General features: G+C 36.7%; 4 protein-coding genes, 1 long non-coding RNA gene and 2 other non-coding genes across 11 annotated transcripts; 2 read left to right on the forward strand and 5 right to left on the reverse strand.

The window, feature by feature from the left end:
- Positions 1 to 6541: 6541 nt before the first annotated feature.
- Positions 6542 to 7148, reverse strand: LOC144551794 (uncharacterized). The gene is made up of 2 exons (XM_078299909.1): positions 7013 to 7148; positions 6542 to 6906 (listed from the first exon to the last, which is right to left on the reverse strand). The coding sequence occupies exons 1-2, from the start codon at positions 7146 to 7148 to the stop codon at positions 6542 to 6544; spliced, it is 501 nt and encodes a 166-aa protein (XP_078156035.1).
- A 1376-nt stretch (positions 7149 to 8524) lies between these two features.
- LOC144552041 (uncharacterized) lies at positions 8525 to 9675 on the forward strand. The gene is made up of 2 exons (XR_013510933.1): positions 8525 to 8799; positions 9401 to 9675. It is a non-coding gene; the product is annotated as an uncharacterized LOC144552041 (long non-coding RNA).
- Positions 9676 to 24023: 14348 nt separating this feature from the next.
- LOC144552013 (uncharacterized) lies at positions 24024 to 26088 on the reverse strand. The gene is made up of 4 exons (XM_078300124.1): positions 25901 to 26088; positions 25287 to 25360; positions 24540 to 25095; positions 24024 to 24234 (listed from the first exon to the last, which is right to left on the reverse strand). Exons 3-4 carry the CDS (start codon positions 25089 to 25091, stop codon positions 24058 to 24060), a joined length of 729 nt encoding a protein of 242 aa, XP_078156250.1. The 5' UTR covers positions 25092 to 25095; positions 25287 to 25360; positions 25901 to 26088; the 3' UTR covers positions 24024 to 24057.
- Positions 26089 to 31725: 5637 nt separating this feature from the next.
- LOC144551007 (uncharacterized) lies at positions 31726 to 87605 on the reverse strand. Of its 4 annotated transcripts, none has more exons than XM_078298780.1 (12): positions 87575 to 87605; positions 37276 to 37398; positions 37143 to 37187; positions 36888 to 36983; positions 36355 to 36474; positions 35809 to 35954; positions 35310 to 35457; positions 34828 to 34911; positions 34270 to 34385; positions 33707 to 33765; positions 33047 to 33137; positions 31726 to 32133 (listed from the first exon to the last, which is right to left on the reverse strand). In XM_078298780.1, the coding sequence occupies exons 2-12, from the start codon at positions 37373 to 37375 to the stop codon at positions 31921 to 31923; spliced, it is 1218 nt and encodes a 405-aa protein (XP_078154906.1). In that variant the 5' UTR covers positions 37376 to 37398; positions 87575 to 87605; the 3' UTR covers positions 31726 to 31920. The 4 variants fall into 4 exon arrangements, with proteins under 4 accessions (XP_078154906.1, XP_078154905.1, XP_078154907.1 ...); XM_078298779.1 differs by lacking the exon at positions 87575 to 87605 and adding an exon at positions 69393 to 69468; XM_078298781.1 differs by lacking the exon at positions 87575 to 87605 and adding an exon at positions 38648 to 38806 and having other exon boundaries at positions 36888 to 36980.
- Positions 67101 to 68707, reverse strand: LOC144551950 (KIN17-like protein). Of its 2 annotated transcripts, XM_078300062.1 has the most exons (3): positions 68544 to 68707; positions 68070 to 68411; positions 67101 to 67962 (listed from the first exon to the last, which is right to left on the reverse strand). In XM_078300062.1, the coding sequence occupies exons 1-2, from the start codon at positions 68637 to 68639 to the stop codon at positions 68091 to 68093; spliced, it is 417 nt and encodes a 138-aa protein (XP_078156188.1). In that variant the 5' UTR covers positions 68640 to 68707; the 3' UTR covers positions 67101 to 67962; positions 68070 to 68090. The 2 variants fall into 2 exon arrangements, with proteins under 2 accessions (XP_078156188.1, XP_078156187.1); XM_078300061.1 differs by having other exon boundaries at positions 67101 to 68411.
- A 5723-nt stretch (positions 87606 to 93328) lies between the features above and the next one.
- On the forward strand, positions 93329 to 93435 carry LOC144552348 (small nucleolar RNA R71). The gene has a single exon (XR_013511083.1). It is a non-coding gene; the product is annotated as a small nucleolar RNA R71 (small nucleolar RNA).
- A 29345-nt stretch (positions 93436 to 122780) lies between these two features.
- Positions 122781 to 122887, reverse strand: LOC144552354 (small nucleolar RNA R71). The gene has a single exon (XR_013511088.1). It is a non-coding gene; the product is annotated as a small nucleolar RNA R71 (small nucleolar RNA).
- Positions 122888 to 144179: the final 21292 nt, after the last annotated feature.

Consider the following 144179-nt stretch of genomic DNA (forward strand, 5'->3'; position numbering starts at 1 on the left):
CCGCACTTGTTATTGTAGTACATTTCTATTCATTCCTCCACTCTTCTAACACTTTGGAATTCGAACCTAGATTACATAAACATGACTCTAATTAACATTGCTTGACCGCACTTATCATTAATACTTAATATTCTTTAGTCATTTACAAAGTAAAAAGTAAAAAGGTGAATAAATTAGACTTGAAGACATATAGATTGTAATTTTATTTATTTGTTAAACAAGAACCGAAAATAAAATTAAAGGTTGGTTGCAACCAGAAAGGAATATTATATAATACATTATAACTTTATTTTACTAAGTCCTTTAAAATATAGCTATTTAGTGGTTGCGATTTTATTTATCATCATTGTTCAATATAATTAGAATATTTTGTAAAAATTAATATAGTTATCTCAACAAAGATTTAAAAGTGAATTAATGAGACTATAAGTTTAAAGACAAAATAGATGAGAGAGAGATATTTATAAACGTTTGAACAAACTAAACATATTTATGACATGATTTTAAAAATATAATGATATTAAGGAAAATAGTATGAGAAGGTACGTTTAGTAGATTTAAAATAGTGAAATGAAAAATCATCATACGTATACTAGTTATAGACTTAATTTATTATCATACACTGGTTCAATAATTATTTATGATTTAGGGGTACCTTGGAGGCAAGGCACGTGCGAGAAAAGATAAGGGGGCGGCGCATAGGCCGCAGTGGTTGCTGGGTGGTCGTCTACCCTGGCGGTGGCTGGTGGTGCAAGGCGAGGGAAGGGAAAGCAGCGCACGGTATGTACCGGCAGCGGCTCTCTTGTCGGCTCCTTGTGTGCCTCGGTGGCCATGGTTCTAGAGGAAGGATGTAGAGAGAAGTGGATGGCTGAGGGCTGCTAGCTAGGGTTATAACTTACAAATGTGCAAGACTAGAATATGGAAGGGCTTTTCATAAAGGGGGTAGAGGGGGCTTGGTGCTAGCTGGCGAAGGAAAGGGGCAAGGTCACGTAGGCGGGAAAATAAAAGAGGAAAGAGTATCAAATTTTATGGAAAGGAGGATATAGAAAAATAAATTGAAACAGATATAACAAGTTTGAATATATAACTGTATATGCAATTGGGAGCAGAATTAATGACATGTCTTTTATACACATATCAATGAATACGTCTAATATGGAAAAACTCAAAATATAAAGAATCATAGGTCTCTAAATTGATTTCTATATATATTTAGTTAATATGAGAAAGTTATGAGGAAAATACTCCCAGTCATCCGTTATTATTAATCTTTCATAATATTTTGGCGCATAATTATTCTACTTAGATACAATATTTGAATATGATGTCTTAGAATTTGTAAAATCATATGACGTAAAATTTGTTGATCTCTATGTTAGTAATTTCTTAATAAATATTTATTACTTTCCATAGCATTTCTCTTATATATGCTTAATCATATATATTTATACAAAGTATAAATACTATTTGTTCCTAGAATTATATTAATAGATAAAAGTAAAAATAAAAATAATCGACGTGACGCAATATATTACATTATATTTTGGAAAGAATCTTTTGACATTATTGGAGAGAGTTTATTTAGAGGAGAATTAAGGAAGGCCCAGAAGTTTCCGTCTCAAATTAAAAACTTAGATATATTTTCATTTTGTCAAATAATTAATCTGAATTTTACTAAGTGTAAAGTTTAATGAGACAAAATTAACAATGAAGTAATATTCAATCATTATGAAATTTTAAGTTTGATCTGCAATCATAATAGATAAATAAAAATATGAGATCAAATATTCGTGCTTTAGAGAAACAAAAATAGCAACTTTATTAATATTTCTTTTATTTTGTTTTTATATAAATAATTATATTGATTTAGAAGCTTAGCTTTATTTTAATGTTCATTCTTTAAATTACGTGGCGTTACATCCTCTCCCTCTTAAAAATCTTGTTCAGTCCTCTGAACAGAACTATTCTTAAGCATCTTGAATAATTTTATATACTTCGTGTGTATGGTGTCTTTCAACTCTCATGTAGCTTCTTTGATTCAGTGGCATCTCCATTGAACTAACATTTGTCGAATAATTTTTCTTTCGAGGTCTAGGTTGTTTGGTGTCTAAGACTTTCATGAGAAATTTTTCACACACGAACGTCTCGTCGTCTAAGCTTAAGTTAGAGTGGTCGATGATGTAAGATGGGTTCCAATATATTTATAGTTGTGAGACATAGAAGACTAGCTGTACTTTATTCTAGTTGGGAGCAATGCTGACTCTCAGGCAAATGATTTCTATGTGCTTTAATATTTCGAAAGATTCTACATAATGTAGGGTTCCGCTTTCTTGTAACTCAGAAACGTCATACTTTTCTTTGTGGATACCCATTTAGTAGCACGTGATCTCCTGTCTTGAATTCTAGGGGTCGTCTCCAGATATTTATGTACTTTTTCTATCGATCGCGAGTGGTATTCCCTACTTTGGGTTGAATTGGGTTTTTAATGAACCATAATTAATTAACATTACTATTTTGGGCTATTTACAAAATTCTATTTTTTGCAGTTTAATTTTTGTTCTTAAAAATAAACATACCTTGACTTAAGGTTCGGAACTTGAGAAAATTTACTACATAATAATTATAGGATTTTCTGTTATGGTTCAATCATGACTGATTTAAACTTAATCGAAATTTCCAGTGAGGGAGGATAATTAAAATAATCGACAAAGGTCTATAGTTTTTGAACAACACTGTTTATTGACTTTTAACTTCTCAGATATTAAATTCCATGCCACTTTAAATTAATATGAGTGAGTTGTGATGAGAATACTAACTGTTGTTCGTCTGAAAAATCTGGCTGAAGTTAAATTTATAAGGGTTAGCTCAAATATAGGTTTTACTTAAAGATTTAATTAGTACTTACCTCCTAATTGTTGTAGCTAAGTAAAGAGACATTTATTTCAAAAATATTTGTATTTTTCTACAAAATTTCTTACGACATTTTCTATATGGGTAATCGTATGTGCGATTCTAACTCAAGATGCATATTAGAACGTTTTCTCGTTTGGACTCTTCTTTTACGAAGTGTTTAAACTTTTTAATATTGGTTTGTATATATAAAAATCATATTTACATAAGTTATAAAATGTACCTAATCGTGATGAAGTTTTACATATACTTATAATAGTTGTTATGTTCTTCTTCTTCTTCTTCTTTTTTTCCGAGATGATTTATGATAAAAACTAAAAAAAAGATGACGTGATAGAACATTACATCATTCCCCTCTAAAAAAGAATTTTGTCCGCAAAATTTAAGTATAAAACTTTAAATACTTTCACTACGCTTCTGCTGCGCCACTCTGATAAAATTACCATATTATTTCAAAATAATTTGAATGAAATCTTGACAACAAATTTATTGAAAATGATATTTAACGAAAATCGTATGGAGTTAGATTAGATGAAGTTAATCGACTAATCATTCAAATTAAATCTATAGTCGCAGTCGGCTTAATATCAAAAATTGACATTGCATTTTCTTTTCTTTTTCTTTTTTTTTTAACTGGTTGTACGAGGGACATTGTTTCTGATAATCTATACTACCTTCATTCTATGTTCATTATTCATAATAATTTTTTTTTTTTTTTTTGAGTTCATTCAGCAAATATTCAAAGTGTACTAATGTAGTAAGAGATTATTTTCAAAAACTTTAAACTTTCAATGTGTGAAATTCTAACTAATCTGTATTGTGCCTCATGGAAATGAAATAAATAGAAAAGTATCTTTGCTGATAATAGCTGTGTTGGAAATTATTTATTTATCTTATTATATTTGGTGATATAAGAGGAAAGTATATTTGCTAGGATTAAATATATTACTTACATTATTGATACATCAAAGTCTAATTATTTGTATACCTTAATTAATTTTTTTTTTCATTCAATAGCAAAAACATTTAATTCGAAAATTTGACTAAAATAGTCAAGTTTCTTTGCTTTAACTATTCACATATATCACGTTCATTTCAAAAACAATCATAGCATCTTTCTTTAGATTTCCAATTGCACCATTCATCACATAACTATAAAAATAAATATTTAACAAAAACGGTAAAGTAATTTAACAACTATCCAGGAAATACACCGCACCTTGAATTTCGTAAGTTCCTCGAGTGTACTCTTTACGTTTGTCATGTTCCTCAATCACTAGATTCAAACCTAAATTATTTAATTCAAACTTTAATGAACATATATAAATAATTAATATTTTTATCATATCTTAATAAATGAAATTCAGTCATGAAATTTAATAGGAATAATATAAACGAATATAATTTCATATTCTTAATCACATTTTCATTAAAAAAAAAAAAGATACAATGCTTTTGTGAATATATATGTAGGACGGTGTATAAGATTGTATATATAATATATGTATATATATATATATATATATAAAATAAATCTAATTAAATTAGTATGATGTTTTGACTATATTTCAGAAAGTTAATAATATTCTAGAAGACATAATTTATTAGACATTAGATATTTCGTAATAGAATGGTTATAATATTAGTGATCACATTTTTGAAATTATTGGAATAAATGAAAGTTAAATCAAGATACACGACGAAAATTAATTGAACAATACGATCTACTATTATAAATAATATATCAAACTATTAAATTACCTTAAATGAAGAATTGTAACATCCCAAAAAATTGAGTTAATATTATTTTGGAATATAAATTTTTATATGTAATATTGAATATATTTTATACATCTATGTAAAAAGATTTTGATTATTGACTAATATAACAGTTAATTTATAAAAAATGATGTCTCATATTTTAAGTATGATAAATGAAGATATATATTTTATTTTGTCTAATTAGTAATTTAATATGAACAATAATATACATATTATATATATGTTTTAATTTGATAACTGCCACAAATACATAGCAGTTCTTTTTTTTAATAGTAACCGCCAAGAATTAATTGCAATAAGATAAAAAGGCAACTCCTGATACAATTTCGTCCTTCTATAAATTATAACCATCTATATTTTTATTTGAAACCGTTTCCATTTGTTTATTTGCTGGCGCCTCGCCCTAATTTCAATCTCTCCGTATCAATTTTCTGCCGAATCCAAACAAGTTATATCTCTTCTTTTTCTTGCACACCCTTTTGAGAAGAATTTGCGTGCATAATTTGATGTGAATTTGTGTGGATTAATCTGGTCTATTTGAATGGTTGTTAAATTAAGCTAATTGTAGAGAAGCGCGTCGTTAAATAACCGGTTACTGAGTTTTGTAGCTAACTCCGTTTTGTTATTTTGTTTTCCTTTTTGTTGGCGACGTAGGTTGACGGGCCAAGGAAAAGTGTGAAGATACTTATATAATCACGTTCTGGATGGTAAAAATCTAAGGTGTGACAAGAATTCAACACAAAAGAGGAGACAGCAACCCGTTTCCTTTTGACCATTGTGCAGGAAAGAAAATTGAAGGATATGTAGCAACGGTTTTTAGTGAGATGTGGCCGAGGAATTAAACAGAAGGAAAGACGAACAGGTTTTAAAGAAGGGCAATTTCTCCGAGGGTGCATAACAAGGTTACATACATGAGATGATAAGGAATGAACAGGAAGGGATGCGAATCAAAGAGTTGCGTGGTTTGGCAGGGTGGTTAGTTTTGGGCTGAGATTTAATAAAAAAAATTATGGGCTTTAGAAATTAAATTGGGCTGAAAGCATATTATAAAAGTATGGACGGTAGGCAATTAATTGGACTAAAGTCTCTTTTGGTCTACTAATGCATTTAATTAAATATAGTTAAAATTGTACCATAACTTGTTACATGGCGTTACAATTTCCTCTTTCTTCCCGGCTGTATTCCTTCTTCACTGCTTCATTCCTTTTATAGTAAAATCATTGTAAAGCAAGAATCTCCTTTAAATCTTCCTTGTAATTAATTGTAACGGCCATATGACCTGAACTTTATAAATAGAGTAGGATTATGGTATTGTAAAGTATGAACAAATATTCAATAGATCAATCAATTCAATATAGTTCCTGTTCTTTTTTGTTTGGACAAAAATAAATATAATTCCTCTTTTCTCAAAATTATAATATAAAATCCTTGAATTTAACTCATTGCTCCAGCCTCAGCGCTTCTTTTTGCTATGGTAAGTTTATTTTAGAAAAGAAGAGATACTCTGTATATGTTGGACGAGGGTCCTAGAAACGGAGAAACTGACGTGTCCCCGAGAGCCAGTCTTTATTATCTGATGTGGCTGAACTATGAATCCTCCTGATGAAAATCTATACTTCATAATAATCACATAATGTCTTGTTAAAATCCAGGCAATTCCGGCTAAATGCCTTCATAGCCATCAGATTCATTCAAGATACACGTGGAGCGTCGATCAGGTGCCTCAGAATCCTCTGTTCTTTTTTTTTTCTTTTTTTAAAGCTTGCACAGGGGCTGTCAAGTGTACAATGGAAGTAAATAGAAATTACATCATTTTAAAAATTAATAAAACACAATCCTATCACTGTCTTTAACAGAAACGCCACCACATCCATCCTTCCTGAACCACTTGCTCCACGAGTAATCTATAATTAGGTCTTTTTACTTCGAAAAGCAACTTTCTTCTTTGCTTCCAAATCCCCCAGCAAGTGGCAGCAAAGAACACACTCCACATCTTTGTTGACAGTCCAGCCCGTTGAGCCTTGCTGTTTGAGACAATGAAGGTTCTTTGAACATCTACATCAGTATGCATTAGACGCACTCCAATCATTCCATGTACAATGTACCACACCCGTTTAGCATGAGTACACTGGAAGAAAAGATGCATAGCCGACTCAACTACTCCGCAATCACGTGTTACAATGCAAATCACAGTGGAACCCTCTTTTATGCATCCTTTCATGCGTCAGCAGTCTATCCTTTAGTAGGAGATATAAGAAAATTCTCATAGTAGGCAGTACCTTATATTGCCACGTGGTTTTAAAGTGCCAACCCACCATACCTCCACTGGTGAGTACCTCATGATAAGCAGATTTTGCCGAGTACAGTCCACTTGAGTCCCAACGCCAAACAAGTTTATCCTTCCTCTGAGTTAGATGCAGTACCGGCATAGAATAGGTTTGCGGTATAATCTGCATGTTTTGTATCAACTCTGCCAGCGAGTATGCAGGTATTCAGGTGCAATATTGCTCTGCACAACCGAGTTAATGGGTGATCCGTTCCAGCCATCTAACCAGAATCCTCCGTTCTTTCTGGAATAGTTTCTGAAAAGGTTATCGTGCAGACTACGTAATGTGGAACAGGCAGCGATATGTAAAAACATCATATGATCGATGTACATGATGTGACATGATGCAACGATTAGCACGTTATAATTTGATCAAATCAAGTGATCAAAATTTTAAATTTTATATGTGACGTGACAAATTAACAGAGAACACGTGATTAATGATCACATCATCGATAGTCACGCTATGACCACACGAGATGTAATCGAACACGAAGGAACACAACACCCGGTGTTATGAGTGTCATGTTAAGACATGCATGTGCTATGTTGTAAGGAGTATTGTGTTTATTTTGACGAATTTTAGTACACTACAGCATGACACGTCTAAAGGCACACCTAGCATTGAAACTCCTAAACAAATTTACATAAGGACTTATTTATAAAAATATTTAAAACAAGAAAACTAGTATTTAATCTAGTGATAAACAGGGGTGGAACACAGTGGTGGGGAAAGAGTGCTAAGCATTTCTTATAGTTTGAAAATTTATATAGTTTGGTCCGTTAAATTTTGTAATTTTTAGATGCATTAATATCTTTTAGCTCCCTTTATAAAATGAAATTACACTATATTTGATTTTTTATCCCTCCAATATTTATTTTCTAGTTCTGCTTCTGATGATAAAGACATTGATTTCTGTGTGAGAGATAATATATTTTAAATCTGAATGAAAGAATTCTTTGTAGAGTATGGCTAAATTGCTACCGGACTTTGACCTAAGTGCTTACGGGGTCAAATTTTAGTATTTGATGTTCAAACAACAAATTCAAACCGTTAGATATTCAATCTCTATTAAAATGTGCTTGGAGACCAAATTTTACATTTTTTGGATTTTTTTTTCACTATATATTAAGCTAGTTTGAAAACTGCAGTTTTTCAATACTGTAGAAATTTAATAAAAACAACAGTTTTCAAACCAGCTTAATAAATAGTAAAAAAAAAAATTCAAAAAATGTAAAATTTGGTCTCCAAGCACATTTTAATATAGATTGAACATCTAAAGGTTTGAATTTATTATTTAAACATCAAATACTAAAATTTGACCCCGTAAGCACTTAGGTCGAAGTGCTACCGGTATCAATTTGGTCATACTCTCTCTCTGAAAAATTTGTGATCCAAAAATAGGCCACAATCTGAACCGCACATCTCGCGTCAAGATTTGTACTGGATCTAACTTCTGATCCGCAAAAAAATAATTTCGTTGAGTTCTCTCCTGTCCTCTCCAGTTCCCCTCTCTCCCTGTTGGCTCTTTCCCTCACCACTGTCGACCTCTTTAGAAACTTATCATTCGTTCTCTCTCGCTCTCTCGATCCGTCGATCCGTCGATCTGTCGACCCGCTTAGCCATCTCTCAACTCCTCTCGCTCTTCCAGCTTTTTCTTTTCCGAGCCACCGCATCGTTGAGAAGATGAAATTGTCAGAAAGTGATTTCAACCATCGAAGGGAAAGTAGAAGAAGAACAATAATCGTTCAGAGTGATGTCATTTATTTGTATTGTACTGGTATTATCAAATCCGAGGGAAGAGTTTTTGTATTTTTTTCATCAATTTTGGTGTCATGTATTTGTATTGTACTAATACTATTTTCACTCTATTTTCACTGGTACCATCACAGTTGTACCGACAATTTTAATGTCGGTTATCTAAAAGTTGAATATGCATCCCACTCTAAAATTTTAGTAGTTAGACCCATTAATTTGGAATTTTGCTAATTTCAGTTTAAGGCTCATTAAATTTTGCAAATATTGCATATCTGAGTATGCCTCAATTTGCCCTACTGAGTCTAAATTAGCACTCAATTTAATTCTTAATGAAATTAATTCAGTCTTTAGCTTATGCAAATTGCAAAAGATCCATACGGGGTCAGCACTTGTTTCTATTGAATCATGCTTTCTTGTACAAAGTTAAAAGTGCATATGCCTCAATTTGCCCTACTGAGCCTAAATATGCACTTGATTGTTTAATTTTATTCTTAATTTAACTAATTCAATCTCAGTTTATGCAAATTGCAAAAGGTGTATACGGAAGTTAGCTCTTATTTCTACAAATTCATGCTTTCTTATACAAAGTTAAAAGAAGTAAATTGTATGGTTATCTGTTTTAGGTGAAAAGCATGAAGATTTCAAAGACATTTGGCAGAGCTCTTTCTATTATTTAGGCTGAAGCACAGAGAAGCAGTCAAGGAAGATGGATATAATCAACAATTTTTGTAATCTTTAGGATAAATTGGATAAGTGTGCTTGTAATTAGGAAATCTTGTAACACTGTACCTTTCAAGAATAGTGAAATTGCACCATATTGAGTAATTGATGAAATATTTAGCTCGAACACTGTACCTTTCTGAATCTTAGTTTTATATTGATTTTTCTTGCTTCAATATATTTTTGTCAGCTTTGTATATGTTTATTTGGCGTAATATAAAAGAGATGTTGGGTTGTGTAAATTTGTATATGTGCATATATATGTCAAAATTCTACTTATTACAATATGATATTTCAAATGGGTAAATATGGAAGAATTGTTCACTTAAGCAACAGTACTTAACAAAGTAAAAAATAAGTACAGTAAACTCAGATCCAGGTTTCCAAGTGCAGTCCATTTCTTCTCTACATTGTTATAAAACTAAAACAAACAAAAGAATATGAAACTAAATGTAAAAATATTTGCTGACATATATATACACAGTAACTTTACATTGCCCCCTTGAAGTTAATGAAATTGCCAAAGTTAGATCTTAATGATCAAAATATCACATACGTTTGCTATGTTTGATACCATAATATACAATGTAAAAACTGAAAAGAAATTAATACAAAATGATGTATAGACGTGAAAAATATTAAAAGACATTGAACTAGTGCTAAGAAATGAACGAAACTCAAAGTTTGAATAAAATTGCAACATATGGGACAAAAACTAGGAATACAATTGCAACATGTAGAACACAATTGTAAAGGATTGGAAGACTCTAAATTGAGTGTATTCAGTATATCACACGGTCAGGTGCTGTCAATGTTTCAAAAAAAATGTCCACTCATGACCAAAATGCCCTTCTATCAAATTGGTATAATTCAAGAACAAAAACAACATAACATAAATAACCATCAATATAAATAAGCCACTTTGTAAATCGCTGATCCAACGATGCCTTTTGATTTTACTGTTACTGTTGGATCAACGATTTTCAAAGTGGCTTAATAAATAGTAAAAAATTTCCAAAAAATGTAAAATTTGGTCTCCAAGCACATATTAATATAGAGAATGAGACGAACGGTTTGGATCTGTCATTTGGACTTCGAATCCAGTTATTTATAGTCCAAATGCACAAAGTGTTGGGTTTCGGGGTAACCAAAACTCGTTTAGGCTTAAGTTGCGGAATGACCGTAGAACAAAATTTCTACGACCAACTTAAGCTCAGGATTAAACGGGGTATGTCAGGAAACTTTCCAAGGCTGTCCACCTTCAGTATTCCTTTGGCATCAAAACTCAATTTAATCATTTTTACAGATCTACTCCATGATTGATTTCTAAAATTTTAATCTATTTACCAATTAAATAGATTAATATAACATATTTATACCTTGTTTCCAAATCACAGTTGGAATGCAGACCAAGCGAGTAGAGCTACATCACGGGAATGATTCTCCTCGGAGCACCAAACGTATGGTGCCTCTATCAGTTATCCACCAGGACTAACCAGAGAGCGGTTTATTTCTTTTGCCAGGAATACTATAAACCGCAGAATTCTGCAAAAACACTATTCACGAAGAAAAAGACGAAAACCCGTAAACACGAATTTTCGGTTACTCAGTTTCATCAATAAGCAAAACTGACATACCGCGAAATTCGGGAAAACACTATTCATCGATCCCGTAAATATACTTCATAACAACCCGCAAGATTATACGTCAACTACGTATAACTTTCTTTTCTCAATCGAAACACTATTTGGGAGAGAAACCGAGAAAGAGAGAAAATACCGATTCGTTTCGACACGAAACGGTATGAGTGAATTAGTATTTTATTCTCTCCATGCACCCCTCTATTTATAGCCTCTAAAATGGTGTGAAAAGACCAAAATACCCCTATGACAAGGCATGCCACCTAGGGGTGAGGTGTCATGTGGATAGGATTGATGACGTGTCATCTGGATAGGATCGATGATGTGTCATGCGGATAAGGACGAATCTGAAAAGACCCGAATGCCCTCGGCCCGAATACAAATAATATTCGTATAATTTTTATGAACAATTATATTTCTTGCGGTTGTTGTTTCGGTAATTTATACAATGTGTCCTGCACATTTATAAATTAACCGGTTAACTTTTATACAACGTGTCACACACGTTTATAAATTAACCAATGTTTTTGCTTGTTATTTTTACATAACATTTATAATTTAATTATAACACGTATAATTAATTATAACCATCTTACTATTGATCACAACCAATTTATAATCAATCACAATAAGATTCTCCGATTAACTCCTATATGGTGTGACCCAATAGGATCTGTGTTATGTTGGTAAATAGAGTTAAAACTGTTTTAACTTCTATAATCATGAGCGGTATCTGGCAGTATACATCATGACCATCCAATTACACAGATGATGCTGTACTGTACAATATCACGATCCAGTAAACTATTTACTTGTGTTTGTTCTTCTGTCTCATAGCTATCAGATTAGTTTCAAGGTAGATGTGTGTCATCCTTGCTAACTGAATCTTTTCTTGATCTTGAGCAGATTATCAAATATAATTACTCTTGTAATTATACCGCTAGCAGATAATCTTACTCTATCAAGGGGCCCAGTGATGCTATAGCTCGTATAAAATACAAGGGACAAATAGTATTCTTGGTAAACTATCACTTCCTCAGCTAAGCTATACATATGGAAAAGCTACCATTATGACTGCTTTTTACAGACAGCGTTAGATAACAATCACACATACATATTTCTCAGTGGGAACGATAAATACCTCATACTGTAGAACCTGACATTGAATGAAAACATTAATGACACGAACACAATTCTATTTAATGTTTCATTCGGGGTCTGTCAAATACCATGTTCCTAGAACATGTATCTATGTGATTAAAATAACATCTCGTGTCAGGTGGTTTGTAAAACTTAAGCATCTTTTAATCCACATACTAACCTTATTGCGGTAATTAGTGTTCCTACTAATTACCTTGGTCAGTGACTTTTTAAGAGTATATATCATCTATATTATGGAGTTTCACAATTTCAGTCATGAACTCGAAATGATCCATAAATTCAATAATACTAAAGACAACAAAATGATATATAAATAAACATTCAATTCATGAACAAAGTTTTATGATAATTTATCGTATTATTGACTTCTAGATTATTACAAACTAACACAAAGATGCCTATGCATTGCAATGTATGGTAGCCTTACTATATATATATATATATATATATATATATATAGTGTGACTAATATGCATTGGGTAGCACTTCGGCCGAAGTGCTATCGGTCCAAATTTTAAATTTCAAAATTCAAAAAGTCGATCTAAACCATTAGATGTGATCTCTATATTGAAATGTGCTTAAAGACCAAATTTTACATTTTTCTAAATTTTTTTACTATTTATTAAGCCACTTTGAAAATTGCTGATCCAACGGTGGCTTAACAAAACAGTAAAATCAGTCACCATTGGATCAGCGATTTTCATAATGGCTTAATAAATGGTAAAAAAATTCAGAAAAATGTAAAATTTGGTCTCTAAGCACATTTCAATATAGAGATCACATCTAATGGTTCATATTGACTTTTTGGATTTTAAAATTTAAAATTTGGATCGGTAGCACTTCGGTCGAAGTGCTACCGAATGCATATTAGTCACACTCTATATATAAGCTAGGGTGTGATGTGCTCACCAAGAGGGTTTGGTGAGCATAACTCCAAAAGTATATCGGATCGACTTCAAACGCCGAATCCAATCCGTTGAAATCCTTGTACTTCATGAGTGATGCATGTACATGAAATTTTTTGAAAGTTTCGAGTTTATTTTTACAAAGTCAAGTGGTCAAAGAAATGAACTTTTTATAACTTAATTTATAAGTTGTTTTATATATTCAATTTTTATCATTTCTTTGACCGCTTGACCGTGTAGCAAATAAACTCGAAACTTTCAAAATTTTATATGTACATACATCACTCATGAAGTACATGGATTTCAACGATTTGGATTTGGAGTTTAAAGTCGATCTAATATATTTTTGGAGTTGTGCTCACCAAACCCTCTTGGTGAGCACATCACACCCTAGCCTTACTCCTATATATATATATAGAGAGAGAGAGAGAGAGAGTTGAGCTATGGTGCATTGCATTGTATATGTCCTTTTGTACATTGGGTTGCAAATCAATGGATTCAAAGTTCAAATAGTCGATCTAAAGGTCTCAACATGTTCTCCATATCAAAATGTGCTTGGAGACCAAATTTTACATTTTTCGGAATTTTTTTGCTATTTTTTAAAATCGCTGCTTTTCAGAAGTTTCTGGACCATAGAAAATCAGCGATTTAAAAAAAATAGCAAAAAATTTCCAAAAAATGTAAAATTTGGTCTCCAAGCACATTTTGGTATGGATATTAAGGTGAACGGTTTGAATCAGTTATTTTGAAGTCGAAATCAACGATTTATAGTCCAATGTATAATAGGACCTATACATTGCAATGCACCATAGCCCAATATATATATAGAGAGAGAGAGTAGAACTAGGGTGCTCTTAAGCTCACAAAAGTTTTGGTGAGCTTAACTCTAAAACTCATCAAATCGATTTCAAATAACGAATCTAAACCGTTGAAACCCGCCTACCTTACGTGTGATGCATCTACATGTGAAATTTTTAAACATTCGAATTAATTTAGTATAAAGTCAAGCGGTCAAAATTAGAAGGTTAATAAATTAATTTTAGTGCATTCATTTTTTGAACGTTTTTTGACCTCTTGACTTTATACTAAATTAATTCGAATGTTTAAAAATTTCACATGTAGATGCATCACACGTAAGGTAAACGGGTTTCAATGATTCAGATTCATCATTTGAAATCAATTTGATGAGTTTTAGAGTTAAGCTCACCAAAACTTGGACCCAGATTTGCTGAAATTCCCTTTCGAATTTCAGCCGATCTGAATTCCCAAAACTTTGGTGAGCTTAAGAGCACCCTAGTTCTACTCATATATATATATATATATATATATAGGTAGGCTAATATACAATCGATTGTTCCTGAGGTCCCGTACAACCAAGTCATTTTCTGATTTTTAAAGTCCAAATGATCGATCCAAACCGTTCATCTTGTTCTTCATATTAATATGTGCTTGGAGACCAAATTTTACATTTTTCTAAATTTTTTTACTATTTATTAAGCCACTTTGAAAATCGCTGATCCAACAGTGACTTCTGATTTTACTGTTTTGTTAAGCCACCGTTGGATCAGCGGTTTTCAAAGTGGCTTAATAAATAGTAAAAAAATTCAGAAAAATATAAAATTTGGTCTCCAAGCACATATTAATATGGAGAACAAGATGAACGGTTTGGATCGATCATTTGGACTTTAAAAATCGGAAAATGACTTGGTTGTACGAGACCTCAGGAACAATGAATTGTATATTAGCCTACCTCTCTCTCTCTCTCTCTCTCTCTCTCTTTATATATATATATATATATATAGGACTTGGCTACGGTGCTATGGGTTGCATAGAGGCCTCCCGTGCTACGGCTCAATATTCGAGTTTTCAAAATCCTAACGGTCGATTCGAACCGTTCATCTTGTTCTCCATATTAATATGTGTTTGGAGACCAAATTTTATATTTTTTTGAAATTGTTTACTATTTTTTTAGATTTATTGAAAATCGTTATTTTTCAAACAAATGTGGACCATAAAAAACAACGATGTTCAATAAATCTAAAAAAATAGTAAATTTTTTTCAAAAAATGTAAAATTTGGTCTCCAAACACATATTAATATGAAGAATAAGATGAACGGTTCGGATCGACCGTTAGGATTTTGAAAACTCGAATATTGAGCCGTAGCACGGGAGGCCTTTATGCAACCCATAGCATATTAGCCAAATCCTATATATATATATATATAGAGTGTGGCTAATTTGCTACCGGAAGCACTTCGACCGAGGTGCTTCCGGTGCTATATTAGCATATGCGATGTTCAAACAACAAATCCAAACCGTTAGATGTTTAATCTATATTAAAATCTACTTGGAGACCAAATTTTATATTTTTTGGAATTTTTTTACTATTTATTAAGATTGAACATCGCATATGCTAATATAGCCCCGGAAGCACCTCGGTCGAAGTGCTTCCGGTAGCAAATTAGCCACACTATATATATATATATATATGGAATATGCTAGCATGATATGCATAGCATAGAACCCCTCCGTGCAACGGCTCGGATTTCGAGTTTTCAAAATCCTAACGGTCGATCCGAACCGTTCATCTTGTTCTCCATATTAATATGTGTTTGGAGACCAAATTTTACATTTTTTGGAATTTTTTTACTATTTCTTTAGATTTATTGAAAATCCCTGTTTTCAGCAAATCTGGACCATAAAAAAACAACGATTTTCAATAAATCTAAAGAAATAGTAAAAAAATTCCAAAAAATGTAAAATTTGGTCTCCAAACACATATTAATATGGAGAACAAGATGAATGGTTCGGATCGACCGTTAGGATTTTGAAAACTCAAAATCCAAGCCGTTGCACGGAGGGACTCTATGCTATGCATAGCATGCTAGCATATTCCTATATATATATATAGAGAGAGAGAGAGAGGGGCTATGCTCAAATCGATTTTTCCTGGGCTGTGGAGAAATAAACTTCTAAACCGTTCGATTTCTTTAAAATTCGCGCAGATCAGATTGATCAGATCTGAAAATTTTCGGAAAAATTTCAAATGCAGTGAATCACTTAACTGGACCTCTCCAGTAAAGCCCCCTACGCGCTACGCTCTTTCTCTCCCTCTCTCACGATCGCCCTTCTCAGCGCGCACCGCACCGCCTTCCTCTCCTCTCCTCTCTCAGCGCGCACCTCACCGCTGCACCACCAGTAAACTCTAACCCCGCCTCCTCCCGCTCCTCTCCTCTGTCTCACGCATTTTCTTCCCCAACGCCACCTCGCGTCCTAACCTAAATTGCGACTCCAGCCACCTCGCGTCCTTGCTCCACTTTTCCAGCTCTCCTCCGAAGATCTGTTAAGGTACTCCTTTTTTGTAAGAACTTAATTTTTTTTAAGTTACAATTCTTTTGATACGAGAAACTTTGTTATTCAGGGGTATGGAATTAAATTCGGGTATACTTTGCATGTTTAAGTTGTCTGACAATTAGCGAAAAGGGATTCCCAACGAAAATTATAGTGCTTCAATTTTATCAGATAAATATAATTTCTCTGGTTCTAATTGTAATTAGAGTTTAACAAGAGACAGATGGGAGATGGCGCTCTTTTATTTGTTTCAACTTTTGATTGAACGAATCAGAATCCTCGCAGTTACCTGACTCAAGCAAATTGAAACGAAGATTAATTCAACACGTACGGTACCTATTCGGAGATAGTACATGAGCCGATATTATTTGTTCTTTGAGATTCGTACCAGGTTCATGATCCGTCTGTTTCCAATTTGCTTGAGTTAGGTACTGTTGCTGAGGAGGAACCAACTTATTTGCCATCCATTTCCAAATTCCAAATTGTAGATGGAATCAATCGATACAGCTAGCTCATGTGAAGCTCATACCAATTTGTTTACCCCATTATTACTAGTACTGATATAGTCCACACATGAGACAGAGCTGTTGTCCTGTATACTGTGTGCATGTGTAGGCTAGTTCAGCCTCACTAATCTTATTTGTGATTAATATTTTTCACGGGGTTACCGAGTGCCAGCAGATTAACTACTGAGTACCAGCAGTATTAGAGTATAGACAGCAATGCACAGCATCAGCTTAGCAAACGCATAGCACAGAAGCATCTGTGCTATGGCAGACTCAAGCTGTTAGTTAGTTAGACTTAGAGTGCTGTTAGTTAGATGGCTCTTTAGTGTAATTAGCAATCAAGGCAATAACATAATTAGTTAGTGAATTAGTTAATGGCATAAATGTAATTAGCAATCAACCAAAAACTTTGAGGTCTGATTATTTTTCTTATTTACTTGATCTAGCATCACTGGAAGGTCCTTTCATCTGTTTTTGAAATTTATATTTTTGCTATTCTTGGTATGTAGGGAGTTTTAAGAACCTGCATGCTATTCGGAGTTGTTGAGAATTGTAACAAATAAAGGGATATATTGGTAATTAGAAATATGAAAGAAATCTAGGGTCTATTATGTAAAAGGTGTAAGGCTTTATATAAGCCAACTCATTAATCAATAGAATTACTTTTTGCTCAATTAAAACCTTTTTGGTATCAGAGCCACCACAGATCTAGGGTTAGCCACCTTTAAAAAAAAAAAAAATCGCTACTGTAGCGCCGCTGTCACAACCGCACCACCGCCAGCCAGCCAGCCAGCGCAGCCGTCCTCTCAGCCGCGCAGCCTCCCTCTTCCTAGGCCGAGTCTTCCCTTTCTCTCTCCCGACCGGTTCTCTCTCTCTAGGTCGGCCACCGTCTCAAGTTTTGATCTTCTATTGAAAAGAGCCCGTGTGGGGGGGCGATACCCCACGGATCCCAAGGAAGCGTAGAGATGAAGGGATGATGTGAGGAGAATCAAGATCGGGTCAAGAAGAGGAAGAAGGGGAAGGTTGTGATCTAGACACGGGTGATTGAGTGGGATCGGTGTGAGGGAACCGAATACGAGTCTGATTAATGGAGGCTAGCAAGAATCCGATGGAGGAGATCGTGAAAAAGCTAGATCCTGCAGACCTTGCGACCTTAATGCAGTTTATGAGGATGCCGATGGGTGAAAGCGCCACGAGGCCACCGTCTGTGAAAGTGGAGCTTCCATCTATTGATCTGAAACTCGATGGGCCGGCCACATACTTGAGCTGGTCACATCGGGTAAGGTATACTCTGGCAGGAAGAAATCTGGAGGGTTTTCTGACGGGTGACAGGGTAGAGCCAGTTGAGGGTGTTACAGAGAGAGATGAGTGGAAGTCTACACACATGTTGGTGTACATCTGGCTTCTGAACTCGATGGTCCCGTCTATTGCTGCCACCGTGGATGGTATTGAGAAGGTAAAGGATGTCTGGGAGAAGTTGAGGAGGACCTATGATGGGGTGGGGAATAATCTGAGGGTGTTCCAGATCAAGAGGGAAATCTATGCTGCAGTCCAGGGAGATAGGACGATGCAGGAGTATTCCATAGAGCTGGAGCGCTTGTGGTTAGAGCATGATCATTTCTCACCTCGAGCAGGCTGCAAAGATCCTGAGTGCAAAGAGAGAGAGGCATTGGTTCAGGGGTTGGCCCCAGCATTTGAGCAGAGGACTGCGATGTTGTTAGCTCAGACGAAGATTCCCTCACTTGAGGAGGCAGTATCAGCCATGATACAGGAAGAGAGCCGCATTAAGCTGCAGGCGGGGACAGGTGGACCTCCGGGAGTGAAGTCCGCTTTGGCTGTCTCCAACTTGGGAAACACAGGGGTCAGGGTTGAAACTCGTGAGTGCTACAACTGCGGCGAGGTAGGCCACCTAAAGCAGGCATGCACTAAGCCACCGAAGGAGAGGAACTCGGGTGGTCGCGGCCAGACTGGAGGTCGTGGTCGCGGGCATGGAGGTCGCAGAGGTGGTGGAAGAGGAGGCTACCGGGCAAATCTGATGGTAGCAGATGACGAGGGAGAGACAGATGTGGTATTTACTGATGAAGATCACGAGTTGCTGGAGATGTTGAAGAGGAAGCAGAGAGTGGCAGTCGGTGGAGACAGGAAGGGTGTGAGTGAAGATGCATCCACATCCACATCATCCAGGGGTAACATTGCTTCCTATGCTCACTCAGCCAAAGGTACTCATGATACACATGCTCTTGCCTCTATATCCACCTCAAGATCACCAGAATGGATAGTAGATTCTGGTGCATCTCGACATGTGACAGGTACTGCTAGTGAGTTCTCGTCTTATACTTATCTAGCGGTGCCAGAGAGCATCCAGACCGCTGATGGTACAGCACAGCCTGTGGTTGGTAAGGGTACTGTGAGATGTACCGATTCTATGACTTTGTCTAATGTTTTGCATGCTCCTTCTTTTCTAGTAAATCTTTTATTCATCAGTGCCATAATTCTCCAACTAAAATGTGTTGTTTCTTTTGATATTCCTAAGGTGATCTTCCAGGAGAAGGGGAGTGGCCGGAGACTTGGGACTGGCACGTGGCATAGCGGACTGTGGTACCTGGATAGAGAGGGGATGGACTCAGCCTTGACATCCATGGTAGAGAGTGCTGGAGTAGGAGGAGTTGGGCAGAGTGTGGAGGATGTGTTACTACTACATCACAGGCGCATGGGACATTCTTCTTTTAGTTTGTTGAGTCGTTTGTATCCGTCTTTGTATGAAAAGGCAAATAAACAGAAACTGGTGTGTGATGCTTGTGAGTTTGGCAAGCTTACTAGAAGCTCTTATGTTAGTTCTGGGAATAGGAGTTCTAGTGTTTTTGATTTGATACACTGATGTTTGGGGACCTTGTTCTGTTAGTTCTATGCATGGTTATCGTTATTTTGTGCCTTTTATTGATTGTTTCTCTCGTGTTACTTGGTTGTATTTGATGAGAAATAAGAGTGATGTATTGAACTGCTTCAAAGATTTTCACAGGGCTATTCAGACTCAATACGGGGCAGTAGTGAAGGTATTGAGGTCCGATAATGGGACGGAGTATACCAACAAGGCGTTTGGGGAATACTTGTCGGCTCAAGGGATACAGCACCAAACTACATGTCCATACACACCAGCACAGAACGGAGTAGCAGAGAGGAAGAATAGACACCTGCTAGAGGTAGCCCGCAGTATGATGATCTCAATGAATGTTCCAAATCACTTGTGGGGGCAGGCGATTTTGACAGCCGCTCAATTGATCAACAGGATGCCCTCAAGGGTGTTGGAGTGGAAGTCCCCTTGTGAGATGCTGAAAGGAGATAATGGTGGAATCCTTCCATTAAAGGTGTTTGGGTGTGTATGCTTTGTGAAGGACAACAGGCCATCGGTAGGGAAGTTGGATCCCAGGGCGGTAAAGTGTGTTTTTGTGGGATATTCTGCTACCCAGAAAGGGTATGTGTGCTGGAGCCCAGTTGAGAAGAGATTATTTGTGAGTATGGATGTGACATTTAGAGAATTCGAACCATACTACACCCTGGAGGTGACCTCACCTTTTAGTGACTCGCCCGATACTTCAGGTATGAGGCGAGAGGGGGAGAGTAGTAGTAGCGATTGTGAGACACCGGTACATGTACCCTGTACTGTTGTGGTGGAGGAATCAGTTGAGGAACCGGAAGATAAGGAGGAAATTGAACCCGAAGGGGGTGAGACTCAAGCTCAAGGGGAGCTCAGGGTGTATACGAGGAGGAGGCAGAATGACGTAGAGGTGCCAGCAGTGCCAGTCATGCCCGCAAGTCCCTTGTCCCGGCCTACTCCGACTCCTGAGACACCTACACCATCCACCTCAGACTCAGATTACACAGGTGATATGATTCATCTTCCTTCTTCTAACCCCATGATTTTAAGGAGGACCTCTCGCAGCAATGCGGGACATCCTCCTGACCGTTTTGGTTTTCCACATGATATTGCTCAGTTTGTCTCATACTCTAACATCATATCACCTGTACACGGAGCATTCATTACATCTTTGGACATTGTCTCTATACCCAAGTCTTGGCAGGTTGCTAAGGAGAATCCAAAGTGGAAGGCAGCTATGCATGAAGAGCTTGGGGCCCTTGATAAGAACAAGACATGGGAGATAGTACCATTACCAGCAGGCAAGAAGGCAGTTGGGTGCAAATGGATCTTCACAGTGAAGCAGACTCCAGAAGGAAAAATTGACCGCTACAAGGCACGATTGGTGGCAAAGGGGTACAGTCAGACATATGGCATCGACTATGATGAGACCTTTGCACCAGTGGCAAAGATGAGCACAGTCCGGACCCTCGTCTCCCTTGCTGTAAATGGGGGATGGAAGTTACACCAGCTGGATGTAAAGAATGCATTTCTCCATGGGGACTTACTGGAGGAGGTGTACATGGAGATACCCTCAGGCTTCGGCACAAAACAAACAATGGGCAAGGTATGTAGGTTGAGGAAGTCCCTGTATGGATTGAAACAGTCTCCTCGAGCTTGGTTTGACAGGTTCAGGAGAGCTATGGTAAGCATGGGCTATCAGCAGATCAACGCAGATCATACAGTGTTCTTTCGACAACATGAGGGTCACACCACGATGCTTGCTGTGTATGTGGATGACATGATCATTACTGGTGAAGATGAGAGAGAGATTGCTCAGCTGAAGGCGAGACTGGGTAAGGAGTTTGAGGTGAAAGATCTAGGGCAGCTAAGATACTTCCTTGGGATTGAAGTAGCTCGTGGAGAAGAGGGGGTGGTTCTATCCCAGAGAAAATATGTGTTAGATTTGCTCAAAGAGACGGGCATGCTGGGATGCAAATCGACTACTTCTCCGATTGATCAGAAGTTCAAGTTGGGTGCAGAAGCAGGAGAGCCAGTTGATCGCGAACGGTACCAGAGGTTGGTAGGCCGGTTGATCTATCTGAGTCACACTCGTCCTGACATCTCATTTGCAGTAAGCGTGGTGAGTCGCTACATGCATGATCCGAGGAAGGGCCACATGGAAGCGGTGTATCGAATTCTGCGATATCTGAAGAGTGCACCAGGGAAGGGGCTAATCTTCAGGAAGAATGGGCACTTGGGCATTGAGGGATATTGCGATGCTGACTGGGCAAGTTGTGCTGATGACAGGAGGTCTACATCGGGGTATTGCATGTTTGTAGGAGGCAACTTAGTCTCTTGGAAGAGCAAGAAGCAGTCGGTAGTTTCGAGATCAACTGCAGAGGCAGAGTACAGGGCCATGGCTTTAGGAGTTGCCGAGATGCTGTGGTTGAGAGCCCTATTGGTAGAGCTCAAGGTGGACCAAGGAGCCCAGATGAAGTTGTGGTGTGACAACAAGTCGGCAATCAGCATTGCTAATAATCTGGTGCAGCACGACAGAACCAAGCACGTGGAGATTGATAGATTCTTCATCAAGGAAAAATTGAATGACAGACTACTGGAACTAAGTCATGTGGCTACTGGAGATCAAGTGGCTGACTGCCTCACCAAGGGACTTAGTTCAGTAGATTTATCTAGATTGTGTGACAAGATGGACTTAGTGGATATCTTTTGCCCATCTTGAGGGAGAGTGTTGAGAATTGTAACAAATAAAGGGATATATTGGTAATTAGAAATATGAAAGAAATCTAGGGTCTATTATGTAAAAGGTGTAAGGCTTTATATAAGCCAACTCATTAATCAATAGAATTACTTTTTGCTCAATTAAAACCTTTTGGAGTGCTGGCATAAAGGTCATTTTGAATTTTTCTCTTTCGTATTCATCTTTTGTTGCTATAGTAACCTCAAATTAAGTTGTTGTTGAACTTTGCTGCAGTTTAAGGTTCTCATGCCCTTCTTTTGTTTTATTAGTTTCTATTTAATTCTTTTTTATTTTGGTGGTATAATGCAGTGTCCTCTCTTGTGTAAGGAGTTTATAGTAGATGCGTGGCAGATATACTATGCTCGGAGCAAAGGTGCTGATGCGATTGTCGTGCTGATGTGATTGTCCTTGTGCAGGAGATGTTAAATAGCATGATTTTGATAATCGGTTTTCTAATTATGTTTTTTTTTTTTTTAAATGGCATGTATAGCTAGGTTATGTCACTGTTTGAATTTTGATAAATAAAGGTAATTGTAGAATTTTGATTCGTATTTCTGTGTCATGAAATGATGTCTTATATGAACAAACCAAACTTGTATGTTCTGACAAGGTATTGTGAAATTTACACAATGAACCCTATTTTTTTTTAAATCATATCACAAAAAGAGATGCATCTATATCACAGAAAGAGTTGCATATATCATAAAAAATGAAATATTATTGGAAAAAAAAGAGGCATACGTATCACTGGTACAAAAAGAAATGTCAAAGAGTTGCATATATTATAAAAAATGAAATATTATTGAAAAAAAAGAGGCATACGTATCATTGGTACAAAAAGAAATGTCATGAGATTGCATACATCAATAACTAATATTGCATAAAGCAAGCAACCACAAGCTATTAAAATTTAGCAATAGTCACAGAGAGCTCCATCAAAATTTAGTGAGTGGCTATGCATCAAAATCGTGCGCAATAGTCACAGACAGAGCTCCAGCAATAGTGCATACATCAATAGTCACAGACATATTATAATTTAGCAGCTCCATCAAAATTTAACGCAGCCACAAGCTATTAAAATTTAGCATGAATAGAGCTCACCATAATGTAAATTTTCAAGTAGCTTCATCAAAATGACAATAAATAATATACAAATTTTCAAGCATAAAGCCCATAACAGATTATAAGAAATAACCACAAATATATCATATATCATAGAATTGTTCATTTCTATTGTTTATATCATTTAACAAATAGCACTTTTTTCACTATTTACTCAAAAACTTCACAAAAATTGCAACAGATAGGGTATTGCATCTTTTACAAAATGAACCCTATTGTTTCTTAAAATCACTTAATATTAAATTTTAATGCTATGCCCTCAAAAGAGGTCTTCTTCATCCCCATAAACTGCATCAGATTCAAATGCACTTTGATCTTCGCCATGCACATAATCTTCATCATCTTCACTCATAAATTCAGATTCATCTTCACTCGCATCTTGTATGGAGATGGGTTCTCTTCTTTTACGCTTGTCATCTTGTATGGAAATTATCATCTCAAGAATCACAAATGATTAAAGAAAAAAAAAAAAATCACAAACAGTCATGAGCAGACAGACCCTTCCAAATATATATACTAATCCAAACCATACTTAAGGGACCATACATTTCTATCCCTTGCAACAGAATTTGACATGAATAAGAGTAGTAGTCTGGAGAGAATTGAGCAAAGGGAACAATTGCAGTAGAGGGGAAATTAGCCATATTTTGCAAAATAGTGTACTTGGCCTTTGTATATAGTGCAGTTATATATACTGATAAGGCATAAAACAAGCTATTTTTTTTTATGAAGATCGTTTACCTTTGGACATTTCCTCATGTTATGACCCTCTTTTTTATGACAATAACTACAAGTCCTCATCTTTTTGGCATCTCTTACGTCAGCCGGAGCCTTAAATCGAGTAGGTTTTCTACTGCCCTTACATTGCGAAACGGGTGGATCGCTGAATTTCATATCATTCTCTTTCTTTACAACTTTCAGTTTTGGTTCATCTTCATCATCTTTATGCATTCGAAACTGGCAATAAGCTTTGCACTCACTTCTCTGCATCGATCTTTCCTTTTCGGGTGTCTTTTCAATTAACCCACCAATCGTCTCCTCCATTTGCTTTCTTTTTTTTCTGGATTTCCCTTCTTTCGAACAAACCATTCGCAAATTCGTTTTTATCCCTTTTGTATTTATGTACCTTGATTGCTTACGGATACTAAATCCAATAATGTATCCATACGTGTTGTAAAAATTGTAAGCATGTTTTTCACTAGCAAACTCCATCCCTACATGAGGCTCGATACTTTCCTCTCTTTTTCCATTTATTATCATATCTTCTATTTCATCTACTTCCAAATCATCCATTTATCTAAAAAAAAAATATAGTAGTTATAAATTAGATTAAAAAACACTACAATTTGAATTGTTATCTACATTTACTAGAAAATTTAAAGTCATATCACATAGAGGTCAGCACTACAATTTAATTGTTATCTACTCAATTGAAAATTTACTCTAGAGAAAAACCTAGAAAAGTTGAATAAATAAAAATCATGTTACCCTGCTGCTTTGGAAGAGAGGGGGCTGGAGTGACAGAGGGGAGAAGGGGTCTGGTGCAACGAAAAGGAGAGAGCCTGATACAAAATAGAACAATTAGCTCAGAAAATATTAGATATAAATTCTTTTGAGAAGCAAAGGTAAACAAATAAATTCTTTTGATGGGCAAACCGTGCTTTGTGCTGCAGTTTTGAGAAGCAAAGGTAAACAAATTAATTTCTTTTGTTAAGTTCATCTCAATTATATATGTTTAAGAAAGACTCTTAGGAACTAATAAATATTCAAACAGTTTGCCCCATTTGCTGCGATTTCTGGAGGATTATACAGCTATAGATTAAATAAAAGATATTTCACAAACAGATGGAAGAAAATTAGATTATACAAAAGTATTATGCAGCGTAATATGCTTTAGAGACTTCCATTTCAAATATGGCTTTTATTTCTCACTAGTGTCGTACCAGTAACTTATCTCTCAGAAAGTTGACCTAATTGGATTTCAAGTAAATCTCTACCATATTGATTTTCATTGTTTGAACGGGACTAAATGGAGAATTATTTTGGTGCGATTTTAGATTTCTCTTCCAAAAACATTAAATCATTTAATCAGGAAAGCAAACCTTAAACGCCTGAGAGAGCGCGTCTGATGTGGTCGGAGAGAAGGGCGATCAGGAGAGAAGAGCGAGAGGAGGGCAGCGGTGCGGTGAGAGGAGAAGAGGCTCGTTAGGGTTTTGAAGGGAGGTGCAGCGGTGCGGTGCGCGTCGAGAGAGGAGAGGAGGGCGATCAGGAGAGATTCGCGTCGTGAGAGAGAGCGCGCGTAGGGGGCATTACTGGAGGGGTCCAGTTAAGTGATTCACTGCATTTGAAATTTTTCCAAAAATTTTCAGATCTGATCTGCGTGAATTTTAAAGAAATCGAACGGTTTAAAAGTTTATTTCTCCACAGCCTAGTAAAAATCGATTTGAGAATAGCCCCCCCTCTCTCTCTCTCTATATATATATATATAGGCAAAGGCTTCTATGGACATAAGGACCTATTTGTAAAAATGAACATATTTTTATTTTCAAAGTTCAAATGATCGATTCAAACCGTTCATCTTATTCTCCATATTAATATGTGCTTGGAGACCAAATTTTACTGGAATTTTTTTACTATTTATTAAGATGGGTAAAAAAAATATCAAATTTAGACCATTGAATTTTGTACTTATCTTAATAAATAGTAAAAAAATTCCAAAAAATGTAAAATTTGGTCTCCAAGCACATATTAATATGAAGAACAAGATGAACGGTTTGGATCGATCATTTGAACTTTGAAAATAAAAATATGTTCATTTTACAAATAGGTCATTATGTCCATAGAAGCATCACTCATATATATATCTTAAAAGCAAAGGTATAATTGATAAAATTATTATGTTTGAAGTTTGATAATATGTTTTTGTCAAGCTAAATTAAAAACTTCACATTTTCTTTTTTTGAAAGTTTCACGGAGGGGCCAAGGTAAATTTTTACCTTTTTTTTTTCATCCCTCTCTCTCTCTCTCCTGAAATTTTTATTAATATAAAAAAAAATAATAAATTTCAAATTCTACCTACTTTTGCACACGACTTTGAAAATTATCCGAATCCATCAAAATCTCACTGGTTTTCTAACTTTTTTCCGGTTATTTCCTCATCGGTTCAAGAATTGGAACTGGTGAGATTCTTGTTGGTTTCAAGAAAACAAATCAGTGAGATACTCACTGTTTTTTGTGTTTCTGTGTGTTTTTTTGTTTTTTTTTTACAAAACAGAAAATTTTATAATTCATTTATTTTTTGTATTGAAATATTATAAATGTTTAATATATTTCTTTGAAAATAGATGGAATACAATATAATTTGATTTATTAGAAAGATTGTGACAAACAACCCAAATCAACATTTTTTAGGCCGGATTTTTCACGGCTATAAAAAAAATTAATATATTTCTTTGTGTTATCAGAAAAAAAATGTTTTGAATTTGAGTTATTGATCGCGGTTTAGAAGTTACTTCTAGGTAATACAAAAAATATTGTAATCATTCTAGTACATTTAATTTCCAAAAAGTTGTTTCTATTTTTAATAACAATCATTAAATAATTTAAAGTTTTTGTTTTTGTTTTTTCAAAAATAGATATAACTTTTTAGAAATTAAATGTACTAGAATGATCACAATATTTTATGTATTTACTTAGAAGTGAGTTTTGAACTAGGATCAATAACTCAGAATCCAAGCATTTTTTTTTCCAGTAACACAAAGAAATATATTAATTTTTTTTACAGCTGTAAAAAATCCGACCTGAAAAATGTTAATCCGATTTATTTGTCACAATATTTCTAATAAATCAAATTATATTGTATTCTATCTATTTTCAAAGAAATATATTAAATATTTTTAATATTTCAATACAAAAAATAAATAAACTATAAATTTTATGTTTTGTAAAAAAAAAAAAAAAAAAACACAAAAACCGGTGAGAATCTCACCAATTTGTTTTCTTAAAACTGGTGAGATTTTTACCAATTTTGACAATTTTCGAAATCATGCGCAAAAGTGGATTGAATTTGAATTTCTTTTTTTTTATATTAATAAAAACTAGTCACGGCTCCGCCGCAACCATTTTCTTGATGTGTTTTTTTAAATGCTTGTTAGCGTACATAGGTGGCACATTTTTTTAAAAATACCAGCATCGTAAGTGAGGACGTGTCCCATAACCCTTCAAAAGTTTCTCAATCTCTAAATTATGTGTCTTGTTCAAACGATGAGATGCAAAAAAAATACAATGCCTTCTAAATTTCATCTTCGTTGTCTATACCAGCTATAAGAATGTTGTTATGTGACAACTTAAGGGTGACACAATTTAGAAATATTCACAATTTTTAGAAAATCAAATGCCCTCTGAACTTCACCTATTTTGCACAACCCAATTATAAGAGTGATACACGTCATCACATTAATATTATGCAATATGTAAATTATGACATACAAAAACTCCAATGTCTTACTAATTACGCTTTTCTTGCACAATCCATTTACAGAGTACTATAGGTCACAACTTTAGGCTCATGCCCTTCAACAATCATGTAATCATAAGAGTGCCATAGATCATCATATTAAGCTCAAGCTCTTTGCAAATTATAACTACAAAATCCAATGTTTTGTGAGTTTCACCTTTGTTGCACAACAGAATTATAAGAGCCTATCTTTCACAATATTAGATTTGTGTTCTTCATGGGTTATTAGATCTAGAAAAACCAATGCCTTCTTAGGTATACCTTCTTTGCACAACGAAGTTATAAGTTATAAGTGTTGTAGGTCATGACATTAGGGTAATGTTCTTTGGAAATCATATTTCTTTGCACACCTCACTCTTGTCAGCACCAAAGTTGTCAGAGCTGCTCGACCAAGAGAATACGGGCCCTGGTAAAACACCCAGAGAATGCCTGAACCTCATATCATCAAGATTATTTTTTTTTAGTGGAAAACAAAATGATATTGTTAAGAATGTAACATTATGCTGGTCATATTTGTGAAAAGAAATATGATTCATCCAAACTTAATATAATATAGCAATCAATTCCTGACATAACAAAATCTTGTTAGAAGCATTTAATTTTCTATTTTAATCAGATCATAAGACTTTTATATTGTCATAGTTCAATTTTTAAGCCTACATTGCTACAGTTTTAGCCAAGATAGACTACGAATGAAAGTGCAGTGTTTCCAAAAAGAGGGACAACAAAAATGATAATAAGATTAAATAAAATATACAGGAAGACTATATTGGTATGGAAGTTATATGACACATTTTCTCAGATCTGTTAATTTGATTAGCTCAAGTTAATAAGAATGAAAAAAAGTACCTTAGGACTCACAGGCTATGATTCATCTATAATACAAAATTTCTTAGAAAATAGTACAAAAACTCAAATAATACAAAACTTGGGTCTAAACTGCTTGGAAAAGAGCCTTCTTTATGTCTGTGAACTTGGATTTGACAGAAACGTGGCCTATGCCCTCTGATTTGTCTGTTTTCTTAGAGAGGACATTTCTGGCATTTTTTAGAACAATAGAGGTATCAATTGAGTTTTGCACTGGTCACCAGCACTTGCCTTGTTTATTTCATGTCCAAACACTGTCTGAACAGTGTCTAGGTTATATGCAAGCACTGAAACTGATGTAAACCCCAATGAGTCCTTGGTTACCCTTACCAGTAAAGGATTAAGCATGAAACAGTGGCCTTGCATTCCTTGGTTGTGTATTTAATATTTATGCAATAAGGTCACTGGTTCCTATTCATTCCTTTATTAGCAGGCATACCCCTCCCCTTTTATGTTTTTGTATAGGAAACATGTGTTTTATAGGCTTCTTAGGATTCTTAGTTTGTTCATTCTAATTTCTATATGTGCATTGTTGGTACCAGTACCAAATAAATTCCCAATATTAACATTACCATTGTATCAAGGAGTACATTACCAAGGTGGAAGCCTGTAATTTCCAAATTCTGAAGAAATTCAAATTGAAATTAAGATTTGAGCTTGTGACCCGTGATTGTAATATTAATTTTCTTAAATGTCAAATGTAGATTGCTAATTTATGGCTTAATACATGGTGCGACGGGAAGGAAGTATCTCAGTAAGAGTGACCAATAATGCCTTATTCAGTGGGAAGCTGGAAGAAAGAGGAGTAGTCATACAATGAGGTCAATTTTTAGTCAGTGTTAGCTCATAGATTTCTTGGGAAAATAAAAAAGACACATTGGGGGAAACAGGAAAGGAGAAAGCTTACAGGAGCAGCTGCTGCCTGAAATGTGGAAGTGAAATCTGTTTGGAATAAGGAGAGGGGAAAATTTTAAATAAGGTAGGTTTTAATTAGTGCAAAATATAGGAGTTCAATTTTCCATGAAGCTTGATATGGTTCAATGGTCAAAAAGTGCAAATAAAAACTACTGGTAGGGCGGGGTAACTAAGTAATTTAGGGTCGAATAATAGCAAGAAAGTGCAAGTAATGAACTTCATGAGGGAGGGAAGTACGAATTTGATCAAATACCTAGTGGTAGTCTACGGATATATTATTTGGTACCCGAACCTGGAGAAATTTGAAACAATGATACAGAAGAGTGGTACCGTACCTCGGAGCAGCGACGAGGAACAACGGTAGTGGGAATTGCGGCCTTCTCCCAGATTAGGGTCAGGAGGAGAATGGGCTAGCAATAGGAGAATGACAGCGAGAGGCAGACAACAACCACCTATAAGCCTACCAAAGAAGGCGGTGATAGTGAGAACAACAAGTGGCAAGGTCGTGCTACGTGTAGCGCAGGGGGAGAAAGGGATAGCCAGGTGTGGTCGTAGGTGCGATCGTGAGAAGCTGAGGCGGCGGTTTGATTTTCCTTTATTTCTTTTTATTTCTTTTTTGGGTGTACGCCGTACCGATAGCCCAAATTGAGAAATTGAGCAGAAATGAGGTCATAACGCCAGGTGAGGCAAGGTGAAAACAATATGAGCCTTCGTTGCTAAATCATAGGGCAGATCAGGGGGAACGCACTGTTCATCGCTGACGTCACTTTGCATTCAAAATTAAGGTTTTATAATTTCGGTAAAAAAGGTGGTATGGTTATTTGTTTATGTTATTAAGTTTACATTTTGTTTATGCAATTGGAGCAATAGTTTCGAGCTGAATTTACCATTTGTATCCATGGATTACCTAGTAGCAAGTACCATGAGCATGAAGGTTGGTGTTGGATGTATTAGTCTTTTTTTTAATTTATTTTTTAATTTTCAATTATATTTGAACTTACTTAAAATTGTATTGTTAAGATTATCAAAATAAAGTTGGTGTGTATTGACGCAGTAGGTTGAATTCGTAAAAAAGGGGTCAACTTTATTGTTTCCTTACTGTCTTTTCAGTTTGCGCAGTATATCTGGTGCCAGCTTAAATCATATAACATTTAAACAACGATAAAAACTACAGTTAGCGCATCATTTGTGCGAATCTCATTGTCATCCAGTTGAGAGTCGAGACACAGCAACATGTGCGACTTTAGTAACTGATACTATCATAAATTTTAAAGATTTAAAAACTATTCTGGAGATGATAATGTGTCCCCTAAAAGAGAATATTTAAATGAAACATTGCAAATGATATGAAAACTCCATCTTTTTATAATAAAAAAATAAAAAATAAAAAATAAAAATTGAAAACCATGTGGCACAAAATGTAAACCCATTAATATTCAACTAAATTCAGGCAAATATTTGACTAATCCAAAAATACATACTCAGAGGTGCGACTAATAATAGTTGAGTTAGAAACTTAGAATTAAAGAGGACATGAATGATTTCATTTTCATATAAAGAGGACATGAATGATTTCATTTTCATATAAAGTGATACCATTATCATTTTGATAGTATCATCAATACATCCTTCAATAAATTGGAATACTATTATCATTTTCATAGCATCATCAATTCCATACAGAAAACTAACACAGGTCCTCTTAATTTTAACTATTCAAAAACCTCGCAATAACTGTTACAACTAATACAAGCAGATTATACATCAAACTTGACCACCAAGTACTGCCAAAAGTACATTCTATAAATAATCCCATTCTAAAATCTAGAGGCCAAATACACGGGCAATACCATCATCTGAGACTGAAACAATGGAAGTACCATCAGCAGTTAGGGCCAGGGACTGTACTGTACCACGGCCTTTGAAAGTTCTTTCACAATTTCCAGTTAAACTGTCCCATATACGCACTTTTCCATCTATGCAACCACTTGCCACATATTGGGTTGTGCCAAGCCATGCCACACATGTTATTCCCTCCTGTGAAATTGTTCGAATTGCCCCAACATTTTACATTAGTGACAAAAAAGACGAAAAGGAAAACAAAAATGTTCATCTCTGTCCCCAAAAATCAGAAAACTCATATGCTGAACAGAAGTATAACTGCACCCCTCATCACCTTGTTTCTCAAAAAGAGTAACAAAATAGCAGTATTGTAATTATTTCAAGAAGATGGGAAGTGACAGGACTTTATTATTAGAGGGATATATTTGATTTTGTGTTCTATAGGCATAGGGATGCTATTTTACCATTATATTGTGCAATGAAGCTCCAGCAAACCAGACCAACCAACTCAAATGTCACCAAAAACCAAACGGACACATAATTGTTAGGAAGTTCTGATCAAAACCAAAACCCAACACATACAACCCCCAGCCCCCAAAGAAAAATAAATAAATAAATACAGGAAAAAAATAATCCGATATCAACCATGACAAATGGATAAAACAGTTATCAAAATTAAACAAAAGATCAAACTATATATACTGTTCTCTCTAGTCTAGATAGATTGCTTGTTAAACTTGGTGTAATTAGAAAACTTCTTGATCACCAATTAAGTGTCGATAAAACTAAAACTGTTATTCTTTCAAACTGCTTAATGGATGAACGATTGGTTTTCAAATTGCACCAAATTTGATCCCTATCATATCTAAACTATAGAGAGGATATTTGCAATTTTTATTTTTTATTTTATGAACCGTTTGGTCTGTTTTGTCATGATGGTGAAACATGTTTGTTGTCAATATTACCGATCCCAAGAAGGAATGGCAGTGCAATTGAAATATTGTTTAAAGAATAACCAAAACTCAATCATTCATATAAACCAAATTTAATTCAACCCAACTGACCCAAAAACAAAACAAACTGAATCCCCAAGGTGTTTACAGTTTACCTCGTGTTCACAAATGCAACGAGAAGAGGTACGCTGGGGCTCCCAAATTATAAGCTTCTGATCCATCCCTCCAGTTGCCACAAATCCAAAGCTGCATATCCATTTTATGTAGATTAATAATACATTAGTTATATCTGTATCTTCTTCCTCATCTTCTCCTTTTACATTAGTACAAAGGTTGTCATAATGGTTATAATAAATCCACTTAACCATTTGTTATTTTTGTCTTTTCTCCTTTTACAGTTTTTTGTCTTTTCTCAATCAATAATTTTCTTTCTCTGAGGATTCTCGGCCAAAATTTTTGGTGAAGCACTATTCTTCAGAGTCAACATCTGCTGCCATAATATTATACACTGATATGCTGTAGTTTTTGTGGACCATCTGATCAAGGTATATATTACACCTCGATCTTTTAGGGGGGTTTTGTTGATCTGACCTGATCCATCGGATTTTCATCCGACGACCATGGCATGTCAGTCTCATAGTAGCCATTGCAGCAGAGTCAAATTTCCAGTACTGGACTAAAAGATTCAGAAACCTTCCTTAAGTATGGTGAATTGATTTCAAAACCACAACCACCACCAAAAAATAAGGAAACCTGCTCAGCAATAAAACATGATGTCATACAATGCAGTATGGAATACTTGACCAGTAAATTACCTAGGAGAAATACCAATGCACTCAATCGAAAGAGTATGGCCCACTAATGAGCTCCTAACCTGGAACAGGTAGGAAAAATAGTCTTATAATCATATATTAACCATACACTGTACAAATTATATTTTTTGTACAGGAACTTGTGCAGTACTGTTTAAGAAAAGGGCAGCCACGAAATATCAGAAAGAAGATATTTGAGCCACAACTAAACAACAGATTGGTGTATTGTGTATATAGGTCTGCAATTATGTCTTCTTGTTTACAATATAATTCAACTGCCCTTAAATGGAGGGAATAGTTAATACATGAAGAAATGGATAATTTCACTAGTGTGCACATAAAACATCTCATAAAACCATAGATGATATGGAAATTACCATCTAGATACCTAAATCTAAATTTCTTCAAAATACACAAATTACCCTTGCTTGCTGCTTATATAGAGAAAAGGACGGTAGGCGCCATATGAAACAAATGGAAGTAGAAAATCCGATACATAATACCATTTAATAGAGGTACAATTGAAAGGGACATGCAAATTAATAAAAAGAAGTTCAGGATTTGACCTGCCCAGTAGATAAGTTGACCATGTGCAATGATCCATCTTGTGCCCCAGTAATAGCAACAGTTGAATCAGCAGTTATCGCCATGCATGTCAAACTATCTTGATGGTAATTATGTCCTATACAAAAGCATTTAATTCAACGAAGCAACAACAAATTATAGTTTGTGCAATTTATTAAGTTCATTGATTCTTGTCTTGCATATGACAGATGCTTAACAGCATGATTGAGAATTATTTGAAACTAACTATGAACATCTAGATTTCAACATTTCCAAATTTGGGGTACTTGTGGGTCTAATACTGTTGTGTACTGCCTAAAACAATACACTACATTTTCATAACTAAATATCTTATCTATAAATCCTCCAACAGTAGACACAAAAAATATATATAAAATAAGATAGCCTTCAAGTAAGCACCCCAAATAAAAAAAAAATTCTAAGAAACCCATACATGTCTATTACTGAGCACAAGCAATTAAATATTTATTATAGTGATAGCTATGGTAAAAAAGTGAAGAAACAATAAATACAATAAATTCTCTAATTCTGTTTTTTACCTAAAATACGATAAATGCTTTCCCCAGTTTTAGGGTTCCATATCCTCATTGTTTTATCATCAGAACCAGAACATAAAATCTTACCTGCAAAAAGATTTCAATCTAATACATAAACTGAAACATATGCAGAGGTAATTGTATATATATTTTAAGATATTTACTTGTTATCTATTTGCAGTTTACTTAGATTTTGAATTTGCAAATTTCTCTCTCATATAAAGGTTACAGCATATTTCTCATACATCTCCTAGACATCTTAGTCTATAGAATAACTTTGGGATCTTTAAAAGATATAATATAAGAAAAGAACCAGAAATCTATTATTCTACCAAATAATTAAGTAAACTCAAGCTAGATTGCATATATTAAACTTGCACTTGATTGAATATTTGAGGATAATTGTAAATATTTTGAGAATAATGCAAGGAATAATACGGTCAAATCCAATTATAGATATAAATTCAGAAGAGATATGAAGTTACCATCGGGGTCAAAGCCACCACAAGTGACTACACCACTATGGGCTGAGAAGGAACTAAGAAAGGCTCCTTTATCAGCATTCCACATGTAAACACTAGAATCTTCAGACCCAGCAATTATCAGGTGCCCTTTGGGATGCCATTTTATCCACTATTTCAAAGTCAAAAATCCAAATCAAATTATAATATTTAACAAACTTCAAATTTAAAAAATTAAAATCAAGTGCATGAGTTAAATATGAACCAAGGGTTAACATATCTGGTATTAAACAAGTTAAGCCTGGAATGATAGTGTAACAGTATGTAGTATATACCCAATTTTACTTGGTATAATTAGAATATTTTTATTTGTTAACCATTGTGCCTATTATCCATTAATTAATAGCATTTTCTAACTTGGTGTGTGCTTTAATGTGCTTTTAGGATTGTAGCAATTCTAGAAACAATGTCTAATCATAACCCTTTCCAAGTACCTGCAAGTTCCTGTATTTAGGTACTTTACCTCAAATCCTTCACCAGAGCCCTCGAGAGTGAATTTTAGGGTACCCGAAGCAATGTCCCAAACCTTTACCAAGCCATCAAAACCTCCTGATGCGAGTAGTTGGCCATCATGGCTAAAGGCTACACTAGTCACGGTTTCTGTATGCCCTGATTGGATTTCAAAATGAGGAGTTACATGAGTTATTGCTTATGTCTCATAAAGATCAAATATTTGTATTCTACCACACCAACAAAAATTGAAAAATAGGTACCACAATCCACTACTAAATATTTGAGTCTTGTTATTAAAGAATAGAGGCTGGAATAGCAAAAAAATCATATTATTTATCCAATATTGTGTCATGTTCTAAAACCAGAAATTTCAACATATGTAACTAACATATCTCTACAAATCCAATCCCAACCAGAAAACACCAAATAAATCTTAAAATAAAATAATCAACAGAAATAATGTCCATAGATAATGCACACCAAATGATTCAATACTCATCATTTTTCCTCTATAATGCACAAATAAACACACATACTGACACCCACAAACACTAACCTTGAAGCTCAAGTACTGCTTCAGGGTTTCCGATCTTCCAAAGATATGCTCTTTCATCCTTCCCACCTGTGGCCACAAGTAATGGATCTACAGGACTGCATGCCACTGTATAAACTTCGTCTGTATTCAATAAACCATACGAATATCAACAAAAACAGTTTTAGCTGTGCGACTAACTTGAACCACTTATCTTTGGTGAAAAATTGTCAGGTTTTGTATTCCAATTACTAATTCCATAACAATCATAATCAGTACTAGCTTTAAACCTTCCAATTACGATATTTTAATGCAACCATACTAATTTCAATGTAACTTCTTTTTGTGCTTGCCTATGCTTTCTATTTTATAATTGATATTTTGTTCACAAAAACTAATTGTAGTAACCACAGACTAATAAGTAGTACATTTCTATCCTAATTCAATACAAAAAAACTTTTCACACTCATTTATTTAAATAATTATATTGTTTTCTCCAGAATATACAAAAGAGCATTATTTTATTTATCATCAATACATGATAGTAGTATACTTACCAGTATGCCTCTGGAATTTGTAAATGGAACCAATGGCTCCATCTTGTATCCCTTCTTCTTCTTCTTCTTCTTCTTCTCCTTCTACTTCTTCTTCTGCTAAGAATAAGCACCAAAGTTATTTCATGCTTTAAAAAGAAAAAAAAAAACTACAAATGAAAGACCAACAATTCAAAATGACACCAACTGGTACTATATATAGTACTGGAAGGCAATACGAATAAACCAAGTAAAAGTACAATAGCAATGCTAGCTCACCAGAATTGTCATCAGGTTCCATATCATCATCTTGATCAAGGAGAACTACAAATTTTATAACAAGAAAAATAAAAATAAGAGAATTAATACAAATAATTGAATAGAGCTAAGAGAAAAAAAAAAAAAAAAAAACCTTCTTCATCAATGTCGTATTCATGTATGATATCATCTTCACTTATGAAAACCTCTCCCTCATCAAAATCCTCGCAACCGTTGCCGCTATGGATGCTCATCTTGTCTTCTCGGCTATGCTTGTCTGACACAAATGTTTTTTACAGGATATTCATAAAAGGGTCAAAAATAAAAAATAGTTCCATGCCCACTGCTAGTCTAACAGAGATGGAGGATTTTACAGGATATTTATAAGAAGAGATCAAGTTACAAAAAATTTTGAGTTACAATAAGTTACCACAACCATTTTCTGCCATTTCAAAGTCCAAATCGTCGATCCAAACCGTTCAACATGATCTCCACAATAAAATTTGCTTCCAAATCAAATTTTATATTTTTTGGAATTTTTTTACTATTTATTAAGATGGGTACAAAATTCAATGGTCTGAATTTAACTAATTCTTGTATCCATCTTAATAAATAGTAAACAAATTTCAAAAAATGTAAAATTTGGTCTCCAAGCACATTTTATTGTCGAGATCACATCTAACGATTTGGATCGACGATTTGGACTTTGAAAATGTAGAAAATGGTTGTGGTAACTTGTTGTAACTTGATCCCTCCTCTTATAAGAATTAACCCCCCCACCCGCTACTGTATAAGATTGGAATGATAACGGTCCAATGTTGGTAAGAACTGTTTCATCAGCATTAAAAATTGTGCATATTTGATCCGCACGGATGTTAAAAAAATTTCACGAATCTTAATATTGATCGAACGGCTCTGGTGGAATATTGGACCAAATTTGGTCCAATACCAATCAGACTGCCCCAATTCCAATGATGTGATGACATAAGTGATGATAACAGGCTTCATGTTGTACTTCACTGTTAGGCCTGCTAATGGGTCAACCGTTTGCCCAACCTATAATTGGTTCAATAAATTGTATAACATAATTGGGCCCTATTCAAATTGAATGGGGGAAGATAAAATCCGAGCCCTGTTCGTTTTATATTCGGACAGTGTCTGTTTCATCCAAAGGTCCAGCCCGTCCATTTAATTCCGGGCCCTATTCAATAAAAAAACATTTAATCCTTTTAGACGCAATTTTCGTTGTTCGTTTCTTCTCAATCAGGGTAGCCGACTGGTACTGATTTTATTTCAATATAGTTATGTGCCAATTATTACCAGTAAAATGTAAGCACCTACTGGACTTCCATTATCGCACAAACTCAAAAATTCAGTATCTCTTCAAAATCCAACTTTTCTCTCATCTCTCAGTAGTAAACAAGGATAGTAGATTATAAATTTAGCCCAAATTTTGTGTTAAACACCAAACCTATTCATTAACTAATCTGAGAGAACGAGGGAGAGAGAGGAAGAGGGGCACTTACCAAGAATGGAGGCGGCGCGACGGAGAGGGAAGAGCTCGCGGGTTCACCGTGAGACTGTGCAGTGCCGGCGTGAGGCGTGACAGAGGGAAAGAGACGAAGCGGCGCGAGGCGTGAGAGGGGAAGAGACGAAGCAGAGGCGTGAGAGAGGCGCTGAGTCGGTGTTAGCCTGTTAGGTCGAATGACTTAGTTCGATTGTTCGTGTTCGAACAGAAATCGATCGGATCTGAGTTCGAACTGTTAAACGGGTTGTCCAAAGGCCCTTCAAGTTCGGCCCGGTTTAACTGATCCGAACTGAACTTTGGGCCTGTTTGATTTCATCCGATTAGCAGGCCTAAATGCTGTCCAATTATTGTTCGATCCGTTATCCATGGACAAATCTATCAAATTAGCAGGTCTATAAATAAATTACCGTAGGATCAAATCAGAAAGATTTCAATTAGACAAAAGATTCTTCCTAAATATTTTGTATACTTTGATTTAATTTAGACTACTAATCACCAAGCTTTTGGGCGCCCGTGTAAAATAAAGCCGAAGGTCAAAAATCGGATAGTAGTTACAAGAGAAAAGTTCAAACTTTTAAAGTTTAGCGGAAACCTAAGATGACGACTCTGAATATGACGAAGAGAAACGTCCGGATTGAAGTGAGAAAAATGAAAGAGCAAGTTATGAAGCGGAGAGAGAGAAATAGAGAGGGGAACAGTGAGACGGCGAGACAAGGTGGAAGGTTTTTTAGACTCATGAAGTCATTGGAACGAGCAAAAGGGAGGGTCTTAACATAATATTTCTAACTATGAATTATTTTATCTCATAATTATATAACATAAACCAATAACGAACGAAAGGAAGGGCCTCTAAACGGCTCCATTTTTTTTTCCTCCGCTAATTGATAAACAAAATGTTAACATAATATATAAGTATAAAGAGGAGGGATCAAGTTACAACAATTTTTGAGTTACAACAAGTATTTTCTACATTTTCAAAGTTCAAATCGTCGATCCAAACCGTTAGATGTGATCTCTACTATAAAATGTGCTTGAAGACCAAATTTTACATTTTTTGGAATTTTTTATTATTTATTAAGATGAGTACAAAAACTAGTCAAATTTAGACCATTGAATTTTGTACCCATCTTGATAAATAGTAAATAAAATTTTTCAAAATATGTAAAATTTGGTCTCCAAGCACATTTTATTGTAGAGATTACATCTAACGGTTTGGATCGACGATTTGAATTTTGCAAATGTAGAAAATGTTTGTTGTAACTTGATCACTTCTGAAGTATAAATCAAATTATAAATAAATTTTAATTTGGACTAATTAACTGAGAGTCAAGCCGAATAAATCCGACATTTTTATTTATATCTATTATTTTATTTATTTTATTAAAAATAATTAAGATTTTGAATTTTTATTAAAAATACTCTAGTCGCAGGAATTTTGTAAGACTCGAAATAACGGCTCCAAGTCACAGAAAATTACTGCGACTTGTTTTTTTTTTTTGCTTTTTTGCAGATCATGGCTTTTAAAAAAAAAAATTTACGGAAGGGAATTGAGGAGCCAAAACAGACCACGTGGCCTTAGTGCCACGTAGGTTCTTTTTTCACATTTTGTAAATAAAACCTTAAGTTTATGAGATTTATAAATAAGTCCATTATTATTTTAAAGAAACTTATTGAACACTTTTTATAACTAAATCTTTAAGTATTGTAAAAAATTGTCACACTCCGATGGTCGGATCGGGCAGGCAATGCGATAGAACGACGTTCTTGCATTTATCCGTCGTCATGTCAACCTACGTCGCAACACATATAACAAACAGAAACAATACATAGTCAGCTACAAAGCCGAGTAACCAATTATTTAACGACACAGATTCTCTATAATTAGCTTAATAACAATAAACAACCATTTCAATATGATTGGATCAATCTACACAATTAATGATCAAATTACGTATGCATATTTAACTGATAATATCAATTGGGCCTAGGTTTTCATTAATAACAGTTCAATTCCAGTTCAAATTCCTGAAAACATGCGATTCCCAGTATTTCAGTCCATTAAAAACAATTTTAGTATCTAGACCTCATATTCCAGTGAAATATACTATCATAATCCGATAACCCAATTCAATATCCAATCAAAATCCAATTCAACTATTCAAATCGAAAACACATATCCGATCAATCTAGAAATCCAATTCAAAATGCAACACTTGTTCAGAATCAACATAAACGTAGTCAGAATTCCAATCGGACATCTCATCAAAATATTTCTATTCTTTTTTTCTAATTTTCTTCTCTTGTTTTCTTTTATTTTCCTTTCCTTTCTTTTTTTCTAATTTCCTTTTCATTTCTCTCTCCTCAATCAGATCAATCGTATACTCTCATTTTATTTGTGGGGGGGGGGGGGGGGGGGGGTTGCTTGGTTCTTTCACGCGTGGGAGCCACGTGGCCTTAGTGCCACATGGGTTTTTTTTTTCGTTTTTTTAATTTTGCAATTGAAACCTTATAATTTTCTAATATTATAAATAGGTCCAAAATAATTAAAAATATATATACTAAGTGTTACAAATTCTTCCCCTTAAAAAAAATTTTGTCCTCAAAATTCAAACAAATGATATACAAACCAAATATAATCAACTTGAACTAAATTAATTTATTTCCATTCATTCGTTTGCCTTAAAATTCTATACTACGTGAGTCAAACAATATATTAAATGATACCACGAATGACAGATATTACGAAATTAATAATCAATCAATTTTCAAATTTCAGGAATCAATATTCCATAATGTCTATTCAGATAAGTCCGGAAAGCTGTCAGAATTATTCAAAATGATAAGAACACAAATATAATTCTTAGAACAATTTCATGAATCAATTTTCATAATGTCAAATTCAATTTGGATCATACAGATTTAAGTCAAGATACTTGTCAAACTTGTTAAGATTGATCAAGATTCAATTCAATTCAATTCAAACAGAACAATAATAACAAATGAAGCTTGGACCCAAACACAGTCCGAGGAACGAATGGTCTGATACCATTTTGTCATGCCCCGGCAGTCGGGCCAGGCATGCAACTCAACAAAACGACATCCTTGCTGTTACACTTAGTGCACCTCTAATTGCTCAAAAACAGAAATTAAATTGCAATTGAAAGTAAATAGATGAGTTTAGAGAAATTTGACACGCGGGGTGTTAACGGAGTTCGGCAAAACAAAGGCCTGTTAGTTTGTAATAATCTAGAAGTCAATAATACGATAATTTATCATAAAGTTTTGTTCATGAATTGAATGTTTATCATTTTGTTGCCTTGAGTATTATTGCATTTATGGATCATTTCGAGTTCATGACTGAAATTGTGAAACTCCATAATATAGATGATATATACTCTTAAATAGTCACTGACCAAGGTAATTAGCAGGAACACTAATTACCGCGATAAGGTTAGTATGTGGATTAAAAGATGATTAAGTTTTACAAACCACCTGACATGAGATGTCATTTTAATCACATAGATACATGTTCTAGGAACATGGTATTTGACAGACCCCGAATGAAAAATTAAATAGAATTGTGTTCGTGTCATTAATGTTTTCATTCAGTGTTAAGTTCTAAAGTATGAGGTATTCATCTTTCCTACTAAGAAATGTATATGTGTGATTGTTATCAAACGCTGTCGGTAAAATGCAGTTATAACGGTAGCTCTTCGGTATACATGGCTTAGCTGAGGTAGTGATGGTTTACCAAAAGTACTATTGTCCCTCGTATCTCTATACGAGCTATAGCATCACTGGGCCCCTTGGTAGAGTTAGATTATCTGCATGCGGTATAATTACAAGAGTAATTATATTTGATAATCTGCTCAAGATCAAGAAAAGATTAAGTTTGCAAGGATGACACACATCTACCTTGAAACTAATCTGATAGCTATGAGACAAAAGAACTGACACAAGTAAATAGTTTACTGGATCGTGATATTGTACAGTACAGCATCATCTGTGTAATTGGATGGTCATGATGTGTTGCTAGATACCACTCATGATTATAGAAGTTAAAACAGTTTTAACTCTGTTTACCAACATAACACAGATCCTATTGGGTCACACCATATAGGAGCTACTCGGAGAATCTTACTGATTAATTATAAATTGATTATAATTAATATTAAGATGGTTATAATTAATTATACGTGATATAATTAAATTATAAATGTCATTTAGAATGACAAGCAGAAACAACGGTTAATTTATAAACGTACACGTTACGTTGTATAAAAGTTACCGAACAACAACCGAAAAGAAATATAATTGTATATGACAATTATATATATTTGATTTGGATTTTAATTTGTTAATTATGGATTTGAATTATGGGATTAAAAGCCCAAAATAATCAAAGCCTTAATTAAAATTAAAAGCTCAAAGTCAAAGCCCAAAATCAAAGCCTTTTACTATTCATGCCTTAATGGGCCAACGGCAAAATGGTCATTTCACACCTATGCCACCTTGCATGACACCTTAGGGTGTAGAAGCATGGAGAAGAGTGTGGAAGGGGTATTTTGGTATTTTCACATATTAAAGGATGAGGTGTCAAGGATTTTTGGTAAATAGATTTGTTTTGAGGGGTATTTCGATCTTTTGCGAACCTCCTCAAAACACTATAAATAGAGGGGTGAGGGTAGAGAGAAAACTTACTAATTCACATGTTAATCTGATTAATTCGTTAATCGGAATTTCTCTCTTCCCCGGTTTCAATTATTACGAAATTCGGAAATAATATATTTTTGCAAACTCTGCGGTATTTCTGGTTTTGCTTTTAAGTGAAACGGAATAACTTGGAGTCTTAAATATATTTAAATTGTCCCTTTTTTGGTGGATAGTGTTTCTGCAGAATTCTGCGGTTTACGGTATTTCTAGCAGAAGAAATAAACCGCTCTCCAGTTAGTCCTGGTGGATAACCGATAGAGGTATCACACGTGTGATACTCCGAGTCGATTTCTTCCCTGGTGTAGCTCTTCTCGCTCGGTCTGCATTCCAACTGTGATTTGGAAACAAGGTATAAATTGTTATATTAATCTATTTAATTGGTAAATAGATTTAAAGCTTTAGAAAATCAATTATGGAGTAGATCTGTAAATAGGATTAAACGGATCTTCTTGATTCATTTAATCCGTAGCTTAAGGTAGATGTAAAAAAAATTGTTTTACTCTTTCCGCACCTTAAGCTAAATCAATGGGTTTGAACCGTCATAACCTCAACAAGGCCTACGTCTCCGGGGCTTCGCAACCTCAAGTGGTGCGCCTTTCTATTATCCAATACGAAAGGATTATAATTTGTGAACCGTTGAGCCCTTACACACCAAGCGGGAAGTCAAACGGCCAACTCAAAGAGATGAGAACAAGATCTCTTAGTTCAAGCTACTCAAGAGAAACACTCAATAAATCACTCTAATCTAATCTAACTCAAAATTAGTGAAGTGGGTTTGAGGTTGTTTGGGGGATTTTGAAGTTTTAAGCTCTCAAGCTAAGCTCTCAGAAAATCACTTTTTAGAAGTTTAGGATCGGCTAAGATACTTTGGGAAGAAAGCCCAAAGACCTATTTATAGAGTCAGTTCAAAAATGAGCTAAATGAGATAAAATGTTGCAACGTTTTATCTCAAAATGCGATTTTAGGTTTTCAATTTTTTGACAGCTCAGCTAATCGATCCAAAACGTTACAACGATTGTATAACGTTTCTATAACGTTTTGCACTGTAAAAATATTGATCAAAAACATGATTTTTGAAACTCAGATTTAATTAAAACGTTACAACGTTTCTATAAACGTTATAACGTTTGTAACTTGATTTTGAATTAGATACAACTGTTCTTTAGCAGTTATGATAGTCTAAATCGTTACAACGTTTTTATAAACATTGCCAACGTTTTAGATTCCTTCTGCGTTTGATTTTATCAAAAATAAATCCAAAATTATCAAAAATATATTTTATTTTTCCATAATGCCCATGTTTCATCTAATGGTTCAAAAGTAAAGTACTGGAGAAATTATAAAAAAATAAAAATAAATTTATGAAGTTTTGACAATAAAAAAATTCAATAGTATATATATCAATAAAACTTAATCCGAAATAATCAAACAATACATCATTTTTATTATTATTATTATTATTATTATTATTATTATTATTATTATTATTATTATTATTATTCATTCTTTATTTTTAGAAATTAAGTTGGGATGTGACATGTATGAATATAAATTTCACGAAAAATAAAGAAATTACAAAACATGAGATCAAGAAAAATATACCAAATCTCATTTAAAACATCGTATTTAATTATAACGAATAAAATTTGTATTTTATATAATAATAATTAATTAATATTGTTATGTTATTGTTTAATCCAATTAATTTAATTACGTGTAATAATTATATTAATAAAGAAAATGGTATAATATCAAAATTAATTATTACAATTTTCTTGATAAATTAATTAATACAATTGTATAAATTTATTTTTATTTTTTTATAATTGCTCTAGTACTTTGCTTTTGATCCATTAGATGAAACATGAGCATTATCAAAAATTTAAATATATTTTGGATAATTTTGGATTTTTTTTTCAATTTATTACAATACTTGAAGGTTTAGTTATAAAAAGTGTTCAATAAGTTTCTTTGAAATAATAATGGACTTATTTATAAATCTCATAAACTCAAGATTTTATTTACAAAATGTGAAAAAAAAGAACCTCCATGGCAACTAAGGCCACGCGGCCTGTTTTGGCTCCTCAATTCCCTTCCGTCAATTTTTTTATAAAAACCATGATCTGCAAAAAAGCAAAAAAAAAAAATCGTAGAAATTTCCTGCGACCCTTATTCCAAATTGCAGAAAATTCCTGCGACTTAGATAATAACTCAAAATCTTAGTTATTTTTAATAAAATATATTATATAATGGATATAAATAAAAATATCAGAATAAATATAATAAAATTAGAAAATCAGCATCTTATAGTTACTTTTTAAAAAAAATCTTTTAGAGTGGCCGAGCTGGGTCGTGATGCATGTCTTTTGGAAGGAGATATGACCAATTTTGTTTAGCAGATAGTGAAACTGATGTTAAAATTTGTGGAAATAAAAAATAAAAAACTACACGTGAACTTTGAATTTACATTTGATATGTGTGAATTTGACACAATTTAACACTTATTTGATCATCAATGAACCAAATTACCAGCTTCTTAATTATTAACATAAGACCAGTAATTTATAATTAAGACGCACCATTTTTTTTTCTTTTGTTTCAGAGTCAACAGAAACGGCTTGTAAATTTGTCGACATGATAAGTTATTAATACCTGTACTTGGATTAATTTCGCTGGCTATAGCTTGTCAGCAAGCTACGTCTTATGTTTAAACTAACAAAAATAATTTGATGTATAGAGTAGAACTAGGGTGTTCGTAAGTTCATCAAGTTCTTTAGTGAACTCAAGTATAAAATAGGTCAATTTGGCTTCAAATGACGAATCTAAATCATTGAAAGTTGAAACCCACCTACCTTACGAGTGATGGGTCTACATGTGAAAATTTTAAACATTCGAATTAATTTAGTATAAAATCAATTGGTCAAAAATTAGAAGGTTAATAAATTAATTTTAATGCATTCATTTTTTGAACGTTTTTTGACCGCTTGATTTTATACTAAATTAATTCGAATGTTTAAAATTTTCACATATACACGCATCACTCGTAGAGTAGGTGAGTTTCAACAATTCCGATCGTCATTTAAAGTCGATTTGATGAGTTTTAGACCCAAAATTTTTATTAATATCCACAAAAAATATGAAATTTTAGAAACTATTCAGGTTTTCGCGTTATTTCGAAATCTACCCAAACCGCAATTTTATTTGCGGTTTGAGACTTAATTACCGCAATTTTTTTTTGCGGTTTTGGAATTCCAAGTGCAATTTTTTTTTTTGCAATTTTAAAAAAATGCTATAAAGTTTTGCAGTTTCAATTTTTTTTCATATATTTTTATTTGTATAGAAATATTTATAATTTAATTTATTTTTTGTATTGAAATATTAGAAATATTTTATATATTTCTTTGAAAATAGATGAAATACTATATAATTTAATTTATTAGAAAGACTGCAACAAATAATCCGGAAAAATATTTTTCATGCCGAATTTTTTGTGGCTGTAAGAAAAATTAATATGAGTTATTGGGAAAAAAATAAAAATACTTGAATTCGAATTAATTTAGTATAAAGTCAATTGGTCAAAAATTAGAAGGTTAATAAATTAATTTTAATGCATTTATTTTTTGAACTGCAATTCTTTTTTATAGCTTTTTTTATTTTTAAAACTGCAATTCTTTTTTGCGATTTTAGATTGAATTACCGCAATTTTTTTTTGCAGTTTAATATGATAAATTTGACGAGAATGTTCATATTCCCATAGCAACCGAATGAATAGCAGTAAAATCTGATTAAATGGATCGATAATTGACTTTGAAATTTGAATTAATTGGAGTCTTTTGCATCATCATGTCAAATGTTGAAAATAAGAAGTAAAATATCCACATTGGAGATGCAACTCTTGGAGATACTTAGCATAAACATTGGTAAGTTTGCAAATTACAACCAAACAATATTTCCTCTTTCTTCCCGGCTGCCTTGGGTAATGATATTAGCACAACATAAATTATTAATGACACAATATTATTTCAATTTTTAATTTGATAGACAATTTTACCCTTCAGTTACTGCCTCCTCAACATTTGAAAATCTTTCCTTAATGTTTTTGCAATATTAATTTCCTTAAGAGGCAATCCTATGCAGGAAACAAATATTTTGTATAATTAATGTCCCTAGTAGATCAGTTAATTCTTTATAAAGAGGACATAAATATATATTCTAGTATCTATCTAAGTTCAGATGAGAAGCAATAGTAATTTTTTTTCTTTTTCATTATTTTAATGGAAATTTGAAGTTTATCAAGCTTTATATCTATATTAATGAAAAATTTAAAGTAATTAGCCATTAGTGTTTTTTAATTTTATTTTAATTTTTTATTTAATGAAAAGTTGTGATTTTAAAAAATTCAAAAAAATAATAATAAATGTTTCCAAAAAATATAAAATTTGATCTTCAAGCACATATCAATATGAAGTTCATGCTGAGAAATTTGAATCGAGTATTTGAACTTTAAATATGGAGATATGAACGGAACCGAATTTTTTATTAATACCCAAAATTAATAAAAAATTACGGATTCTAACCAGTTTTGTAGCATTTTTTCAAAAGGACCCAAACCGGTTAGTAGCTAACCGGAAATTAGCTTATCTTTCCGGTACCCCAACAACCGGATCCATTCAAAATGTCCGGTTATTTGCTAACCGGAAAGATAATACCGGTTGTTGGTTAACCGAACTCAGAACCCGGACCCGGTTATTGCATAACCGGAAAGAGAGTGGGGGGCGGGCTGGGGCGTGGACGCGTGGCGGCTTGGGGGCTCCGCGTGGCTTGGGATGGATTTACTGTGGGCGCGTGACTTTGGTTTATATATGGGTTTTGGGCGGTTTTGGATGGATTTCGCTGCGAGGAAGAGAAGCAGGGCTTCAAACAAGGCAGAAGAAAAGAGTTAGAGGGCTGCAAAGCAGGTTTTATTTATTTATTTATTTCGTATTAAAATGGTTTATAGTATTGATTAGATTGTGACGATATTTTTGGAATATTATTTAGATTGTTTGGAAATTTGTTTGGAAATTTATTTGGAAAATTATTAGAATAGTTATTTGAAATATTATTTGGAAATAACGAAAATAATTTTTTAGAACCGTGAATAAGACAAATATACATGTCTGATATGGTAATGCATGCCTTTGTACCGCGAAGTGATATTTGAAATATTGTTCATATTGTTTAGAATTTATAATATTATTTAGATTGAGATTATTAGTTCGATAATAATAATTTATATTGTTTTTCGAATAATTTAGAAATTTTCAAAACGGTATAGATTATTATCAAAATAATTTTGATAATTTGGAATTGCTACAAATTAGTTTAGAAAGTTCCAAAAAGTTTTAGAAAATTGTAAAATAGTATATAATAATTTAGAGTAATTTGTAAAATTGAAAAATGGTTTAGATTCCGATGCATGTCTATGTACCGTGAAGTGAAATTGAAAAAATATTTAGAGTAATTTGTAAAATTTCAAAATGGTTTAGAGTAATTTGTAAAATTCTAAAATTGTGAAAAATGATTTAGAAAGTTCCAAAATAGTGTAGAATATTTTAGAAATAATTAAAATGATGCCCGAATAATTTAGAAAGTTTCAAAATAGTTTAGAGTAATTTGTAAAATTCTAAAATGTTAAAAAATAATTTAGGAAGTTCTAAAATAGTGTAGAATAATTTAGAAAATTTTGAGATGGTGCCTGAATAATTTAGAAAGTTCCAAAATAGTCTAGAATAGCGTAGAAAGTTCCAAAATAGTTTAGAAATAATTAGAAACATCCAAAACGGTTTTGACTAGTTTAAAATTTTTGAAAATAATGAATTAACTTTGAATTAATTTTGTAGTATGGCAGACGAAATGAATGATGAAATAGATATGGCGCGGGGTACTTTTAGTGATCTGTTGTGGATACCGCACAGCAGTCACAGAGTGTGTCAGGCTTCTGAGGAGGTAAGCAATTAGTTATTTCTTTTTTTTTTACTTGTTCAGAAATATAGTCTTATTTTAATTTCTAATTTTTATTTTCGGTAATGTAGAAGAAAGAGGTTATAAATGTGAAGCACTACCGTTGTCAGACCGCGTACCATGTTGCATACGCCCCATTCTTGATTCGATTGGGTTTATACCAGATCGCAGTCATGCCTCACAAAAAAATTGATGCGGCGCTGATACACGGACTCGTGGAGCGGTGGCGTCCTGAGACACACACCTTTCATCTTCCCTTCGGAGAGATGACAGGTATTAACTTCAGAACTACTTTAAATAAATCTTTTCTTTGTGATAATTTACTGATAATTAAAATGAAGAAATTTATAGGTTTTTATTTGATAAATTACAGTTACCTTGGAAGACGTGAGCTGTTTGTGGGGTTTGCCCATTACGGGAGTCCCAGTGACGGGGAGTACAGACGGTAGGAATGCAAAAGGCCGGCTCTTCGAATTGTTAGGAATTAAAGAGCATGAGCAAAGTGGACTTATGAAAAAACGGGGGCCTGAGGGAAATGAAAGAAGCATGGAATTGACTTTCCTGAAATCTAAGTTTCGTGAACGATTTGAGAAGCTACCGGCAGATCACAACGATCAAATACTGAAGTGGTAACTAACTAACTAACTAACTATATATATATATCAATTTATTCGTGCTTTAGCCTATCAATAATGTACCATGATTGTCTTCAATTTTGCTAGGTATGTACGTGCATATATCTTGGACCTGATGTCGTCCAGTTTGTTCCCAGATAGTAGCGGGGACGGGATACCGTTGTGGTATCTCGATCTAATTGTGAATTTGGACCAGCCGGTACCATACAATTGGGGTGGAGCCGTTCTTGCATATCTGTATCGACATCTATGTGTCGCTACCGAGCTCGATAGAGGATCTATGCATGGTCCGGTGATGCTTCTGCAGCACTGGTCGTGGACCCGCTTTCCAGTTCTTCGGCTTGAGCCTCAAACTACAAACTGGGAACCTGCCTGGGGTGCTCCAACGCTTGATACATGCGCATCTTTTGCGTACAAATGGTGTGGTCCACACAAATACGTGTCATCCTCCCACTTCAAGACCCAGGGTGCACGTATCCCGCGGGGCCAGTTTCAGAGTTTGACGGAGGATCATGTGAATTGGCAGTCGTACGGGAGGGTCTACAGCAAGCTTCCGACAGTGACTCAACAGGGAAGGGTATGTGTCAATCTAGTTATTTTATTTAGTTATATGTTACCGTATTTATAAATTATAACTCACATTCTTGATAAATTTATCAGCCCTACTACTTGTATCGCGGTCCACTGATATTTTATTGGATCGTTGAGCATACCTATCCGGATCGTTGCATGCGGCAATTCGGATTGTTTCAGGAGATTCCGGTGCCACAACCATTGAATAGGCACACGCATGTTGAGTTGCACAAGTAAGGTTTACTCCCAAACAGATTTGCAATAGCAAGCTCACGGCCTCTCCATAATTTGTTGTACTTGGGGGTTACCTTATTATATTTCTGCATGACGATATCTCGGATATGATTTATAGAAGAGCACACATCCCTTCTAATGGTCTTATCAATCGTAAGGGCAACCATCTCTGCTGTAAGCTGGCAATGATCAGTACGTGTTGCCGATACTGTGCACGTGTGAGGATATGCTTGTTTCGTAATAATCCAAGATTCTGAAAGACCGTTCTGCTTCGCGCATACCTTAAATTTACAAAATTTATCTCTGCACACCACCTCGTAACGTCTAGGTTCGCTTCTAAGGACATTACACTCACAATTCTTATCGAGATGGAACTCATTGATTGCTATCCTTAGAGCCGTTTTTGACTCATAAACTACACCCTTAGCCAATGGATTATCGAATGTTTTTTTTGAGCTACCAAAAAAATCGACATCCGCAAGCCGAAAACTGGATATGTCATTGAAACTATCAACCGGATGTGTCATACTTTCCCGACCAGTTATCAGGTACTGTGCTTGACGGGTATGTGTTTGACAGTACTGTGAAGGTGTCTGGCTGGGCGGTTCAATATCATCGTCCGAACCCGATTCTTCACCTGAGAGCATCTCATCTCCAATCTCCAAACTGTCAGAATCAATTGCATCCACAGGGACATGCGAATAATCACGTACCTGTCTACGGACCCGACTGGTACAGGGTCGGGATGTGCTTGGTAGATCCACAGAGTTTCGACTGGTACTGTGTCGGGGTCTAACTGGTAGATCCACAGAGTTGCTACCGATACTGGGTCGGGGTCTCACTGGTATATCCACAGAGTGCCGACCGGTACTAGGTCGGGATCTAACTGGTATTGGGTCGGGATCCACAGGATTCTGACTGGTACTGGGTCGGGATCGAGGTTCAGGAATCTGATTGGTATAGTTCGGTTACAATTCTACATATAACTCCAGAATCGGTAACATTTGTGAAAATGACGACACAATTCCTAAAATCATTTCGAACGATTGTTGGTTTATTACAGGTATTAACTGATGGACACATCCCCCATCGGTAGACATATTAAACCTGGCTTGGATTTCCAGATTTGCTTGACTAACATTATACCCAACCAATTTATAAATCTCATTCCGAAGATAATCAAAGTTGTGGTTCGCGGTTAGCAGTAATGAGTATTTAGCTCGGGTACTGTAAAATACCCCATCATCATTGTATTGGATTTCTCCTCCAATATAAATCTTCACACAAATAGTTCTATCCATTTTTAGTTTCAATTGGTATGGCAATTCAAAAAATAACAACATATAAATAATTAAAAATTGTCCGAACCTCTGAAAATTATTCTATATTATTTTACAATTTCCTAAATTATTCTAGCCCATTTTGAATATTCCTAACTTATTCTGCACCATTTTGCAATATCCTTAACTATTTTTGAATTTTATAAAATTATAAACCATTTTGGAATGTTCGAAAAAATTCTAAATTATTTGGACAATATCCTGAACCAGTTGAAATGAACTAATTAATTATATTACAAATTAAAATTAAAATAAAAAAAAATTTAGTCTAAACAATATAATATATGTAATTAACCTATTTTTAGTTATTGATTGGTACAAATAACAACATAAATAATTACAAATTAATTATAAAAAATAACCTTTTTTCTTTTTTATCTTCCTTTATCTTTGCCTGAGTGTCTTCCTTTCTCTCCGTCTGAGTGTGATCGTGTGCTTCGTATCTGTAGCAGATTACAAAACCGGTTAGAAGAAATAATAATTAACATAATTTCAAAAAAATATAGATAGTTAACAGATAAAATAATTAACATAATTATTTATTTACTGATAGAGCAAGTAATATTTGTTTACTGAGTTATTTTTGTATGAATGATTATAATTGATTCTAAACAATCTAAACAAATAAATTCTAAACATTCCAAATAAATTCTAAACAATATTTCAAAAATTTATTTAAATAAATTCTAAACAATCTAAACAAATAAATTCTAAACAATATTATTCCAAATAATTCTAAACAATATTTCAAAAAATTCTAAACAATTATATTTCAAAAATTTATAAAAATTCTAAACAATCTAAACAAATAAATTATAAACAATCTAAACAAATAAATTCTAAACAATATTATTCCAAATAATTCTAAACAATATTTCAAAAAATTCTAAACAATTATATTTCAAAAATTTATAAAAATTTCGACATAATTTGAATACAAAGAACTGGAGGAGAAATCTTCATTATATTTCAAAAATCGATAGTTAAAAAATAATAACTTAATTATAAAAAAAAACTTACTTTTTTTCTTCTTTCGTTTCTCTCTGGCTGAGACTCTTCCTTTCGTTTCTCTCTAGCTGAGACTCTGATTCTTCAGAGTAGAATGTGAGAACTATCTGCAGGTTATATAACCGAGTGATACGAATTTCCGCTGCACTGTTAACCGAATACAAAACCGGTTAATCAATAACCGTGCACATATTACATTTCCGGTGCACAAATAACCGGTTTCATATATTTTCGGTTAGCCTCTAACCGAACATATTGAATTTTTCCGGTGCACAAATAACCGGTTTCATATTTTTTTGGTTAGCCCCTAACCGAAAATATTCAATTTTTCCGGGCACTCATTTACCGGAAAGATTACTATTTTCCGGTTATTAGAAGACCGGGTTGGGTACTTTTGAAAATAAATTACAAAACTGGTTAGAATCCGTAATTTATTATTAATTTTGGGTATTAACAAAAAATTCGGTGAACGGAAAGTAAAACATATTTTTTATTTACAAGTTCATTATATATGGCCATTACAAACATCAAAATAATGCATTAAGCATGTCTTTAAAAAAAAAAAAAAAAGACAATTGACTTAGATAAAAGAAACAAATTAAGCCATCCGCAAAAATAGAAGTTTTTTCTTAATCAAATAACAAAAAAATATTTTGTTTAAAATTTCTTTTCATTTAATTTCAAGAAAATTAAAGAAAAAAAACAAAAGTAATCTTTAATTTCTACTATAGCTGATACTTTGAGTTTATAATTACTAAATTTATGGGAGAATATTCTAAAACGAAATACAAATAAGTTTGAAATTTTCTCTTATATGCTAAAAACAAATGCGGATAAAGTTTGAATTTTCTTACTATATATATATATATATTGAGTTGTTTCTTTTTTTCTTTTTTCAAAAGATTCTGAAAAATTTGCTAATTAAAGAAGTAGAATAAATTGAAATAAGGAAAATTGATGAGGGTCAAGTTGTCTATTAATTAGATTCTTTGAATTATGCTGTGCTGATAACAATCATTCCTTTTATAGTAAAATCATTGTAAAGCAAGAATCTCCTTTAAATCTTCCTTGTAATTAATTGTAACAGCTATATCAATATGACCTGAACTTTATAAATAGAGTAGGATTATGGCATTACAAAGGAGTAGCGTTAAAATGCTCCATTGGTTTTGTGCCTCATCATGTTCCAACATCATTTATCTCTATTTTTAAAGTCTAAATAATCGATCCGAACTGTCCAACATGATCTTCATATTAAAATGTACTTGGATAACAAATTTTAAAAATTTTAAATTTTAAAAATTTTAGAATTTGTTTACTAATTGTTTAGTACAAAATTACTATTTTTGAATGGTCTAGAATCTTCTAAAAACAGTGATTTTGTACCTATCTTAAAAAATAGCAAAGAAAAATTCAAAAAATATAAAATTTTGTATCCGAGAACATTTTAATATGAAGATCATATTGAGTGGTTCGGATCGACTGTATACAATTTAAAGGAAAAAAAAAAGATAATGATGTTGGAGCATAATGGAGCACAAAACCAATGAAACATTTTAACTCTACTCATTATAAGTATGAACAAATACTCAATCAATCAATCAATTACATACCGTTCATGTTTTCTCAAATTATAATATCGTTATTTTAAAATTTAACTCATTGCTCTAGCCAGGTGCTTCGTTTTTGCTATTGGAAGTTTATTTTAGAAAGGAAGAGATACTCTATATATTGGACGAGGGTCACAGAGACAGAAACTGGCGGGTCCCAGGGAGCCAGTCTTCATTTTCTGATGTGGCAGAACTGGAATCCTACTGATGAGAATCTATACTTTATAATAATTACATAATGTCTTGTTAAATCCAGGCAATTCCGGCTAAATCCCTTCAGAACCATCAGATTCGTTCAACATTCGTGTAGATCATCGATCAGACACCTCAGAATCCTCCAATCTTTTTGAATTAATTTCTAAAAAGATTATCATTCAAACAACTGTGCAACAGTGATGTGAGGACTAATACGTCGTAACTTAATTACATCACGTAATCAAAAAGTAAAAAATCATGTGACATAACTAAATGAATAGAGTGTTGGAAATCAAAAAGGCCAAACAATTATGCTTTATCTAGAGATCAAACAATTACATTTCATCTAGGGGTCAAATACTTACACCCCGGGGAAGAAGAAACAATCCCCATCTTAACCTAAGACCGTCCTATACCAAAGAGACCCAAAAACATGATCTTTAGTGCGGAATACAATACCTGATTCCATGTTGTTTGTCATGGAATATCAAACCCTAGGTTGGAAAAGCAACTGTCTCCGTGAGCGCGAGACAAGACTCTTGCAAGTTTTTTCTTTCACGCCCTTTTGGTTGAATCTTAGATTAGGTCTTCCAAAGCAATAAGATCGCCCTTGAGAAATTATGTCCAAGTTTCTAATGAATTTCTCCTCTCAATTCTTTGATAGTGGAAGAAGAGAGAAGGCTCCCAAAATTATGTCTAAGAATAACATCTTTTAGAATTCTGAGTTGAGTTGGTTATCTTGTGCCCTGGGGACCCATCTATTTATAGCCATACATATCTGACAGCACGAGTGCGGGTGGTTCACCACCCGCACTAGGTCAAAACGTGTCTAAATAACTGCCTTAAACTGCAGCCTTGAATTTTTCCCAAGTCCCCTGTGCGGGTGGTTGACCCGCACTGGAGCTTAGTGCGTCCGCATTAGACTAGGACTTTTTCTGTATCGAACTTCAGAAAATTGTCTAAGTCCTGAGTGCGTCCACATTAGGCTCGGACATTTTTCCTGTGTTGTCTGAAGTTCCCAAAAATTAGCTAAGTAGTGAGTGCGTCCGCACTCAGATCCAGTGCGGGTGAACCACACGCATTGGGCTCCCAAAAGGCAGTTTTCTCAATTGCAAATTTCAGAATCAGTCCATCAATGATTTGATCTTTGCCCAAATTGTTATACACACTTATGGACCACATCCTATTGAATACATAGATTGTCTAATATCTTAATTCCATTTTTTTTTTTTTGAAAAAGTGGATATATCCACCTGTTTCATTAGAAACTAATAGTGTTTTTACAAAAGCAGAGATACAATCTCTGAAATTACTCTAACCCTTAACTAGTATTCTGGGTTATGACATACCTACAGAAATTCTGAGTAGTTTTCTAGCAACAGTTTTAGTAGCTAGCTAGGTAGAAAATTACTACATAACCAAAACAAACAAAGTATAACAGTACAGGTCATAAGCATGCAAACAGAAGCTAGATAAGGCATTTTAGCAGAATGGTTGGAATATCAATGATCTGAGGTAGTAAGAGATGAGCTAAGAGCATTTGGGTTTGTCCTTGCGCTATATTCACCATCTGCAGCGTCAAATTCTGCCCTGTCCCTTAGGTAGTCTGACAGGTCCGATCCCTCGAGTCTATGAAAAGGTTCTTCCTCGAAATCCCAATTGAAATCTTCCCCCTGAGAGGTATCGGTCTCCGAGAGGATTATAAGAGGACCTGCTTGGGACAATTGAGTAACATCCATTGGTAATATTAAGGAAATCTCAAAGTAAGGGTCATCTAAATTGGATTTACACCAATAGGAGGCTAAGGATATAATATTTGAACCTATTGAAGCTAATGTTGATACAGCAGTATCAGTAAAACATAATTTATTTCTAGTTAACCAAATGATCCATATTGTGGCAGCCCTAATCAATTCAATTAATGTTTTGTCTTTAAGCGGGATCCATGCATCTAACATCCAAAGGTTAGTAATGTATTCACAATTAAATTGGAAGGAGTTATTGTATCTATCCATGTCCAAATGGCTGAGGCAGTAGGACATGTAACAAATAAATGGTCTATGGTTTTTGGTAAGGTGCAAAATTTACAAGTTTGGTCACCAGTCCAACCTTTTCTAACTAGATTATCTTTGGTCAAAATTTTACCCTCTTTTACTAACCACATAAACACCTTTACTTTAAGTGGTATTTTGGTTTTCCATAAGGTAGTGTCTTTTATACCACCATATTCTAACCAAATGTATAGGGAATGCACAGTAAATTGTCCTGTAGAGGTCCAGTTCCATAAGATCATATCAGGTCTGGTTATATCAGTGAAAACAGAAGAGTATGATATTGTGGACTGTAATTGGTTCCATTCAGATAACATGACCCATGTTAATTGTCTAGTAAAGTTAATTAAAAGAGCAGTTTGTCCAATTGCTCTAGATACAGAGATGAGTGGATCAGATGTTATTTTAAAAAGATTTGGGTATACACAAAAAAGTGCACATTCTCCTGCCCACCTATCTAGCCAGAAGGAGGTGTCATTACCACGTCCTATATATCTTTTTATGCCTATATCAGGGATGTGCCTAATTGAAATTATGCCTGACCAAAATGAAGAACATCTAGATATATCTAATCCTGTGGTACTGTATTTGTCTATTAAGATGTCTTTCCATTTTCCATTTGAGGTTGGATCCTTGAATCTATACCACTACTTTGCTAACAAAGAAATGTTCATTCTTTCTAGGTTTAGGATTCCCATACCTCCCTAGTTCTTGTTTAAACATATACGATCCCATGACACAAGGTGGTACTTCTTGTTAGTGTTGGTACTAGACCAAAGGAATCTCTTTCTAATTCTATCAATACTCTTCCTGATTTTAACAGGGAGCTTGTAAATAGAGAGCCAATAAAGGGGGATTGCAGATAGAACAGAGTTTAATAGTGTAATTCTACCACCTAATGAAAAGAGGTTGCCTTTCCATGTTTGCAGTTTATTTTCAATTAATTTTAGAAATTAAAGGTTGCCAATCAGAAGGACTAAGTTTTTTTTCCAGTGGAGAGGTACTCCTAAATAAGTGATAGGTAGAGAAAAAGTTTGGCATCCTAATTGATTGGATAGACTACAAGCCAAGGTATGTAAAATGTTTAAAGGTATAAGGGCATTTTTGCTATAATTTATCTTTAAACCTGAAGTGGATTCAAAGCCTAGTAAAATATATTTGAGGTGTTCTACCATTAGAGGGTCTTCTTTCAAAAAAAGTAAGGTATCATCTGCAAAGTGTAGGTTTAATACGTTGGTTGAGGTTCCTAAGCCTGATATGAAACCAGCTGACTGTACATTGCTTAGTAATTTGTTAAGGGCATTTGCTACTAGGTCAAAAAGAAAAGATGATAGAGGATCGCCTTGTCTAAGTCCTTTCTTACATAGGAAGTAAGCACCTTGGTTACCATTAAAAAAGACACTTGTTCTACCACTCTCTAATATGTCATTAATCCAGGTAATGAACAAGGAACCAAAACCTCTAGCTGTAAGTATTTCTAAAAGAGAATCCCAAATTAACCTTGTCAAATGCCTTCTCAAAATCCAATTTGAGAAGGATTCCCTTTTGTTTATTAATTCTAACTTGATGTAAAATCTCATGTGCACATACTATATTATCACCTATTAGTCTCCCCTTAATGAATGCGGCTTGGGAGTCATTTATTAGAGGGTCTATAACAGTAGAAAACCTATTAGTTAATAATTTGTTAATTATTTTAAAACTACAATTTATTAAACTAACGGGTCTAAAATTTTTAATGGTGGTGGCATATGTCTTTTTGGGTATTAGACATATTGAAGCTAAATTGAGTTTAGATAAGTCTAGAGATCGATTATAGAAGGACTGTACTAAGGAGTTGACATCATCCTTGACTAAGTCCCAATATGTCTGATAAAAAAGAAAGGATATACCATATGGGCCTGGGGCTTTATTTGGATTGCAGGAGAAAACTATGCTTTTAATTTCCTCTAATGTAAATGGTTTCTCAAGTGAGATTTGCCGGTCAAGGGATAGTTTTTATTGGTCAGACCAAAGGTCAGGTTGTAGTGAGATGAATCTAGTGTCAAAAGTACCTAAGAGTTCCTAAAGTAAGATAAGATGTGATTCTGAATGACTATATGATCATAAACAGTGACACCATCTATCTCAAGAAATAAGATTGTGTTCTTTTTTTTCCTATTGGAGGCTATGAGATGAAAAAACTTGGTGTTTAGATCTCCTTCCAAAAACCATTTCAGTCTGGCTCTCTATTGCCAATGGGTTTCCTCTTCTTGGTATATTCTTTTTAAAGCTGTTTGACATTCTTGCCATTGTGTAAAGTCAGAGGGTGTAAGAGAGTCAGATTCATGGAGTGATTCAAATTGTTCAATTTGTTCTAGGAGATTGATCTTTTTTCTTTTAATTTCTCTTTGGAGGTTAGCATTTCATCCTCTCAGTTTCTTCCTTAAGAACTGAAGTTTATATTTCCAGGAGTTGCCCAAGTCAGGTGTTAAGGGGAATGCTAACCACCATCAAAAATTAATTCAGAAAATCATTCCTGTGTGATCCAAGTTTTTTCAAATCGTAATAATTTTCTAGGAATGGTGGAAGTGGAATCAGTGTGGAGTATGATTGGATTGTGATCAGAATAGGTAATGATGTAACTAATGAGTTGGCATAATGGGTTATCTATGTTGGGTTTCGGGGTAACCAAAACCCGTTTAGACTTAAGCTGCGGAAAGAACGTAAAACAAAATTTTTTTACTTCTAACTTAAGCCAAGGATTAAACGGGGCATGTCAGGAAACTTTCCAAGGCGGTCCACCTTCAGTATTCCTTTGGCATCAAAACCCAATTTAATTCTTTTACAGATCTACTTCATGATTGATTTCTAAAACTTTAATCTACTTACCAATTAAATAGATTAATATAACATATTTATACCTTGTTTCCAAATCACAGTTGGAATGCAGACCAAGCGAGTAGAGCTACATCACGGGAATGATTCTACTCGGAGCATCAGACGTCTAATGCCTCTATAGGTTATCCACCAGGACTAACCAGAGAGCGGTTTATTTCTTTTGCCAGAAATACTATAAACCGCGGAATTATGCAAAAAACACTATTCACGGAGAAAAAGACGAAAACCTGTAAACTCGAATTTTCGGTTACTCAGTTTCACAAATAAGCAAAACTGACATACCGCGAAATTCGGGAAAACACTATTCATCGATCCCGTAAATATACTTCACAACAACCCGCAAGATTATACGTCAACTACGTATAACTTTCTTTTCTCAACCGAAACACTATTTGGGAGAGAAACCGAGAAAGAGAGAAAATACCGATTCGATTCTGCACGAAACGATACGTGTGAATTAGTGGTTTTTCTCTCTACCCCTCCACCCCTATTTATAGGGTTTAGGGTCGGTTGCCAAAAGACCAAAATGTCCTCCAAGTTCGGCCTATATACAAGATATGCCATTGAATGGATAAGGATGATGACATGTCATGTGGATAAGATCGATGACGTGTCATCTGGATAGGATCAATGACATGTCATGCGGATAAGGACGAATCTAAAAAGACCCGAATGCCCTCGGCCCGAATACAAATAATATTCGTATAATTATTCTGAATAATTATATATATTTTTTTTGCGGTTGTTGTTTCGGTAATTTATACAACGTATCCTGCACATTTATAAATTAACTGGTTAACTTTAATACAACGTGTCACACACATTTATAAATTAACCAATATTTTTGCTTGTTATTTTTACATAACATTTATAATTTAATTATAACACGTATAATTAATTATAACCATCTTACTATTGATCATAACCAATTTATAATCAATCACAATAAGATTCTCCGATTAACTCCTATATGTTGTGACCCGATAGGATCTGTGTTATGTTGGTAAATATAATTAAAACTGTTTTAACTTCTATAATCATGAGAGGCATCTGGCAAAACGCATCATGACCATCCAATTACACAGATGATGCTGTACAGTACAATATCACGATCGAGTAAACAATTTACTTGTGTCAGTTCTTTTGTCACATAGCTATCAGATTAGTTTCAAGGTAGGTGTGTGTCATCCTTGTAAACTTAATCTTTTCTTGATCTTGAGCAGATTATCAAATATGATTACTCTTGTAATCATACCGCGCGCTGATAATCTTACTCTATCAAGGGGCCCAGTGATGCTATAGCTCGTATAGAGATACGAGGGACAATAGTACTTTTGGTAAACCGTCACTACCTCAGCTAAGCCATGTATACCGAAGAGCTACCGTTATAACTGCATTTTACCGACAGCGTTTGATAACAATCACACATATACATTTCTTAGTAGGAAAGATGAATACCTCATACTTTAGAACTTAACACTGAATGAAAGCATTAATGACGCGAACACAATTCCGTATAATGTTTCATTCGGGGTCTGTCAGATATCATGTTCCTGGAACATATATCTATGTGATTAAAATGACAACTCCTTGTCTATGGTCTGTAAAACTTGACCATCATTTAATCCACATACTAACCTTACAGCGGTAATTAGTGTTCCTGCTAATTACCTTGGTCAGTGACCTTTTAAGAGTATATATCATCTATATTATGGAGTTTCACAATTTCAGTCAAGAACTCAAAATGATCCATAAATGCAATAATACTCAAGGCAACAAAATGATATTAATCATCCAATTCATGAACAAAGTTTTATATAATCAAAATTATCGTATTATTGACTTCTAGATTATTACAAGCTAACAATCTATTGAGTAGAACATAAGAATATATCTAAGAGGGCTCTTGAATGGGAGGTTAATGATCGTGCCCATGAAAATTTTCTGTCAGTAAGAGTGAGTTCTACTAGGCTTAGATAAGAAATGAGGGTATTAAATCGGTTACTAAGTATATAGTTATATAAGGGTCTATGTTTTTCAGTCATATTCCTAATTAGATTAAAATCTCCAAAAACTAACCATGCTGCTGGGCCTAATGAGGGAATTGATCTAAGTTCAGATAAGAAGGCATTTTGTAAATTGGACAATACAGGGCCATAGACTACTGTTATTAACCATTCAAAGTCTTCAAACTTGTTTTTAATGTGTAGGGTAATTGAGAAATCCATGATCCAGGTATTAAGAATCCAGAATTTAGATTCATTAATTCCAAGAATTATATCACTTGCTGTTCCCTGTGATTGTTTGATGGTCCAGTGTGTAATAGAATGGCTAAAGGAGTTTAGGATTCTGGTTAGGAACTTTTCCTTTTTTGTTTCTTGTATACCTACTATATCAATATTATTGTGGAAAAGAAAATCCTTACCAACCCTACGTTTATTAGTTGAGCCTAATCCTCTAGCGTTCCAACTTAAAATACTAAACATTAGGAACTGTGTCTTCTACAGAGGTGGAGGAAATTAAAGGGCCTAAATCGATAGAATTAGTTAACATAGTAGGTTTGGTGGATAAGATATCGGAGAAAGTTGAATGGAATTTTGAGTGGCTTAAGGATCTAAGTTTACACGCAGCATTTAATTTGTCCTCTTTAGAGGAGCCTAGATGAAATCCACTAATAGCAAATAGCTAGATTAACTTAGAATCAGATAAATGAATGTAAGGGAAAGATGAGAGGATAACATTACCTGAATTAGCACCAGATTTACCCCCTCGTTTCCTTGTTGTCCCCTCTTTGGCCTTAAGACGAAGACTGTGTCTAGCTTCTTCAGAAACAAAGGGTTGTGTTCTTCCTAATGCATGTCTAGGTGGGCCTTGAGGGCCTACTGGTACGTCTGCATTGTCTGTTGGGTTTTGTACTGGTACTGGTTCTGGTACATGGGGTCCAGGGGCAGGGTTTTGAACCAATAATGGTTCTGGCACAGGGTTTGGGGCATTCGCATATGGGGCAGGGGCTTCAGGGATTACTGGGGCTTCAGGAGTAAGGATGGGAGCCTGATTGTCGCTGTCCCTATCTTGGGGGGCTATTACAGTGGGTGTATCGGAGATATGAGGTTCTGGATCAAGGGTTGAAGTGTTGAGGGCAGTTGGAGGGTTAAGAAGAGGGAGAGGGAGTTCAGGTTGGGATAGTGTTGCTTCAGGGAGTGTCGATATGGGCTGAGAGAGGGAAGCCAAGTTAGGTAGAGGGGGAGGTTGAGTGGAAGGGCCAGGTCTGTCTTTGAATTGTGAGGTTTGAGAGAGAGAGGCAGAGTTAGGTGGGGGGGAGGCTGAGTAGAAGGGCCAGGTCTGCCTCGGATGTGTAGGTGGGCCGGTTGAAAGCTAATAATGGGGTTGAATGGAGGCGGAGGGGGGTGAGGGGGATCGCTGCCTCTTCCTAGAGGTCGAAAAGACTTGGCTACAAGAATGGCCCCATGGATTTTCAGAGTCATCATCTTCCACAATGGTTTGAATTAGGTAGGTAGATGCTTTCCCAGATTCATCGGTGAAGATCATGTTTCGACACGCTGGAATTACTTCTTTATCGGGTACGGTGATCTTGATTCGAGTGTTTATCAGCTTTGTGTGTTCTAGAGATCTTGGATCTGTGTCGATCAAGATTCCGCCAAGCTCGCGAGCCAGTTGATTAAGTTTTGGTGCACACCACATGTCATGAGGGAAATCAAACACCTGAATCCAATAGGTCTGGAGTTGTCGACCATTATTGAAGTGATTGAACTCATAAGCTTGGACTGGGAAGGGTATATCCCCTAAAATCAGTTGTCTTTCTCTAATCTTGTCATTTCTCCAATTGAGATCTGGAGGAGCTATCAGATATTGGTTGTTTGGGAGTTCTCTTGCTATCCACTGCCATTGTGGGATGGGAAAAAGGCAGTGAAGGTGAGATTGGATGTACAGTGCTCCTAGCTGACATGTGTCAGTCAAAACCACTCCTTGTGATAAAGATCGACGAAACTGAGTAGTTGCAGGAGTGGCTTGGAAGTGCATTGGAGGGAGAATGCTGGCTTCTCGGAGGCGATCAGGTGTTGGAATGGGTCTTGGAAACATTGTAGCTGAGGGAAGCTTGTCATCGTTGAAGGAAGGTGGCTGGAGTTGGGAGGAGTTAGGAGGTGGTAATGGAGGTGGCGGAGGAAGGTTTGTTGACTGGTTGGGTTTTAGTGGTGGTTTAGAAGTACAGGTGATTGCTCTGTGGACTGACTTCTTGTATTTGAAGCAAATGAGTGGGTTTTTGCAGGTGTTTGTATAGTGGTCAATCGCTCCACATTTGTAGCGCAGTGTAGCCAGTTTGAGAGAAACCGTATTATGGTGTTTCTCTTTTGCTTCGAGAGGAAGGTGAACGGGTTTGGAAGGTCCATTGTTGACGGGAGCTATGCGGCGACGTGCAGCGGGTTGAGATAGGATATCAGATCGGTGAAAGAAGGTCGATGAGATGGCACAGGGGATCTGTAGTGAGTTGATGGTCCTGGTCGTAGGGGAATCGGGTTTAGGTGAGGAGTAATCAATTGCAATGAGGAACTTGGGGTATTCGCCTGGGGAAGGGAGGATGATGGGACAGGGAACGATGGTGGATGGGGATTCTGTGAGTCATGTGACGGGAGAAGGGAAGTGGATAAGCGCTCCAAGGAACGGTGGAGATCCTGTAGAATTTATGTGATAGCACCGCTTGGAAGGCCCATTGTGGTTTGAGCTTAGAAGTCTTGATTTTCTGACCTTGTTTCTTGATCTCCTTCTTTCTTTTTGTCTATTTACCTAGTTTCAAAATTAGAAGGTTAATAAATTAAATTTAATGCATTCATATCTTAATTTCATATTAGATCACTTTAATTGTGACAATCATATATAACAGTAAACAATTCATAATTATATCACATATATGCTCAACGTTGGATTAAGATCCAACATAGAGGACAGTCATGCTACACAGATGGTCACATTATAAGTGATCACGTCATGACCACAAATCATGTGATCGTGACTAGTCACATTTAATTATATTTTTAATTAATAAATTAGTTCATTATAAAATTCATAATAAATGTTAAAAAATATTAAAAAGTTGCAAAATTAAATTAAAATAGAGAAATAATGTTGAAAAACACGTGTCATATAATATGACTTAGACGTATCGGTTTTGATTGAAAAAAGACACATCATGTAACATATCGTGATAGAGCGGATAACACCATAACTAATTTCTTATTCTAATACACGTGTCAACACATAAAAAATATTTCTAGATCCTCTACTGCTTTGAACCAGTATCCTTCTATGTTTCTTGTTTTTGTGCTACTGGATAGTGGATACTGATCTAAGCCGAACTTTTATTGTTGTTACTTGCGGATGTGGAATGAACCCGTCTCCAGTAGTTATGTCCATTTCTGTGGGATCGTATATACGATTTTTGTTTTTCTGACGGTCGCTTTATTTTTCCAAATATTGTGTACTACTTTTTATTTCGCTGGAAAATAAGTCCGATCTTTTATTTATATTTATCAAATAATTTATTAAATGTCAACCTGATGTTTGAAAATTAATTAATTTTATACTACAATGTCTTGTTATGTGCAACCAATTGAAAATATCTAGCAAATTATTAAAAAAAAAAAAAAAAAAATTCCCGGACAGCTTCTGTCAGGTTTTCAAAAAAAAAAAAATTTAATTGTTCAATTTCACATACCTTTTTATTCTAAAAAAAATGTTTGGCTACACCAGTACGTGTGTTGTGTTCGAGGTAGGAGTTTTTGGCATGACACGTATAAGAATATGGACAAGAAACGATATGTGTAAGGACATGAGTTTTGAATGAATTATTTTAAAAATTTCTTACTGAAAAATTAATTTAATAGATAAAAGCTATATCCAAAGAACACACGCCAATTTTGAAGCATGAGGAGTTGACTGAAGTTCAAATTTTGTACATTTTTTTCAAGGTATGATTTTTCGTCCGAGGACCAATTTTGTTTTTTTCTGAAAAAAAAATAAGGTTGGGCAATGTCCAACATTCGTATTAAAATAAAAGTTTAGTTGCAAATTCCTAGTTGCACTCCAGACCTAATTTAGTTACAATGCTATCCGTAACACAAACAATGATATGTTTTACGATTTTAATCGCTCACACTTTGAACCCCATATCAGAAAACATACAAAAGATACTTCAGAAATTATAACCCCACTGTACCGATACCCCTGGAACCAGTAAAATCTATCTCACTACGTACTACAACTATTTTTATTCTTCTACACCTTGGTGCCATTCGTACCAGCTTTGTATCCAGTGGCTAGTGCCTTGATACTTAGCTACAGAAATCAGTAGAACCACATCTCTCATAAAAAAAAAATAATCCAATTGTACAAAAAGTGCATGTGGTCACTTGTATTAAAGTACAAATTCTCCATATTTTAAAATAGAAACAAAGCAACAATTCAACAAAATAGAAACAGCACAACACAAAGCATTCAAGAACAAGGAATAAGTTGCCAAGCTAATTTACCAGATTTGTTCCGCTTGATTCTCAGTGAGAGTCTATTGGTATCAAGGTTGTGGCCGGCCACCGCCTTCTCTAACCTCATCTCTTGACCGACCAAGGAGTTAACAAGAAGAAGCAACTGCCAACAGGGACCAAAATGGTGGAAACCCTAGACTGGGTTTGAGGAAAGAGGGAGAGAGAGATTTGTTTAAATCACACCAAATTGCACAACAAAAATAAATTTTGAAAGAAAGAGAATCAGAAACGTAAGACGGAGAAAGAGGGAAACCAGGTTACAGGGGGAGAGAGAGAGAGAGGCGGTCAAGAGACATTGTGCATGCAGAGAGGAAGACATGGGTTGGGTTCGGCGATTCGACATGTGAGTAGTACTAGGGCTCCAGGGTGAAGCTACAGTAGGAATAGAGGTAAAGCGCAGCAAAGAGGAAGAGATGGGCAGTTTGGCGATTGGACAGGCGAGTACAATTAGGTTGGGTTCGATCGGTTTGGTTTAGTCAGTTTTGGAAAGTTCTAAACCAAACCAATTACAATAAATCAAAATTTGAACCGAACCGGTCCATTTAAACTAAAAAACCGAACCAATCTGTCCAAACCTTTTCAGTTCGGTTAAAAACCAAATAAACCGGACCCAATGAATACCCCTAACTGAGATAGATAAATCAAAATTGAGTCAGTACCAGACAAGAAGGTACAGAAACTATACTTCCTGGTGTCAGTTTGATCTCATTTCATGTCTTTTTCCTTGGCCTATTTTGTAATTATTCGATATATACGGAGCTACATAAACTTAGTATCACCAGGATCCAGTAAAATAACCCCTTAATAACACAGTTGAATTTGTATCCATGCATGCTAATACTTGTGCAAAACAGGTCAAGAAGCTATTGTAATAAATACAATACAACTTAACATACAAGATGACTATTTGGTTTCTAAATTCAAATACAAAGATAACTAAGGACATTCTTTTTTCTTTTGCAAAGACACAGATCAAATTGATGAACCGGATTTAAATTAAGCAAAAGATGGTTTTGACAGGGGTGCTCAGATTATCAAGACACGCAATCTGGATCTTAAAATCTATCAACTTGATAAGCCCATCAAACCAAATTTGATTCAACAGGTATCACTGTATCAGACCTTCCCCTCATTTGGCTCCGTAATTGTAAATTCAGGAAATTTTTGAGCTCTGATTTTGCTAACATTTCTAATGTTGGTTTTGGAATTTGAACTGAAAGTTCAAGTTTTATCTTATATTGTAGCAGTATACAAGGGCTGAAGTTGCTCGAGTTTTCACTTAATGCCTAAATTTTGAGTAAGCTTTAACATTACATGGATGATAATATGTAAATATGTATGCTTCTAGTTTTCTGCTAAATTGGACCTGTTTCTTTTTGAAGTAATGCAAACTTCTTGTAGGCTGTCACTTTAGTTGAGCTCCTCTCGAGTAGTTCCTGAACTAGTGGATACTGATAGTCTGATACCTATGAAATAGTCTTCCGACATTTTTTAAGACGAGCGAAATTTATTTCCTGAGATGCAGAGGTATATTAACCTAGTTCATCAGAGCACTATGGCGTAAAGAGAGAATATAAGCATCAAAAGAAGTTAAAAAATGGAAATAAATCAAATATCTCACTACAAAGATAACTTTAAATTATCAGGCAAGCTTGCATATATCCTCATACTCCACAGCTTGCAAAACCCTTCCATCATAAACCCCCTTTTCAATCTGAAATTTTGCACAAAATTGACACATGTCAACTGATAAAAGCTTTGCATTCAACCCCCTATACGCCCCATTTACTATTTTAACAAGGCCTCCAATTTGGGAAATAACAGTATCTAATTCATCTTGAGCAATTCTTAATTTGTGTTTTGTTTTGAGCATTTCCATTTCTCCTACGTACTTGTCTATTACCCTTTTCACCACCCCTTTCTCCTTGTAGTATCCCTTCTCAGCCAGTGAGTTGCTCATCACCTGTTAATTATTTTTTTAAAAATAGTGTCAGTAGCATTAAAATTTCCAGAATCTACATTAATATTTTAAATTATTTATCAGTGAAATTGAAAACCAAATTCATAAATTATACAGTAAGAAAAAATTTATCACCTTGACTATAATTCCTTCACAGAGCCAGTAACCCTGTCTATTACTCTTTTCCTTCTTCTTCTCTTCCTCTTGCATCAACAGATCCAAAGTTGACATCCCGGTCCCTTTCCCTTGTAATCTCCTCCCTTTATTCTACTACTGGGCCCCTCTGTTTCATCCTCCAACCCTAATTTCACACCTCCATTTTCGCTTCTGCTGAGGTGGGCTGGAGCAAAAATGCAACTTTACCTTCAGATACAGATACATTGTTAATATCGGGTTTTGGGTCTTCTACTTCCGAGTTCTAACTAATGGACACATCTATTTGAATTGCCTAGGCCCGCTCAATCTGGGCTTGAATCGCTCTCTGTTGTCTCTCTTCGTCAACTAGGTCAGCTTTGAATCGTTCGGCCTTTAACCTATCCTTGAATAAAGTCTCGGAGTCTTTGTCAACGTAGGTTATGAACCAACCTTTGAGCGTATCTTCCATATTGCACTGACCCGTACAACCCGGGTACTTCTCAAAATCAGTAGTGTGGCCCACCTATATAAATAACAACTGCCCCAACAGCAGGGGGCGGTCCACTATTTTTAACTTGACCGCCCAATATCAATTAGACTATCTCAATTCCAATGATGTGATGACATAAGTGATAATAACGGGTTTCATGTTGTATTTCACTGTAGGATCAAATAAAAAAGGTTCCAATTAGACAAAAGATTGTATACTTTGATTTAATTTAGGCTGCTAATCGCCAAGCTTTTGGGCCCTAGAATGTAAAATAAAGCCCAAGGTCGAAAATCGGACAGTAGTTACAAGAGAAAAGTACAATCTTTTGAAGTTTAGCGGAAACCTAAAATAAATCTTACCTGACGGCCTTGAATGCGACGGAGAGAAACACCGCGCCCGGATTGAAGCGAGAAAATTGGAAGAGTGAGGTATGTAGCGGAGAGAAAAAAAATAGAGAGAGGAATGATGAGATGGAGACACTGGGTGAAGCATCCAGGTTAGTAACCCAGAAGAGTGACACGCGGCGGCAGAGCGATGGAGAAAGGCAATGCCATGGAGTCAGAGAGCCGAATTGCGATAGATCGGTTTGCTAAGCGAAGTCGCAGAGTCAAAGAGAGGAGAAATTTGTGGCTACTCAACTGGGCTTCAACAAGGCTCTTAAACGGGTTCTCAACCGGGCCGTTCATAATTCATAAATTGTATTTTTCTTCTATTATTGTCCAGGTTTATCTCGTGACCGGTCCGTATTTCTTCTTTACAATTCAATCTAAATTAGATTTGTATTTCTTCTTTACAATTCAATCTAAATTAGATATTAAGCCTGTTTATATTACAACTCGTTCATACTTTGTTCAATATATGTCCGGCTCGATTGCCCATGGACAAATTTGTCCAATTAGCAGACCTAGGTGAAGGACATTCTAAACTCATGGAGTCACTGAAACAAGCAAAAGGAAGGGTAATATTTCTAACTATGAATTATTTTATCTCATAATTATATAACATAAACCAATAACGAACGAAAGGAAAGGCCTCTAGATCGAAATTTTTTATTAATACCCTAAAAAAAGGTTTTACGAATCTACCATGGTTTTTTTCTTTTAAAAAAAACATGCCCTAATCGCCCCTATAGGGGGGCGGTCCACTATTTTTACCTGACCGCCCCCTATAGGGGCGGTCCAATACCAATTAGACTGCCCCAATTCCAATGATGTAATGACAACGCGCTTCTGTTGTACTTTACCATAGGATCAAATCAGAAAGGTTCCAATTAGATGAAAGATTCTTCATAAATATTGTTTTATACTTTAATTTAATTTAGGCTACTAATCACAAAGCTTTTGGGCCCCAGAATGTAAAATAAAGCCGAAAGTCGAAAATCGGACAGTAGTTACAAGAGAAAAGTTCAAACTTTTAAAGTTTAGCGGAAACCTAAAATAAATCTTACCTGATGGCCCTGAATGCGACAGAGAAAAACACTGTGCCTGGACTGAAGCAAGAAAACTGGAAGAGCGAGGTATGGAGTGGAGAAAAAGAAATAGAGAGGAAAACAACAAGAGAGGGTGGAGCCTCCAGGTTAATAACCCATTAGAGTAACAAGCGGCAACGTAGCGATGGAGAAAGGCGGCGCCATGGAATCAGAGAGGCGAATAGCGATAGATTAGTTTCCTAAGCGAAGTCGCAGAGTCAGAGGGAGGAGAAATTTATGGCTGCTCAATCGAGCTTCAACCGGGCCCTTAAACGGGTTCTCAATCGGGCCGTTCATAATTCATAAATTGTATTTTTGTTCTGTTATTGCCTAAGTTCTGCCCGTGACCGGTCCGTATTTCTTCTTTATAATTCAATCTGAACTAGATATTAAGCCCGTTTATATTACAACCCATTCAGACTTTGTTCAATATATGTTCGGCTCGATTGCCCATGGACAAATCTGTCCAATTAGCAGGCCTAGGTGGAGGGCTTTCTAATCTCGTGGAGTCACTGAAACGAGCAAAAGGAAGGGTCTTAACATAATATTTCTAACTATGAATTATTTTATCTCATAATTATATAACATAAACTAATAAAGGGCCTCTAGACCGGAATTTTTTATTAATGCCCTAAAAAAAAGATTTTTACGAATCTACCATGGTGTTTTTTTAAAAAAAAAAGTGCCCCAACCGCCTCTATAGGTGGTGGTCCACTATTTTTACCTGAACGCCCCCTATAAGGGCTGTCCAATACCAATTAGACTACCCCAATTCCAATGATGTGATGATATAAAATGATGATAATGGGCTTCATGTTGGACTTCACTGGACGATCAAATCAGAAAGGTTTCAATTAGATGAAAGATTCTTTCTTATTTGATGTATATTTTGATTTAATTTATGCTACTCATCGCCAAGCTTTTGGGCCCCAGAATGTAAAATAAAGCCCAAGGTCGAAAATTGGACAGTAGTTACAAGGAAAAAGTTCAAACTTTTGAAGTTTAGCGAAAACCTAAAATAAATCTTACCTGACGACCCTGAAGCGACGGAGTGAAACACCGTGCTTGAATTTAAACGAGAAAACTAGAAGAGCAAGGTATGGAGTAGAGAGAAAGAAATAGACAGGGGAATGATGAAACGGCGAGACTGGGTGGAGCCTCCAGGTTAGTAACCCAGAAGCATGACATGCGGCAGCGGAGCGATAGAGAAAGGCGGCGTCATGAAGTCAAAGAGGCGAATAGCGATAGATTGATTTGCTAAGCGTAGTTGCAGAGTCAGATAGAGGAGAAATTTGTGGCTGCTCAATCGGGCTCTGAAACGGGTTCTCAACCAGGCCGTTCACAATTCATAAATTGTATTTTTGATCTGTTATTGTCCAGGTTCAGCACGTGACCAGTCCATATTTCTTCTTTTCAATTCAATTTGAACTAGATATTAAGCTCGTTCAGACTTTGTTCAATATATGTCTGGCTCAATTGTCCATGAACAACATCTGTCCAATTAGCAAGCCTAGGTAGAGGGTTTTCTAGACTTGTGGAGCCACTGAAACGAGCAAAAGGAAGTGTCTTAATATAATATTTCTAATTATTAATTATTTTATCTCATAATTATATAACATAAACCAAAAATGAACAAAAGGAAGGGCCTCTGGACCGAAATTTTTTATTAATACCCCTAAAAAAGTTTTTTACAAATCTATCCAGTTTTTTTTAAGTGCCCCAATCGCCCCTATAAGGGGCAATCCACTATTTTTACCTGACCGCCCCCTATAGGGGCGATCCAGTACCAATTAGATTGCTCCAATTTCAATGATGTGATGACATAAGTGATGATAATGGGCTTCATGTTGTACTTCATCGTATGATCAAATTAGAAATGTTCCAATTAGACGAAAGATTCTTCCTAAATATTGATGTATACTTTGATTTAATTTAGGTTGCTAATCGCCAAGCTTTTGGTCCCCAGAATGTAAAATAAAGTCCAAGGTCAAAAATCGGACAATAGTTACAAGAGAAAAGTTCAAACTTTTGAAGTTTAGCTGAAATCTAAAACAAATCTTACCTGACGGCCCTGTATACGACGAAGAGAAACACTGTGCTCGAATTAAAGCTAGAAAACTGGAAGAGTGAGGTATGGATCGGAGAGAAAACTGGAAGAGGGGAACGGCGAGACGTCGAGATCGGGTGGAGCCTCCAGGTTAGTAACCTAGAAGCATGACATGAGGTGACGGCAAGATGGAGAAAAGTGCACCATGTAGTCAGAGAGGCGAATAGCAATAAATCAGTTTGCTAAGCAAAGTCGTAGAGTCAGAGAGAGGAGAACTGTGTGGCTGCTCAACTGAGCTCTCAAACGGGTTCTCAACCAAGCCGTTCATAATTCATAAATTGTATTTTTGTTCAATTATTGTCCAAGTTCAACCCCTGACAGGTCTGTATTTCTTGTTTTCAATTCAATATGAATTAGATATTAAACCCGTTTATATTACAATCCGTTCAAACTTTGTTTAATATATGTCCGTCCCGATTGCCCATGGACAAATTTGTCTAATTAGCAGGCCCAGGTGAAGGGCTTTCTAAACTCGTGGAGTCACTGAAACAAGCAAAAGGAAGGGTCTTAACATAATATTTTTAACTATGAATTATTTTATCTCATAATTATATAACATGAACCATTAATGAACAAAAGGAAGGGCCTCTAGACTGGAAATTTTTATTAATACCCTAAAAAAGTGGTTTTTAAGAATCTACCTTGATTTTTTTTAAAAAAAAGTGCCCCAATCGCCCTTATAGGAGGGGGTCCACTACCAATTAGACTGCCACAATTCCAATGATGTCATGACATAAGTAATGATAATGGGTTTCATGTTGTACTTCACCGTAGAATCAAATTAGAAAGGTTCCAATTAGACGAAAGATTCTTCTTAAATATTGCTGTATACTTTGATTTAATTTAGGCTTCTAATCACCAAGCTTTTGGGCCCCAGAATGTAAAATAAACCCAAGGTTCGAAAATCGGACAATAGTTACAAGAGAAAAGTTCAAACTTTTGAAGTTTAGCAAAAACCTAAAATAAATCTTACCTGATGGCCCTGAATGTGACGGAGAGAAACATCGCGCCCGAATTGAAGCGAGAAAACTGGAAGAGCGAGGTATAGAGCAGAGAGAAAGAAATAGAGAGGGGAATGGTGAGATGGTGAGACCAGGTGGAGCCTCCAGGTTAGTAACCTAGAAGCGTGACAAGCAGCGACGGAACGATGTAGAAAGGCGGCGCCATTGAGTCAGAGAGGCGAATAGTGATAGATCGGTTTGCTAAGCGAAGTCGAAGAGTCAGATAGAGGAGAAATTTGTGGCTGCTCATGGGCTTCAATCGGGATCTCAAATGGGTTCTCAACCGGGCGTTCATAATTTATAAATTGTATTTTTGTTATGTTATTATCCAGGTTCAGCCCGTGACCGGTCCATATTTCTTCTTTATAATTCAATATGAACTAGATATTAAGCCCATTTATATTACAACCCGTTCAGACTTTGTTCAATATATATCCGGCCCGATTACCCATGGACAAATCTGTCCAATTAGCAGGCTTAGGTGGAAGGCTTTCTAGACTCGTGGAGTCACTGAAACAAGCAAAAGGAAGGATCTTAACATAATATTTCTAACTATGAATTATTTTATCTCATAATTATATAGCATAAACCTATAACGAATGAAAGGAAGGGCCTCTAGACCGGAAATTTTTATTGATACCCTAAAAAAAAGGTTCTTACGAATCTACCATGGTATTTTTTTTTTAAAAAAAAGTGCCCCAACTACCCATATAGGGGGCGGTCCACTATTTTTACCTGACTTTTCCCTATAGGGGCGGTCCAATACCATTAGACTGCCCCAATTCCAATGATGTAATGACATAAGTGATGATAAGGGGCTTCATGTTGTACTTCACTGTGGGATCAAATCAGAAAGGTTCTAATTAGACAAAAGATTCTTCTTAAATATTGTTGTATACTTTGATTTAATTTAGGCTGCTAATCGTCAAGCTTTTGGGCTCCAGAATGTAAAATAAAGCCAAAAGTCAAAAATCAGACAATAATTACAAGAGAAAAGTTCAAACTTTTAACGTTTAGCGGAAACCTAAAATAAATCATACCTAACGGCCCTGAATGTGACGGAGAGAAACACTGCACTTGGATTGAAGAGAGAAAACTGAAAGAGCAAGGTATGGAGTAGAGAGAAAAAAATAGAGAGGGGAACGGTTAGACGGTGAGACCGGGTGAAGCCTCCAAGATAGTAACCCAGATGCGTGACATGAGGCGGCGGTGCAATGGAGAAAGGCGGTGCCATGGAGTCAGAGAGGCGAATAGTGATAGATCGGTTTGCTAAGCGAAGTAGCAGAGTCAGAGAGAGGAGAAAATTGTGGCTGCTCAACTGGGCTCTCAAACAGGTTCTCTATCAGGCCGTTCATAATTCATAAATTGTATTTTTGTTTGGTTATTGTCCAGATTTAGCCCGTGACCGGTTTGTATTTCTTCTTTTCAGTTCAATCTAAATTGGATATTGAGCCTGTTTATATTATAGCCCGTTCAGACTTTGTTCAATATATGTCCGGCCCAATTGCCCATGGACAAACTGTCTAATTAGCAGGCCTAGGTGGAGGGCTTTCTAGACTCATGGAGTCACTGAAACTTGATAAACCTAAATTATATACATATAAAATAACATCAAATATCTTGTATTTTGAATATAAAGAGAATATAATACACCTAGAATCAAGTTACTGCGCGCTTATTTGGTTTTAATTTGCAGGAAAGGTAGAAAAATGAAGAAAAACGAAGAAAAATACCCAGTGCGGCCGCACTAAGTACTTAGATAGATTTCTAGATGCGCGTCAATTTTAAAAAGGTATAATGAGCAGTGCATCAAAATTGAAGGATTTCATGATGCGGCAAGGCGATAAATTCAAAAAATTTATCCTTCTTACAAGCATCTACGGATCTACTTTATTATGCTAATTTTATTCAAACAATTCATATGCACAAATAATTATCTACTCATTCATTCATCACAAATTTATCTACTAAAAGTGATTTAGATATACCTCTACCAAATGTCAATTTGGTAAATAGAGAGAAATCAAATTCTCTTCTATGTCTCTTGGATACCTTCGTTTGTCGAAACGGCCTCCTAGTGTTCACCTTGAACTAAACAAGGATTAGAAAGACCTTGCTAGAGGTCTTAATCTAATCTAAGCTTAGAACCTAGTTAATAACCCTTCTTGTTCTTCTACTAATTCTTCATTAGAGAAATCAATAATATGAGAGGAAGAGGGATGGCGCCTAGGAGGGAGAGGAAGAGAAGGAAATAAATTTTCAGAAAATTTCTTGCTTGCTTACACATGAATACCTTCTCTAGCTCTCCTTATATACAAATATACTAGGGTTTCCATTGTGTAACCTTCCTAGTATAATTCTCCTTATTAAAAGAGCCAACCCTAGCCTGCTACAGTGCGCGCTACAGTAACTGCCTCAACTCATATTCATTTTGGGTTTTAATAAACTTATGTTATAACAATGTTTTGCACATTATTAATTGTGTCATGTATATTATACTATATAATATGCACCATATTATACTATATAATATGCACCATATTATACCAAATAATATATATGCACACTTCTCATAAATTTATCTTCGTTCTAAGCAGTCATGATATTTATTTATCATATGTATATTACTTCATGTCATATGAAACAATATACATCATATAAATAAAATATCATTCTTGTTTCTCGTTCAGTTGGTGTGACCTATATGGAGGATCTGTGTTATGTTGGCAATGACATAAAACATTTTATTATCATAAAGTATAAGCGGTATTCTAGCTATACATTATAGTTACCCAAATAACATAGATGTAAAGTATCATTTTTACAATACATGATCCTTTAAAGTAACGTTACGAATAACATTACTTGTGTCCATTCCTTGCCAAATAATATTATGAATAATATACAAAGTCGGACTGTGTCATCTTTGTATTATATTCGTTTCTTGGTCTCTTAAGTAAATTATAAAAATATAACTGCACTTCAGTTATATTGCATGCATTATAATTCTACTTTACCAAGGGGCCCATAAAATATCATCACTCATTATAAATGAGGGGCAATGATACTATTGACATATAACTTTCTCCCGCACAAGTTATATACAAGGAACTAATATTTTTATCACCACTTATGATAAGCAGCTTTTAATACTAATTACATTATATACTTCTCATGTGAAAAAGAAATACATCTCATATCTTAGAATTCCGAGACACAATGAAAATATTAATGACACTAACATAACCCATATAATATTTTCATTCGTTAGGTCTGTTCAATATATGAAACCTTTCATATACTCATGTTATTAAATGATAAGCCTTTATCAACATTTATAGAACTACAATGTACTTTAATCAACATGACAAACTTATCATGGTATATTAGTGTTCCATGCTAATAACCAAGTTTGTGAACATTTTAGAGATTTATGTTTGTCATCATATAGAGTTCTATGGTTCAAGACCAAGAGCATCTTCTTGAACACTTCTAAAGATAAACATAAATTTCATGGAACAAAATGCATGTAGCATCCAATTCATAAACATAACATATAAAAGTGATCAACATAAGATAACTTTTAGAACACATATCTAACAAAAATATGTGCGGAAGCACGAATTTCGATGCAGCTGCACTTTGGTCGCATAGAAAAGTCCGAGCATAATGAGGACACACTGGAGCAGCCAGCAAAAATGGAGCCTGAATTTAAAACGGGCATAACTTTTGACTCGTAACTCCGTTTTTTGCGTATAACCACTTTTCGGAAAGCTAGCGAGAAGATCTATAACTTAAGAATCTAAAAAAGAAAACTTGGAGTCAGTGCAGATGCACTCATGTCCAGTGCGGACTCACTGGACCAGCAAACAGCCAAAAAATGCATTTTCAACAGTTTTTCTATTTCTGGCACATCGGAGGACGCGTTTCAACAGCCAAATTTAGATATGACAGTCTGGGAAACAATCCAAAGGTAGCACTCACTAACCCCACTTTCTAGCCTCTAAATTGGGCATGGTCATTGGCTATAAAAGAGGGAGCCGGTTCGTGCCCATTCAAGGCATCACACACTTAGCGTAAAAATTCTGCAGCCAAGGAAGTTTTTTCAAGGAAGGAAAAGAAGGAGATCCAAGCAAGAAGTCGACAAGATTGAGGATTTTGATCTAAGAAAGGATGTAATCATTTCTTTATTTCATTTCTTCTTATTTTTGCCAACTTTTGTAATGGATCTCTCCAAGAGAGTAGATTTCTCTCTAGGGGCTTAGGTTAATGCATAAACTTGTTTAATTTTATCTTATTCGGTTATTTGTTTTTGTTATGATTGTTTTATGGGATTTGATTGTTAATTTCTGTGATTTATCATTTGTGTTAATTACATAATTAGTGCTTGAATTATAGTTATCCCGTTTTGGATTTGAAAGAACCAAAATTGACTAGGATCAATAGGATAGTACCAAATTATGAACACAAATACTCTAGGTTTGGATTAGGATCTAACAAATTTGTAATCTAAGCCGGAACTATAGAAATTAAGGTTAGAAATTTGGTGAATGACCTAACCGTGAAGTCAAACCCTAATTAGGACATCTCAAATCAAATTGGATATTGGTATGATGGACTTAATCGTGAAGTACCAATATTTGAGGAGAGGAGAGACTAACAAGAGCTTATGGTCTAGGTAGCTAGGGTGAAGGACCTAACCGTGAAGTCCGTAGACACGTTATTAATTCATGAAAGTGACCCTTAATGACATATTAGGTTAGAAACCTCATCAAATCATACACGAACTTAAACAAATACGGAATAAATGGAATTATCAAGGAATTGTCGACCGAATGACTCTAGATCTCCTCAACTTGAAAACAAACCAATCTTTATTTTCTTTATTTTATTTGCATTTATTTAAAACTTCTTTCTTCCGGGTATTGAACCCAAATTTAGGATTATTAGGACACCCCCCCCCCCCCCCCAATTCTACTTTATTGCACTTTACTCTTTTTCATTTTCTGAAATTAATTAATTGAGTTTAAGCTAAGTATTTAAACATACTCCCTGTGGTTCGACACCTAGATACTACAAGGGTAGGTTGTGCGCTTGCAACTAACCTTTCTTTGAGTGTTGAGGTTAATAAATTTAAAGACATAAAGAGTATAAAATAATCACAATTTCATATCTCCAAAAATACTCATCAAAACGAGGAAAAGAAATTGTCTTAACATAATATTTCTAACCATGAATTATTTTATCTCATAATTATATAACATAAACAAATAACGAACGAAATGAAGGGCCTCTAGATGCCCCAACATCATTTATCTCTATTTTCAAAGTCTAAATAATCGATTCGAGCCATCCAACATAATTTTCATATTAAAATGTGCTTGGATAACAAATTTTAGAATTTTTAGAATTTTTTTACTAATTGTTTAGAGAGGTACAAAATCACTATTTTTGAGTGGTCTAGAATCTTCTAAAAACAGTGATTTTGTATCTATCTTAAAAAATAGCAAAAAAAATTAAAAAAATATAAAATTTTGTATCCGAGCACATTTTAGTGTGAAGATCATATCACTACTACATAATAAGTGATTGTACACGGACATAAACATGGGAGCTACACGGATTTCCTGCCGTGTGGAATGCGAGGGTGTAGAAATCCCCGAATATTTACACACGGATATTTACCCGTGTGTAAATATCGAGAGCTACACGGATTATTACATAAATGACCGTGTACAAACACTTGTCAGCGTCGCTCTCAAAATAACCGAGCTACACGGATTATTACATAAACAACCGTGTAGGATTACTCTTTCTACACAGATATTTAACTAAATGTCCGTGTACAATTACTTTTCTACACGGATATTTAGCTAAATGTCCGTGTAGCTCTCTTATTATTATTTTTTATGTTTAAATACCTTTCTACACGGACTTTAGTTAAATGTCCGTGTAGAATTGTCTTTTTTTTCAATTTTTTTTTTAATGTTTAAATATCTTTCTACACGGACTTTAGTTAAATGTCCGTGTAGAATTGTCTTTACATGAAACTAATTGAATTTGTATAGGTTTTATACGAACCACTGAAAATCAATTTCATAAAAAAAAAATTATTGCATATTATATGAATTTACAATTGCTCTGATATCAAATGATAGTCTTAATAATTCATGACGTGTTTTATAGTTAAAAAATACAAGCAATCCATAATCCATAAATCCAAAATAAAATAGCAAAGTAATTTAAATCTTACAATTCTGAAGTGCAGACATCTTTAGGCGGAAGCATTAGTACTGATCTTCAACAGTTTTCCTCAGATCTGATGATGGAGACCTTAGGCGTTTTCTTTACTTCTCACTTTCAAAGATCTCAGATCTGGTCTCCTTATGCGTAGAAATCAGACCAACATTCAATACAGAGAGAGAGAGAGTATTAATTGATCAAAACGATGCTAGAAGGAGAATGCCTTTTATATAACCAAAATTCTAAAATAACATTTCTACACGACTCTTTATTAAACGTCCGTGTAGCTCTCTCAAGGCTTTTTACACTGTTATTTAAACATAAAACTGTGTACAATTTATACCTTTCTACACGGATCTTTATATAAAGGTCCGTGTAGCTCTCTCAAGCTTTCTACACTGTTATTTAAAAAAACATCCGTGTACAATTCCTACCTTTCTACACGGCTCTTTATATAAAGGTCCGTGTAGTTCTCTCAAGGCTTTCTACACTGTTATTTAAACAATAATCCGTGTACAATTCCTAATAAATGTCCGTGTAGCTCTCTCAAGGCTTTCTACACTGATTCTTTAATAAATATCCGTGTAGAGATCCCACAGATATTTTGGGCTTCCAAAAAATTACAATTTCTACACGGTTTTTATATAAAATTGTCAAATCCGTGTACAATGACCATTTTTGTAGTAGTGTATTGAGCGGTTCAAATTGGCTGTATAAAATTTAAAGAAAAAAAAAAGAGATAATGATGTTGGGGCATGATGAGACACAAAACCAATAAAACATTTTAACCCTACTTATTATAAAGTATGAACAATCAATCAATCAATCAATCAATTGCATACCATTCATGTTTTCTCAAATTATAATATCATTTTTTTTTAAATTTAACTCATTGCACCAGCCAGGTGCTTCGTTTTTGCTATTGGAAGTTTATTTTAGAAAAGAAGAGATACTCTATATATTGGACGAGAGTCACAGAGACAGAAACTGGCGGGTCCCAGAGAGCCAGTCTTCATTTTTCTGATGTGGCAGAACAAGAATCCTGCTGATGAGAATCTATACTTTATGATAATCACATAATGTCTTGTTAAATCCAGGCAATTCCGGCTAAATCCCTTCAGAACCATCAGATTCGTCCAAGATTCGTGCATATCATCAATCAGACGTGTCAGAATCCTCCAATCCTTTTGAATTAATTTCTAAAAAGGATATCATTCAGACAACTGTGCAACAGTAGTTGTGAAATTCACATAAAAGTGCCTTGGCAGCACAAGAAAGACCACAAGTTAGTGAAATAAAAACGTAATATGATGTGAGGACTAATATTACATCACGTAATCAAAAAGTAAAAATCGTGTGGCATAACTAAATGAATGGAGGATAGTTATGCTACACAGATGGTCACATTATTTGTGGTCACGTCATGACCACAAATCATGTAATCGTGACTAGTCACAATTAATTATATTTTTGATTAATAAATTAATTCATTACAAAAATCAGAATAAATGTTAAAAAGTATTAAAAAGTTGCAAAATTAAATTAAAATTGAGAAATAATGTTGAAAAACATGTGTCATATAATATAATATGACTTAGACGTAACGGTTTCGATTGAAAAAAGAAACATCATGAGACATGTCGTGACAGAACGCATAACATCATGACTAATTTCTTATTCTAATACACGTGTCAACACATAAAGAAGATTTTTAGATCCTCTACTGCTTTGAACCAGTATCCTTCTATGTTTCTTTTTCTTGTGCTACTGGACCGAAATTTTTAAAAATACCATTTTATTAAAATTAATAAACCAAAACATCAAATTGGACTGGAATTGTTAAATTTCGCATGGCCGCTGCGAGGGAAAGCGGCCAGCTAGAACCGGACCGCTGCGAGGGGAAGCGGGCGCTTATTTGGGCCGCTTTGGGGGCCAGCGGCCACACTGATTTTGCTTTCTTTTTTTTTCTTTTTTGGAAAACATAAATTTTTTTTTATTAAAATATTAGAAATGTTGAATATATTTCTTTGAAAATAGATGAAATACAATATAATTTGATTTATTAGAAAGACTGCAACAAATAACCCGGATCAATATTTTTCATGCCGGATTTTTTGCGGCTGTAAGAAAAATTAATATATTTCTTTATGTGTTATTGGAAAATAATAAAAATACTTAGATTCTGAGTTATCGATCCCGGTTCAAAAGTCACTTCTAGGTAATTCAGAAAATATTGTGATCTTTCTAATACATTTAATTTATAAAAAGTTATATATATTTTGAGAATTATTTTTGAAAAACAATCATTAAATAAATTAAAGTTTTTATTTTTTTTCAAAAATAGATACAACTTTTTAAAAATTAAATGTACTAGAAGGATCATAATATTTTTTGTATTACCTAGAAGTGAATTTTGAACCGGGATCAATAACTCAGAATCTAAGTATTTTTATTATTTTCCAATAACACATAAAGAAATATATTAATTTTTCTTACAGCTACGAAAAATCCGGCCTGAAAAATATTGATCCGGGTTATTTGTTGCAGTCTTTCTAATAAATCAAATTATATTGTATTTCATCTATTTTCAAATAAATATATTCAACATTTCTAATATTTTAATACAAAAAGAAAAAAAAATTCTGTTTTCCAAAAAAGAAAAAAGAAAAAAGAAAAAAAAAAAGAAGAAAAAAAAAGAAGCAAAATCAGAGTGGCCGCTGGCCCCCAAAGCGGCCCGGTTCCAAGTGTTCGCTTCCCCGGGAAGCGGCCATGCGAAAAATATAATTTCCAACCGAAATTGGTGTTTTGGTTTAATAATTTAAAAAAAAATGTTATTTTTAAAGAGTGATGCTTCTATGGACATAAGGACCTATTTATAAAATGAACATATTTTTATTTTCAAAGTTCAAACAGTCGATCCGAACCGTTCATCTTGTTCTCCACATTAATATGTGCTTGGAGACCAAATTTTATATTTTTCTGAATTTTTTTACTATTTATTAAGATGGGTACAAAAAAATATCAAATTCAGACCATTGAATTTTGTACCCATCTTAATAAATAGTAAAAAAATTCAGAAAAATGTAAAATTTGGTCTCCAAGCACATATTAATATGGAGAACAAGATGAATGGTTCGGATCGACTGTTTGAACTTTGAAAATAAAAATATGTTCATTTTACAAATAGGTCCTTATGTCCATATAAGCCTTTGCCATTTTTAAAAATTTCGGGCTACTGGATAGTGGATACTGATCTAAGCCGAACTTTTATTGTTGTTACTTCCGGATGTGGAACGAACCCGTCTCCAGTAATGTCCATTTCTGTGGGATCGTATATACGATTTTTATTTTTCTGACGGCCGCTTTATTTGCCCAAATATTGTGTCCTACTTTTTTTTTCACTGGAAAATAAGTCCGATCTTTTATTTACGTTTATCAAATAATTTATTAAATGCCAACCTGATGTTTGAAAATTAATTAATTTTATACTACAATGTCTTGTTATGTGCAACCAATTGATTGTTAAATAAAAAAATCTAGCAAATTATTAAAAAATAAAAAACATTCCCGGACAGCTTTTGTCAGGTTTTAAAAAAAGAGATGGGCTACGGTGAGTTGCGAAGTAAAACGCGTTTCTACTTCACGTCGTATTTTTATTTTGAAAGTCCAAACAACCGATCCGAACCGTTAGATGTTTAATCCATAATGAAATGTGCTTGGAGACCAAATTTTACATTTTTTGAAATTTTTTTACTATTTATTAAGCATTTTTAAAAGTTGCTGTTTTGTTGTAAACAGTAAAATTTTCTGGACCATCAGATCAGTAAAATTTTTAATTCAATTGGTCTCGCCGATCAGATCCGCTCCTGATTAGACCCCACGTAGGTGTCTCGCCGATCAGGAGGCGATCCGATCCTCTAAGACGGTGTTTGATTTGAATGGGAGGCGACCCGTTCTGTTCATGGATCTGATGGCGGTGAAACGATGCTGAGTCGGTGGCCGAGAGGAAGAAGAAGGTGCCGATGGAGAAGGCAAAGGAGGCTAAGGAGGCTAAGGCAGAGAAGAAATCAACAGAAAACCCTGTGGTGGCTGATACAGTTCAGGGCATGTTTAGCCTATGGAACAATAATAAATGTAATATATAGTCAATTACATTTAATTTCTCTTCATGTCAACTATATCTTCATCTATTTTATGGGTTTCTTTTCAATATTGTACAGATTTGTGTTATTAATTTCTTATTTGCTGTTTTATTTTATTTTTTTTGGCTTCGGATTTTATCACAGAAAAATGCTCATTTTTACTCCGTCAATTTAATTTGGGGATGGAGGAAGCGACATAGTGTAAGGAAGCAGAAATCGAGATGAGAAAGGTACAGTTTTTTTCTTATTTTAATTATGAGCTATTCCTTTCTGAATTCTGATTGTAAGTGAACAACTCCACAATTAGTTATTTCTACCAATGCACATAGTATGCTTGATTTGTAGTGACACTTAATTTAACAGATTCATAGTGGATACATCAACAGAATAACTGTTTAGAGTTTAATTTGTACAAGATTGAACCAGAACCCTTCAAAGTTACTAAATCCATTATTATCAGCATATTGCTCTTTCAATTATTAAATGCATTTAAAAATCTATTTGGTTTGTTTGTAGAAATGAGCATTTTTCTGTGATAAAATTGAAATCAGCATTGCTCTTATGTCATTTCATTGCTTGCAAATTTTATAAGGATGTCTCAAGCCAAAAAGGTACCCAAATCAGGCTATGCAACAAACAAGATAACTTTCTCTCAAAAAATAAACAAACAAGATAACCTAAAAGTTAACTACGCAAATCAGGCTATGAAACAAACAAGCAAGACAGGTGCTATATTTTATTTCCAACTTTAGTTTTTCTTGTGCTATATTTTATTTCCATATGTAAACTACAACATGACGTGCTATATTTTGTTTTTGTTGTTCCATATTTAAACTATGTAAACCACTGCCGAAACAAAATGCATCATTATAGAACATTAAAAATTCTGTAATCTGATTTTGTAATCTTGTAATCTGATTTTTTTTCTTTTTCATGGGACATAATTGAATTAATGGATTATTAATTGATGGAAAATTTGTATATTTCAAGTTTTAAGGAAATCCAAACCAGTACTGCTTTGTATCAGTTTTATGATGATTAGTTAATCTCAATTTGGCCATGCTAAGGTGCATTCCTTTTTCTTTTTTCTTTTTTTCAAATGTGCTTGAGGTGTCTAAGAATTGCTCTTCTATACTGATTTCTTTTCAAATGTCCATTTTTTTTATCTTTTATAGATTTCTCTTCTCCACTCCACAGATTTGGTTCAATAGAGGCATAAAGAAATTATTCACATAATTGAAGGGAGCATATTCGAAGTGAAGGAGCTTATTAGAATTTAACTAAAATGTGCTAGTCTGATTGTGTAATGTGCAGTCTTATTGTGTTTTCTTTTTTGTGTTAAAACTATATTATTGTGTTAAACATGTTATTTTAGTGTTAAATTCTATTCTGTGAATCTCATTGTGTAAATTGTTTGGTTAAATAGCTATGTTGAATGAATCAGGCTGGGATGGACATACGGATATGGGCCGGGTAAGGCATCCCATTGGCATAGACAGGCAGGCTCAGGAATGATGGGAAAGCCCATGGGCAAGTCGAGCCTAAATTTTCAAACCATTCAAATTGGGCCAGGCAGGCGGGCCATTAGATTTTAATAGACAGGTCTAAGATTGGCAAAATACCTGTGGACTTGGCCCATTGCCATCCCTATTTGAACCCCATATCAGAAAACATACAAAAGATACTTCAGAAATTATAACCCCACTGTACCGATACCCCTGGAACCAGTAAAATCTATCTCACTACGTACTACAACTATTTTTATTCTTCTACACCTTGGTGCCATTCGTACCAGCTTTGTATCCAGTGGCTAGTGCCTTGATACTTAGCTACAGAAATCAGTAGAACCACATCTCTCATAAAAAAAAAATAATCCAATTGTACAAAAAGTGCATGTGGTCACTTGTATTAAAGTACAAATTCTCCATATTTTAAAATAGAAACAAAGCAACAATTCAACAAAATAGAAACAGCACAACACAAAGCATTCAAGAACAAGGAATAAGTTGCCAAGCTAATTTACCAGATTTGTTCCGCTTGATTCTCAGTGAGAGTCTATTGGTATCAAGGTTGTGGCCGGCCACCGCCTTCTCTAACCTCATCTCTTGACCGACCAAGGAGTTAACAAGAAGAAGCAACTGCCAACAGGGACCAAAATGGTGGAAACCCTAGACTGGGTTTGAGGAAAGAGGGAGAGAGAGATTTGTTTAAATCACACCAAATTGCACAACAAAAATAAATTTTGAAAGAAAGAGAATCAGAAACGTAAGACGGAGAAAGAGGGAAACCAGGTTACAGGGGGAGAGAGAGAGAGAGGCGGTCAAGAGACATTGTGCATGCAGAGAGGAAGACATGGGTTGGGTTCGGCGATTCGACATGTGAGTAGTACTAGGGCTCCAGGGTGAAGCTATAGTAGGAATAGAGGTAAAGCGCAGCAAAGAGGAAGAGATGGGCAGTTTGGCGATTGGACAGGCGAGTACAATTAGGTTGGGTTCGATCGGTTTGGTTTAGTCAGTTTTGGAAAGTTCTAAACCAAACCAATTACAATAAATCAAAATTTGAACCGAACCGGTCCATTTAAACTAAAAAACCGAACCAATCTGTCCAAACCTTTTCAGTTCGGTTAAAAACCAAATAAACCGGACCCAATGAATACCCCTAACTGAGATAGATAAATCAAAATTGAGTCAGTACCAGACAAGAAGGTACAGAAACTATACTTCCTGGTGTCAGTTTGATCTCATTTCATGTCTTTTTCCTTGGCCTATTTTGTAATTATTCGATATATACGGAGCTACATAAACTTAGTATCACCAGGATCCAGTAAAATAACCCCTTAATAACACAGTTGAATTTGTATCCATGCATGCTAATACTCGTGCAAAACATGTCAAGAAGCTATTGTAATAAATACAATACAACTTAACATACAAGATGACTATTTGGTTTCTAAATTCAAATACAAAGATAACCAAGGACAAATTCTTTTTTTTCTTTTGCAAAGACAGATCAAATTGATGAACCGGGTTTAAATTAAGCAAAAGAAGGTTTTGACTGGGGTGCTCAGTTTATCAAGACACGCATTCTGGATCTTAAAATATATCAACTTGATAAACCCATCAAACCAAATTTGATTCAACGGGTATCATTGTGTCAGACCTTCTCCTCATTTGGCTGCGTAATTGTAAATTCAGGAAACTTTTGAGCTCCGATTTTGCTAAAACTTCTAATGTTGGTTTTGGAATTTTAACTGAAAGTTCAAGTTTCATCTTATATTGTAGCAGTATACAAGGGCTGACGTTGCTCGAGTTTTGACTTAATGCCTAAATTTTGAGTAAGCTTTAACATTACATGCATGATTAGCAAACCAACATCTTATAGGAAGGATAAAAATAAAACTACTCCCGGGATTTCCTCCTGCGACGTGGGTATTTTAAATTTTTTTCAAAAGTTTGATTATTTTTGTTAAAATATATTAGAGAAAGGGTAAAAATAAAAATGTCAGTCAAAAATCGGACAGTAGTTACAAGAGAAAAGTTGGAACTTTTGAAATTTAGCCGAAACATAAAATTAATCTTACCTGACGACCCTGAATGCGACGGGGAGAAACACTGTGCCCGAATTAAAGCGGGAAAACTGGAAGAGCAGGGTAGTAAGCGGAGAGAAAAAAATAGAGAGCGAAACATCGAGACAGCGAGACCGGGTTGAGGGCTTTCCACACTCATGGAGTCACTGGAACGAGCGAGAGAGAGGGTTTTTCTCTTAACATAATATTTCCTACTGTGAATTATTTTATCTCAAGATTATATAACGATAAACCAATAACTAACGAAAGGAACGGCCTCTAGACGGCTCCCCTTTTTTTTCCTCTGCTAATTGATAAACAAAATGTTAATATAATATAGGTAAGTATAAATCTAACTATAAATAAATTTTAATTTAGACTAATTAACTGAGACGTCAAGCCGAATAAATATAACCAAATTAGCAAATCAACATTTTATAGGAATGATAAAAATAAAACTACTCCCGGGATTTCCTCCTGCGACGTGGGTATTTTAAAACTTTTTCAAAAGTTTGATTATTTTTGTTAAATATATTAGAGAAAGGGTAAAAATAAAAATGTCAGGCGAAAATCAGACAGTAGTTACAAGAGAAAAGTTGAAACTTTTGAAATTTAGCCGAAACATAAAATTAATCTTACCTGACGACCCTGAATGCGACGGGGAGAAACACTGTGCCCGGATTAAAGCGGGAAAACTGGAAGAGCAGGGGGGAGGGTTTTTCTCTTAAAATAATATTTCTAACTATGAATTTTTTTATCTCATAATTATATACCATAAACCAATAACGAATGAAAGGAAAGGCCTCTGGACGACCCCAGTTTGTTTTCCCTCTGCTAATTGATAAACAAATTATTAACATAATATAGCTAAGTATAAATCCAACTATAAATAAATTTTAATTTGCACAAATTAACTGAGATGTCAAGACGAATAAATATAACCAAATTACCAAATCAGCATCTCATTGGAATGTTAAAATAAAACAGCACCCGAGTTTTCCTCCTGCGACATGGGTATTTTTAAAACTTTTTCAAAAGTTTGATTATTTTTATTAAAATATATTAGAAAAAGGGTAAAAATAAAAATGTCGGCCGAAAATCGGACAATAGTTACAATAGAAAAGTTGAAACTTTTGAAATTTAGCCGAAACCTAAAATAAATTTTACCAGACGGTCCTGAATGCGACGAAAAGAAACACCGTGCCCAGATTGAAGTAAGAAAACTGGAACAGCGAGGTATGAAGTGGAGAGAAAGAAAGAGATAGCAAAACAACGAGACGGCGAGACCGGGTTGAGGGCTTTCTAGACTCGTGGAGTCACTGGAACGAGCGAGAGGGAGGGTTTTTCTCTTAACATAATATTTTCTACTATGAATTATTTTATCTCAAAATTATATGCAGAAACCAATGACTAACGAAAAGAAAGGCCTCTAGACGGCTCTATTTTTTTTTCCTTCGCTAATTGATAAACAAAATGTTAACATAATATAGCTAAGCATAAATCCAACTATAAATAAATTTTAATTTAGACTAATTAACTGAGACGTCAAGCCGAATAAATATAACCAAATTAGCAAATCAACATCTTATAGGAAGGATAAAAATAAAACTACTCCCGGGATTACCTCCTGCGACGTGGGTATTTTAAAACTTTTTCAAAAGTTTGATTATTTTTGTTAAAATATATTAGAGAAAGGGTAAAAATAAAAATGTCAGGCGAAAATCAGACAATATTTACAAGAGAAAAGTTGAAACTTTTGAAATTTAGCCGAAATATAAAATTAATCTTACCTGACGACCCTGAATGCAACGGGGAGAAACACTGTGCCCGAATTAAAGCGGGAAAACTGGAAGAGCAGGGTAGTAAGCGGAGAGAAAAAAATAGAGAGCGGAACAACGAGACAGCGAGACCGGGTGGAGGGCTTTCCACCCTCATGGAGTCACTGGAACGAGCGAGAGAGAGGGTTTTTCTCTTAACATAATATTTCCTACTGTGAATTATTTTATCTCAAGATTATATAACCATAAACCAATAACTAACGAAAGGAACGTCATCTAGACGGCTCCCGTTTTTTTTCCTCTGCTAATTGATAAACGAAATGTTAATATAATATAGGTAAGTATAAATCTAACTATAAATAAATTTTAATTTAGACTAATTAACTAAGACGTCAAGTTCAACAAATATAACAAAATTAGAAAATCAGTATCTTATTGAAAGGGAAAAAATAAAACCGCAACCGGGTTTTCCTCTTGTGACTTGGGTATTTTCAAAACTTTTTCAAAAGTTTGATTATTTTTATTAAAATATATTAGAAAAGGGGTAAATATAAAAATGTCGGGCGAAAATCGGACGGTAGTTACATGAGAAAATTTTAAACTTTTGGAATTTAGCCTAAACTTTAAAGAAATCTTACCTGACGGCCCTGAAGGAGACGGAGAGAATTTACATGAGTTGCTTAAATCAAGAACCTCGAGAATCTTTATGGTATGATTTGGACTTTCCTTGATCAATTTTGATTCACCCCACAAATTGACTAATCAAACTTCAAGTTCTAGAATGTTTTAATACTTGCAAAGCTGAATACTCGAATTGATCAATCTATCATTCTTTTACTAAAATCAAGCTCTCATTTGTGGAGATTTTCCTTTTTCTCCCCCAAGCTTGGAACAAGCTTAGGTTAGCAAGTCGCGGACTTCGTGTGTTGATATATAAAAAAGTTATTTTTCTTTTCTAAATTTGGGAGACGAGCTCAAAGGCGCCCAATAGGACTTATTGCCAGTACTCTTATTTTCTCCATCTCTTTTTTTTTTTTTTTTAATTTGGGAGACGAGCTCAAAGGCGCCCAATAGGACTTATTGCCAGTACTCTTATTTTCTCCATCTTTTTTATTTTTTTATTCTGTTGCTTTTGCACATATACCATGAATACACACATCCATTGGTATTCATTCATACCAATGAATATCCAAGTCTTTCTTTATTTAAAATCCCCATTTCCCTATTTAAAAGGCACAGTTCAGTTTCAAAAATTGATTTCCGATACAATTCAAGTTTTCATCATTTCAAGTTCTCAAAACATCCCTTCCTAATCAGTTCTTTGATCAATTATGAGGTTAGTTCTAATTTTTCAAAGTCATCCAAATCACAACCAAAATTGTTCAAACAAGTCCTTAACCCAAGCAATCACACAAATTTATCACCTAAAAATGCAAATTTTGGAAAAATAAACATGACCTAAATGCAGATACAGTTTTCTTCTATTCACCCCCCCAAGCTTGAATGAAGCATTGTCCTCAATGCTTGAATTCACACAAGAAAAAGTAAATAGAAGAAAATATGGAAACTAACCAGACATGGAGTGAAGGGTGAGGCGGGGGCGCCTCACTGGTTGGTGGAAGGTGGATCAGGCGGTTCTGGGCGGAGCGCCCACTTCAGAGGTGTATGGACCATATGCTGGTTTGCTGGTAAAGTCCTGAGCTTGCATGTGGCTGAATGAGTGCCTATCACCTTCTCGATCAAGTCCTCAATCACAATTTGCTGAGCTTTCAAATCCTCCAAGATTCTGAGGATGTGAGCTGGGTCGAGGCCTGCATTTAAAATCACATGACAGGATTTATTTGGGCCTAGGAACTCATACCTGAGGTTAGCTGGAAGAGACTTGATTTCAGGAGTCGGCGGCTCTGCGTGGGCCTTGACACGGTCTGCGTCAGGTTCACTCGGGTCGTGTGAAGACCTCGCGTCAGCTTCATCAGATCCTCGTTCTCTGTTTTCCAGGCCTTCAGACTGTGGCACGCGACCCGCGTGGGATTCATCCGGCCCGCGTCCTAGTTCATCCAGATCGTCAAAATTTTCTTCTGCTGCACACATCTTCTCCTGCAAATTATCCAAATAATCATAATAATTACTCATTATTCGTGTATCGGATCCATTTGGTCTGTATTGCCTACGAGATTGTTCTTTGGCCAATTGATCGACCGCATCAAGCCAGCTGCATGTTTCTGTTCCGGAGGGACACTTCATAGCTCGGTTGAGATTAAACTCCACTTTCTCATCTACAATCCGCAGAGTCAGAGTTTCGTTCTCCACGGCAATGAGTGTTCGAGCTGTCTTCAAGAATGGTCGTCCCAGAATGATAGGGATTTTCTTGTCCTCCTCCATCTCCATCACCACAAAATCAACAGGGACATAGAACTTACCGACTAGAACTGGCACATCCTCCACTATGCCAAGTGGTACCCTGACAGAAGAATCAGCAAGCTGTAGAGTCATGCGCGTGGGTCTGAGCTCACCTACTCCTATGCGCTCAAAGATGGTGCGTGGCATGAGACTCATGCTGGCCCCTAGGTCACACAGGGCTCGCTTGATGGTAGCTTTCCCAATTTTGCAAGGAATTGAGAATTTACCAGGGTCCTCTAGTTTGGGCGGGAGCTTGCTACTAAAGATTGCACTGCACTGCTCTGTGAGTTTCACCTTTTTGTGCTCCTCCAAGCTTCGCTTGTTGGAAAGGATGTCTTTGAGAAACTTGGCATAGGTGGGCATTTGGGTCAAAGCCTCAGTGAATGGAATTGTGATGTGCAATCCTTTAAGAACCTCGATAAAATTAGCGAATTGTGCATTCAATTTGGTCTCAGCTAATCTTTGAGGGAAGGGTACATGTAGTCTGTATGGAGGTGGCTTCTCAGTCTCCTTCTTTTTTTGACTCTCAGACTCACCTGACGCGGGTCGCGTGTCTGGGATGCGGGTTGCATTCACTGGCTCTTCAATCGGTGATGCGGGTTCAATTGATCCTACGCGACCAGGACTCACCTTTTCAGAGCTTGATGCGAGTCGCATCTCTGGTACGCGGGTCGCGTCAGGTGGAATCTGATCAGTTGGGTTGGCTGGTCCTTCATACTGGGTCCCACTTCGCAGTGTGATCGATTTGACCTCTCCTCTAGGGTTGGGTTCTGGTTGAGCAGGTAACTTTCCAGGTTGAGGTTGGCTTGAGATGACTATGTGACTCAATTGCTCCAGCAACTTATTTTGAGCAGCCATTTGAGAAGACATAGATTGCATCTGTTCCCACATGATTTGATTCATTTTCCCTTGCTCGTGCATGAAGTCACTCGAATAAGGTGCCACATGTGGTTTGGAGGGACCGGATTGAGGTGCTTGGTTATCCTGATTGGGGAAGGAAGCATTCTGGTAGAAGTTCATGTTGTTATTGCTGTTGCTTCCAGAAGGGTTGTTCCAGTTGTTGGTGCCAGAGGGGTTATTGAAAGGGGGTCTGGGAGCATTGTTGAATGGCGCAGGGTTATTCTGATTCCACCTCCAGTTTTGTTGCTCAATAGGGTCCTTGGAGTAAGAACGGTTGAAGGGAGGTTTTGGAAAGAAAGAAGGTTCATTGTTGATGGAGTTGACCTGCTCGAGCTCCTCTTCAGCTTGCACCAATGAACATTGCTCGTAAGCGTGCCTTTCGTCACCACACATGACACATGATTGCGGCTGCTGCTTGACTGCTTTCACACTTAGCTTGTCCATTGCCCTTTGCATAGTATCCAACTTGGCAGTTAGAGCAGTGATTTGATCGACTTCGTACTTGCCTCCACCTCCGGGTCGAGTATTGTCTCTGCCAGACCATTGTTGATTCTGTGCCATGTTGTCAATCAGGTTCATGGCCTCCAGAGGTTCCCTTGACATTAACGCCCCACCTGCAACTACATCAATAGAAGCGCGAGTGCTCTCAGCTATACCATCATAGAATGTTTGAATCAACAACCAATCAGGAATACCATGATGGGGACAAGAGTATTGCAATTCCCTAAACCTTTCCCATGCCTCATTGAGGGGTTCATCAGACCTCTGCCTAAAACTGGTCAGTTGGTTCCTTACCTTGGCGGTTCTTTTGTGGGGGAAAAACCTTGTCAGAAACAATTTAGACAATTCCCTCCAATTGGTAATGGAATCCCTTGGTAACGACCCTAACCATTTCTTGGCCTTGTCTCTAAGAGTAAAAGGAAATAAAGCAAGTTTTGTGTAATCAGCTATTGCCCCATTGGTCTTGATGGTTGTGATACATTCGAGGAAGGTTTGGAGATGAGCATGCGGATCCTCGTGATCCATGCCATTGAAGACGTTCTGCTGAACCATGTTTACAACTCCTGGGTTGAAGTTCAGTTGTTGCCCAGGTATCCTTGGTAGTCTGATCGCACCTCTGACATCCCCAGCCCTTGGTACATTGAACTCTCGTAAGGTCCTTGGCATGAAGACATCCATTTCATCGTCAGATTGGTCGGTCAGGACTTCCCTTTCTCTGGCATCTGCTTCCCTATCTTCCCTGCTTGGATGCTCTGACATTGTCTCTGTCACACAAGTCGCGTCAATAGCGATGCTACCAGCGTCAGCTCTGATGCCACCTGCTTCAGCTCTGATGCCACCCGCTTCAGCTCTGATGAGGGTCGCGTCAGATGTGATGAGGGTCGCGTCAACTTCGATGCTGGTCGCTTCAGTTGATGTCTGAGCAGGAACTGTGTCGTCTGGAGGTGTTTCGTCAAAAGGCGGTCCTCTGCTCCTCAGTTGGTAAGTCAGCTTGTATTTACCTGCAGGAGGGGGAATGAAAGCCAGTTTTTTTAGTGATAAGGAAGTATGTAAAAGAAAAGATACAGATTAAAATCTAGATTAACTAAGATAAGCAAAGATCTAGAAAAGAATTAATAGCCGTCCCCGGCAACGGCGCCAAAAACTTGATCGCTTACAAAAGTATGCTACAAAGTTTCAGGTACAGCTAGCTGTACCAGTTTAAACCTTGAATCTACTCTCGTCTAAGATTGCAAGTGCACAATCCTATCCGTATAGTATAATAAGGTATCGATCCTCAGGGACGGAATAATTCGACTCTAAATTCTTACTAATCTGAGTTAGGTACTAGAAATGTGAAAAGTTGGGTTTGGTTTGTTTATATTTCCTAATTTCGAGCGACAATTCAATTAACAGTAAATGAAAGCAATTAAAGGTTTTGGTTTTGAACAATGATAAAAGGCGTTCCCAGGGTCTCAGGTTTCATCCCAAACTTTGCCTTCTCTGGACCTATCATGCGACTCGCATCATCTCTGATGCGGGTCGCTTGGCCCTCGAGCTGAGCTGACATGTGTTCGTATCTAAGTTGATTTCTTGTGTGAGGCTTCAACATGTAGCTCACACCTACTGGTATCTAACCTAAATTGATTGTCTGGTTTGCTAGAAGTATCCACAACCTTTCGATAATGGAAAGTTCACCTCTCGGCTACTATTGATCATAAATCTACTTCAAATACTAAATCTCAATTGCAAGAAACATCAAGGCCAAATTACTAGAAGAGATGCTATAGACATCTAACAGTAGACAATCAAGAATCAATCAAGCAATCAATTAATACTCAAACAAAGAATCACACAAGTTCAAACTTAGATCAAAACAATATGCAACTCAAAGACAAAGTTTAGAGACTACATCCTAACCCTAGGAACTAAAGATCTACTCAAGCATGGTGAAAGAAAGCATAAAAGAGAGAAGAAGAGAAGAAATCATGATGAAGCTCGAAGATCCAAGGTGGATTGGAGAGGATCTTGCAATCTTCTCTTCTTCTCCAAGCGATCTCCAATCTCTCTCTTCTTTCTTGATCAACACTCCAATTCTTGAGGTTTTGAATCTTCAAATTCGGCACTCCCTCCCTGGTAGCAGGGGTGGTCTATTTATAGACATTTCAAAACGAGTGCTTCAATTCTGGGCCTTAATTGGGCCTTTGCTGTCTGCTCTGGAAGCTCGCGATGCGACCCTCATCAAGTCTGATGCCACCCGCATCGACTCTGATGAGGGTCGCGTCAGATGTGATGAGGGTCGCGTGCAGAGTCTCAGAATTCAGTAACTTCCCTGATTTCGCCTGTTTTCTGCAAAATAAGAATGAAATCGCAGCAGTACCAGATTCTATGGATATTCAATGTAAAATACGCGATTTGGTGGTTTAAAACGCAGATTTTGGTACAAGAATTGCTCGGAACAATAGATCAAATATGGAGATATCAATAAACAAAATGTTAATATCATATAGGTAAGTATAAATCTAACTATAAATAAATTTTAATTTACACTAATTAACTAAGACGTCAAGTTGAACAAATATAACAAAACTAGAAAATCAGTATCTTATTGAAAGGGTAAAAATAAAACCGCAACCGGGTTTTCCTCTTGTGACTTGGGTATTTTCAAAACTTTTTCAAAAGTTGGTATTTTTATCAAAATGTATTAGAAAAAGGGTAAAAATAAAAATGACTGTCAAAAATCGGACAGTAGTTGCAAGAGAAAAGTTCAAACTAATGAAATTTAGTGGAAACCTAAAATAAATTTTACTTGACAGCCCTCGATGCAACGGAGAGAAACACCGTGTCTGGAGTGAAGTGAGAAAACAAGAAGATCGAGGTATAAAGCGGAGAGAATGAAATATAGAGGGGAATGGTGAGACGGCGAGACCGGGTGGAGGGCTTTCTAGACTCATGGAGTCACTGGAACGAGCGAAAGGGAGGGTTTTTCTCTTAACATAATATTCCTAACTATGAATTTTTTTATCTCATAATTATATACCATAAACCAATAACGAATGAAAGGAAAGGCCTCTAGACGACCCCAGTTTGTTTTCCCTCTGCTAATTGATAAACAAATTATTAATATAATATAGCTAAGTATAAATCCAACTATAAATAAATTTTAATTTGCACTAATTAACTGAGATGTCAAGACGAATAAATATAACCAAATTACCAAATCAGCATCTCATAGGAATGTTAAACTAAAACAGCACCCGAGTTTTCCTCCTGCGACATGGGTATTTTTAAAACTTTTTCAAAAGTTTGATTATTTTTATTAAAATATATTAGAGAAAGGGTAAAAATAAAATTTCGGTCGAAAATCGGACAATAGTTACAATAGAAGAGTTGAAACTTTTGAAATTTAGCCGAAACCTAAAATAAATTTTACCTGACGGTCCTGAATGCGACGTAGAGAAACACTGTGCCCAGATTGAAGTAAGAAAACTGGAACAGCGAGGTATGAAGTGGAGAGAAAGAAAGAGATAGCAAAACAACGAGACGGCGAGACCGGGTTGAGGGCTTTCTAGACTCGTGGAGTCACTGGAACGAGCGAGAGGGAGGGTTTTTCTCTTAACATAATATTTCCTACTATGAATTATTTTATCTCAAAATTATATACATAAACCAATGACTAACGAAAAGAAAGGCCTCTAGACGGCTCTATTTTTTTTTCCTCCGCTAATTGATAAACAAAATGTTAACATAATATAGCTAAGCATAAATCCAACTATAAATAAATTTTAATTTAGACTAATTAACTGAGACGTCAAGCCGAATAAATATAACAAAATTAGCAAATCAACATCTTATAGGAAGGATAAAAATAAAACTACTCCCGGGATTTCCTCCTGTGACGTGGGTATTTTAAAACTTTTTCAAAGGTTTGATTATTTTTGTTAAAATATATTAGAGAAAGGGTAAAAATAAAAATGTCAGGCGAAAATCGGACAGTAGTTACAAGAGAAAAGTTGGAACTTTTGAAATTTAGCCGAAACATAAAATTAATCTTACCTGACGACCCTGAATGCGACGGGGAGAAACACTGTGCCCGGATTAAAGCGGGAAAACTGGAAGAGCAGGGTAGTAAGCGGAGAGAAAAAAATAGAGAGCGGAACAACGAGACAGGGAGACCGGGTTGAGGGCTTTCCACACTAATGGAGTCACTAGAACGAGCGAGAGTGAGGGTTTTTCTCTTAACATAATATTTCCTACTTTGAATTATTTTATCTCAAGATTATATAACCATAAACCAATAACTAACGAAAGGAACGGCCTCTAGATGGCCCCCGTTTTTTTTCCTCTGCGAATTGATAAACAAAATGTTAATATCATATAGGTAAGTATAAATCTAACTATAAATAAATTTTAATTTAGACTAATTAACTAAGACGTCAAGTTGAACAAATATAACAAAATTAGAAAATCAGTATCTTATTGAAAGGGTAAAAATAAAACAGCAACCGGGTTTTCCTCTTGTGACTTGGGTATTTTGAAAACTTTTTCAAAAGTTGGTATTTTTATCAAAATATATTAGAAAAAGGGTAAAAATAAAAATGACTGTCGAAAATCGGACAGTAGTTACAAGAGAAAAGTTCAAACTAATGAAATTTAGCGGAAACCTAAAATAAATTTTACCTGACAGCCCTCAATGCAACGGAGAGAAACACCGTGTCTGGAGTGAAGTGAGAAAACAAGAAGATCGAGGTATAAAGCGGAGAGAATGAAATATAGAGTGGAATGGCGAGACGGCGAGACCGGGTGGAGGGCTTTCTAGACTCATGGAGTCACTCGAACGAGCAAAAGGGAGGGTTTTTCTCTTAACATAATATTTCTAACTATGAATTTTTTTTATCTCACAATTATATACCATAAACCAATAACGAATGAAAGGAAAGGGCTCTAGACGACCCCAGTTTGTTTTCCCTCTGCTAATTGATAAACAAATTATTAACATAATATAGCTAAGTATAAATCCAACTATAAATAAATTTTAATTTGCACTAATTAACTGAGATGTCAAGACGAATAAATATAACCAAATTACCAAATCAGCATCTCATAGGAATGTTAAAATAAAACAACACCCGAGTTTTCCTCCTGCGACATGGGTATTTTTAAAATAAAACAGCAGTCGAACGAGTCAACCATATCCCCCTGACCCCGGTCAACAAGAAGAGATCCCTTCAATCCTACCAAAAATGAACTAGTAGCTGAACTGGCTCTCCCTACCCATAACTCCTTTTCTCCTCTGAGAATTGTGAAAAAGAACTCTTCCACTGCACACATACGTGCAGCGGGGGAGATCCCTCAAACCGTCTCCTACATACATAAACCAAGGAGAATGACCTCAAACCCCAACCCCAAAACGGTTGAAAACACTACCATAACAGCCATACACAAGGCTCATAGGCAACTCCGCACTCTAAAGCAGTGCAAAAGTCGATACTACACTTCTCCTGCTCCCAGGACTTTTGCACCAGCTGATGCCAAGGCTAAGCTGACTTACCCAGTACAAATACTGAGAAGACCTAAACCCAATGCTCCAATCCATGAGCTGGGGGCACCCAAAAGTGCCTGACCATCTGTGTTTGCGAGGCTTTCCTTCCCAGCCAAAGGGCTGGGGGCATTTGAAGGCGCCTCGTCATCTTCCATATCAGCCTCAAAGCTGGGGGCATCCGCTGATGCCTCGTTAAAACCAAGGCTCCTCAGAGAAATGCGGGACAGCACCTCTCAATATGCCAATAGTGAGGGATCATATCAAACCCCTCATAAAATGAAATCAACCAGCGTACATGATCGGCTGGGGGCACGGATTGATCCATGCCCAACTCAAAGAAGTCTGACAGTTGTCGCACCAAGCGCCATCCATAAGAAGCGCAGGGTTATAACAACACCCTCAGAACCAGACTATGAAACATCCGTCTACATGATAACCATACAAGAAGATCCTGTAGGGGAAGAATAATCCCTTGATCAAAACCCTAACCCTGTCACATATGCAGTCGGTGACGGGCCAAGCACTGAGAGGGGAGATTCAAATGACCCTCCTGTCCAAAGTAGAGGCGGGGATCCTATTATTCTGTCGACCGAAGGACGCTTTGATGGCTCTGTCCAAGGTTTCAATAACGTTGTGGTAACTTCACCGCATGGAAGTCAACGAGACACCATGGCAGCTCAAGCATTAGAGCAAATGACCATGTTTAACCAAATGCAAGCTGAGCTCCAAAGCATGAGAGCTGAACTACATCAATCCCGCGAAAGGGAAAGGAAAATGGCAATTATCCTTCGTGGGAAAGGCCCGTCCGAACCTGGTAGCGTACGCTCATGGGACCACATGGTGTCCCTTTTCATAGATCAGTTTGCCACCACAACCAACCAAGTCAGGTTGGCAGACCTAGCCTGGATGAAACCTAAGCCCGGTGAGTCGGCCATGTCATACATCACCAGATGGCGTAATATGAGCGTAAGAGCAAGTCACTCAATGCTTGAAAAAGAGGCTGTGGAGCTTATAATCCGAAACCTCTCCGGTAAGATGAGAGAATGGTTAAGCATAGCCAACATAAGCACTTACCAAGAGCTTATTGATACTGTGTCCCGTATCGGACACGCAAAACTAGATGAGCCTGCTGTGTCATCATCACGGCAGAGAAATGACTTCCCAAGGAGGAATGATGTCAAGACCGTATATGCCGTCATAAATGACAATATGAAACCTTCTGATGAAGAAGATAAAAGGGTTGATAACCGACCAGCTCCTCCTAATGCTCGCGGTAATCAAAGCAACCACTTCTCAGCGACTCTCGATGAACAGAGGAATAAGAAGTACTCTTTTAAAAGGGAGAAAACTTTCAAAATATTCAAGCAAGCTCTAGAAGATGGTCTTGAACTGCCAGCATACAAACGTCCAGAAGAAGCAAGCATGGTGAATCACCCCAAATACTGCCCTTACCATAGAGTAGTGGGCCATACCATAGAAGACTGCTGGGTCTTCAAAGACCTGGTCGAACGAAAGATCAAAGAAGGTCGCATGCATCTAGCACCAAGTGCCATGCAAACTCCTGCAAGTCATGAATAGGTGAATGCCGTCTCACATGTTGAGGTGGTTGTCACGCCTCCCATTAAAGGGAAATACCTCCAGGCATATCAAGCACCTCGAGGACATAAATCCACTAAATCTCCCGTCATATGGGGGAATACCTCCGAAAGTTCTGCTGGGGAAAATGAAGGATAATGCTATATGGTGTCTCCAAAGTCGATCAACTCTAAAGACACCCTGTCAAATGATAGCAGCGGGTTTAAACCCATTGATAGAACCAAATGCACGAAATGCAATATCGAAAAGGATGCCCATGCCATGATCAAGTGTGACCAATGCCTTGAACGCTCATGCACACACTGTGTACTCGGGAGGAATGTGGCTCCCGGGTGTGATAAGAAATTTCACGGCTGGCTTTGCCCGTCATGCAAATGTGCTAGAGATAAAGCACAAAAGAAGATGAAAGGAAGATATAGAATTAAAAGACGGATTGCCAAATCCGAACCATCAACGAGTGACTCTTCAAAAGGGTCCGATGGAGCTGCAGATGCACAATGCCCCATAACTGACTATGGTACAGACTCAAGAAGCTCCAATAAAGGAGATGAGATTGAATGTCAAAACTGTTACATGGTTGAAGTTGAATCCGACTCGTATGACGAGGAGTTTGAGTTGGAATGCGATTCTGAAGGAAACTTACCCTCTAAAAAAGCTCTATGTGCTGAATGCAAAGAAGAAGGTGATTATTGGGTAATGTTTGAATGCCATAGATGTAATCGGGTATTTCACCCGCCATGCATAACTTCAGATAAAAAAGAAGCAGCCATCATGGATGACAGATACGACTCCTATGTATGCCCTGGCTGCGAAGCACTCTATGCCTATGAAGGCTCAAAGAGACAAACCAAAATGAACCAAGGAGAAAGTAGCTCAACTCAATATGAAGAAGAGTTTAGAAACATTGTCTCTTGTTGTACATGCGAAGAACAAGGGAATTCATGGGACATGTTTGAATGCACTGAATGCGGTGGTGCATATCACCCACCCTGTGCTACTCCTGGCGGAGAAGAAGTCAAAGCCAATGATACAAGGTTTGACCACTACGAATGCCAAAAATGCATAATAGAACAAACACAAACCCAAATTGAAATGATCAAGCAAGCCAAGAATGAAATGGTGAAACCTAATTGGGTTTTTAAAGATCATGAAAGTGCCTCAAAAGAAAGATGGAATGAGGCCCGCATCCGACAAAAGGCCAAGATGAACATAGGAAATAACTATTGTTCAGCCCATGAAGCCAACCAACTCCCTGAATATGAAAAGGGACAACTCGTGTGGGTGGTGAAAGAAATCACCAGGCTTATGATCGCCAATTCATGGGGCCCATATGTCGTGGATCAAGTTTTAGAAGACCACCAATACAGATTGACAAATTATGAGAATGACACACCCACGAAGCCAGTGAGTGGTCGCTATTTAAAACCATACCAAAAGGGTGATACCCATGACACTCATCACCAGGAGTACTTCAGTGACTCGTGAGCAATTATACGAGAAACTGCTCATCACGCCCATCAAATGGAAGATCGCAGTTGTACATGGACACCATAGCGGGCATCATGGCGCCCGAGGGGATGATATATATCTCCCTTCCCAAATGAAAATCGACATCTCTGAGTCGCGCACTTTCCCGACTGACAAAGTCAAATACATGCCCACAATAAATGATGCGCTTATGCGAAAACCTTTACAATGATAATAATGGGCCGACCCGCCGACAAGCGAAATTTGTCGTGAGCGAAATGTAAGGTCCCCCAACTAGCCATAAATTCCATAAAGGCCTCTCGCCACAAAATGGGCTTTGTTGGTTGTGCCCTTAAACAACCCACACCATGGGCTTTGTTGGTTGTGCCCTTAAACAACCCACACTGGCGTGTCTGCCCGTTCAGTATATAAAATAGACAGACAAGTTTTAAACTTTGTGCTTTTAACAAAGTTGGGCCTTGTTGGTTGTGCCCTTAAACAACCCTCACCACGGCTTTGTTGTGTTGTGCCTTTAAACAACCCACACTGGCGTGTCTGCCCGTTCAGTATGTAAAATAGACAGACAAGTTTTAAACTTTGTGCTTTTAACAAAGTTGGGCTTTGGTGTTGTGCCCACTTGAAACAACTACCACCGGTTTGCCCCTTTTCGGTTTTGAAGAATATAGAGGCAAGGTTTCTCCATTGTCCTTTAAACAATGGGGGTGCCTAGTGATGATGTCTCAAATAAAATTAAAAGATAGAGAAAGCGGTCGTTAAGACTATTTTAAATCTGAAGGCACCAAACCCCTTTAAAACATGTTTTCAAAACAAATCAATCTGGCAACGCATTTTCTGCTGAGCCACCGCCTGATGATTGACACAGCATAGGTTGTCCAAGAAGGCATGAGAGGAGTGATGTAAGATTCCACCCACAAATCATGTCTATAATACAAAAGTCCCACCGTCAATATAAGAGTGGAGAGATGCGAGGTCCATAATTAAAGCCTCACGCACAAAATGGGCTTTGTTGAGTTGTGCCCTTTAAACAACTAACAAACGGGCTTTGTCAAGATTGTGCCCTCAAACAATTGTCACTGGTACGCTCGTCCAACCAGTCTTTAAAATGACGAGCAAGCTTTATATTTTTGTGCTGAACAAAATAAGGCTTTGATATTGTCCCTGGGCCATGTGTGCACTAAAACAATTATCTATGCCCAATGATTAGCACCACATAGGTCGCTTAAGAGGGCACAAGAGGAGTGAAGTAAGATTCCACCCCACATATATACATACACACATACATTCAAAGTCCCACCACAGGGCAAAGAGTGGATAAATGTGAGGCCCACTACAAGCCTCACGCACAAAATGGGCTTTGTCAAGCTTGTGCCCTTAAACAATTGTCACTGGTATGCTCATCTAGCCAGTCATTTAAAAGACGAGCAAGCTTTACATATTTGTGCTGGACAAAATGAGGCTTTGATGTTGTGCCTGATGCTAGGAGGGCTCTAAAACAATTATCACAGCCCACCAGTCTATAACCCAAAAAGGAACCCATATTCCTCACACATGACCATAGACCTTAAATTGTTAAACCTTGAATCATGCTCAGACATAAACCAAGATTAAATTCCTTTAAAAGTCCCACCCGTGCCACATACGAGGAGATGCCGCATGAGGCTTGTGATAAAAGGCTGCTTAGGTCAATACCCAGAGTTCCACCAGGGCTACATGCTGAAAACCAATTATATAGGGAGAATATTTGAAGTGATCCCTCAATGCTTACTTGTCGATGACCTGACTTTACGCTATCATGCCTACCAATACACAAAGTCCCACCAGGGCTGCCCCTAGTGAACTCTATGCCACCAGGAGGCTCATGAAACCAGTCCCACCGTGGCTATGTCCATACTACAATACCCACAAGAGGCTCATGAAACCAGTCCCACCTGGGCTGCATACTCTGAGATGCCACATGAGGCTTATAATGAACCCAATGCCCACAAGAGGCTTATGAACCAGTCACATTGAGACTGTGTCCATACTATAATGCCCATAAGAGGCTCATAGAAAAGTCCCACCGAGGCTGCGACTATGACGGATGCTTGAGAAGCTCTTGCCCTGTAGGGATCCATGAAAATCAATCCCACTGAGGCCATATCCATGCTACAATGCCCGTAAAAGGCTCATACTATAAAACCCGATGCCACGAGAGGCTTATGAAACAGTCCCACTGAGGCTGTGACTATACCAGATGCTCAAGAAGCTTTGCTCCCATGAGAACCCATGATAAATAGCATTACCAAAACCTATGCCATCAAGTGGCTAATGAAACCAGCTCCGCTGAGATTATGTCAATGCTGCCATACCCAGCAGTGTCTTTTGAATCAAACCCATGCCCGAGGTGATCCCTCGAAGAAATGCCTGAGGTGCTCCCTCACGGACTTAAACCATATTTGGGGTGCTCCCCCGCAGACTTACACAATCTCCGAGGTGATCCTTCGTGAACGCAGATAACCTCCGGGGTGCTCCCCCGCAGACTTATACAATCTCTGAGGTGATCCCTCATGAGAATTCAGACAATCTTCGAGGTGCTCCCTCGTGGAAAATGCTCGAGGTGTTCCCTCGAAAACCTAGACCGTATTCCGCTTCATCGGTAAGACCATTAATGCGTCATGAGCTGGTCGGTACCGAGAATGCGATGCCAGATGACATTGGAACTGTATGGCTCATAAGCGTGTTCCCAATGAAATCTAAAGACGAATTCCACAAGCTCAGGGCCGGAAGACGTTCCACATTCTTTGCAAGATCCCTTGATGCCTATAGGCGGATCTGTGCCAAGTGCGTGATGCCAGATTCAGCATGTAACTGAGTCTGAAGGCGAGCTCTCCTCTCCCAAGTGGGGTGTTCGATCTCCGCTTCATCTGTAAGACCATTAATGCATCATGAGCTGGTCGGTACCGAGTAGGGGTGGCAAAAAAGCTCGTAGCTCGTGGATCGATCGTGACTCGCATCTGGCTCGCTCGCTAACAACTCGTTCGTTAGTGGACCGAGCTATTAACGAGCCAGCTCATCACTAGCTCGACTCAAAATTAACAAGTTTGAGCTGGGGCCTAGCTCGCTCGCGAGTTGGCGAGCCAGCTCGGTCCAAGTATGAATTTGTGCATTGGTACAAATTTGTGTGAATTTAGTATGCATGAATTTATTTTGTAAACTGTGTTTGTATGAATTTGAAGATTTAGTAATTTAATATGCATGAATTTAGTTACAAACTTAATTTATGATAGTTGACTTTATAATATATTATCTAAAACATTTGGGCTTTTGGCCCATGAGTTTTCACGAGCTGGCTCGGCTCGCTCGATATCAAAACAAGCGAGCCATGAGCCACATTTTCAGCTCGGATCCAAATGTTGGCTTGCTCATGACTCGCTCGTTGCTAAAACGAGCGAGCCATGAGCTTGGTCTAGCTCGGACCGAGCCGGCTCGTTGCCAGCCCTAGTACCGAGAATGCGATGCCGGATGACATTGGAACTGTATGGCTCATAAGCGTGTTCCCAATGAAATCTGAAGACGAATTCCACAAGCTCAGGGCCGGAAAACGTTCCACATTCTTCGTAAGATCCCTTGATGCCCATAGGTGGATCCATGCCAAGTGCGTGATGCCAGACTCAGCATGTAACTGAGTCTGAAGGCGAACTCTCCTCTCCCAAATGGGGTGTTCGATCTCCGCTTCATCTGTAAGACCATTAATGCGTCATGAGCTGGTCGGTACCGAGAATGCGATGCCGGATGACATTGGAACTGTATGGCTCATAAGCGTGTTCCCAATGAAATCTGAAGACGAATTCCACAAGCTCAGGGCCGGAAGACGTTCCACATTCTTTGCAAGATCCCTTGATGCCCATAGGCGGATCTGTGCCAAGTGCGTGATGCCAGATTCAGCATGTAACTGAGTCTGAAGGCGAGCTCTCCTCTCCCAAGTGGGGTGTTCGATCTCCGCTTCATCTGTAAGACCATTAATGCATCATGAGCTGGTCAATACCGAGAATGCGATGCTGGATGACATTGGAACTGTATGGCTCATAAGCGTGTTCCCAGTGAAATCTGAAGACGAATTCCATAAGCTCAGGGCCGGAAGACGTTCCACCATCTTCGCGAGACTCCTAGATGCCCATAGGCGGGTCTATGCCAAGTATGTGATGCCAGACTCAGTATGCAACTAAGTCTGAAGAGACTTCATACCCAGTCCCGTCAGGCATGCCTCAGATGATATTTTCCTCCGAGAGGATCCAACATCATCCTCCCCCTTCACCTTAACCTTGGTACCTGTCAAACTAAAGGTTAGTGTTGTATAAAAGAGGGGATAAAACTAAGATGAAACTAAAACATACCTGATGGGATCGATGTTCCCGATACGGGAACCTTAGCAACAGCACTGCGCTTACGCCTCTTACGAGGAATCTTCTCAGAAGGGGGATCATGCCGCCCAAAAGGGACCCCTGCACAAACCAGATAGATGAATGATGTGTTATGACATGATGCGATAATGCTATGAAGACCAGAGATAGGCCACAAAATGCAAAGGAACTCGAGCTACGAATAGCCCGGGTCATCCGTACATGAATGAAAAAGGTCAATGCCTACCCATGAACAGTCACCAGTCACCCCCAACCTAGAAGCAAACATAACAAATAGCAATTTGGACATATTCCAGATTATGATAAGGCGTGAGATATTGCCTACCTAAACTCTCAAATATGCATGTTACTAGCATGGTCACTAGAACACTACAAGATTCCCCTGCTCTACTGTAATAGCCCGGCTAGGATACCTCTATGCCCCTTCGGCAGAGGGGAATGGCGAGACGGCGAGACCGGGTGGAGGGCTTTCTAGACTCAGGGAGTCACTCGAACGAGCGAAAGGGAGGGTTTTTCTCTTAACATAATATTTCTAACTATGAATTTTTTTTATCTCACAATTATATACCATAAACCAATAACGAATGAAAGGAAAGGGCTCTAGACGACCCCAGTTTGTTTTCCCTCTACTAATTGATAAACAAATTATTAACATAATATAGCTAAGTATAAATCCAACTATAAATAAATTTTAATTTGCACTAATTAACTGAGATGTCAAGACGAATAAATATAACCAAATTACCAAATCAGTATCTCATAGGAATGTTAAAATAAAACAGCACCCGAGTTTTCCTCCTGCGACATGGGTATTTTTAAAACTTTTTCAAAAGTTTGATTATTTTTATTAAAATATATTAGAGAAAGGGTAAAAATAAAAATGTCGGTCGAAAATCGGACAATAGTTACAATAGAAAAGTTGAAACTTTTGAAATTTAGCCGAAACCTAAAATAAATTTTACCTGACGGTCCTGAATGCGACGTAGAGAAACACTGTGCCCAGATTGAAGTAAGAAAACTGGAACAGCGAGGTATGAAGTGGAGAGAAAGAAAGAGATAGCAAAACAACGAGACGGCGAGACCGGGTTGAGGGCTTTCTAGACTCGTGGAGTCACTGGAACATGCGAGAGGGAGGGTTTTTCTCTTAACATAATATTTCCTACTATGAATTATTTTATCTAAAAATTATATACATAAACCAATGACTAACGAAAAGAAAGTCCTCTAGACGGCTCTATTTTTTTTTTCCTCCGCTAATTGATAAACAAAATGTTAACATAATATAGCTAAGCATAAATCCAACTATAAATAAATTTTAATTTAGACTAATTAAATGAGACGTCAAGCCGAATAAATATAACCAAATTAGCAAATCAACATCTTATAGGAAGGATAAAAATAAAACTACTCCCGGGATTTCCTCCTGTGACGTGGGTGTTGTACCCTAAAATGTTGCTAAAATAAAAATAGCAATATTTTAATGCTTGGAGAATACCAAGGACATGTAAAGGCTCTTTAAAATGGATCAAGAGCAATGTATGGAGGTTCATATTGTGATTCCTCGTGAGAAACCATGAATTTTGATATATCATATGATTCATAACTCAAAATGGTTGGAGAGTTATCGAATTTTGAAAATTAAACAAAATCAGAAATGGAGGTGTCCATTATAATTGAGATGGATACATCTATTTGACCATTAAAAAATTGAGAAAAGATACTCACGGCTTTGATTAAAGTCAGAAACAAAATTAATTGATTTTGGGCCTAAATGCCATATGGGCCGAATTCCATTGAATATTAGTTAACAGCTTCAAATGGGAAATACGCAACAATTATTTCTCATTTACCATGACATGTGGGACCTACCTGATATCAACCAATCAGCGGCTTGGAGAAATGATGGTGCCTTGCGCATTGAAGCAGATTCAATTTCAGCCATAGCACAAGCACTTGGTCCATCAAACACCATGCTAAAGCTCCCTTCATGGTTCATAGCACCAAGCCCATGGGATTTTAAAGCATCTTCATCTCCAAATGCTCAACGGCATGGTGAAGGAATCAAACAAAATAAAAGGACAGTAGCTGGCGCCTGATACTGCCTCCTCTGCGCCTCAAGCCACAGCCATCCGATCAAATGGAAATGAATGCTCCAGATGATGCCAACACATGAATCTCCACCCTAGGGTAGTGAGGAAAGCATGATTCTCTTCACAGCTTCATACATGAAATCCAAGCCTTTGAATGGATGAAATCAATGGCTATAAATGAGATTGTTTATGGATTGATGAGATGGCACATTATAATTGGTTCAAACCCCTGCAAATGACGGGCTATAATCTGAACCCTTGATAAAATGATGAAGAAATGAAGGGTGGAGATCATGCCAACATAGGCTCTCCAAAACCCTAGCCTTGAAGGCTATATATATACCCATGCCTAGCAGCAAAGAAAGGAACCGAATTGAACACACAAGAGAGATATAGAAAGCAAGATAGAGATACACATTGTAACACACACATATACACAGATTGAGAGCTCTTTCTCTCTTCTTTTTCATAGTTCATACTCAAGCCTTGTGCTTTTCTCCCATTTCTGCAAATCAATAGTATAGAAAGAGCTTTGATAGCTACATGATGTATTAACTCCCTTGGTGAATAAAGTTTATTTGAAAGTTTTCTATTTTTCTTACATTTTCTCTCTATTTTATTTACATTGCTTTGATCTTTTATTCTTCTTGATCTGCTCCCTTAAACTTGCTGTTTTGAAGCATGAAGAAGAGAGCTCCATGCTATGGCATGGAGCTTGATGACTAAATCTTTCCTTTTTCTTTCTTTTCTCTTTTCTTTTCTTTTCTGTCTTTTCTTTCTTTCTTTCTTTCTTTTCATTTTTTTTTCTCTGATCCTTGATCTGTTTGAATAATGGAAATAAGGAGAGTATAAGGAGTTAAGCCAGCTGGCTTCTCTTTATACTTGATTTATAAGAAGTTATTTAAGAAGGATCAAGTGATCTATGCATGATAGAAGTAGCAAGGTCAATCCAGCTGGCTTCCTTGCTATTTTCTTTTCAAATGGACCTAAGATGAGTATTGAAAAGCTTAAACCCCAAGGCAAAGCTCCATGCAAGCCATATACACCAAATTATGCAAAGTCAAGGGGTTAAAAGTTGATTCAATACATGTCTATTGAAGGATGGAGCTCAAAAGATGCGAATAGACATCAGTGCATACTGAACCAGGTCATTCATACTCTCAAAAGCTATGATCTCCTAATGATCATGTCCAGATCTTGGTGAAAAGCACATGCAAATGTAATTTTCTAAAAGACAGGGACCGTTCTGCAAAAATGAAGACTCTGACAGTCTGTATTCATAGTGATTTCCATTCATTTGGAGCTTTGACTTTGATTTATCCTTTTTGATGTTAATATAATGGTATTGAACCTCTAAAACATGTCATGGACTTAAACTAGGCCTCTTGACATGATTAAAACCTCTTGTACCAGTCTCTGGTACCATACCAAGCACAGGCTCAGCAACAAATCATGTAAATAATCCAACTGGTGCAATGCAATGCATAAAAAAAAAAAAAAAACAGTGATATGCACTGTTCTGATAAAACTGATAGTTCTGACAAGTACAAGGACCAAATTACAAAATGGTCTTCACCATTGGATAGAGAATTTAAAAACACATGAAATTCACCTAAAGTTTGCCTCATTTGGACATTTCTATACAAAGTTATGGCCTGTCAAAATTCATCTTTTAAAAATATAAAAATGCTGAATTTTCTGTCAGATTTACCAGCTATGCCCCTCATGCTATACAAGCCTCTAAACTGAGAAATAATGCTCAGGAAATTCTGAAACTTGACACATAAGTCCCTTGTACATATATTTTTGAATCTGTGAAATAAAAATCATCTCTCATGTACTAAATTCATGAGAAATCAGATCAAAATGTCTGAAAATATGCATATGACCTGTTCTGGCCGCATTCCCCATTTGGAACCCTTAAAAGGACCAAAAATATGAAATAAATTGCACGGATGGATAGATGATCCCAAGACAATCAAGATGGACATCAAATTCATATTATTTGGGTTTTATTTCAATTAGTTATGAATTTTGGAAGTCCAGCCTTTGAAATGATAAAAAACAGCAAATACCAGTATAGTTCATGCCTGTCCCTGTATTTAACCCCCTGTCTGGTACAGCTAGGTAGCTCCAAAATTCATGAAGTTTTACCAGAATGTAGAGCACTCTGTCCTGAGAATTTTCATATAAAGAACATGAAATTTGGATTAGCAGAACTCCTGAAATGAATTTTTGAAGTTGGCCATCAGCATGATGACAGCAGCTATTTACCAGCAAAGCTTCCCTGTACAAAAACACATGTTTCATATATCTTTGGATCGATTTTAATGAAACTGTTTTACATGCATACAGGTCATGACTCAAGGAAGATTTCCATGTAAAGAACATGAAATTTGGTGTAGCCAACTGACGGGAATTAATCTCCCAAATTCAGCTATCCAGAAAACGCTGCTGTCAGAAAATGGGCATTTGACCTCTGACTGTTGCATTGCCAGTTTGAAACCCCTAAAAGGGTTGAAATGTCAAATAAATGATATATTCATAAACTAGACTTCAAACCAATGAGGATAGACACCAAATTTGTACCATTTGGACTCATATTCATCTCTGAATTGAAATTCAAAGTTAAATCAAAATTAAATACAAAGAATTATGCATACCATGAACAACAATACCCCTGACAATGATTAAATGTTTATAAATGTAAATAAATTGCCTAAAATGATAAAGATTGGTACAGATACCCTTGACATCCCCTTCTATGATCCTGTGAAAGGAAATCTATCTCTCGTGTACCAAATTCACAAGGGAATAGGTTAAAAATGTTCTGAAATTATGAACTCTTCATGCCATGTACAGTCAGAACTTGATTCAACCTAAATTAAACCCTCTCACATGCATAAGCCTCTTTAAAATGATCAAATAAAGGCCTTTGAACCCTTGAATCAGTTTTAGTGACTCTGTACCAGTTAATAGTACCCAATCGGTACTGAAATCAAAGCAAAAGGCATGTTCCATGGTTGAAACTCAACCAAATGTGAAATTGACATTTTTTTAACGCTTTTATGCAGTCTTGCAATCACAAATGATTAAGTTATCGAAGGAAATCATAACCAAATCAAAGGGACCCGGAGTAAACCCTCATTGGTACCGGTACCGATATTCTCATCTGTGAACCAAAGCCTCCGATGGTCGCCGGTGACCGACAATGGCACTAATGAACTCTTGGAAACCTCACGATCACAACCATACCCTTGGCTGGCGCCGCCGTGGCTTAGATCCGCCGGACTCAGTTCATCGCGGATGAACCCTAGACTGGAAACCCTTTAGCACGATTCTCAAAGAAGGAAGCACAGATCTCAAAGCAGTCTGTTTGATCAATGAACCAAATTCAAATCTATGTCTAACGGATCCCGACAATTGGACCCCACATGTCATAATAACCGTTTGGGCCGTTCTGCACGAGTTTTGACACAAGCCCGATGTTACTTAAATTAATATCCAAGGCCCATAAACCCAATACGCATGTCCAAGGCCCAAAAGCCCAAATCTCAAAGCCCATTTAACTAAATCATCTCTGCACCAATTCTGAAGCCCAATGATTTCAATCCAATGACTTGTGCACATCTCAAAGGCTCAAAGTCCAAATCTCAAAGCTCTGCATCAATCTTAAAGTCCACATGTGACCAGAAGATCCTTTTTTACACATAAACCCCTCTGTTTATTTAAAATATGCAGTGCAAATTTACACAAAGGCCCAAATCACAGCCTCAAGTCCTCCAGAAATTACAAACAAGTCCCTGGAAATATAAAATCTTTACAAACAAGTCCTTTCTGACCATAACTTTCTCATATTAAGTCCAAATTGACTCGAATCAGTTCCAAATGAACTCCAATCAAATTCTCTATAATTCTAAATAATAATTGACCATATCCAGGTCCCAGCCATAAACTGAAATGACCAAAATGCCCCTCTCTTGACATATTTTTATAAATAAAGATATAAAAATGATATTTAAATGCTCCTTTCAAATTAAAAACACCTAGATGATATTTCTTATGTATGTTTTCATATTTTAAATATGAGATCCATATTTTCATGCACACATCATGGTAACTGACCAAAAAGAAATCCAAAGTCAAATGAGAACCAACCGCACGACCAAAGTAAATTATACATGAGCCCCTTTTAGCCCTATTATTTAGTTCAACCCAAATAGGCACAAATCCCGGAATGCATGAGGTCTTCAGATAGACTCGAAAGGTCTTTCTGATGTAATTAACGGCGGGGCTTGCGCCCGTCGGGAGTAAAATGTCCTCACAATCGAAAATAATAAAACCACCGACAACTGATCATGAACGTAGATTGTCACAAGGGGTGAACCAGAAGGAATGCAGAAAGAAATACCCAGTGGATGCCTTCCCCTGAGTTCGGTGTCCTGCTCATGTCCACTTCAAAGAACCAGAGCACTGAACCCAGTTGGGAGCATTTTCACTCACCCACACATAAAACCCGGACCGTTAGCTAACCTGACGCCGTGCAACTTTCTGCGCCCTACAGTGGGTATTTTAAAACTTTTTCAAAGGTTTGATTATTTTTGTTAAAATATATTAGAGAAAGGGTAAAAATAAAAATGTCAGGCGAAAATCGGACAGTAGTTACAGGAGAAAAGTTGAAACTTTGAAATTTAGCCGAAACATAAAATTAATCTTACCTGATGATCCTGAATGCGACGGGGAGAAACACTGTGCCCGGATTAAAGCGGGAAAACTGGAAGAGCAGGGTAGTAAGCGGAGAGAAAAAAATAGAGAGCGGAACAGCGAGACCGGGTTGAGGGCTTTCCACACTCATGGAGTCACTGGAACGAGCGAGAGAGAGGGTTTTTCTCTTAACATAATATTTCCTGCTGTGAATTATTTTATCTCAAGATTATATAACCATAAACCAATTACTAACGAAAGGAACGGCCTCTAGACGGCTCCCGTTTTTTTTCCTCTGCTAATTGATAAACAAAATGTTAATATCATATAGGTAAGTATAAATCTAACTATAAATAAATTTTAATTTAGACTAATTAACTAAGACGTCAAGTTGAACAAATATAACAAAATTAGAAAATCAGTATCTTATTGAAAGGGAAAAAATAAAACCGCAACCGGGTTTTCCTCTTGTGACTTGGGTATTTTGAAAACTTTTTCAAAAGTTGGTATTTTTATCAAAATATATTAGAAAAAGGGTAAAAATAAAAATGACTGTCGAAAATCGGACAGTAGTTACAAGAGAAAAGTTCAAACTAATGAAATTTAGCGGAAACCTAAAATAAATTTTACCTGACAGCCCTCAATGCAACGGAGAGAAACACCGTGTCTGGAGTGAAGTGAGAAAACAAGAAGATCGAGGTATAAAGCGGAGAGAATGAAATATAGAGGGGAATGGCGAGACGGCGAGACCGGGTGGAGGGCTTTCTAGACTCAGGGAGTCACTCGAACGAGCGAAAGGGAGGGTTTTTCTCTTAACATAATATTTCTAACTATGAATTTTTTTATCTCACAATTATATACCATAAACCAATAACGAATGAAAGGAAAGGGCTCTAGACGACCCCAGTTTGTTTTCCCTCTGCTAATTGATAAACAAATTATTAACATAATATAGCTAAGTATAAATCCAATTATAAATAAATTTTAATTTGCACTAATTAACTGAGATGTCAAGACGAATAAATATAACCAAATTACCAAATCAGCATCTCATAGGAATGTTAAAATAAAACAGCACCCGAGTTTTCCTCCTGCGACATGGGTATTTTTAAAACTTTTTCAAAAGTTTGATTATTTTTATTAAAATATATTAGAGAAAGTGTAAAAATAAAAATGTCGGTCGAAAATCGGACAATAGTTACAATAGAAAAGTTGAAACTTTTGAAATTTAGCCGAAACCTAAAATAAATTTTACCTGACGGTCCTGAATGCGACATAGAGAAACACTGTGCCCAGATTGAAGTAAGAAAACTAGAACAGCGAGGTATGAAGTGGAGAGAAAGAAAGAGATAACAAAACAACGAGACGGCGAGACCGGGTTGAGGGCTTTCTAGACTCGTGGAGTCACTGGAAAGTGCGAGAGAGAGGGTTTTTCTCTTAACATAATATTTCCTGCTGTGAATTATTTTATCTCAAGATTATATAACCATAAACCAATTACTAACGAAAGGAACGGCCTCTAGACGGCTCCCGTTTTTTTTCCTCTGCTAATTGATAAACAAAATGTTAATATCATATAGGTAAGTATAAATCTAACTATAAATAAATTTTAATTTAGACTAATTAACTAAGACGTCAAGTTGAACAAATATAACAAAATTAGAAAATCAGTATCTTATTGAAATGGAAAAAATAAAACCGCAACCGGGTTTTCCTCTTGTGACTTGGGTATTTTGAAAACTTTTTCAAAAGTTGGTATTTTTATCAAAATATATTAGAAAAAGGGTAAAAATAAAAATGACTGTCGAAAATCGGACAGTAGTTACAAGAGAAAAGTTCAAACTAATGAAATTTAGCGGAAACCTAAAATAAATTTTACCTGACAGCCCTCAATGCAACGGAGAGAAACACCGTGTCTGGAGTGAAGTGAGAAAACAAGAAGATCGAGGTATAAAGCGGAGAGAATGAAATATAGAGTGGAATGGCGAGACGGCGAGACCGGGTGGAGGGCTTTCTAGACTCATGGAGTCACTGGAACGAGCGAAAGGGAGGTTTTTTCTCTTAACGTAATATTTCTAACTATGAATTTTTTTTATCTCATAATTATATACCATAAACCAATAACGAATGAAAGGAAAGGCCTCTAGACGACCCCAGTTTGTTTTCCCTCTGCTAATTGATAAACAAATTTGTAGGGCGCAGAAAGTTGCATGGCGTCAGGTTAGCTAACGGTGCAGATTTTTCACTCTGGGTATGATTGGGTGGAGACGCTCCTAGCCGGGTTCAGTGCTCTGGCTCTTTGAGGTGAACGTGAGCAGGTCACCGAACTCAGGGGAAGGCATCCACTGGGGATTTCTTTCTACATTCCTTCTGGTTCACCTCTTGTGACAACCTACGTTCATGATCAGTTGTCGGAGGTTTTATTATTTTCGATTGTGAGGACGTTTAAACTCTCGACGGGCGCAAGCCCCCGCCGTTAATTACATCAGAAAGACCTTTCGGGTCAAACTGAACACCTCATGCATTCCAGGATTTGTGCCTATTTGGGTTGAACCGAATAATGGGGCTAAAAGGGGGCTCATGTATGATTTACTTTGGTCATGCGGTTGGTTCTCATTTAACTTTGGATTTCTTTTTGGTCAGTTACCTTGATGTATGCATGAAAATATGGATTTCACATTTAAAATATGAGGACACACATGAGGAATGTCATTTATATGTTTTTTTTTAATTTGAAAGGAGCATTTAACTATCAAAGATATGTCAAGAAAGGGGCATTTTAGTCATTTCAGACTATGGCTGGCACCTGGATATGTTCAAATGTTGTTTAGAATTGTAGAGAATTGAATTTGGGTTCATTTGGAACTGATTTGAGTTGATTTGGACTCAGTATGAGAAAGTTATGGTAAAAAAGGACTGGAAAGGACTTATTTATAAAGATTTTATGTTTCAGGGAATTGTTTGGGATTTCTGGAGGACCTGAGGCTATGATTTGGGCTTTTGACAGGGTCTGTATTGTAAAATCGGCCTTTAAGGGCTTGTTTGAGAAAGTTTTATGCTGACAGGGGCCTTTTTGTAAATTTATAGGGACTTCTCTGCATATTTTAAATAAACAGAAGGGTTTATGTGCAAAAAGGGATCTTCTGGTCACATGTGCACTTTAAGATTAGTGCAGGGCTTTGAGATTTGGACTTTTGGGCCTTTGGGATGTGCACAAGCCATTGGATTGAGATCATTGGGCTTTGATATGTGTCCAGAGGTCTGGATTTCTGACATTTGGGCATTGGGATTAACACTGGATATGGTTTGATCAAAGGGGCTTTAAGATTGGGCTTTTGGGCCTTAATGAATGTGCTGGATCATCAATTAATGTGCCGCCGCTTAGATGTATGCCAAATGGGCTCCAAGATTGGTGCTGGAGCTTTAAACAAATCAAACGGACTGACAGGTAGGTCCCATGCGTCAGTAGGCCGTTAGGTTAATGGATTTGAACTTGGGCCTTTGGATTTGATCAGGTGCATTAAGAATCGTGCAACCCGATAGGTCGTAGGGTTCATCCCTGACAAGGGCCAGGAAAGGGAGGTTCCGGCCATCTTCGATCACGGCGGCGCCGGCTATGAATACCATTGGCCTCGTCTGGTTGTCGGGATCACAGTGCACCTATTGTTGACTGTTGAAGTTCATCGGAGATGGCGACCTAGGCTTGAACAGTGCCTGTCAGTACCAATGAACGCTTGAGTCGATTTTGATTGATTCTATTGTGTTTTTCTTCAACGAATCAACTATTTGAGATCGTATGGAGATTTGAAAGACATTAAAGTCATCAATTCCATGTTTGGAGGTGACTTGAGCATGACTTGGATTCTGTTGCACCAGTTTCAGTACCGGTTTGATACCAGTGAGTGATGCAAAGGATTTAAGGTCAATTCAAGTACTCGGAAAGATTGTTTGGATCATTTATAGGCATACTGATCATATCAGAGAGAGATCAATTTGCTCTGAATTAGGTTTTGGATCAAAGGTGGCATGAAAGCCTTTGTTTTCAGATTTTTCAGATTTAATTTCAACAGAAGGGGTAGAAATATCCTTGAGCTGCTGTATTTTTATATTTTTGATCTGATCAACTTTGAAATTAAATTCAGAACTGAATACAAGTCCAATTAATTCGAATTTAATGTCTATCTTGATGGGCTTGAAGTCTAGTTTCTGAATATGTAATTTATTTGACATTTCAACTCTTTTAGGGGTCTCAAAATGACAATGCAGCTGTCAGGGGTCAAATGTCCATTTTTCTGACAGTAGCATTTTCTGAGCAGCTGAACTTTGGAGATCAATTCCCATCAATTGGCTACACGAAACTTCATGTTTTTTATATGAAAATCTTCCTTGAGTCATGACCTGTATGCACGTAAAACAGTTTTATTAAACTCAATTCAGAACTATATGAAACAGGCGTTTTTGTACAGGGAACTCTGCTGGTAAATAGCTGTTGTTACCATGCTGGTAGCTAACTTCAGAATTTAATTCCAAGAGTTCTGCTGATCCAAATTTTGTGTTCTTTATATGAAAATTCTCAGGACAGAATCTTCTATATTCTGGTAAGATTTCATGAACTTTGGAGCTACCTAGCTGTACCAGACAGAAGGTTAAACACAGGGACAGGTATGAACTGTACTGGTATTTGCTGTTTTTTATCATTTCAAAGGGCTGAACTTCCAAAATTCATATTTAATTGAAATGAAATCCAAATAATATGAAATTGATGTCCATTTTTATTGGCTTGGAATTAGCTATCCATCTGTGCAATTTATTTTATATTTTGGTCCTTTTAAGGGTTCCAAATGGGGAATGCGACCAGAACAGATCATATGCATATTTTCAGACTTTTTGATCTGATTTCTCATGAATTTAGTACATGAGAGGTGATTTTTATTTCACAGATTCAAAGATATATGTACAAGGGACTTATGTGTCAAATTTCAGAATTTCCTGAGCATTATTTCTCAGTTTAAAGGCTTGTGTAGCATGAGGGGCATAGCTGGTAAATCTGACAGAAAATTCAGCATTTTATATTTTTAAAAGATGAACTTTGGAGAACCATATCTTTCTGTAGGGAAATCCAAATGATGCAAAATTTATGTGCATTTCATGTGTTTTTAAATTCACTATCCAATGGTGAAGTCCATTTTGTAATTTGGTCCTTGTATTTATCAGAATCGGCGATTTTATCAGATCAGTGCATTTCACTATTTATAGCACATTGCATTGTACCAGTTGGATTATTTACATGATTTATCGCTGAGTTTATGGTTGGTATGATATCAGAGACTGGTACAAGGTATTTTAATCATGGCATGGATTCTGGTTTGGGTCTATTACAGATTTCAAGGGCTTCAAAGCCACTGTGTTGTCATCAATTAAGAGAGAAGATCAAAATTAAAAGCTCCAAGCTATGAGAAACATCATTTTGACATGAACATAGACTGTCAGAACCTGTATTTTTGCAAATAGATCCCTGCCTTTTAGAAAAATCACTTTTAAGTGTTCTCCTCACTATGATTTGGACATGATCATTAGGAGATCATAGCTTTTGAGAGTATGAATGACCTGGTTCAGTATGCACTGATGTCTATTCACATCTTTTGAGCTCCATCCTTCAATAGACATGTATCGAATCAACTTTTAACCCCTTGACTTTGCATAATTTGGTGTATATGACTTGCATGGAGCTTTGCCTTGGGGTTTAAGCTTTTCAATACTCATCTTAGGTCCATTTGAAAAGAAAATAGCAAGGAAGCCAGCTGGCTTGACCTTGCTACTTCTATCATACATAGATCACTTGATCCTTTTAAATAACTTCTTATAAATCAAGTATAAAGAGAAGCCAGCTGGCTTGACTCCTTATACTCTCCTTATTTCCATTATTTAAACAGATCAAGGATCAGAGAGAAAGAAAAGAAAAGAAAGAAAGAAAGAAAAGAAAGAAAAGGAGAAAAGAAAAGATTTAGTCATCAAGCTCCATGCCATGGCATGGAGCTCTCTTCTTCATGCTTCAAAACAGCAAATTTAAGGGAGTAGATCGAGAAGAATAAAAGATCAAAGCAATGTATCTAATAAAATAGAGAGAAAATGCAAGAAAAATAGAAAACTTTCAAATAAACTTTATTCACCAAGGGAATTAATACATCATACAGCCATCAAGGCTTCTTCTATGCTATTGATTTGAAGAAATGGGAGAAAAGCACAAGGCTTGAGTATGAACTATGAAAAAGAAGAGACAAAGAGCCCTCAATCTGTGTATATGTGTGTGTTACAATGTGTATCTATCTTGTTTTCTATATCTCTCTTGTGTGTTCAATTGTTGTGTTTTCTCTTCTATTATGCTCCTTATATAGCCTCAGGGCTAGGCTTTCATCAGGGTTTGATTTTGGCATCTTCATCTTGACCATTCATTTCATCGAACGGTTGGCGTGCAAAGGGAATATGGACAACTAGCATCAGCTGGAAGGTTCTAAAGCATATTCTTTTCATTTATTATGATCCAACTAGTGCTTGGCACGTGGACTCTGACATTTGGAGCCTTGAAATGGCATCTCCAGGTTGATGCCGGTTGAGAGGCAGGAAACCGTTTCTCCAACGTTTCTGTCTTGTTTGTTAGGAGGAGGAGCATACTTCTTATTGCGTGAGCATGGAGCACCATGAGCCGTGCGGCTGCCAAGGATATGGTCTTTCATGAACCAGGTGTACGACAGAAGGTAGCGCCATTTGCATGATTTAAACCAAGCTAGTCATCAAGCTCCATGCCATGGCATGGAGTCACTGGAACGAGCGAGAGAGATGGTTTTTCTCTTAACATAATATTTCTAACTATAAATTTTTTTATCTCATAATTATATACCATAAACCAATAACGAATGAAAGGAAAGGCCTCTAGACGACCCCAGTTTGTTTTCCCTCTGCTAATTGATAAACAAATTATTAACTTAATATAGCTAAGTATAAATCCAACTATAAATAAATTTTAATTTGCACTAATTAACTGAGATGTCAAGACGAATAAATATAACCAAATTACCAAATCAGCATCTCATAGGAATGTTAAAATAAAACAGCACCCGAGTTTTCCTCCTGCGACATGGGTATTTTTAAAACTTTTTCAAAAGTTTGATTATTTTTATTAAAATATATTAGAGAAAGTGTAAAAATAAAAACGTCGGTCGAAAATCGGACAATAGTTACAATAGAAAAGTTGAAACTTTTGAAATTTAGCCGAAACCTAAAATAAATTTTACCTGACGGTCCTGAATGCGACGTAGAGAAACACTGTGCCCAGATTGAAGTAAGAAAACTGGAACAGCGAGGTATGAAGTGGAGAGAAAGAAAGAGATAGCAAAACAACGAGACGGCGAGACCGGGTTGAGGGCTTTCTAGACTTGTGGAGTCACTGGAACGAGCGAGAGGGAGGGTTTTTCTCTTAACATAATATTTCCTACTATGAATTATTTTATCTCAAAATTATATACATAAACCAATGACTAACGAAAAGAAAGGCCTCTAGACGGCTCTATTTTTTTTTTCCTCCGCTAATTGATAAACAAAATGTTAACATAATATAGCTAAGCATAAATCCAACTTGATGTCTCCATATTATGTCTTATTTATAGCCCCGATTTACACTAAAACCTGTGCTTTAAAGCCTATAAGTGTGGACTTTTTACTTGTATTTCGAAAAATGTGGTACTGCTATATTTTGTTTGGTATTTTGCAGGAAAAAGGGCGAAAAACTGGATCTGACAACTTTTCATACGGCCCGTATGACATACCCTATGGGCCGTACAGGATCTGCCCAACCACACAGAAGGTTTCACAACAGAGGAACAGAGTCTCCAAGACAAAGCACAGCCCTACGAGCCGTATGGGGTCCCCTACGGGCCGTAGGACGTTAAATTGGAAGATCCAGCCAGAATCTGAAATCTGCTGAAATCAAGGAGGCCGAAAAGGAAGCCTCTGCAGGCGCGATCTGGGGCATTAAATGAGATATTTCCTCACCAAAAAAAGGGGATGGACAACTGGAACTTGGACAACTTTTCTTGGAGCAAAAGACAAGAGGAGGAGGAGAGGAAGAGAAGTGAAAAACGCGAGTTTGCAACGGATCTTCGGATTTTCCACTGTTTTGTCATGAACTCTTTCATCTCTTGTTATTTGTGTTATCTTATGAACATAAGTAGCTAATTTACTTTGTTTCTAGGGCTAAGATGTAGTTTCTAGTTTGGTTTTGTTTGCATGCTACTTGGATTTTGTGTTGAATGCTTTGTTTTTACCTTGTTGAGTAGTATTTTGATTGCTTTATTTGTGGTTACTTGAATTGATTAGTCATCCCGTTAGATGAATGCGCACATCTAAGTGTTAGGAGCCAAGTCTATGACATTTAATCCAACCGAATAAAGTATATGAAGTAGGGTGAAACCAAGGAGTACCCGAAAGGTGAAACTTTCCTTGAGGCGAAAGTCCTTGGATACTTTTAGTAAACCAACAAGTAACTTGGATAAATTAGGCCAAAATGCGAAAGTTGAGGTTTAACGCATCTAAGAGGGAAGTATTTGAGTCCGGTAATCGGGTACTAGGCCAAAATGCGAAAGCTGAGGTTAGGTATCTAGATCTGGTCGATAGAAACCCTAAACATTAGCATCAGCACAGAAAACAGTAGCTGTAGCATTAACTCGGGGTCCCCTACGGGCCGTATGGATCCCATACGGGCCGTATGCCTCGGGGCTGAACAGAAATGAAATCTGAACCCTGGAAACGCCTTTTTATCAATTGAAAACAACTTTAATTCTCTTTTATTTCTTTTTAAACTTGTCATAAATCATTAGAATTGTCAGAACCAAACCAAACCAATTTTCTCTCACTTCTAGAATCTCAAGTAATTCTAGGATAAGTCCGGTCATTTTCTTCCGTCCCTGTGGATCGATACCTGAGCATACTCATCGATAGGATAGTGCACTTGCTATCTGATTTGACAGAGTATAACAAAGGTTTAAAAGGTATAGCTTGCTATACTGAAACTTTGTAGCATATATTCTGTGCGAACAAGTTTTTGGCGCCGTTGCCGGGGAACAGCAACGAAAATTCTGGACTTTTTCTTATTTTTGCTTGATTCTAGATTTTAATTTTTCTTTTTCTTTTTCCTTATTTGCAGGAACATACTGGAAGAGTCACGGCCCAAGAACCACTACCATCTCAGAAGCAAAGGGCAGACTTCCAACTCATTCGTTCCAGCACCACCGCATCTGTCACCTCTCCGTACGGCCCGTACAAGATTCATACGGCCCGTACCAGCCGACAACAGAGGCCAGACAGACCTAGAACAAGACACAATGAATAACGGCGGAGTTAATCCACCCATCAATGATTCCGCCCATCAATGATCCACCAGAAGAGGATCAATTCTCAGATGATGAAGGAGAAGATTATGAGCCAAGGACATTGCGAGAGTTCAATGTCCCGAGAGCAGGAGATGTTAGAGGAGCAATCTGTTTGCCAAGGGTTGCCGGCAACCAACCCAACTTCAATCCGGGCGTTGTCAACATCGTCCAGCAAAACACATTCCATGGCATGGATCATGAGGATCCGCATGCCCATGTTCAAACTTTTCTTGAGTGTTGTGCCACCATTAAAATCAATGGCGCAACAACTGATTACATTAGGCTTGCTTTATTTCCTTTCACTCTTAGAGATAAAGCCAAGAAATGGTTAGGGTCATTACCAAGGGATTCAATTACCACTTGGAGGGAACTGTCCAAACTGTTTTTGACTAGATTTTTCCCCCATAAGAGAACTGCCAATGTTAGAACCCAACTGACCAGTTTCAGACAAAGGCCTGATGAACCACTGAATGAGGCCTGGGAAAGATTTAGGGAATTGCAATACTCTTGTCCACATCATGGTATTCCCGAATGGTTACTTGTTCAGTCTTTTTATGCTGGTTTAACTGATACCACTCGTACTTCAGTTGATGCAGTTGCAGGTGGAGCTCTCATGGATCGAGAGGCTACCAAGGCAATGAACTTAATTGACAATATGGCAACCAACCAACAATGGTCTGGCCGAGGGAGCACTCGAGGAACTGGAGGAGGCCGAATTGAGGTCGATCAGATCACAGCTCTCACCGCCAAGATGGATGCCATGCAGAAGGCTTTTGACAAGATGAGTGTCAAGGCGCTTGGTAATCAGCAACCACAACCTTGTGTTATGTGTGGAGATGAGAGACACGAGTATGAGAATTGTCCGCTTGCGCAAAGAGATGAAGAGCCCGAGCAAGTGAATTCTCTTAACAATGAGCCATCTTACTTCCCGAAACCTCCTTTCAGCCGAACCTATTCCAAGGACCCGATTGAACAACAGAATTGGAGGTGGAAGCAAAATAACCCCACACACTTCAACAACAACCCTTCTGGCAGCAACAATAACAACCGCAACTTCTACAACAATGCTGCATTCAATAACTCAAACAACCGAGCACCATACTCAGGACCATCTAAACCCTATGTTGCCTCTGCTGTGGAGAACTTTATGCATGAGCAAGGGAAGATGAATCAAATGCTCTTCGAGCAGATGCAAGCGATCAACGCTCAGTTAGCTAGTTTGGCCGCCCAAAACAAACCTCAAAATGGGAGCCAAGGTGCACCACCACAATCTGGAATGCTACCGGGCCAACCAGAGATTAACCCCAGGGAGGAGGCTAAGGCAGTTACATTGCGAAGTGGGACACAGTACCAAGGACCAGCCTTGCCTGCCGAGCCAGAAGCCGACCCTACGGCCCGTATGAATCCCATACGGCCCGTAGAGACAACCCCTGTGATTTCTGAGCAGCCAGAGCCTGACCCGATTGAAGTTGTGAATGAAGAGACAGACCATACGGCCCGTACCAATCCCGTACGGCCCGTACTGAATGAAGCTGACAAACAGAAAAAGAAGGTGACCGAGAAACCACCACCCTACCGGCCACCAGTTCCATTCCCACAGAGATTAGCAGAAACCCGACTCAATGAACAGTTCTTCAAGTTTATTGAAGTTATGAAGCAATTGCACATTACAATTCCATTCACCGAGGCATTGACCCAAATGTCAACCTATGCTAAGTTTCTCAAGGACATCCTATCCAATAAACGAAGCTTGGGGGGGCATGAGACGGTGAAATTGACTGAACAGTGTAGTGCTATACTGAGAAGTGAACTTCCACCGAAATTGGAAGATCCGGGTAAATTTTCCATTCCATGCACAATTGGCAAAGCCACCATTCGACGAGCTTTATGTGATTTGGGGGCTAGCGTGAGTCTCATGCCGCGAACTATCTTCGAACGATTGGGTGTGGGAGAGCTTAGACCTACACGCATGACCTTACAACTTGCGGATTCTTCGGTGAGACTACCACTTGGCATAGTGGAAGATGTACCGGTTCAAGTCGGTAAGTTATATGTGCCCGGTGATTTTATTGTGATGGAAATGGAGGAAGACAAGGAGGTCCCCATCATTCTAGGAAGACCATTTTTGAGAACCGCGGGGGCGCTGATTGATGTGAAAAATAGGACTTTAACCTTGAACATCGGAGATGAGAAGGTTCACTTTCAAATCGACCGAGCAATGAAGTATCCCGCTCAACCCGAATCATGTTATATGATCGATGTGATTGATGAATTGGTTGAAGAGAATTTTCTGGAGCAAGTCAACAACTCGCTAAGGTATCATTTTGATTTTTTATCTGACTTGCAGGATGAAACAAGCAAGATTGAGACGATTTGCACGGCGGACACAGCACCTGTCTGTCTGGAAGGATTCCCATACGGGCCGTACCCAGATCATACGGGCCGTAGACCAGAGGAATTTCAAACAGAGAAGCTGGAGATTGAGAAGGAATTGAAAGCTCAGGCTGAAGCTGAAGCCTACGGCCCGTACAAGATTCATACGGATCGTACGACCAGCCAGACAGAGCAGAACACTCCCGAATTAAAACCTCTCCCAGCCACTCTCAGGTACGAATTCCTCGACTCAGAAAAGAAATGTCCTGTTATTGTGAATGCAGGATTAACCCCTGACCAAACCGCCAAGCTCATGGAGAAGTTGAGAGCCCACAAAGGCGCGATTGGATATTCTATCAAGGACTTGAAGGGGATCGATCCAACCATTTGCACACACAGGATCTTGCTAGAGGATGACCACAAGCCTTCAGTTGAACACCAAAGACGGCTCAACCCAAATCTGAAAGAGGTAGTAAAGAAAGAAATTTTAAAACTTTATGAAGCAGGTATTATCTACCCGATTTCTGACAGCAAATGGGTGAGCCCCGTCCATGTGGTTCCCAAGAAAGGGGGAGCAACAGTGGTGAAGAATGAAAAAGATGAGATGATCCAAACACGCATTGCAACTGGTTGGAGGATGTGCATTGACTACCGGAAGCTTAACGCAGCTACGCGCAAGGATCACTTTCCCTTGCCATTTGTTGATCAACTCCTTCAAAGGCTTGCTAATCACTCATATTTCTGTTATCTTGATGGTTATTCAGGTTTCTTTCAGATTCCCATTCATCCGCAGGACCAAGAGAAGACCACATTCACATGCCCATACGGTACCTATGCATACCGTAGAATGCCCTTTGGTCTTTGCAATGCACCTGCGACTTTTCAGAAAGAAATACCCAGTGGATGCCTTCCCCTGAGTTCGGTGACCTGCTCATGTTCACTTCAAAGAACCAGAGCACTGAACCCAGCTGGGAGCATTTCCACTCACCCACACATAAAACCCGCACCGTTAGCTAACCTGACGCCGTGCAACTTTCTGCGCCCTACAGGTTTTGGCACGCCCGGTGGGACATACTTCTCCTCACATGTTCGGGATCCGATACAAATGTAAAGGGAACTATACCTAAGCAACCAATGACTTTCAAAATTCCTAAAGCAACAAGTCGTTGGATCGCTTGGGTGAAGTCTTGTCCTTTTATGTTTGTTATCGCTGTCTATGAATTGAATAATCGGGTCAATTGGTTATCGCTTGGGTGAAGTCTTGTCCTTTCATGTATACTAAACTGGTTCCCATAAAATACAAAATTGACTAATGAAATTTTAAGTTTGTTTGCTTGCAAGATGTCGATGACAATGAACTACCTCGCTGCAACAACCAACCAGCTGACCACCTTTCCTGGCAATGGAGAGATGATATTTTTCGGGGCTTTTGCAGTCCCCACCTCTGAAATACTCAAGTTTGCCACACCTGCTCCCATGACTGAGCAGACTGAGCAAGAAACCCTCGGGTCTATAACCGAGGAGGAAGCTGAAGTGGAAGACGAGGTATGCTACTACCTCACCCCCAAAAGAATGGATGGTCAGACCTTTGCCCTTCCTTCCAAGACCAGACGCGCAAGAAGACGCGCTCAAAAGAAACTGACCCGGGTCAACCATGCCATGACCCCGGTCAACAAGAAGAGATCCCTTCAATCCTACCAAAAATGAACTGGTAGCTGAACTGGCTCTCCCTACCCATAACTCCTTTTCTCCTCTGAGAATTGTGAAAAAGAACTCTTCCACTGCACACATACGTGCAGCGGGGGAGATCTCTCAAACCGTCTCCTACATACATAAACCAAGGAGAATGACCTCAAACCGCAACCCCAAAACGGTTGAAAACACTACCATAACAGCCATACACAAGGCTCATAGGCAACTCCGCACTCTAAAGCAGTGCAAAAGTCGATACTACACTTCTCCTGCTCCCAGGACTTTTGCACCAGCTGATGCCAATGCTAAGCTGACATACCCAGTACAAATACTGAGAAGACCTAAACCCAATGCTCCAATCCACGAGCTGGGGGCACCCAAAAGTGCCCGACCATCTGTGTTTGCGAGGCTTTCCTTCCCAGCCAAAGGGCTGGGGGCATTTAAAGGCGCCTCGTCATCTTCCATATCAGCCTCAAAGCTGGAGGCATCCGCTGATGCCTCGTTAAAACCAAGGCTCCTCAGAGAAATGCGGGACAGCACCTCTCAATATGCAAATAGTGAGGGATCATATAACAAAATTTTAATTTAGGTAAGTATAAATCTAACTATAAATATCATATAGGTAAGTATAAATCTAACTATAAATAAATTTTAATTTAGACTAATTAACTAAGACGTCAAGTTGAACAAATATAACAAAATTAGAAAATCAGTATCTTATTGAAAGGGAAAAAATAAAACCGCAACCGGGTTTTCCTCTTGTGACTTGGGTATTTTGAAAACTTTTTCAAAAGTTGGTATTTTTATCAAAATATATTAGAAAAAGGGTAAAAATAAAAATGACTGTCGAAAATCGGACAGTAGTTACAAGAGAAAAGTTCAAACTAATGAAATTTAGCGGAAACCTAAAATAAATTTTACCTGACAGCCCTCAATGCAACGGAGAGAAACACCGTGTCTGAAGTGAAGTGAGAAAACAAGAAGATCGAGGTATAAAGCGGAGAGAATGAAATATAGAGGGGAATGGCGAGACGGCGAGACCGGGTGGAGGGCTTTCTAGACTCAGGGAGTCACTCGAACGAGCGAAAGGGAGGGTTTTTCTCTTAACATAATATTTCTAACTATGAATTTTTTTTATCTCACAATTATATACCATAAACCAATAACGAATGAAAGGAAAGGGCTCTAGACGACCCCATTTTGTTTTCCCTCTGCTAATTGATAAACAAATTATTAACATAATATAGCTAAGTATAAATCCAACTATAAATAAATTTTAATTTGCACTAATTAACTGAGATGTCAAGACGAATAAATATAACCAAATTACTAAATCAGCATCTCATAGGAATGTTAAAATAAAACAGCACCCGAGTTTTCCTCCTGCGACATGGGTATTTTTAAAACTTTTTCAAAATTTTGATTATTTTTATTAAAATATATTAGAGAAAGGGTAAAAATAAAAATGTCGGTCGAAAATCGGACAATAGTTACAACAGAAAAGTTGAAACTTTTGAAATTTAGCCGAAACCTAAAATAAATTTTACCTGACGGTCCTGAATGCGACGTAGAGAAACACTGTGCCCAGATTGAAGTAAGAAAACTGGAACAGCGAGGTATGAAGTGGAGAGAAAGAAAGAGATAGCAAAACAACGAGACGGCGAGACCGGGTTGAGGGCTTTCTAGACTCGTGGAGTCACTGGAACGAGCGAGAGGGAGGGTTTTTCTCTTAACATAATATTTCCTACTATGAATTATTTTATCTCAAAATTATATACATAAACCAATGACTAACGAAAAGAAAGGCCTCTAGACGGCTCTATTTTCTTTTTCCTCCGCTAATTGATAAACAAAATGTTAACATAATATAGCTAAGCAGAAATCCAACTATAAATAAATTTTAATTTAGACTAATTAACTGAGACGTCAAGCCGAATAAATATAACCAAATTAGCAAATCAACATCTTATAGGAAGGATAAAAATAAAACTACTCGCGGGATTTCCTCCTGTGACGTGGGTATTTTAAAACTTTTTCAAAGGTTTGATTATTTTTGTTAAAATATATTAGAGAAAGGGTAAAAATAAAAATGTCAGGCGAAAATCGGACAGTAGTTACAGGAGAAAAGTTGAAACTTTTGAAATTTAGCCGAAACATAAAATTAATCTTACCTGACGACCCTGAATGCGACGGGGAGAAACACTGTGCCCGGATTAAAGCGGGAAAAATGGAAGAGCAGGGTAGTAAGCGGAGAGAAAAAAATAGAGAGCGGAACAGCGAGACCGGGTTGAGGGCTTTCCACACTCATGGAGTCAATGGAACGAGCGAGAGAGAGGGTTTTTCTCTTAACATAATATTTCCTGCTGTGAATTATTTTATCTCAAGATTATATAACCATAAACCAATAACTAACGAAAGGAACGGCCTCTAGATGGCTCCCGTTTTTTTTCCTCTGCTAATTGATAAACAAAATGTTAATATCATATAGGTAAGTATAAATCTAACTATAAATAAATTTTAATTTAGACTAATTAACTAAGACGTCAAGTTGAACAAATATAACAAAATTAGAAAATCAGTATCTTATTGAAAGGGAAAAAATAAAACCGAAACCGGGTTTTCCTCTTGTGACTTGGGTATTTTGAAAACTTTTTCAAAAGTTGGTATTTTTATCAAAATATATTAGAAAAAGGGTAAAAATAAAAATGACTGTCGAAAATCGGACAGTAGTTACAAGAGAAAAGTTCAAACTAATGAAATTTAGCGGAAACCTAAAATAAATTTTACCTGACAGCCCTCAATGCAACGGAGAGAAACACCGTGTCTGGAGTGAAGTGAGAAAACAGGAAGATCGAGGTATAAAGCGGAGAGAATGAAATATAGAGGGGAATGGCGAGACGGCGAGACCGGGTGGAGGGCTTTCTAGACTCATGGAGTCACTGGAACGAGCAAAAGGGAGGGTTTTTCTCTTAACATAATATTCCTAACTATGAATATTTTTATCTCATAATTATATACCATAAACCAATAACGAATGAAAGGAAAGGCCTCTAGACGACCCCAGTTTGTTTTCCCTCTGCTAATTGATAAACAAATTATTAACATAATATAGCTAAGTATAAATCCAACTATAAATAAATTTTAATTTGCACTAATTAACTGAGATGTCAAGACGAATAAATATAACCAAATTACCAAATCAGCATCACATAGGAATGTTAAAATAAAACAGCACCCGAGTTTTCCTCCCGCGACATGGGTATTTTTAAAACTTTTTCAAAAGTTTGATTATTTTTATTAAAATATATTAGAGAAAGTGTAAAAATAAAAACGTCGGTCGAAAATCGGACAATAGTTACAATAGAAAAGTTGAAACTTTTGAAATTTAGCCGAAACCTAAAATAAATTTTACCTGACGGTCCTGAATGCGACGTAGAGAAACACTGTGCCCAGATTGAAGTAAGAAAACTGGAACAGCGAGGTATGAAGTGGAGAGAAAGAAAGAGATAGCAAAACAACGAGACGGCGAGACCGGGTTGAGGGCTTTCTAGACTCGTGGAGTCACTGGAACGAGCGAGAGGGAGGGTTTTTCTCTTAACATAATATTTCCTACTATGAATTATTTTATCTCAAAATTATATACATAAACCAATGACTAACGAAAAGAAAGGCCTCTAGACGGCTCTATTTTTTTTTTCCTCCGCTAATTGATAAACAAAATGTTAACATAATATAGCTAAGCATAAATCCAACTTGATGTCTCCATATTATGTCTTATTTATAGCCCCGATTTACACTAAAACCTGTGCTTTAAAGCCTATAAGTGTGGACTTTTTACTTGTATTTCGAAGAAATGTGGTACTGCTATATTTTGTTTGGTATTTTGCAGGAAAAAGGGCGAAAAACTGGATCTGACAACTTTTCTTACGGCCCGTATGACATACCCTATGGGCCGTACAGGATCTGCCCAACCACACAGAAGGTTCCACAACAGAGGAACAGAGTCTCCAAGACAAAGCACAGCCCTACGAGCCGTATGGGGTCCCCTACGGGCCGTAGGACGTTAAATTGGAAGATCCAGCCAGAATATGAAATCTGCTGAAATCAAGGAGGCCGAAAAGGAAGCCTCTGCAGGCGCGATCTGGGGCATTAAATGAGATATTTCCTCACCAAAAAAAGGGGATGGACAACTGGAACTTGGACAACTTTTCTTGGAGCAAAAGACAAGAGGAGGAGGAGAGGAAGAGAAGTGAAAAACGCGAGTTTGCAACGGATCTTCGGATTTTCCACTGTTTTGTCATGAACTCTTTCATCTCTTGTTATTTGTGTTATCTTATGAACATAAGTAGCTAATTTACTTTGTTTCTAGGGCTAAGATGTAGTTTCTAGTTTGGTTTTGTTTGCATGCTACTTGGATTTTGTGTTGAATGCTTTGTTTTTACCTTGTTGAGTAGTATTTTGATTGCTTTATTTGTGGTTGCTTGAATTGATTAGTCATCCCGTTAGATGAATGCGCACATCTAAGTGTTAGGAGCCAAGTCTATGACATTTAATCCAACCGAATAAAGTATATGAAGTAGGGTGAAACCAAGGAGTACCCGAAAGGTGAAACTTTCCTTGAGGCGAAAGTCCTTGGATACTTTTAGTAAACCAACAAGTAACTTGGATAAATTAGGCCAAAATGCGAAAGTTGAGGTTTAACGCATCTAAGAGGGAAGTATTTGAGTCCGGTAATCGGGTACTAGGCCAAAATGCGAAAGCTGAGGTTAGGTATCTAGATCTGGTCGATAGAAACCCTAAACATTAGCATCAGCACAGAAAACAGTAGCTGTAGCATTAACTCGGGGTCCCCTACGGGCCGTATGGATTCCCATACGGGCCGTATGCCTCGGGGCTGAACAGAAATGAAATCTGAACCCTGGAAACGCCTTTTTATCAATTGAAAACAACTTTAATTCTCTTTTATTTCTTTTTAAACTTGTCATAAATCATTAGAATTGTCAGAACCAAACCAAACCAATTTTCTCTCACTTCTAGAATCTCAAGTAATTCTAGGATAAGTCCGGTCATTTTCTTCCGTCCCTGTGGATCAATACCTGAGCATACTCATCGATAGGATAGTGCACTTGCTATCTGATTTGACAGAGTATAACAAAGGTTTAAAAGGTATAGCTTGCTATACTGAAACTTTGTAGCATATATTCTGTGCGAACACAACTATAAATAAATTTTAATTTAGACTAATTAACTGAGACGTCAAGCCGAATAAATATAACCAAATTAGCAAATCAACATCTTATAGGAAGGATAAAAATAAAACTAATCCTGGGATTTCCTCCTGTGACGTGGGTATTTTAAAACTTTTTCAAAGGTTTGATTATTTTTGTTAAAATATATTAGAGAAAGGGTAAAAATAAAAATGTCAGGCGAAAATCGGACAGTAGTTACAAGAGAAAAGTTGAAACTTTTGAAATTTAGCCGAAACATAAAATTAATCTTACTTGACGACCCTGAATGCGACGGGGAGAAACACTGTGCCCGGATTAAAGCGGGAAAACTGGAAGAGCAGGGTACTAAGCGGAGAGAAAAAAATAGAGAGCGGAACAGCGAGACAGCGAGACCGGGTTGAGGGCTTTCCACACTCATGGAGTCACTGGAACGAGCGAGAGAGAGGGTTTTTCTCTTTACATAATATTTCCTACTGTGAATTATTTTATCTCAAGATTATATAACCATAAACCAATAACTAACGAAAGGAACGGCCTCTAGACGGCTCCCGTTTTTTTTCCTCTTCTAATTGATAAACAAAATGTTAATATCATATAGGTAAGTCTAAATCTAACTATAAATAAATTTTAATTTACACTAATTAACTAAGACGTCAAGTTGAACAACTATAACAAAATTAGAAAATCAATATCTTATTGAAAGGGTAAAAATAAAACCGCAACCAGGTTTTCCTCTTGTGACTTGGGTATTTTCAAAACTTTTTCAAAAGTTGGTATTTTTATCAAAATATATTAGAAAAAGGGTAAAAATAAAAATGACTGTCGAAAATCAGACAGTAGTTACAAGAGAAAAGTTCAAACTAATGAAATTTAGCGGAAACCTAAAATAAATTTTACCTGACAGCCCTCAATGCAACGGAGAGAAACACCGTGTCTGGAATAAATTTTTCAAAAGTTTGTATGTTATTGACTCTTCTCATTCCCTCGTCTGGTGATTCAGGGTTCTCATTGCTGTTAGCACATGTTGTTTTGAATTTGTTTCTCCGCCGCGGGTATGGTGCGGTAAGTTCGTTTGCGCATCCTAAATGGGACACAATGTCAATGAGTTCTTGGTATGTGCGAGCATTGGCAATATTTAGCCATCTTCCTGTCTCGCTTGTCAGATTCTTGGTTATGAAATCTGTCGCTTCTTCTTCAGATATGGAGTGCCGTGTTCTGATATTCATATCACGCCACCTAATGATATAATCCATAATGGTTTCACCGGATATCGGTTGTAACTGTGTGAGGTCGGGCAACTGTTTTAATACTCGTGTTGCCACAGCATCGTCGAAACCTTGGATAGAGCCATCAAGGCGTCTTTCGGTTGACAGGATAACGAAATCTCTGCTTCCAGGAGGGTCGTTTGAATTCTCCCTCCCAGTGCTTGGCCCGTCACCGACTGCATATGCGGCAGGGTTAGGGTTTTGATCAAGGGATTCTTCTTCTCCCACAGGATCTTCCTGTATGGTTATTATGTAGACAGATGCTCCATCATCTGAGTTAGAGGGTGTTGCTATGACCCTACGCTTCTTATGGGTAGCGTTTGGTGCAACAATTGTCAGACTTCTTTGAGTTGGGCACGGGTTAATCCGTGCCCCCAGCCGATCATGTATGCTGGTTGATTTCATTTTCTGAGGGGTTTGATATGATCCCTCATTATTGGCATGTTGAGAGGTCCCGGCCCGCACTTCTCTGCGGAGTCTTGGTTTTAAAGAGGCACCATCGGGTGCCCCCAGCTTTGAGGCTGGTGTGGAAGATGACGAGGCACCTTCAAATGCCCCCAGCCCTTTGGCTGGGAAGAAAAGCCTCGTAAACACAGATGGTCGGGCACTTTTGGGTGCCCCCAGCTCATGGAGTGGAGCATTGGGTTTAGGTCTCCTCAATATTTGTACTGGGTAAGTCAGCTTAGCCTTAGCATTAGCTGGTATAGAAGTTTTGAGAGCAGGAGAAGTATAGTATCGACTTCTGCGCTGCTTTAGAGTGCGGAGTTGCTTGTGAGCCTTATGTATGGCTGTTATGGTAGTATCTTCAACCGTTTTGGGGTTGGGGTTTGAGGTCATTCTCCCTGGTCTATGTATATAGGAGACTGTTTGAGGGATCTCCCCCGCTGCACGTATGTGTGCAGTGGAAGAGTTCTTTTTCACAATTCTCAGAGGAGAAAAGGAGTTATGGGTGGGGAGAGCCGGTTCAGCTACCAGTTCATTTTGGTAGGATTGAAATGATCTCTTCTTCTTGACCGGGGTCATGGCATGGTTGACCCGAGTCGGTTTCTTTTGAGCGCGTCTTCTTGCGCGTCTGGTCTTGGCAGGAAGGGCAAAGGTTTGACCGTCCATTCCCTTGGGGGTGAGGTAGTAGCACACCTCATCTTCTACTTCTGCTTCCTCCTCGGTTATAGACCCGAGGGTTTCTTGCTCAGTCTGCTCAGTCATGGGAGCAGGTGTGGCAAACTTGAGTATTTCAGAGGTGGGGATTGCAAAAGCCCCGAAAAACATCATCTCTCCGTTGCCAGGAAAGGTGGTTGGCTGATTGGTTGCTGCAGCGAGGTAGTTCATTGTCATCGACATCCTGCAAGCAAACAAACTTGAAATTTCATTAGTCAATTTTGTATTTTATGAGAACCAGTTTGGTATACATGAGTTTAGCCCGATTATTCAATTCATAGGCAGCGATAACAAATATAAAAGGACAAGACTTCACCCAAGCGATCCAACGACTTGTTGCTTTGGGAATTTTGAAAGTCATTGGTTGCTTGGGTATAGTTCCTTTTATATTTGTATCGGATCCCGAACATGTGAGGAGAAGTATGTCCCACCGGGCGTGCCAAAACCTGTAGGGCGCAGAAAGTTGCACGGCGTCAGGTTAGCTAACGGTGCGGGTTTTATGTGTGGGTGAGTGGAAATGCTCCCAGCTGGGTTCAGTGCTCTGGTTCATGAGCAGGTTACTGAACTCAGGGGAAGGCATCCACTGGGTGTTTCTTTCTGCATTCCTTCTGGTTCACCCCTTGTGACAACCTACGTTCATGATCAGTTGTCGGAGGTTTTATTATTTTCGATTGTGAGGACGTTTAACTCCCGACGGGCGCAAGCCCCCGCCGTTAATTACATCAGAAAGACCTTTCGAGTCAGACTGAATACCTCATGCATTCCAGGATTTATGCCTATGGGTTGTGAACTGAATAATGGGGCTAAAGGGGGCTCATGTATTGTTTACTTTGGTCATGTGGTTGGTTCTCATTTGACTTTGGATTTCTTTTTGGTCAGTTACCATGATATATGGATGAAGATATGAGAATGTACATGAGAAATATTATTTATGTGGTTTCAATTTGGAAGGAGCATTTAAATATCATTTTTTATATTTTTATTTATAAAAATTTGTCAAGAGAGGGGTATTTTGGTCATTTCAGATTATGTATGGGACCTGGATATGTTCAATTATTATTTAAAATTATGGAGGATTGAATTTGGGTTCGTTTGGAACTGATTTGGGTTGATTTGGACTTAGTATGAGAAAGTTATGGTCAAAAAGGACTTAAAAGAACTTGTTTATGAAGATTTTACATTCCCAGGGACTTGTTTGTATATTTTAAATAAGCAGAGGGGTTTATGTGTAAAAAGGCTTTGTTCGGCCACATGTGAACTTTAAGATTGGTGATGAGCTTCGAGATATGTGCTGTGCTTTGAGATATGAGTTTGGGGAATTTATGATATCGGGCTTATGGGCCTTGATGACATTGGGCTTTGACATTGGAATATTGATATATAAGATTTGGGCTTGCGTCAGGATCTGCGCAGAGCGGCCCAGATAGCCTTATGACATGTAGGGCCCGATGATCGGGAGCCGTGGGTTATATGTTTAAACTTTGGCCTTCGGATGAAATATATACGTCAAGATTCGTGTTTTTAATTTAAATTTCATTTAACATCTCCGTTAAGCATATCTCATTGCGTCAATATCTGTGCGGGTTCTGATGAACTTGATTCGCACAGGACACGTCCAGTCCCGATTAGGGCTCATCTCTCCGGTGGTACTCCGGCCATGGCAGACCTCGGGCCGCTGCAGTTCTCATCGCCTTGCCCTCAGGGACATATTTAGCCACTTTTCGGCGAAGTTCGGTCACCAGAGAAGATAATTCTTGGTTGAGCTTGACATCATCGGTACTGACGGGGCTTACTCTGATTTCCTTCGACATCTTCACAATTTTCTTCAATTGAGTCATCATTTGTCATTATCTGGGAGCATGAAAGCTCAGGAGAGTATCGGTTTAAGATTTGATCAAACATCAGACATGATTCAAATTTCATAGCCTCGGTTCAATACTGAGTTGGCACCAGTATGTGATACAGTGAGCTTGATGTGCAGTTACATACTTCAAAGGAGTTATATTATCCTCTGGCGACATACTGGAAACTTAGAAGTATTAACTTGGTCTTGAAGGGTGTAGAGACTAGAAGGAGCATCAATTTGTCATTTAATTGAGCTTTGAGCATGACTTAGATTTGTTGGTCTCGGTTTCAGTACCGATTTGGTACCATTGATCAGTACATGTGGTTTCAAGTTGAATTAAGTATGTAAGGAAGTCGTTCAGGCCATTTGAGAGGTGCCATAATGTTGCAGAAGCATTAATTCAGCTTGCATTGGATTCAGGTCATATGACTATATAATTTCAGATTAGTTTGATTCATTTACTCATGAATTTTATACATGAGTTGCGAATCTTATTTTACAGAGTCAAAGAGGGTCATGTCAGGAGCTTGTGTGCCAATTTTTATGATTTTAGGGAATTTATTCACATTTCTAGGAATTTATTCATGTCAGGGGTATGAAAGTCAATTTAGCAGTTTTATTTCTGCATTTTTACCTTTTAAAATCTGAACTTTAGAAATTCATAGAAAATCATAGAAAAATCCGAGAAATGTAAAATTTGTGTCTATTCCATGTGTTTTTGAGTCCTCTATTCAACTGTGAAATCCATTTTTCATTTCAGTCCCTGTACTTGTCACAATTGTCAGATTTATCAGATCAGTGCATTTCACTGTTTTTAGCCCTTTGCATTGTACCAGTTGGATTGTTTATGTGATTAACCACTGAGATAATGCTTGGTATGGTACCAGAGACTGGTACAAGGTCTTTTGGTCATGATATGAATTCTGGTTTGAGTCCATAACAGATTTCAAGGCTTCAATGCCACTGTGTTAGTATGAGAAGAAGATCAAAACTTCAAAATAAGAGATCAAGACTTCCAGATTCAAAGTATCAAGCTCAGATGAGCATCAAATTCTCTGTCATGGTGACAGTTTTGCAGGGAGGCCCCTGAGTTGTTGAGAAATCATATTTTCATATGTTGTTTCTTGTTTTTCAAGGGCAGATCATCAAGGAATCATTGGGCAGGCATACACATAGCAAGGATCAGCATAACTGATGCTTATATGCAGCCATACCCTTCTCCTCTCACCATTTACACAGCATATCCCCTGAAAACTCAGATTTCATGCATCATAGCATGTGTCCATGTCTGAGATCAGGTTCTAAGGTGCATATAGGCCCATTCAAAGGTGACAGTAGGGAAACCGTAAGGCTCAACCTGACTGCACCTGTTTGTTACACATTTTTGACCTTTTAATTCCTTGTTTGCAAAATAACCCTAGTTGATTGGATGTAAGAGGAACCATAAGGCTCGACAGTCACATCTTCTCAATTAAAGTTATTTTAAAGGAATTAAAAAGTTTATTATTTATATTTTTTTTATCAATTTCTTCGATCTTTGAATAAAACAGTTGGTGAACCCTGATGCAAATAGAACTGTAAAGCTCAATATTTACATCTTCACTCTCCATTTGCTTTACTTTAGATTGAAGAAAAGGTTTTAGAATAGATCCATGTACAAAAGAAAAGAAAATAAAGGAGAAGGAAAAGAAAAGAGAAATAAAATGCAAATGTTTATATTTTCAGATTCATTGGCTTCTAAAATCAGCTATATAGCTGTTATTGCCTCATCTTCTTATCATTTTTATTTTATACCTCAATATAGCATTGATTGCTATAAGAAGCTTTTATTTGAACAACGCAATACCTTGAGCTCATAGATCTGAACCAAGGTGCTGAAAAAAGCAAAGAAAAGGAAGAAAACGAAAAGAAAGAAAGAAAGAAAGAAAGAACAAAAGACGCAAATCAGATTAAAAAGAAGAAAAGTGATAGAAAAGAAGAAAGGAAAGAAAAGACAGAAAAGAAGAAAAGAAAAGGATTTAGTCATCAAGCTCCATGCCATGGCATGGAGCTCTCTTCTTTATGCCTCAAAGCAGCAAATTTAAGGAAACAGATCAAGGAGAATAAAAGATCAAAGCAATGCACAACAAAAAAGTAAGAGAAATGCAAGAAAAGGAAGAAATTTTCAAATAAACTTTATTCACCAAGGGAATTAATACATCATATAGCCATCAAGGCTTCTTCTATGCTATCTATACCTATTAATTTGCAGAAAAGCACAGAGCTTGCTATCAAAAAAGGAGGAAGAGAGCTTATGAGCTAATTTTCTATGTTTTGAGGCTTTCACAATTATCTATGGCCTAACAGAGTTATGGGGTATGTAGCTTCTCCTCAATTCCGTTTTTGCACTGGCTAGGGGTGCCCTTATATAGGCTATGAGCTAGGGTTTCATAATTGCTCCAGCTGAGGTGGCTTCATCCTGCACATCAAGTGCTTGATCAGTGGCTATGGTGTCTTGGCTTCATTCATGCGCTTATAAAGCTGGGAATCATCCAATCACAGCTCAACATGTCATCAACTATAGGTTGGATCAATTTGGACCCTTAAATCAGCCATCAAGGCATTGCATGGGATGGCAGCCCTTGATTTACTGGCCTTCAGGAGAGAGGTGAGGAATTGCGTGATTCTTCTTGTCAGAGGCAGATTCCTCTATTTTGGCATGACCTCAGGTCCTCGGGCACGTGTCCATGGGGACCAGTAAGGGTATCAACGGCTATAGCAGCCCAATTCAGCATCTTGTGCATTAACCGTGTAGCTTTTCATATGACATCTTGTTATGTAGCAACTTGTATCAAATTGATGTTGCAATTGGCATCGCACCGTGTTTCAAGAGTCTTCTTTCAAATATTAAGACTCAGTTTGCAGTATAACCCGAGTTCAAACTCTTACTCTTCCTTCCTTCTTGGCTAAAATTGGAGCTTATGAGAAGGCTATTTCTTTCGAATTTAAGGTATAGAGTAGAGAGGAGGGTCATCTTTCGAGCTCAGGCGAGCATTGCTTCAATTCCTATCCAATTTAATCGAATCTCAAGATTGGAATCGGGTTCATGGAGAAGAGAAGAGGAAGAAGAGACTGTCAGCGTGATGGGGCCCTCTTGTTAGTGCCTCAGGGGCGCAGTGTCCTCTTCAGGTTTTCTCGGGTGCGCTTGGCACTTGGTAAGCCGCGCAGAGGCTTAAATATGGTGTATGAAACACCGGGCGCATGCCAATTGAAGGGACCGAAGCGCAGGAGCGCTGAGTTTAAATCAAACCCTTTTGATTCGGGTAAACCTGGTTCAGTGTGAGCCTAGGCACTGACTGCTTGGTGTATAGAGTTCAAGTATCATGTTCCAAACCCATCCATTTCCTGGGTTCAGCGAAATTTCGCTTCTGTCACTGATCAGAGGGTCCCATTTGTAAGATAGGACTTTGCGGTTCCCAATTTGTACCCAGATCAATATTAGTAAATGATATGGGTACCCAGCGCCATGTGGCACCATTCAGAGGTTGCCATGTCAGCAATTTCTTTAAAAATTCATAACTCTTCAATCATTTTGAGTCAGAATTTGTATAAAATATCAAAATTCATGGTTTTGCATGTAGAATATTACCATGAACTCTAATATGTCATTTCCCTTCTTTTTGGGAAGCTTTCATGCACATTTGGCATTTTTCAAGCATTTTAAATATTGCCAATTTCCATTTATTTATTTGGCAACATTTTAGGGTACAACAAATATAGCTAAGTATAAATCCAACTATAAATAAATATTAATTTGCACTAATTAACTGAGATGTCAAGACGAATAAATATAACCAAATTACCAAATCAGCATCTCATAGGAATGTTAAAATAAAACAGCACCCGAGTTTTCCTCCTGCGACATGGGTATTTTTAAAACTTTTTCAAAAGTTTGATTATTTTTATTAAAATATATTAGAGAAAGTGTAAAAATAAAAATGTCGGTCGAAAATCGGACAATAGTTACAATAGAAAAGTTGAAACTTTTGAAATTTAGCCGAAACCTAAAATAAATTTTACCTGACGGTCCTGAATGCGACGTAGAGAAACACTGTGCCCAGATTGAAGTAAGAAAACTGGAACAGCGAGGTATGAAGTGGAGAGAAAGAAAGAGATAGCAAAACAACGAGACGGCGAGACCGGGTTGAGGGCTTTCTAGACTCGTGGAGTCACTGGAACGAGCGAGACGGAGGGTTTTTCTCTTAACATAATATTTCCTACTATCAATTATTTTATCTCAAAATTATATACATAAACCAATGACTAACGAAAAGAAAGGCCTCTAGACGGCTCTATTTTTTTTTCCTCCGCTAATTGATAAACAAAATGTTAACATAATATAGCTAAGCATAAATCCAACTTGATGTCTCCATATTATGTCTTATTTGTAGCCCTGATTTACACTAAAACCTGTGCTTTAAAGCCTATAAGTGTGGACTTTTTACTTGTATTTCGAAGAAATGTGGTACTGCTATATTTTGTTTGGTATTTTGCAGGAAAAAGGGCGAAAAACTGGATCTGACAACTTTTCATACCGCTTGGTGCCATGCTGGTGTTGGCTTGGTGCTGTCTCGGTGCTTGATTGGTGCTATTCTGATGCTTTGTTGGTGCTGAGCCGTGTTAATTGCGGGTTGTTATTGCTCCGGTGTCGATTCCCCTTTCCCCCTTTGCTCTCTCCATACCAGGCTAGCTCTAATTGGATAAATTATCGAACATCTTGTTCAATTGATTGTATTTTGTTGAGGGAATTGTAGTTAATTACACCTTTTTGCTCGGGTTGTTGATTTTCCCGGCAAAGGTGCTGACTTGTGGCTTGTGCCTTGTGAGATGTTTTTGTTTTACTGGTTGGTGCTGATCTGATTCTGGTTTGTCTGTCTGGTTTCGCTGGTGAATGTGATGCCTTGTATCTGACCTATGCTTGTCTCTGTTTTGCTGGTTTTATTGTGCATGGCTGTGTTGTGTTGTATGAATGGCGAAGTGTTGGTACCAGTGGTACCATCCCAGTATACTACTGGTATGGTGCTGAATTTTGCATGATTACCAGCATTTGACCTGACAGGGACCATATTGCAATTATTGCAAAACTTTGGTTGATTATGTGAGAAACCAGCCCTTGTAGAAATTTATTTAAGAGAGGGGCCTAAATACAAAACTGTTATGCCTTGTGGATGAATTGATTAAATGAATTGGGGGCCTTTGTTTATGTATGCATTGGACTAAATTAAATAAGTAGGCCATTGGATTAAAATGTATGACATGCATGACAATTTTATACATGGGCTTTGAAAGTGAAAATAGTTATAATGAACCTGAAATGAATTGTAAATTTTAAATAGGAGGCTTAAACCTTTACTAAATTATGGGTCTTTAATTAAATTGAATTGGAATAAAATAATTGATACGTCCAATGGACCAAAGTGTAATAAGGTGAAAGTTTATATAAGGGCCGACCATATATATATAATTTTGGAATTGGACTTGAATTAAAATGATTATAAATGAGCCGAAAGGTATCAAAGAATTGACGAATTGAAAGACGGCTTTTGGAATTTAAGTTTTGAGAATGTAACCGAACTAAACCAAGTAATCGTATAATATAGGTGTAGGCTCAGTCGAGCAAGATATCGCGAGGTAATTCGAGACGCCCGATCCGTAACTAAGCGGTACGCTCGTCATAATAAGGTGCGGGATTCTTGGACTTATTTGATACTTTATTTTCAGGAATTAAACTGTGTTTTCGTTTGTCATGTTGAATATCATTGATTGTATCATTGAATTGTGTATAACATTTGCATAGCCCAATCAAATTAAACTCGAATTGATGTGACTTGAGTGATTTGCATGCTGGTATGGTTGTAGGTTGTGTCGATCGATTATGATCTGATTTGATTGAAAGTCACCACGATTTGATTTGATTTGATGTGATTTGATTTGATATGTATGTGAATGGATTTACGAAGTTAAGCACTTGGATCCAATGAATTTGCCAAGTCGGGCTGTATGCTGACTTGGATTCCTAGGATCCTAAATGGCCTTAGGTGAACGACCCTCGATATTCCCAGTACCGGTTGGGACGAGGGAGGATGATTATGTTATGAGATGTGATTGGAAATCGTGGGTGACATGTGTAACGTCTGTGGCTCGGTGGCATTCTCCTACGTGTTAATGCATTTGAAAGGTCAATTGAATATTAAGACTATTGGAATGATTCCAGAGAGGATTTTCTTTATATGATTCAAACCAGACCTTAATAAACTGTTAAGCCAAGCGATTGCAGATGGGTGTCAGATAAAGGGTCCAGCGGTTGGCCATCTGTAGGTGTCAGTAACCCTACAGATGTGGGTTTGATAATGGTTCAGCTCGAAAGAACATCTGTAATTGCTACAAGCCCTATTGAATTGAGTTAAGCCAAAATATATGTTGTGTTTGAAATTCATCTTGGAAATTCCGTAAATTGTGTTTCAGGTTGATTAAATTGTTGTCGAGCATTGGCATTCTGTTATTTATGATTATGTATATATATATCTGCTTGCATTGTTATTGTTTGGGTTTCATTTTTGAATATAGAGTCTGATTGCAAGTCCAATAATCTAAACTGTGGCAAATTTCGCACTGGGGATTTATTCTCACCCCCACCCTCCCGAAAATTTTCAGGTTTATTGGACGGACGCAGCAAGTGAGGATATTGGTAATGCATATAAAAGATCCACTGCCTTGCGTGTATATGTGACGCTTGATTTATACACGCAGCAGGCTGTCAGACCCGCGGGATTTGGGGTGTGACACATGGAGTCACTGGAACGAGCGAGAGAGAGGGTTTTTCTCTTAACATAATATTTCCTGCTGTGAATTATTTTATCTCAAGATTATATAAACATAAACCAATAACTAACGAAAGGAACGGCCTCTAGACGGCTCCCATTTTTTTTCCTTTGCTAATTGATAAACAAATTGTTAATATCATATAGGTAAGTATAAATCTAACTATAAATAAATTTTAATTTAGACTAATTAACTAAGACATCAAGTTGAACAAATATAACAAAATTAGAAAATCAGTATCTTACTGAAAGGGTAAAAATAAAACCGCAACCGGGTTTTCCTCTTGTGACTTGGGTATTTTCAAAACTTTTTCAAAGTTGGTATTTTTATCAAAATATATTAGAAAAAGGGTAAAAATAAAAATGACTGTCGAAAATCGGACAGTAGTTACAAGAGAAAAGTTCAAACTAATGAAATTTAGCGGAAACCTAAAATAAATTTTACCTGACAGCCCTCAATGCAACGGAGAGAAACACCGTGTCTGGAGTGAAGTGAGAAAACAAGAAGATCGAGGTATAAAGCGGAGAGAATGAAATATAGAGGGGAATGGCGAGACGGCGAGACCGGGTGGAGGGCTTTCTAGACTCATGGAGTCACTGGAACGAGCGAAAGGGAGGGTTTTTCTCTTAACATAATATTCCTAACTATGAATATTTTTATCTCATAATTATATACCATAAAGCAATAACGAATGAAAGGAAAGGCCTCTAGACGACCCCAGTTTGTTTTCCCTCTGCTAATTGATAAACAAATTATTAACATAATATAGCTAAGTATAAATCCAACTATAAATAAATTTTAATTTGCACTAATTAACTGAGATGTCAAGACGAATAAATATAACCAAATTACCAAATCAGCATCTCATTGGAATGTTAAAATAAAACAGCACCCGAGTTTTCCTCCTGCGACATGGGTATTTTTAAAACTTTTTCAAAAGTTTGATTATTTTTATTAAAATATATTAGAGAAAGGGTAAAAATAAAAATGTCGGTCGAAAATCGGACAATAGTTACAACAGAAAAGTTGAAACTTTTGAAATTTAGCCGAAACCTAAAATAAATTTTACCTGACGGTCCTGAATGCGACGTAGAGAAACACTGTGCCCAGATTGAAGTAAGAAAACTGGAACAGCGAGGTATGAAGTGGAGAGAAAGAAAGAGATAGCAAAACAACGAGACGGCGAGACCGGGTTGAGGGCTTTCTAGACTCGTGGAGTCACTGGAACGAGCGAGATGGAGGGTTTTTCTCTTAACATAATATTTCCTACTATGAATTATTTTATCTAAAAATTATATACATAAACCAATGACTAACGAAAAGAAAGTCCTCTAGACGGCTCTATTTTTTTTTTCCTCCGCTAATTGATAAACAAAATGTTAACATAATATAGC

This window comes from Carex rostrata, chromosome 3 (genome assembly GCF_964058835.1).
Source record: "Carex rostrata chromosome 3, lpCarRost1.2, whole genome shotgun sequence".
NCBI lineage: Eukaryota > Viridiplantae > Streptophyta > Magnoliopsida > Poales > Cyperaceae > Carex > Carex rostrata.

Coding starts and splice junctions, on each gene's coding strand:
- LOC144551794 (XM_078299909.1), bottom strand. CDS start 7,148: ATGCAGATTATACCGCAAACCTATTCTATGCCGGTACTGCATCTAACT. Junction 6,907..7,012: donor TGAGGTACTCACCAGTGGAG/GTATGGTGGGTT, acceptor GACGCATGAAAG/GATGCATAAAAGAGGGTTCC.
- LOC144552013 (XM_078300124.1), bottom strand. CDS start 25,091: ATGGATGATTTGGAAGTAGATGAAATAGAAGATATGATAATAAATGGA. Junction 24,235..24,539: donor ACATGAGGAAATGTCCAAAG/GTAAACGATCTT, acceptor GTGATTCTTGAG/ATGATAATTTCCATACAAGA.
- LOC144551007 (XM_078298780.1), bottom strand. CDS start 37,375: ATGAGCATCCATAGCGGCAACGGTTGCGAGGATTTTGATGAGGGAGAG. Junction 35,955..36,354: donor AGCAGTACTTGAGCTTCAAG/GTTAGTGTTTGT, acceptor AAATCCAATCAG/GGCATACAGAAACCGTGACT. Junction 35,458..35,808: donor GCTCTGGTGAAGGATTTGAG/GTAAAGTACCTA, acceptor ACTTTGAAATAG/TGGATAAAATGGCATCCCAA.
- LOC144551950 (XM_078300062.1), bottom strand. CDS start 68,639: ATGTCAACTTTGGATCTGTTGATGCAAGAGGAAGAGAAGAAGAAGGAA. Junction 68,412..68,543: donor GTGAAGGAATTATAGTCAAG/GTGATAAATTTT, acceptor AATAATTAACAG/GTGATGAGCAACTCACTGGC.